The 144179-nt window shown below is 33.2% G+C and overlaps 3 protein-coding genes across 3 annotated transcripts; all 3 read right to left on the bottom strand.

Annotated features, from left to right (window-relative positions):
* Positions 1-7636: 7636 nt before the first annotated feature.
* On the bottom strand, positions 7637-9382 carry LOC131850567 (carcinine transporter-like). The gene has a single exon (XM_059200851.1). It carries the CDS (start codon positions 9380-9382, stop codon positions 7637-7639), a length of 1746 nt encoding a protein of 581 aa, XP_059056834.1.
* Positions 9383-10883: 1501 nt separating this feature from the next.
* On the bottom strand, positions 10884-12617 carry LOC131850566 (carcinine transporter-like). The gene has a single exon (XM_059200849.1). The coding sequence runs from the start codon at positions 12615-12617 to the stop codon at positions 10884-10886; it is 1734 nt and encodes a 577-aa protein (XP_059056832.1).
* Positions 12618-41634: 29017 nt separating this feature from the next.
* LOC131850526 (centaurin-gamma-1A) lies at positions 41635-129921 on the bottom strand. The gene is made up of 15 exons (XM_059200774.1): positions 129259-129921; positions 87102-87248; positions 86663-86748; positions 58239-58380; positions 57880-58014; positions 56788-56912; positions 48186-48713; positions 47590-47755; positions 46924-47127; positions 46314-46516; positions 45696-45807; positions 45023-45140; positions 44784-44903; positions 44344-44572; positions 41635-42261 (listed from the first exon to the last, which is right to left on the bottom strand). Exons 1-15 carry the CDS (start codon positions 129419-129421, stop codon positions 41821-41823), a joined length of 2919 nt encoding a protein of 972 aa, XP_059056757.1. The 5' UTR covers positions 129422-129921; the 3' UTR covers positions 41635-41820.
* Between the last annotated feature and the right edge of the window lie 14258 nt (positions 129922-144179).

Below are 144179 nucleotides of genomic sequence, written 5' to 3'. Positions count from 1 at the left end.
TGAAACTAAAACTTTATACCCTTGTTTACGAAAATTGGCTGATGCACACTTATAGTTTATATAGAGGAGTTCAGTGTCAGCGCAATTTTCGTAAAAAGGGGTAGAAAGTTTTTGCTTTACATTAAATAAAAAAAAAACATTACACATATTATAATACTATGTATTTGACACAAACAAATATACTCTTAGACAATATAACCTCAATAATGTTCAAACTGCGACCACCAGTCGACCACTAGTTATTCTAATGTTATTTTGATTCGCTAAAGACTGATTTAATTTACTTAGAATGTCACTCACTCCCTTATTTGGTTTCCCGTAATCCTAAATTTAATGAGTGAATGAAATGAATGACATATTTTTTATTATTCTACTTACAGACAGACAAAAATTGTAAAAAATGTTATTTTGGTATATATACCGTATTTATGCATGTAGTAAAAAACAGTTATTTCAATATTACAAACAGACACTCCAATTTTATTTATATGTATAGATTCCATCTAAAAGGAAAATCAATACAATTATCTTTTCTATTGAATCACGTCAGAAATAAGTTATTGTAGAATGTACCTACATTCGGTTTAATTGTTTAAGATTTAGCTTAGCTTGAACGCTTAATGTTAATTTTAACTGATAGTAATTAAGTAATATAGTTCTATCAGTTAAAATTAACATTAAGCCACGCTAACAATTCGCCCAATATGAGAGCATTGCAATTATTAAATTTATTTTTAGATAAGGTCCAGGACGCTGACGTATACACAGAAGCCTTGCCTTCCATAATAAATAAAATAAGAATATTTTTATCACTGTATAATTTAAGTAGTAAAAATAGTATTAAAATATAAACGTGTTGGCAATTAGCTGTAAGTTTATATTCTGTTAATTAAATAAATAAACAAATATCCCGCGACGAAACCCATTTATTCCTAATACAAAGTATCCTATGTATTACTTTGTATTAGATATGATCTATATGTGCACTAAATTGCGTTCTAATCTGATTAGTTTTTGCAAGAGTAACAAAGATCAATCCATCTACACCAGGTCGAGCAACACGCGGCCCCCAGGCCCTGGGCTTGCGGCCCATTGAGCATGGTTATGCGGCCCGTCAAGCATTTCTAAAATTGAATAATTTTTTTTGACTTTTTCCCATCAATATAATGTTGTTATAAAATGGTAGTACATAATAAACCGAAACAATTTTTTCTGACTTCATATATATACTAACAACTTGTTCATACATGCATTACGAACACGCCGCGTCTGCACGAGTTTTTATTTTGCATTAAACTTTGTATATGAAATCTTATATTATTTTTACTTCAAATTCTTTTAATCTAATGTACATGATATACATACTTATACTTATGAGCGGCCCGCCAAAAGAGTTTAATGTATAATTTGGCCCGTCTTTAAAAAAGTTTGCCCACCCCTGATTTTGCTGATCTATACAAACTTAAGCATTTCTAACATTGGTAGGATAGTAGGATTCATGTAACCTTGTTTGTAGGAGGTAAGGGGGTTGTTAGTAATGTGAAGGAATGACCCCATCACTAGCAATGCACCATGTCAGGTTGACCTCCAAGCGGTTCCCCCTGGAAAGCATCGTGATAAATTCCTGGTTAAATTGTCACGATGGGCTCTGACCTGACCTCATCGTCCACTGGTGCCCCGTCAGCGTAAACCGTTAGCGTAGACGGATGCACCATTCCATTATCATCCATAAAAAAACCTTGTTCGTAGTCTAAAAACATTCCTACTAATTACATCGAGATAAATTATCTTGTCAAATACAATGATATGGTACAGACCGCGGTCTCCAAGTAAGGTTAAATAAATTAAGACGTCTGGAAGACATTTGGTGACAAGTTTATTCCAAAGAAATCCTCTTTACCATTCATCTGGCCATTTATCTAATTTCTTTATTTGCGGTCAGACCTCCAGATGTTTTTTCGCAACTCTCGGGGTTTTTGCGTTATATCAGATGTTAAATGCATCGCTAAAACATACTGCTAGCTTTAGCTTCGAGCCCCGCATAAGATGAATACAAGAATTAAAAACAAAGTTGCTGTTCTTAAGTTAGAAAAAGTAAATGGATCTTTTATGGGAATCGGTATAAAATTTTACACTAAAATACCAAAGGATTACAATATACTGGATTACATTTAAATAAATTTAAAGCATCTGTTAAATCATATGTCTTAAGCAAAGTCTACTTCGCCTACTCACTAAACGATTACTTAAACGACAAACGTGCAGGGCAAGAGTTGTTCATGCACGTGATTTTCATTTAATGTTAGACAAGACACCTAAATAAGCATAGAATGTAAATAAACTGGCTTTTAAAAAAGAAATTCAGTTGAGTTTCTTGCCAGTTCTTCTCAATTGAATCTGTATAGTGAACCTGACGGTAGGGAAAAATATTAATTACAAAAACTTACCGTTTATGAGCGCCTAAATGTCCTAAATGAATAAATTTAAATGAATAGATTTTTGTGTGATATTCTCTGTCCTGCTTGCCTTCAACAATAGCTATCACTTTCCTCGTATATGATCTTCATTCTCGCGCATCACGTGTTCATACCAGCGCACGTAAAATACTCAATCCATTTTATTTTCTAACAACTTTTATTTTTTTAATTACATTTTCATATTGTGTGAGGTTGCAGGTCATTGCCTTTACTTTGAACAATAAGTTTTTGTTACGCATGAAATAACTGGAACAAGAAAAAATCTTTCAACAACACAATGGATGCGAAATTACTAGCAATTTAATTGCAAATGAAACAAACCCCCGTAGGTATAATTAGTTAAGATATAGTACTAGCTACCCGCCCTGGCTTCGCACGGATGTACATTATTGTAGATGTATTATATATATAAACCTTCCTCTTGAATCACTCTATCTATTGCTAAAAACTGTATTAAAATCCGTTGTGTAGTTTAAAAGATCTATTTCTATTGTCATGACGATGAGGACTACCAATCCGTTCCGATATAATAAGTTTCTTTTATGTACCCGCATAGAATATTTATATTTTTTTAAAACTCTCAACATATCGTAACTGTAAGATACTCAATATTGTCCATATAAAAAAAATATATGCAAGTCCCAACGTCATTTCGTATAAAAGTAACATTCCTGAATAATGAACATCGTTGACATAACAATAGGAAACCTCCATTAAAGTCTTGGGTACGGAGCACTAAGGCCTTTGGTACATTTATTAGGCGGATTTTCGATTGTTATTCCTTTTTTATATTCTCATCGCAAAGCTTGATGGAGCAACCCTCTATATATTTCATTCACCTTGCCTTTGGCTATTTAGTCCCTCAACAAAATCACACGATCCTAAATATTAGGTTTATTTTATTTAAATGGCCTACGTGGATCGGATTTTTTATCATTTCCACCTAAAACAAACAACATTTAATACGTTATTGTTAATATATCTGTGATTATAAAAACTCAGAAATTTATTATATGAATTAATTTATAACAGAGAGCACCACAGTCTCGTGGTTTACAAATTACACGCAAAATGTCACAGGTTCAAATCTGGCGGAAACAAAAAATCTATCGTGTGACAAATTATATTTCTGACTCACTGTCTGGTGATGGAATCACTATGTAGTATTTTTTTTTGTTTATGATAAATGAATGGTGCACCCACCTGCGCTAACGGTTTACGCTGGCGGGGCACCAGTGGAGGATGATAAGATGAGCACGAGGTCAGGTCAGTTAGCCCATCGTGACAAATTCACCAAGAATTCATCACGATGGTTTCCAGGGAGAACCGGAGAAACACGTGGAGGTCGACCTGACATGGTACATTGCTAGCAATGGGAGTTACTAGTTCCCATTACTAACAATCCCCTTCCCCTCACTATGTAGTATTCACATATACCAAGGAAGTATGGTATCAATTACGTTCCACATGACTTCGATAATTGTCAATGCCGCTATCCGGGGTGGTATTACAGTCTTAAATGTACATTTATTAAGTAATCTTATTATTAATACTATAAACGCGAAAGTTTGTGAGTATAGATGGATATTTGTTACTCTTTCACACCAAAACTACTGAACGGATTTTAATGAAACTTTACAGTAATATAGCTATATCAGAGTAACATATCGACCATCACACGGGTGATACCGCGGGCGCAGCTAGTATTATATAAAATAACATTTTCCCCGAGGGCATATTCTATTTCAATTATGACTGAATAACGTTTCTTATATACATATATATATATATTCTCGAAATATGAAAAAAGTATATTGGAATGTTTCCGAGAATTAATCTCATACCGGGGAAAATAGTAAAAATATTTTATTTAAATCGAGAAACTACTACTCACTGTTTATTTTACTTTTTTATATGATATATTGCCAATGTTATGTTATGGCAAAGGAACTTGACATACAGTTTTATAGTTTTCTATTCATACAAATTGTGTTTTAATGCTCTTTTTGTAATTAAATTAAAGCCTTGGTGGTCTAGCGGTTTAGCATATCTCCTTGCTACCGATGGTCGCGAGTTAGACTCCTCGCACGATACACAAACATTTGATCATTCTTGAGTATGATTGTTTGTATCGGTTTTACTATTTTCTATATATATTATGTTTATTTTTATAAAAACAAAAGTATATAAATGTATTTATATCAGTTATCCAGTACCCATAATACAAGCTCTGCTTAGCTAAATGTCTGTGTGAATTATCCCGAGATATTATTATTACTATTTATTGTAATCAGAACCCATCGAGTATTTTATATGTAAAAATAGAACTATGTCTTTACTACTTATAAGCATTCTATAATAAGTATATCGAAAATCACACACATAGCAACTATTTTCTTGACCAGAATTTCTCGAACAAACCAATATTTACATAATCAGGGATCAATGGCGGATAGCAAACTTGTTTACGATCTTCATAGGGTCTGAGGGTTGTCGTTTGAAGGCCTACTGAGCTTTGTGCCACATCTCCTATTTTGATTTCTCGTAAAATTAACTTTTTTTATATTTAACTCCACGATCCTTGTGTGTATAAAATTTAATGAGATCAAATATTTGATGTGTTCCTACGCTTCGATCTCCCAATTTATCTGACATATGAAATCTAAATATAATATGTAAATAAACATATAAATTATAATATAATTAGTATTTTTATGTGGATCATAATAATACACACCCGCCTGTACTAACAATAAACGATGCCGGGCAACGACTCTACCGTTGCGGTTTTTTTTATAATCATGCCAACTCAATAATTCCTATTTATTTTTATTGTTTTTCTTTCAAGGAATCAAATCTAATAGTTATTGTGTTTTGCCCTTTTCCTTTATATGATAATTATATTATAAATATCACTTATACTAAAAAGTCATATAAATATTTATGAATCGAAATATTATTTAAATTTGCATTATTTCATGTGTACAAATATCTTTATTAGCCAATACAGCATTTCTACGTTTATGATATTACGACGACACACTAAACTCTGTATTTGCATATATAAATATATGCATTATAACTATTGGTTGCTTCTTTGACTGTCTGTCCATTCCCAGGACACGTGACAGGGCACTTGGACCAAACTACCTTGGAACACTGTGACCCATCTCCTATATAACAAGGGTCATGCCATAAGGATATAAATTATGTTTACATTATTATATTATAAGAGTCCATCCTATCTGCTCTAATAACTTATTGACCCTTTCAACTGTCAGCTGTCTGATATAGTTCCTCAGATGTAAATAATTAATGTTCTTAGTTCGATAATTTTATTAACTATGTATAAAACTTACGCAATTATGTTATAGAATAGAATAGAATGGAAGTCATTTATTCAAATAGACTTAATTTAATCACTTTTGAATAATCATATTTTTTTTATCTACCGCTCATTCGGAAAGCCATCTCATCACAAGAAGAAATGAATACGAACTACCAACCATCACTAATTTAGATAGATAAATATGTCAACACATAATATTCTGCGGTAGCCTCGCTTTCTGCCATGTTGGATACATATACATATCTACCTTGCTGTTATGGGTATTAGACAACTGATATAAATACTATAATGTACATAGAAAACATCCAGGCAGATAGAAATATTCATACATATGAATTCGTGTGAAGAATCGAACTCGTATACATCGAAAGTAAGACTGTGCTGAACCGCTGAACTACGGATTATAATTTAACTGGTTACACGCCCTAAATTCCCGCAGGTGTACAGGTATTATACATATAAACCTTCCTCTTAAATCACTCTATCTATTGCTAAAAACTGCATTACAATTAATTGAGTACTTTATTAATCTAAATGAAAAGACAGCGAAAACGACTTCATTTTATACTATGTGAAGATTTCCACTCGCAAGTTAGGTAACTACATATAGGATTAAATTGTTCAATTTCCTTGTACAAGAGCGACAAGATTACTAATTCAATCAACTGAATTAGCAACATTTCGCAGCAAAGTTTCACACAACTTTCATAGTTATGAATATCTTTGATATTAGTCTGCGATTTGATTAATATTATTACCTAGTTTCTGGATGAGTTGAGCAAGTTCGAATTCCTGTGAACACACAAATGTAATATTATTGTCTGGGTTCCTAATAATATTATTGCTATAAATAATTACATTTTCATCAGTCGCTGATGTTGTTTCGGTCTGTTGATATTTGGAGTCAACAGCTTCCACAGTTTCATCACATGTAAGTGATTGTCTGATAACTAATCCTTTAGAGATAAAGTTACCAGTTTCTAAATACATACCAACTGTAAGATGTTTATGTAATTCTGTAGTACATTGTCACCATTACGTATATTAACAATGTCGTAATTTTGACTGTTTATCGAGATAGATAATTGTACTTAAGCGTCTGGCAACTTCTTTCGAACCTTCTATCTACTCTTGTATTAAATTAGGTGCCATTTTATGGATTTATCATTGATTTATATTATTATGTTTAATTCCAGTACCATTAGCTTGTGTATAGCCACAAATATTGAGTTAGAAACACATACCCACCGCTACTGAAAGTGTTACAATCTTCTCTATGACAGTGAGTCGTAATTTAGTTGTAAAACAGTTAACAATAGGCTTCCAAATTATATCCGAACCCTATTCATTGCCTGATGAACCTCGTTAAAGGGCGATACACAAGTGGCAATGCATGTACATCCAATAACCGTCGGAATTTGATCACTACTAGAGAAGGTCATAATGCTTACAGTAGCGGTTGTCAGGTTTCTGCACTATATATTTGTGGTCTTACACTCGGTAGTGGAAGCAAAATAAGATAAATTAAGGTACAATTATGGTTAAAACATGGTTCAATAATGATTATATAAAAATTAAATACTGTATTTCTCTAATATACTTATATTTCAGTACCATATTTGAAATCTTTAAAAAATAATATATTTTAAACAATTCTACTAATACAATATATACTTGTAACACATTTATATTATAACATTTATATTAGATATATATATATTTAAGATACTCTCAGAAGAATTATACATACATAAGTATAACCACCCAAATATCATCAGTTTAAATTTATATTAGTAAAAAATGAAGAGAATTATTTAATTTCAAAACATTCATTTATAATTCCATCTACACTTTTCTTCTTTGATGTACATGGTATATCACAAAATTGTATAGACCTCATTAGCTCCTCTGCATCCTCGAATGTTTGTGGCATCTCTTTTCGCACTGTTTCTGGTAACGTTAAAGCAATTACTCCTCCAAATCCAGCCACACATCCAATCACCACATAAGGCAACCAGTAAATGTAAATTTCCAAATAAATAATATATGGGGAAATCACCGTTGCAACATAACTGCAAATATGCGCTATTGAAGCACCAAATCCTCTAACAGATACAGGCATTAATTCAGCAGTCCACAATGTCGTAGCACTCCCAGACATGTTAACTGCAAATCTTGCAGCAACAGCAAATAATGTCGACAACCACCCACCTGTAATAACTGTAAGGATACTACACACACAACTAACAAATAAGAATAACGATGTCATCCACCTTCTACCCATCTTTTCACCTATGAAAGCGGCGATTAACATCGACGGAAACTCGGTAAACGATACAATTGAAAATGTTATAAAATAGTCAAATTCCAATTGCTTAATCCCTCTCACTAGTCCATCAAATACTATAGTACAACATACGTACGTTAAACATATAAAAATTAACATTCTTCGCAATAACGGTCTTCTTAATAATTCCAAACAGCTAACATTTTCTTCTAATTTGGCATTACACGCAGTTTCTTTAAACGTTTCAATTGTTGCTGGAGGTATTTCTTTCTTATTTACTCGTCCTATTTCGATGACTTTTTTAACAGCATCCTCAATGCGTCCTTTTGATAATAACCATCTTGGACTCTCTGGTATAAAACATGGAGTGAAGATAGCTAATGCCATCGGCAAACTTGTTACTAAAGCTATAGTCTTCCAGTGACCACAAAGTAGAATTATCCATGGTAATGTTGTTGCAGCAATACTATAAAGAAGAGCAAATGCCATGTACGATACAAAGGTCCTATATTTGGGTGCAACATACTCCAAAACTATTAAATAAGCCATCATCATACAATTATCATATGACATCCCCATAAAAAATCTATATATTGAGAATTCAATAAAATCTCTCGCAAATACACTGACAGCTCCACCAATACATCCAACTAAATTGCTGATGACAACAGCAGGTATTCTTCCATATTTATCAGAAATCCATCCAATAATAAAGCCTCCAGTAATAGATCCAAGAAAGAATATCGCTTGGGCCGTTGCCTGATAGCTATTTTTATCACACACCCATCCAAGCTCACTTGATATAGTCGGATATGGTATTTCACTTTTATTGAACTCCCAACCATGTTGGCACTTTACAGTATCCCATGTTTCATTAGGTGTTTGTCCAGTTATCAATATTTCAGTCCAATTGGCTACATACGCTGTACATTGTGAATATCCAAAGTGGGTTCTGTTATCCAAAGGAATTGCTAAGGCTCTGCGGTCTTCTGATGACAAATTTAGCAACTCAGGAATCCAACACCAATGATTTGGCGACACCTCAGTCATAAACAGTTGTGAATAATATGACATAGCACCGAATACATAGAATGGGAATGTCGAAAAGAAGAGCAATATTTGATAACGTCCAAATTCGCCAGCTGATGATAGTAATTCATCGTAAGTTACTTCTTTAACTTCTACGTCATTACTAGTTTTTGTTGGAATAGCTTCGTCTTTATTAGACCCTATATTGAAGCTTTCTTTATCGTTTCTTAACGATTCCATTTTTCGTTTGTTTTTTACTTTTTATTTCGTAACAAATATTTGTAACTCTCGTCATCTCTATTGGAATGCTGAACAGTTACTTAAGTTCATTCTTTTATAACATTGTTTTATAATTCACACAGATAGACTATCTGTTTTAATATAATTATTATTTAATGAGCCTTATTTGTTAGTTTTAAAATTGTTATCATATGACAAAGGATTAGTTTATTAAATTTATAAAATGTGTAAACATGGAGAATGTTCCAATCTAATGATGGATGAAATTAAAGATATTTTTCAAATGACTTCTATCAGTAGCTCCCAATTGTATATTTTAGAACTGGGGAAGGTAACTACAAAAATTGTAATATTATTAATTTAAAAATTTATAGAACTCATTAACTAGTTACTAGACTAGTTCGTAAACTAGCTGTACCTGCAACTTCGTCCGCGTGGAATTTAACTTTATTTTTCTAAAATAAAAGTAGCCTAAGTTACTCATTATTACATCTGCTACCTGCCAAAAGTCTGCCTAAAAGTCCCATCGAAATCGGTCCAACCATTTCAGAGATTAGCCGAAACAGACAGACAGACAAAAAATGTTAAAAAAAAATTTTTATGTATGTACCGTATTTATATTCACATGCATGTAGTAAAAAACGGTTATTTCTATACTACAAACAGACACTCCAATTTTTTTTATATGTGTAGATTATATAGAAAGAGAGCGGATTTTGTCATGAGAAAAATAAACCGCGCTACCAGTGCACACTGGTAGCGACAAACATAATAAAAATTTACAAAGTTAAGGACCGCCGCCGAAATCGCGAAGTGAGCTGGTATCTACCAATAAGATTCCTAATAGTTTAGTCAAAATTTCTAAGGTAGAGTACCTTAGAAATAGACATCGTTAGGTATATGTCAAATTAAATAAATAATAAATATATATTTGCAAGCAATGAACACAGCGCCATATAGTCCCACAGTAAACAGAGCTTTTGTTACTAAACAACTGATATAAATACTTAGATATTTTTTTTGTAATTAGATACATAATATACATAGAAAACACCCAAACCGATACAAACAATCATACTCATGAATACAAATCTTTGCACCGTGCGAGGAATCGAACCCACGACCATAGGAAGTAAAGGAGAGTGCTAATCTAATAGACCACCGAGGCCATCAAATTATAGTAGTACAACTTTAAACACAATGACAGCATAGTAGCCCTTCTATGTTTGCGCACTAAAATGAATTACGGGTGTAATGTCGATATCTATCTGCTTATTATTCTTCAATAGCTTATAGGATTTAAATAATATCAAATGTATAATAGAACTAGGTAGATTATATATTATTTATATTTTAATAATTATATTCATATAATTAAAATAATAATAAAATTCACTAAAAACTGATAAATAAATTAGTATAAAAATAACTTATATGTGTCAAAATAATTTATTCTTAAGATTACAAAATAGCCATAAAATCTATCTAAATTTACACCTTATCACATCTCAAAACTTTCATTTACATTTCCTTCACTATTATTCTTCTTAGATAGGAACGGCACCTCCCAAAATCTTAAGGATCTCACTAAGTCTTCTGCATCCTCAAACGTTTGCGGCATGTCTTTTCTTGCTGTTTCTGGTAGTGCCAAAGCAATTATTCCTCCAAATCCAGCTATACAACCAATCACAACTAAGGGTAGCCAATATATATACGTTTCTAAATAAATGACGTACGGAGATATAACTGTGGCAACATATCCGCATATATGAACGATCGAAGCACCAGATCCTCGTACTGAAACCGGCATCATTTCTGCAGCCCACTGCATAGCAGCACTGTATGATATATTAACTGCAAATCTTGCTATAATAGCAAAAATGACAGAGGTCACCCCGCTAGTTGAAACTGTTAGAATAGAAAAAATAAAACTAATAAACATAACTATCGAGGATAACCACCTTCTTCCCATCCAGTCCATTACAAAAGCAGTCAAAATCATAGACGGAATCTCAGTAAACGAAACTAATGAAAATGTCAGGAAATAATCAAATTCCAATTGTTTCAGGCTTCTCACTAAACCGTCAAATACTATTGTACAGCACATGTACTCCACACAAATACAAATGAACATGCGTCTCAACAAAGGTTTCTTTAACATTTCTAGACTACTTTCGTTTCTTTCGTTTGTCTTCTTCTTTGTTGAATTTTTAAACTGCTCTATTAGCTTCTGCGGAACCTCTTTCTTGTTAATTCTCCCAATAGCTAGAACTTTTTTAATAGCATCGTCAATTCTTCCTTTTGATAATAACCATCTTGGACTCTCTGGTATGAAAAATGGAGCCAAAATGGCTAAGACCAACGGCAAACTTGTTGCTAAAGCTATAGTCTTCCAATGTCCACAAAGTAGAACAATCCATGGTAAAACTGTTACAGCTGAACCATAAAAGAGAGCAAATGCCATATTCGATACATAACTTCTATATTTTGGCGCAACATACTCTAGAACTATTAAGTAAGCCATCATCATACAATTATCATAGGACATCCCCGTGATAAACCTACATGTAGAGAAAACAACAAAATTTGTTGCGAACATACTTGCAGTACCGCCAATACATCCCAGTAAATTACTGCTGACAATGGCTGGTATTCTACCATAACGATCTGCAATCCATCCAACAATGAAACCTCCAGCAATTGAACCAATAAAAAATATCGCTTGAGCTGTTGCTTGATAGCTGTTCTTATCGCACACCCATCCAAGCTCACTTGATATTGTCGGATATGGTATTTCACTTTTGTTAAACTCCCACCCGTGTTGACAAGGTACCGTGTCCCATGTTTCATTTGGTACATTGCCAGTAATTATAACGTCAGTCCAATTGGCTACATAAGCTCGGCACTGTGAATATCCAAAATGCATTTCAATATCGGGAGGTATTGCGAGACTTCTACGTTGATAGGACGTCAAATTCTGCAATTCTGGAATCCAGCACCAATGGTTTGGCGATACATCAGTCATAAATATTTGAGTGTAATATGCAAAAACTCCGAACACGTAGAATGGAAAAGTAGAAAAAAATAAAAGTATTTGATATGGACCAAATTCACCGGCTGATGATAATAATTCATCGTAATCCACTTCTTCGTTTTTTGTTTTGTTTTCCGCTGCTGTTGTGTTTACATCTATGTCAAGTGGTTCATTTGTATCATTTCTAGTTGATACAGTCATTTTCATTTATTTCCTTATAATTTCTATTATACGTTTAGCACTTTTAGAGTCTACTTCTTATGTGATTGTGAGTGTTATCAGTTTGACAATATATAACATCATTTTATAATTTTCATAGATAGTATTCTCTTATGACTACGTGCTATTTACAGAAGCATTATGCATTAATCCTTTTATATTATTAACATAAATGTGTGTAACCTGAATGGGTTTATTAGTGTATTTAGTTATTTTCTGGTATAAGTATAATTCCACGGAAATCCAAATATATTATAAAATGCATCTTTACATGATGATTCAGAAAATTGTTGATTAAATACTTGTTTTTTGTTTGTATTAGAGATATGGTACGATGGGACTGACTGATCAAAAATTGACAAAAGTCTTTAAATTAATAAAGAATAAAAATAAGTTTTTTTCTTATTTTGTAATTAATTCACATAATGAAGGAAGGAGATAACGTAAGCACCGATATAGTCGCAAAAATTATAATGATTTATGTCATACCTACATATATGTAAAACCAAATAGTTATTATAAAAAACAGAAACAATAAAATGGTATAGAAAAAAGTTTCCAACAGTGTAGCTGTATGTCTATGTGTCTTCCTCCGTAGCTCCTAAACGAATTGACTGATTATTATTTGTTTTTTTTTATAAAGCTAACGTGATCGACGTGGTTCTTAACTGTTTTTTATTTCATTGATGGTACGAGTTGTAGTTAAGTAGCTCAATTGAAATATTAAATTTTGTAGCATTATATTATAAGATTCAGATAATTTGTGTGCAATTGTAAATAATAAAAAACATAACAATGGAATATTAACATATTTTTAGAAAAACAAATGTTACGTACGTATGTATGATTCTTCCGTATAAAAATATTTTATACGAAAAAAGGTACATATCTTTCTCGTAAGTACATTTAGTTTTTATTTGTAGAAATAAACAGAAGAAACCTATATTATTCTCGTATTTATATTTTACAGGCGTTTCGAACACATGTTCTATATAAACCACATTTATTTTGGTTTGCCGCAATAACTGTGTATCCAGACATATTATAACTATATAAACAACAACAAAATCTGCAGATCTAAACTGAAGAGGAAACTACACTACACATCCTATGTGATTGTAGCCCACTCATGCATAAACGTAATATCTCCTTTGAAAAGTACTCTCATCTTGAGGAGATAAATACCATCGTTCCTAAGAATATCCTTTAATTCTGGTAACTGTCGGGTCTAGGTAGCGAAAAGGGTGATCACAATAAATCTATGTAGGTCGCAGTGCTACAGGTCAAAACACCCCAATAAAAGAAAATCATGATTTTAAATAACCATAGACGAAACAAATTTACTAAAAACAAATCGTCTTCTCATCTTTATGCCAAATTGAATCAATCAAAGATCACCAGCCCTTCAAAACCACCCCTTATTTTGTATGTATGATGTATAAATACCATTACATCGTATTTCATTATATTACGACGAAATTGCGCATGGTAAGCGCCCAATTGAAGTGAAACTCTGTGTTTATACAATTTGAGTGGAAGAACGGATCTTCAGATTGTGGTTATAATAACAAATATGGGAAGGACTCTCTTTACTTTGGATGCAGTAAAGTCTGCGAATCTAGTTAAAATGGATGGTGAAATTCGGTAACGTCAACATACGTATCCATGTCTACACATTATTTATGTAGTAACACATCATACTTAGTAGTCGGGAATTTATTATGCTTACTTGATCTGTACTTTTTTCTCTTATTATTTTCATATGAAAATAAATTATATAGCCCGGCAACATGCGGCTCGACTCAAGAAACAAATTTAGATTCAATAATATTGGATTGTGCCATGACGGCTTTAGTTGTTTCAGTTTAGCTCGATTGAGCATACCGTCTAACTTCTAATATATGGCTATATATTATTTATGTACTAAGACATTATACTTAGTAGTCGGGAATTTATTATGTTTACTTGATCTATACTTTTTTTCTCTTATTATTTCCATAACAAAAACATATTATTCAACCCGGCAACACTGAAACCTCTACGGGTCAACTCTAGAAACAAATTCAGATTCAATATCATTGGATTATGCTTTAACGTTCTCAGTTGTCTAGCGGTTTAGCACATCGCCTAACTTCCGATGGGGGTCGCGGGTTCGATTCCTCGCAAGGTGTAAACAATTGTATTCATGACTATGATTGTCTGTGTTGGTGTTTTCTATATATATTGTAAATGTATTTACAAAAAAATGTATTTAAATTTTTCTATTAGTTGTCTAGTAGTCACTCTGCTTACCTCTCTCTGCTGATCTCTGCTTAGTTTGGGTCTTAGTGGCAAACAAGCATACAGCCCATCTGACTATTTAAACGGTTACCGTAACCCATGGACGCCTGAAACACCAAGGGTGTCAAGTGCGCGTTGCCGATCCTTAATATACCCTTCTTGAAAAACTATACTGTAGTCTATCGAGAAAACCTCGCCAGGTATTTCATTCCACATTCTAAGTGTATGCGGGAGGAAGCTCCTCTGAAACCGCACTGTCCGAGTTCACTTAGGTTCCAGCGTGTGGGGATGAATGATGATTATTTCAAACTTAATGCAAACTTTTGACCAATTTTGACCTTATTACCTTATAAATAGAATACAAAATATTTACAATATTTCACCCGTTCACCGCGATAAAACATGAATGCTATTATTCAAATGAAGTTCAGAGGCATACCCATTAGGTGCCCGAAGTTGTATTAGATCGGTGCGTGGCTTATCAAAAGGAGATTTGAATGGATCAGTTGGGTTTTATGAGTTTTATATATTATCATATTAGGTGGAAGACTGTACGTGTAGGTCCTAAACAAAAACTCTTCAAGTACATCTGTTGTTTGTTGGTAATATCTCCAAATTTTACGTATTTATATATAGTGTACGTATGAATGGGATAAGGAATATGATAGAAGGAAGCAGATAATGAGATGATAATGTGTCAGGATCAAGTTTACCGCCATATCTCTGATTAATTTTAGTATAATTTCAGTGTTGCATCACTGAGAAGTTAGTCAGACATATAAATTAATAAAAAAATGTTTTTGGGTCAGCCAGATTAGAACTCACGACCTTTAAAGTTTCAGTTGGAGTAATAAACTACAAAACGCTATCTAATCTCTTGTATTTACTAGAAATTCCATCAAATTATACGTGTATATACGTACTTAAATTGCGTACTGGGGTTTTTGGCAACCTTAATATAATCGCTGCTTTTATGTTTTATCGTGGTTATTTGCAATATTACAATATTACTTATGAGTTCCTTGTATATCGGCGCTATTACAAACATTCCTGTTCCGTTCCCGGGAATATAATATTATCAGAATAATAATACCGAATTATATCGAGAAGATAAAAAGAAAAAAAATATAATAATAATAACCTAAGACACAGAGTTCCATCTAGTTCCAAGCTAAGAAGAGCTTATGGTATGAGTACTATACAACTGATACTTAGATACAATTTTTTTTATGTAAATACATACATTATATATATAGAAAACACCCACGCTGATACAAACAATCATACACATTAATACAAATTTTTGCATCATGCGAGAAATCGAATACATAACCATCGAAGATAAGGTGTACGTAACTTCCAAACCACTGAGGTGAGGTGTGCACTTAATGTAATCTTTGCTTTATGCACTTTTTATTACAGCGAAAAAACTGTATTCATGTACTCGTGCATATTCATTTGTGGGTTATTTTATTTTGTAGAAAAAGTAATGCTGCACTTTCCACTTTAAATAAAGCATATTAAGGTGACAATTTTAATATTCTTTTTAGTCTTGCAGATTTGAAAAAGCTACTTATAATTGTATTTATTTAAAATTGTAAACTAAAAGCTATGAATATTTGTCCTGTGCATTATTGCATACTAAAAATAAAAATAATAATACTTACGAAAATCTAAATCATAGTGGCAACACTACCACTATAACACAGAATCTTCACGTATTGTCATTGCAAGACTATGATGTCATACCTCCTAACCCTGCCTGATCTCATACATCATTAAAAATCAACTAATAAACTGCTTCCAACGGTAGTAGACTACCTGCTCTTATACAGTACCATGTCATTGGTATATTATTTGTTTTTTTTAAGTAACTGTATTTGAAAACAAGCAAAATTTTCACCTCATGGAATTAATATCCGTTTTCTAAATAGTTGAATAGCTCAGAGCATCACATTATCATGTGACGTCCGAAAGAAATTTAAAGGACTGAGATCTCATCGCTCCGCGTCCTGTAATTTCACTCACTTGCTCACTTTTCCGAGATACATCTTTATAAACTCTTTTGCTGATAAAGTTGATGAAAGAAAAACTTCGTGGAAAGTCTACAAGTCTAGCTGATTGATTACATCATTATATTATTATATACACGTTATAGTTGCCCGATTTTTTTTTTTGTTACGTTCTATCTGCTGTTGCTATTTCATTGTCAGACTCTTAAGTATATTATATGGTATGTATATAGTATGTTTGCGATCGCAAATAGCCCTTTACTTTTTTTAAAAATAAAATTTTAAAATTTCATATTTCTAACGTCAGGCACAAAATATCGATATTATTTTATATACAATTTTGCACTCCTTCTCGAACATTCCGTTGCGTCATTATTAAAATCAACGTACAATATATTCCAAATACCTTTCCTTTCATTTTAAAACAAATTAACCACTGCCATATTCCTCCAGCAAACAGTATATTTGATTTATGTATGTATTTTATTCATATTTATCTATAGCTTTATATATATTTGTATATGAACTTACTTTTAGTAAATATATATTATTTATAACATAGGTATCATTTTCCTTATTGATTATAAAAGAAAATGCCTTAAGGCGTTAAGTCCGCCATATGTACTTTTACCTTGGTATTTTGTGCATTGAAGTTATAAATAAATAAATAAATATATTAATACGTGAAACAAAAACTTTGTACCCCTATGTACGAAAATTACGCTGCAGGATGAAATTTCGCACACTCATAGCTTATATAGAGATGGAGTACAGAATACTAATATTTTTTTAATTATGCATTAATAATACATAATATTAATAAAGAACACATTACATGCAATATGTATTTGATAGACTCATGTGTCTATACTCTTAAAGTTATAAGAAAATACTTACATATAAGTGCATTTTTTAATTTACATAGGTCACCAAGATGTATAACAAATTAATATAGTATAATATTATCTCAGGACAATTCACACAGCGTACTATTACGCTATTACTATTATTAGTACGATATTAAACCCGCCATCATTGGAAGTCAGACGATGTGCTATTTAAATATATATACATATATATATTTATAACAGATTTCATCACACACATACCAAAAATATCTTCACTTTTATTGCTCGTTGTGTCCTCCTGTGACCATTTTCTCGCACTGAGATTCGACCCTAAATCAATCTTTAAGATAGTATCCAATTTTCTATAAAAAAAAACGTAAATAGAACGTTTGTAGGTGGAGTATATAAAGAGCAATGTCGGAACCAAAGGTCGACGAGAGCCTAAGTGGGTAAACATTGTTAACAACCTGCCCCATCCTTTTAACCAACTTCTATAAGACGTGAGTTTCTACTCGTTTAAAGGATTTTATTATTCTTTTATTGTTCTTTAATAAAATGTAAAATTACAAGCGAAAAATTTTATTACAGAAACTTATACAAAAGTGAAAAAAAAATCCTACGTAAATGTCAAACAAGAATCACAGAGTAGTACACCACAAACACTTTCAAAAAAATATTCTACTGAGCTTCCTGCCAGTTCTTCTCAATTGGATCTATATACTGAATTGTGCGGTAGGGAAAAATTATAATATTAAAAATTTGACGTTCATAAGCGGCTAAAATTTTGAATTGATTTTGTACTAAGAAGCGAAGCAGTTTCTTTTGCACTGTGTTACGATTAAGGGGTGAGATATGATAATGAAATTACAGGCTACGGAATCATAACAGCTTGTTCTAAAGAATTGCACGATAAGTGGTGACCGCTTCCACCTATGGACCGACAGCTTGTTTGCCATTCCAGTAAAAAAAAAATTATAGGCAAAATGTAGAAATAAAATCTCATATTGCACGGCTGCGTCAAGCTGTATAATCTCTTGGGAGCTCGTTAAAAGTTAGGTATTTGAAACAAAATGCAGCTCGCAGCGTGGCTAAAAATATGGAGGAATAAAACAAATGTGGCGCATTATAAATGGTACAAGTTACTAACTCCTGGTGTCTCATAATTAATATTACAATTCTCAGTATTTATGAGTGAGCGTGGTGACTCGACGTGGCGCACGCTGAGGCGAAAAGACCATGGTCTACCGCGTGCCTCTATGAGCCGAGCGTACTGCTGAGGTGAACCACTAGCGTCATTCATCGTAATTTTGATCCCCGTTTAAATAGGACAAGGGATCAATCGGTTGATAAGTGGGGGGGTAAAATTACGAGACATGAAATCTTAGTCCTCCAGCCATCCGTTATACCACTCCTAGGTACGTTACAAATAGAGTGACACCTGGTGTGTTAAATAAAAACATAATCTCCACGTATATAGCTTACAAATATCACTGACATCATGACGGATCCTTACTGGGCACTGAAATTGAATGGCAAAAATAGGTCTAGACCTAAACCTAACCTGTGTACAACAAAAATCTGCAGATTTTGCCAAGCTGAAGAGGAAACGCCGCTACACATACTATGTGGTTGTAGCCCACTCATGCATAAACGTATAACTCATTTTTTTGTTAATGCATACATAGTATATATAGAAAACATCTAGAACGATACAAATAATCATGGTACTGAATTCAAATGTTTGCACCATGCGAGGAAACGAACCCGCGACCATCGGAGATAAAGCGGTGTGGTAAACCACTAGATCACCGAGGCCGTCAAATTATCATATGCGTAATAAAATTACGTTTTGTGTTTATTTCGTTTCAGAGTCGATTTTACGATATCAAGACCGCAATATAAAGTAGTAGACATTTAAGAGGCAACAACTTGTTACTTGGACCGCGTACCTTCAAGTGTTTCAACAAGATGCTCTAATTGGATTGAACCGTGTCATCACAGAGAAGATGATCCTAATTCTATTTGATTAGCTAACAAACCACGCTCTGTTAAATCTCTGAGTGCAGTTGAGACCGAATGCTTTATTATCTGTATTATCCACTGTCATCTCAAGCTTTTATTGTTTTTATTATTTTCACTTTATTCGTTGTACTTGAAATAATAATATACAAAAAGTAAATTTATTTGTTTATAATAGATAAAGTAAAAATTATACATACATATAAAAATGCAAAATTGTGTGTCTGAGTGAATGTGTGTCTAGCGGTCTCACACTGACACTTTATCTGATGGTCTCCGGTTCGATTCCTCCCACTTTCCATTGTTTTTGACTGTATTTAAAATTTTATATAATAATACTCTAATAAATAGGAGCTAACAACCACTTCAATTATGACAGCTATGAAATAAAAAAACGGCATTATAATCGGTTCATTATTTAGGAGCTGCGATGCCGCAGATAAACACATATTTTTACCTCAGATGTTACAAAAATGGCTAACCAAAGTACGTCTAATATAACATTAGATAAATAAATATCAATTTTATTACGCATTAGGCAAATTACTATTATTAATGGTAATAGAATATTGTGTTATCTGTGGTAATAGTGTGAGATAGTGTCTGAGTGCTATTAACATAATAGTGAAGAAAGATTTTTTCTTAGACAACACAGCAAGTTTATTATAGAAATAAAGTGATGACTACATGTGCATGTCATCATATATGTAACGGATCGGTGAACGTATGTGGGTATTTGTATGTGTATGGGTGTCTAAATGATGAAAACATGTAGATCTACAACTATCGAAAAAACAATTCAAAATTCAAAAATCAAAATATCTTTATTCATGTAGGTCTATTACAGAATTTTATGATATGTCAAATCTACCGTCAGTTCGGAATGATTTCGAGATGAGAAGAACTGAAAAGAAACTCAGCCCGTATTCTTTTCAAATAAATATTGTACGTGTTTACAATAATACAGATTCACTTAAATTCACATTTGGGAAAATTTAGTGACCACCAGCATATGCTATTGCAAAAATCAGTGTTCGTAACCTAAACAGACCAGTCCCCACAAGCAGCATCCGTTCACGAGTATGACGGATATGAACATAAATCAATCAATCGAGTGAAATATATCAAATGACATTTAAAAAGAACTGTTCTAAATATATAATTTTAATTTATTATTTTAAATTTAATATAAATTTCAAAATAATAGTAATATCGAATGAGGTTGTAGCAGTCGGTCGCCAATATATATTATTGTTGATTTATCAAACAAATATCCTAAATTTAATTTTAATTAAATAATTTTTAAAATGGAAGATTTCTGATTTAATTTTAAAAATTTAGTTGTATTTTTACTGTTTACTGTTTCTTCAAATTGAAGTGTTACTACTTTATTTTTAATGTCATAGTACAATTACAGTTTAGTAGTTTTGTTTAAGAACATATATATTCTATTTTCAAATTGTAATAACCTAATTATTTTCCTTTCTTTTGTTGAATTTGAATATTTTTTCCAGGTAAACAAATAATTTAATTGAAACTGAAAAAGACCTTAAGTGTTCCATCTATAAAGGTTCATTTTCAATCAATTTCAAGAGCAAATAAGAAAGCTCTTGAAGCATTCTCGAGTTTCACTAAAATAAATAGAAGTAGTGAAACAATTTATTTTTTTATAAAAAAGAAAACTCTTTGAGACTTGAGCAGCGTCTTAAAGTGTTTCTATTTAGAAAAAATAAATCAGCTTCTCTTACAAGAGCAACGCAATTGTAACTTTATAGTGGAGACTGTAAAGTTAGAATTGTGTTAGTTCAGTAGTTATTCTTTCCAGTGAGTGGTTAAATTTATGTTGATGGAATTCTTAACGTCGTGATATTAAAAATGACAAATAACTTTACAAACAAGGTGATATAACTATATACTTACATACTATATGTATTTATATTTAGCCTCTTTGTATACATAGTTTCAGAGACTGAGATATCTTGTATTTATTTAACAAAAGAATATAGTAATCCAGTGATTGACTACTCCAACTTACACTCAAATGGTCGTGAGTTTAAATCTGGCAAACAACAAATAAAACATTCGTCTCACGCATTCTAATACTCTAACTAACTCATCGATGAATGAAATACCAAAAATTAATCTAAGAGACGGCAGTAGGCACGAAATCTGGGCTTCTAAAGTGATACGTTCATACTGACGTCGATAATTCACAACGCCTCTAACTACCCTATCCGGGATGATAGTCGTTATGGTTTTTTGTCCATGATAGTAGACTATATATGTAACAAATTCTTTGAAACTCTTTCCTTAGAGTTTACATAACATATTTGTGTAACAAAATCAATTACTTTAATCAATAATATCACATAATGAATAAACATTACTAATTACTTTTTGAATTGACTCGTAATTGCATTTTAACGTGAAAGAACGTACCGGCGATTTGTATCTGATTAATTTGGTTTGTTACCGATGGTTTCATTACAGTACAGTCAATGGATGTAAAATGGACACCCTTTTCCTTCTAACTTGGTCGTATTAATGTACCTATTCATGTTTATAAGCGATGGTTACCACTTGTGGGCCATGAGCGCAAATCAAATCAAAAACACTTATTCATGTTGGACATTGTGAAGAATATTGAGGAGACCAAGACGAGCAAAGAAAACGGCACCGGTATTATCGTAAAATATAGTGTAATTGACTTATGTCGTATAAAAACAATATAATATTATAAAAAACAAAATAAAAAAAAAGGTATAAAAAATTGTTCGCAACTGACATTTTAACTGATTATGAACTTCGAGTTTTTTGTATTAATATACATATTGTCCCTACCGTCCAGATTCAATTGAGAAGAAATAGCAAGAAACACAACTGAATTTATTTTTTTAAAAGTCAGTTTATTTACGTTATATACTTATATAAGTGTCTATGTCTAACATTAAGTAATTTGAGTTTTCGTTTAGTGAGCTTTGCTTAATAAATATGATTTAACTGATGTTTTAAATTTAGCCAGCCGTCGTCAGCTTATTTGCTATTTTAATTACGTTATCATTGCTCATTAGGAAAAGATAAAATACGATACCGAAAATGAAATTATATATAAATATATATTAACATACAACAGTGACAAAGGAAGCGATTTCTTACAGGCAACCTTACGATAGATCCTCTCTATTGTACACTTTGTTTGTATTGTCACTGTTGCATGTTAATATATATTTATATATAATTTCAACAGCGATTAGAGTTGAGTATGTAATATTATTTTATCTGTGGAGTTGAGTATGGTCGAGGTGTAACAATATAAAGAATATATTGAGAACTATATGTATATACAAATTGCATATTTCGAATACACACATATATATAAAATATATGTATGTATATATTTTATAATTATCGAAATAATGGCAATGCTATGTTTATTAAAATTTATAATAAAGTTCCTGATACTATCAAACAATGTAGTATAAGGCAGTTTAGGGCAACGTTACATGAATTATAAATTACTTCTACAGTATAAGAGATTATTTGACATACGAACTTTGACTTCATGTAATTATAGTTTTAATAATATTGATTGACATTAGGCAATACTGTAACATTTATTATTGTATTGTGGTACCTATTATAATGTTTATAATGAAAAGAATTTTAATTACATATTGTATTAAAATAATTATAATATCAATTTCAATATTTGCATACCCCTACGGGGTGCTGCATGTCATGTACTTACATTATATTGTAAGATCAAAATTATGGTAATTTTGATCTCACAATATAATATAAGTACACAATTGTAGTATTATTATTAAACAAAATACATAGTATTGTGATATAACTATGACGATAACTTACAGCAATAGTGGTTTCTAATACATGTTTTGAAATTCAGCAATGATGTTATTCTTCGACTAGATACGAATAGAGAATATCAGTTAAAAATATTTAAACTTCAAAATGCTGAATTAGATTTAGAAAAGATTGAATCTCTTAGACTTGGGTCGGTTCAATAAATCACGATTAACTGCGACGTAATGAGAGGCCACGATGTCATCACTGAAGATCCCATTAATTACCTAACCAAGCTTCGTTAACGCCAATTTAACTGTCAAATCAACAGTGAATATTTTTAATTAAAATTATGAACAAAATTTTCGTTTAGTCATAATAAATGATGAGAGATAATTAGAAAATGTATATAAATAGCTGAGCACGACAATTCGTAGAAACGCTCAGATAAACAGACAAACAAATAAACTACTAAACTCTTAAGAAAACATTGTTTTGCGTTCTTATGAATTGGCAGCGGTAGAATGTATTAATTTTAGTGAAAATAATAAAAGATCATCAGAATAATAAAACATCCTGGACAATTAACACAACGCCATCTAGTCCCACGGTAAGCAGAGCTTGTGTTATAGGTACTGGACAAATTACATAAACACTTAGATTTTTATATATATACAAAATATACATAGTACTCATGAATACAATTTTTTGTACAGTGCGAGGAATCGAACCCGTGACCATCGGAAGTAAAGCGGAGTGCTAAACCGCTAGACCACCGAGGCCGTCAAAGCTGTTTAACAAAACAATGTTTTAGCGTTGTGATGATTTTTTATTATTTTCACTAAATACGTATGGTATGTATATTGACACAAGCTGTTTGTAGAATTATGTACTGGATGTCCTAGAAGTCAACGTCAAATCGGAACCGAATAACAAGTTAAGTCATAACAGTTATCAGAAAAATAAAAAAAAACTATGTTACATATGTATTTTAAAAATATATACCTTTAAAAAAATTAAACCCAACAGCACTTTCGACGGCTATTCAATGCAAACAAACAAATCTTTCCACTTTGTAATATGATAATCTTTCCTCTTTGACGACCTCGGTGGTCTAGCGGTCTAGCACACCGCTTTCCATCTGATAGCCGCGGGTTCGATTCCTCGCACGGCACAAACATTTGTATTCATAAGTGTTTTGTATCAGTCTTGGTGTTTTCTATGTATAATATGTATATATTTACGAAAAAAAAAACTACGTACTTGTATCAGTTATCTAGTACCCGTAACACAAGCTTTAGCTAGCTTAACTTGAGACTAGATGGCGCTGTGTGAATTGTCCTGAGACTATTATTATTATTATTAGTACAAACTGATATACTAAAAATAACAATAATATTTTTAAGAAAGGTTATATTTTTATGTATTATTTATTTTATTTTATTATATTTATTATTACTCTTGTCTCCGTAATTGCTACAACCGACTTCATTGCCTTTTTGCCCTGACCGTCCGTTTGATTGATCGATGATTGATCCAATTTGAAGCATAAAATCTCGTTAATTTTTCTGTTCTTTTTTACAAACGCTATACCGATTTTTATTAATGTTTATAATTCTGAGCTTTTCTACTGTAAAAAAAAGGGCTTTATGCTTTTGTGTAGTTTTTTTTTATGGATGATAATGGAATGTTGCACCTGCCTGCGCTAACGGTTTGCACTGGAGGGGCACCAGTGGAGGATGATAAGATGAGCATGAGGTCAGGTCAGTTAGCCCATCGTGACATATTCACCAAGAATTTATTATGATGTATATGTAAAGTTGATGTATAATGTAAAGTAATGTAAATTAAATATTGTAATAGGTGAAAACTGTGATTGGTACAGTTTATACTGTAAATAATATAAATGACGTAGTGGAGTAACTTGAAACAGTCATGCTCGCTATAAAGTTCAAACTTGTGGCGGCATGGTTCCCTCCCTCTAATATGGTTGAGTGCAATGATGGCTGGCTCATCCGTCATACTCGTAAACGGGTGCTGCTTGTGGGGACTGGTCTGTTCAGGTTGCGAACACTGATTAGATTTTTTTATTTTTTTTTGTATAGCATATGCTGGTGGTCACTCTATTCTCCCAGATTTGAATTTAAATGAAATAGTATTATTGTAAATATGTACAACATTAAAAAAAATACGAGCTGAGTTTCTTGTCAGTTTTTCTCATCTCGAAGTCCTTCCGAACTGACGGTAGATTTGACATATCATGTAATAGACCTACATGAATAAAGATATTTTGAATTGAATTGAATTTTGAATTGAATTGATGGTTTCCAGGGAGAACCGCGTGGAGTCACAGTCCCCATTACTAACAACCCCTTTCGCCCCTTCTTTTGTATAGTACGTTACTCACTATCACAAATTGTTATCGTACAAAAGAATAAAGCTGATTATGAAGAGTACATTTCCTGAAAGAGTTTCAAAGCCGGCTTTAAAATAGGATAGAAATTAAATTTCAGTAACAAATAGGAATTTATTTATTATTTCATAACTACATTGTTCAATTTGAAAGCGCCGTGATTTAGTACTTTAGACACTTACCACTGACTTTTAAACTCTACCAAATTTATTTTTAGAAATTTCCATTTCTCACTAACACTCCGGTGATGGAAAAATCGTTAACAAATCAAATTAACAAATTATACCTAATGGCGTCATTTGGCTGCTTTTTTAATGGATGATAATGGTATGTTGCACCCGCGTGCGCTGTTTAATTGCAACTGTTACTTTAGCGGGGCACTAAAAGACGACCATGATGATAATTTCACCATGAATTTAACCGTGCGAGTAATCGAACCCGTGACCATCGAAAGTAAAGCAGTGAGTGTACTAAACTGCTAGACCACCGAGCCCGTCATATTACTGTCAGTTATGCGTGTCTTTTAACGGAAAATAAAAGTTTTATCTATTTTAACGACTGAAGTTTCTTAAGGACTGAATATTTTATATTTTATTTTTAGTATTAAGAGAAACTAAGATTTCTGATGGTAAAAGACATATATTTCAAAATTGTCAATAAAAATGGAACAAAGGATAAAATATTTAAAATGTATATCGCCGGTTAAACAGAAAAATGGCACTGTTCAAAATGAACATTTTTTACAAGACAAGCATTTAAAGTTTATTTAAATTAAAGTTTTAACAAAAATTTACACATTATATATCATTTTAAAAGTATTTAGATAATGATTAAGACGGTGTGGCTATTTTAATTGACTTATATAAAAGGAGGTAATTCTAGCTTCTAATTTTGAGAAATTACATTTTTCTATTTAATCGACGAAATATAAAAAATATAATTATCATAAATATATATAACTCAAAGGTGACTGACGTAGTGATCTATCAACGCACAGCCCAAACCACTGTACGGATCGGGCTGAAATTTGGCATGCACGTAGATGTTATAACGTAGGCATTCGCTAAGAAAGGATTTTGATTAATTCTACCCCCAAAGGAATAAAATAGATAATAAAAGATAAAAGTTTGTATGAAACATTGTCAATTTTAAACCGATCGGGCTGAGAGTTTGCATGCATAAAGCTACTATAACGTAGGCATCCCCTAAGAAAGGATTTTGATAAATTCCACGCCTAAGGGGACATTAACGCGAGCGAAGCCGCGGACAAAAGCTAGTTATCATATAAAAATGGTGCGTTATGCACAATCTATCTGTCTAGTATAAACAGAAAACTAAATAAAGTTTAGTCGAGGACGCGTTGTGAGTAGCTATCATCATTACAGTCTAGGTATTCAGTCGGCAATCACACTAATGAGTCTGGCGGGCCCCACCCCGGGTAGTTACCCTACCTAGTTTAGATTTACCTAGCTGTATACAACTTATAGCTAGAACAAACTTACTTACTATGGTAATGGCTGCTAAAATCATGGTAAACTGTAACATAGTAATAGTTTTTTTATGGATGATAATGGAATAGTGCACCTGCATGCGCTAACGGTTTATGCTGGCATCAGTGTAGGATGATATGGTGAGGTCAGTTATCCCATCGAGACAAATTCACTAAGAATATATCACGATGGTTTCCAGGGGGAACCGCGTGAAGGTAAACCTAACATGGTATTAGTACACATCAGTAAAAATCCCCTTACGCTCTGTTCTCATGTATTAAAATATATGATCTCATACAGGCAAATACAATATACATAGATGACGGCCACTAGAGTGTTTTTACTGGATGAATAATCAAAATAATAACCCACGATAATTGACACAGCGCCATCTAGTCCCAAACTAAGCATAGCTTGTGTTATGGGTACAATTGATGTCTATTATAATAGATACTCATGAATACAAATACTTGTACGTGCGAGGAATCGAACCCACGACCATCGGCACTAAGATGATTTGCTAAAGCACTAAACCACCGAGGTTGTCTACGAAAGACAAAAACATAGCTCATGAAATTTCCGTACAATCAACAAAGTGAACGTTAGTTTTGAAAGTAATATTATTAGTAAACTTAATTAAACTTATGGTCAGGAAAAGAGCAAACAAGCACAATAATCAAAGTCCCAGATTTCTCCCGGGATTCCACGGACCTCCTTTACCTTTTATTATAGGTAACACGGTTGCATATTAGGTACTCATTCTGTTACCCTTTTCCCTGACTACCGAAAGTGTCTATATAAAAATAGCAAAGTCCAATTTACATGTATGAAAGTACATGCTATTTTGTTTAAGCAGGTGATATAAATATAGAAATATAAATAGAAATAATCTTTATCCAAATAAACTTAATATAAACACTTTTGATCATACATATTTTTTTATTCTACCATTCGGAACTAAAACTCATCACAAGAAGAGAGAGCAATTTGCGAGTTGCTCTTTTGAAATGTTGTTCAGAATTACATTTTTAATAATTTTGTTTGAATATAACCGTTACTCATGTTGTCAAAACTTTATGCAAAGTCTGTTAAATTTTATATAATTAAAATTTATCACTATAATTTTAAAAGTTAAGGACCATAAAATTCTCTAAATTTAACTAACAGAGCCTAGATTATATCTTTCTCGGTTTAAAATGAACCTCTACAAATTTCCCGCGTTCTTAAGATAACCGTTTAGGACAATTTGTTTTAACTTATGCAAAGAGTTGGATATTCTAATTCTTATTTTTTTAAAATTGGAAGATACAGTTTTGGGACTAGGTAATAATGCTCAAACGCTGAATTTCAGTGATACCCCCTCGGGTATACTTATATACAAGTTTAAGTAGAAGTAACTAGTAGCTCTATGGTTGTGTTATAAAGAGTTTATTATTTTTTAACTGTTATGTATGTAAAAATACGAAATTGTCCGTGTAACGCTAACTTGATATGAGCAATTGAACCCGCAACTATCGGAAGTAAGGCGGTGTGCTAAACTGCTAGATCATCTAGGCCTTTTATTAATGAAATGAAATAACACCAATACAATATGACACCAAAAGACATATCTTCTTTTTAATTATTAAAACACTGATTAGACTATTTGCTTTTGCTACAGCATATGCTGATGGTCACTCTATTCTACCAAGTTTGATCTTAAAAATTAATCTGTATTATTGTAAACATGTATAATATTAATTTGAAAAGAATACGAGCTGAGTTTCTTGTCAGTTCTTCTCATCTCGAAACCATTCCGAACTGACGATAGATTTGACATATTATAAGAATCTGTAATAGATCTACATGAATTGAATTAATTCAAACATTTCATTAAGTTATTACTTACTAGCAGTACCCGTGGTTTGACCCGCGTGAATTTTATAGCCTATTTATTTATTTAAACTTTATTCAATTTTGTATTATATGTGGGCTTAATGCTAATTAACCTCATCTATTGCTAATTAAGGCAGCCTACGTTTACGTGTTACTCTTTCTCACAAACTTTAGCGTTTATAATATTAGGATAACCTAATATACAAAATAAAAAATGAATATAAACAAATATTTATTTTCAGATGAGAAAAATAAAAAATCATTACATAGTATAAAATAAAGTCGTCTGTCGATGTCTGTCCGTCCCTATATTAAGTTAAATCTTTAAAACTACGCAACGGATTTCGAAGCGGTTTTTTTAAATAGATAGAGTGATTCAAGAGGAAGGGTTATATATAGTACATGTACACCCGTGCGAAGCCGGGTAGACTATATAATTTATGCGTGTGAAGCCGCGGGCACGGCTATGTATTATCCGTAACTAGGCTAATACCTATAATATAGATTTCCTTTCTTCAATGAATGAAACATAGATATCCCATTGAAAATCGGAATTCTATTGTTTTACCCATATCCATTCTACAGATTTTCATCCATATTCTACAGATACCATATTCAATTGTTTCTCTCATCGATCAATGGTAATTTCAGAAATTTCAAAGCGAACCTATAGGTTCGCTTTGAAATTTCTATAGAACGCCTGACGATGCTCGTGATCAGTAATGAGATTATTCGGAGTTTTGCGTTGGAAATACACGAGCTTATTTCACGGCTGCAACTGACTCATTGGAAGGAGATTGTTAGTAATGTGGACTAATAATCCCATTGCTAGCAAGTTTGCATGTCAACTTAAGCCCCACTTCGTTCCCCATGGAAAGGTTGCGAAAACCAGCGACTATCGGAAGTAAAGCGATGTCCTAAATTGATATACCATCTATTTAAAACCTAGACTATTTTAACTTAGACACATGGGTGTTCTTTTTATGTAACTGTCTTTTGTCAGCGAACTTTCTAGATTAACTTTATCATTCGTTTTTTCTTATATACCTACCCTCAATATCGATGTTTATTACTCGCAACGCATAACAATAGCAGTCGTACAAACTGACATGCACCACGCCCAGTTGTATCTGTAACTCCGGCGCAAGTGTATGTCCATAAGTTTGAAATTATATCTGTATTCGACCTCATCTCACTTATTCAACGACCGGATCTACAGAAGGTGGATGTCATCGAAGTCATTAGCAGAACAAGGTATGTGTGTGCATTATAAACTGCAATGGAGTTCTCAACCGTCAAATAAAAAAAACAACTAAACCAAGGTACTTCGCAGCTAAAATAGTTGATACTGAGGTACACAGTCGACTTTATCATCTTAAAAATATTATAAACGCGAAAGTTTGCAAGTACGGATGTTTGTTACTTTCACGCAAAAACTACTGAATATATATTTTTTATTGAAATTTCACGCTGGTGAAACCGGGCACAGCTAGTATAAAGTATGTTTCTTTCGTTATCAGATAAGTAGATGACAAGTCTGCAAACTTCGGAAGGCATAGTGTAATCCAGCGACTGTATGCCAAACTTGAAGCCGTGTATTTCCACCTCGCTATTCATCCCTACATTCCGCACAGGTAAGTATGCATGTCCGTAATAGAGATCCTTCGCTTTACGACGAATCTGCTGATTCTCCCTGCCACCATAACTGATAATTTTAGGTAGTTTATTGATGGTTTTAGGGACTGTTGGTAGATAGTAATCATTTAGAAGTTTTCTCGAAGTATTTAACATACACATATAATACTAACTCTTGTGTTATATCTATATCCTATATCCCACTACTATCTACCTACCACTACTATCCATATCCACTCGCCCTACTCTAATGCAGTTGGCTGGGGTGCCACTCCACACCAGCGGAAGGACTTATAAAGCGGGTGAAGGCCAACTTCTGCCTGACGGATACGACTTTAGTCTGATGGCACCGCTAGGGTTTTGAACCTCAGCTCTGGTCATCGTGATTTCTATCCCCGTTTGAATTGGACGAGGGGTCGATCGAAGGGGGAGTTTAGAATTCAGAGCGGGTTATTTGTATTTAATGCAGCAGATGTAGGTACATGTACAAGGATCCCTTAAGTTTTTTCGTCACACGTGTACAACTTATTTCATCGTTATCATTATTTAGCATTCCTCTCTAGTTTTTTAACTCGAAGCTGCCTTCAGTCATGATGCTATACGCGTGGTATTATAATATGTTGAAGAAAGTTACATATTATAATCATAGGATATTTTGGTTTATTTTTTTATCATAAAAAAATTTAAGTATTATTTTTAAATTATCTCTATTATAATGTTTTTAACATACAATACAAAATATATAAAAATTAAATGCTAAGACTGTCCCGTGTATTTTAAATTAGGTATGTTCGTTTTGCACTAATATTTTATATAATTATAATAATCTCAGGACAATTCACACAGCGCCATCTAGACCCAAGTTAAGCTAGCTTAAGCTTATGCTTAATGTTATGGGTACTAGATAACTGATGCATATACAGTGATATATTTTTTTTTTTTTGTAAATACATACATATTATACATAGAAAACACCCAGACCGATACAAACAATCATATTCATGAATACAAATGTGTGCCGTGTGAGGAATTGAACCCGCGACCATCGGACGTAAAGCGGTGTGCTAGACCGCTAAACCAACGAGGTCGTCTTACATAAGGAAATCATATCTACATTTCTATTATCACTAACTACATCCAGATGTCATCTGTAAACTGAGAACGGCGGGTCTGTTACACTTTAAAATGTTTTATACATAAGTTATATGAATATTCTCCAAACGTGTCTGTATAAGCCCTAAGCTTCACAAAGGTCTAGGGAACGGAAGAATAATATAAATAAACTACTATTTAATGCTATATGTTCGATGTTTTTAACGTATCCTTTGAACGGGGGAAGAGATTGTAAGTAATGTGGACTGATGATCTTATTGCTAACAATGTACCATGTCAGATTGATCTCCACGCGGTTCCCCCTGGAAACCATCGTGATAAATTTCCGGTGAATTTGTCACGATGGCCTAACTGATCTGACTTCATGTTCATCCTATCATCCTCCACTGGTGCCCCGCCAGCGTAAACCGTTAGCACAGGCGGATGCACCATTCCATTATCATCCTCTAAAAAAAACTTATCCTTTGTCGTGCTATTTTTATATTTGTTTACTGACATAATGTCGTCTAGAGAACAATATACACCTACACGATCCATTTATTACATTGTATCATTATTTCATCACATTAGTCACATTCTGCGTTACCAGTATGTTTTTAGTTTTTAAGTTATATGGTAAATCTAATTATATATAACTCAAAGGTGACTGACATAGTGATCTATCAACGCACAGCCCAAACCACTGGACGGATCAGGCTGAAATTTGGCATGCAGGTAGATGTTATGACGTAGGCATCGGCTAAGAAAGAATTTTGATTAATTCTACACCCAAGGCGATAAAATAGGGGATGAAAGTTTGTATGAATCTTTGTCAATTTTAAGCCGATCGGGCTGAGACTTTGCAAGCATAAATCTACTATGACGTAGGCATCCCCTAAGAAAGAATTTTGATAAATTCCACCCCAAAGGGGCTAAATTAACGCAAGTGACGCCGCGGGCAAAAGCTAGTAGGATATATAGTAAAAAAGATTACTGATGTAATGCTGAATATAAGTCTTTATACTAACTGACCTGAACTCATGTCAGGTCAGTTAGCCCATAGTGACAAATTCACCAAGAATTTATCACGATGGTTTCCAGGGGGAACCGCGTGGGGGTCAATCTGACATGATAGCTTGCTAGCAATAAGATCATCAGTCCACATTACTAACAATCCCCTTTCCTCCCTAATGAAATGTTAGTTAAAAGTAAATGTAGGCACACCTTCATACGAACTGCACCTACCTATGTTTCTTTACGGGGACAAACGAGCTTGCGGCCGACCTAATGGTAAGTGATTACTGCCGCCCCTGAGCAGCCGCAACACCAGGGGAATTGCAAGTCCGTTACCGGCATTTAAATAGAATAGAATAGAATAGAATAGAAATCATTTATTCAAATAAACTTAATTTAAGCACTTTTGAATAGTCATAACAATTTGTTTTTTATCTACCACTCGTTCGGAAAGCTGTCTCATCACAAGAAGAACGAGCAAGAAACTTGTGTGTTGCTCTTTTAAATAATCCTTGTAAGTTTACATTTACAAGTCGAAACGTGTGAATACAAACTACCAACAAGCACTAATTTTTGGGTCAAATATAAATATGCAATAAGATTAAATCAGTCGTAGTGATAAGAGCAGACCAGTCCCTACAAGCAGCACTCGTTCACGAGTATGACGGATGAGCCAGCCATCACTGCGCTCGACCATATTTTAGGGAGCCCATTGACCCGGCCCACCACGCCGCCACATGTCTGGACATTTTAGTGAGCATGACTACTCATTCCACACGACCACGTCACAGCTATAAAAATTACTATATGGTAGTTACAGTATTCGCACTTTACATAAGGATGCATGCGGCAATCAATACAAAAGCCGCTACGCTATCATATATCAAGAAAGCAGTATGAAAATTAAAATTATAACGTTGTCCGCAAATAAACTTATTCTTGCTATATATTGCTATCATCTATAAATTCATCTATCTTATAATAGGCTTTTTTACATAACATTTGTTTAATATAAGATTTGAATTGCCTCTCTGTAAGATTTAGCGTAGACTCTGGCAGTTTATTATAGAATCTTACGCAATTACCATAAAATGAATTACTAACTTTGCGTAGACGGCATTTAGGTAAAATTAGCTTATTTTTATTGCGTAAGTTTCTACTTGTACAGTCTTTAAGTTTCTTGAAACTATCTAAGATTTTCCTTGTATACATAATATTTTCATAAATGTACTGTGAGGCAACGGTGAGGATATTTGATTGTTTAAAGCATTGACGTAATGACTCTCTAGAACCCATACCATAAATAGAACGTATGGCTCTCTTTTGTAAAATAAATATAGTATTTATATCGGCAGCTTTACCCCATAGCAGTATGCCATATGACATAATGCTATGGAAATAACTAAAATATACAAGTTTTGCCGTCGCCACGTCTGTTAATTGCCTTATCCTTCTAATTGCATAAGCAGCAGAACTAAGTCTACTGGCTAATTTTGAAATATGGGGCCCCCATTGTAACTTCGAGTCCACAGTTATTCCTAAAAAAACTGTATCATTAACAAAATTTACTATTTCATCATTAAGCAATAGCTGCGTATTTACTTGTTTTACATTAGGCAGCGTGAATTTAATGCACTTAGTTTTGTTGGAGTTCAATAATAGATTATTACATGTGAACCAATTTAGTATAGCAGAGATAGCATAATTTACATCGTCTAATTGATTACATTGGCGACCAATTTTAAACACTAACGAAGTATCATCCGCAAATAACACTATATCTGCAACTTTCTCTACCATGTAGGGAAGGTCATTTATATAAATTAAAAAGAGAAACGGGCCTAATATTGAACCTTGAGGAACGCCCATTTTTATATTAGTTCCCTTAGAAATAAAGAAATAAAGAATAAACTATTATTGAAGGTTTCAATATGTAAAGTTCAAACTTTATTTTCTTATTTCCATTCTTTCTTAGTGGTAGTGATTTTCCTGAATATTCTATCTATCTTTGTAGATGAAAAATAATTTTAGGTAGTTTATTATTGAACTCTATACGGCTTACTATATAACTGTTATACATATGTGTATTCTTCAATTTCAATTTTCTATATTTGTACGGAACACCGTACCATAACAATAATATACTTATAAATTATCACTTACGTAGCATATATCATTTCACTATACATATATTACTATACAATAAATCAGTGTATAACATCAAGCGCTCACTACGGGACGTATCTTTTATTTATCATCCCCGTAGATTATCAATTATAACTATCAATTATCAATATCAATTATCATTATCAACAAGTGTAGGAACAACCCCTACAATATTCAATAATCCATTCTATAGGACATGATTAATTTAGTAAACAAAAGCATCATTTACTACTAGGTATAATTTTGTAATTATAATTACGCATAATTGAATCAATTTTTTTATTTTTTATTGAGTGTTTTGGGCTATTGTCTGGTGTCAAGACCTGTAGCAATAAGACCTACACAGATCTATTGTGCTCGTCCTTTTTCTGAGTTCGATACCTAGGCCCGTCAGAGATAATAATTGAAGGATATTCTTAGGAGCGATGGTTTTTATTTCCTCAGGATACTTAACTTTCCAAAGGAGATATTACGTTTATGCATAAGTGGGTTACAACCATATAGAATATGTACTGGCGTTTCCTCTTCTATTTGGCAAAAGTTGCAAATTGTTGTTAAGACTAATTTTCCTATGTGTTTATTCAAATTGAATCCTAAGCCTCATTTTGATTAACATATATAAAAATCAATCTAAAACGTGTATACGAGTATTTAAAAAAAATAGGTTGACGTCATCGCTCTATCTATCGGGAAATTAGATCGACGGTGGAGCGATAAAGCTCCGAAACGAATTCGCAAACGATGTTACCCCCCGAGCCCGACTGAAGATTGATTGTGAAGGAAATTAACGTGGAACCCTAACGAAACGTTGACCTAATCCAACATATAAGATAGCTTTGGTTACAAATGACAGTGAATGTCCGATGGATATCTTTAATAAAGATTCTCTATATAATTAGGTAGATAAAAAGTACATATTTACTGGGGGAAAGGCATCTTTTTACGGGATGATAATGGAATGGTGCACTCAGACAAGTGCACCATTCCACCACCAGCGCTAAAAATATACGCTGACGGGGCACTAGTGGAGGATGATAAGATGAGTATGAAGTCAGGTAAGTTGTGGCAAATTCACCAGGAATTTAACCGCGTGGAGGTCAACCTAACATGGTACCATGCTAACAATGGAATTATTAATTCATATCATATCATATACATCCATAAGCTTGTATATGATTTTATATGCAAATATGCTCTAATAATATAAGACAAATACGTACTACTCTTATCTAAAAATCTTGGGAATTCAGATAAATTGAAAATATCGTATACCTGTAAAAGGCAAATTTTCTGTTGTCCGAAATTTTGGGTCCATTCTTTATAAATACAAAATTATTTTTGAAGACATCTAGTGTCTATAAATGTAACTATTAATAAATAGCTAAAGTTGTTTATTGCTATGATATCTCCTAGATGTCGCTAGTCATCGAACTTATTGAGATATATTACAGACCACAGAACACCAATATACCAGACACAAACTTATCTGACAAGAACTGGAATAACTATATGAACCCATGGTTTACATTTAGTTTTAACGTTAAACACAACAATTTTTTTATAACTAAATATTTTTGTTATTTTACTACAATTTTGTTGCTACTAGCAACGTCATTAGTAATGATTTTCTTGTGACTTCCACTATGATCTTTTTCCCATGTTATATAGATATTGTTTTACTGTTGACATTAGCAAAGGCGAAACATTACTATATTAACCATTAAAAACTATTATTACATATGAGGTTATGTGCAGAAAAACCTATAAAGCCAACGGTCCATCTGCACTGCAGCATATAGAATCAGTATCAGACAATTTGTGTACTTATTTTTCAATTCTTTGATTTTGTTACTCGACATTTTGTCTTTCATTTTATCTTCTTTAATCCTTTGTTATATGCTGAAAACTACAAATAATTCTCATTATCAATCGCACAGAGGCAGACTTAATTCTTACCACAGGGAGAAAGGGGTTACTGCTATAAATGTACCATGTCAGGTGATTCACGCGATTCACCCTGGAAACCATCGTGATAAATTACCATTTGCCAAGTTGAGCTAATTGACCTGACTTCATACTCATTTTATCATCCTCCACCATCGACCAGGCAGCGTAAACCATCAGTGCAGGCGGGCGCATCGTTCCATTATCATCAATAAAAATCCTTACTATAGTTATTTATTAAAGGTATTTATTAAATTTTTGGTAATTTAATAAATAAAAGACATAAACTGTGTCTCATGTTACACTTTATTTTGCACAAGATCAAGAACATCAACAAATCTCTTAAAATTACAGTAACGAAAGACTTATCAGGGTACAGCTATGAACTGATAGCTGCAATATACATTATTTACATTGTAAGCTCTTTGGCCTGTACAAAAAATATACACAAACAAAAAAAAACATTACAAAAATAATTGTAAATAAAAATGTTAACCAAAGTGTCGGTAACGAATTTAAAATTAGTAATAAAATTTCAACAGTAATTATTAAAATACATTTTACAGTAAATTAAATAAACGTGCGCTAACATGTCGTAACGTGTCTAAAAACTAGAACTAACATATAATCCTAATTAAGTTAGGAACTAAACCCTACATATTGGTCACTATGACTTAAGGGTCATGCAATATGTGTGGATAAACTGTGACATTGTGAATATGGGGCGTGATAGATCTAAAATTTCATGACGTCACATTTCCAAAACTAATATACCAAAGTATTAAAACACAAAATCATAAAATAATTTCGAACTTTATTTCAGAGTAGGTTCGACACTTTTTTTTATTAAATATTTTTACGGCCCTGGAAATTACCTTTCAGCCAAGGTTCGACACTACTGACATTGTTCGAAATTTAAAATTGACATTTGTATATGCTTCTCTTTCATCGCAGTATTAACGTCATAAGTCAAAACGTGACAAATATATATAGTTTAATTGCTATTTTTAATCTGGATTCTATCTTAGTCCTTGGTCTTACTTATGTGCATTCTATACAATACCATCAAATACTGACGTCGGTAATCGTTTATTGCTAACATTTACAAAAAAAAACTTAATTTTTACAATGTTTAAGAAATATTAAAAACAATTTTATAATTTTTTTTAATGTATTTAGAATGACAAACGAGTTGACGGCCCTCCTGATGGTAAGTGGTAACCGTCACATATATACATGAACAGCACTACGGACATCACGTTATCATGTAACGGCCTTAATACCGCTCATGCGTTGCCATTCCAGAGGACGAAGATGATATGCCTCCTATCTAATGCAAAATATACACAGAAATAACTAACTGTATAAAACAAAATATTGTAACAATCAAATCAATAATTAGCTAAATACAAAAATGTAATAAAGAATTATGAACATTATGAACAGGGAATTAAGATACAGAATGCTATGTTACTGACTGAATAGTAGTGACGTTTCACAATCAAAATTACGACTGAACTTAACAAATTACTATGTAATTTATCCTACATTTGCAAAATTACACTAATAGATGCATTAGAAGTTCTATTATAAATCGGAAACACCCAATAATAGATCGTAAACAATTATTTTCAATATTGAACCTTATATTCAATAGCATATGGTGCAATTCGAGCAGAATTTATGTATTTGAATGTTATGTAGATATTTTATGATCTATTATTGGATAGTCAAGCGAAACTACCTAAATAGGCACAGGAGGGTTCAGTACATTTGGCTTATTACGGGAAAACCTTAGGTATATCACATCAACTATTATATAATGACCCTTGGGCAAACATTTATACTATAATGGAATGTATAATTAACTTATTCGTAACTAAGTAGCCGCAACTCCCACTAGATGGCTCTGTCACTATTCTACAACTCGATTCCAAGTGAACAGTTCAAAATTAACAATCACTACAATATTTAAAATTTTACTACCATTCTACTAGTAGCAAAGTGTTAAAGCATTCAACATGTTTCTACTATTCAATGTATCTTCTAGAAGACTCATATTTATTCCTGATAAATAGCACAAAAATATGCTAGTAGAAACTGACTACAATATTCAGGAAAGGAAATCTAAAAATCCATTTTAACTACATTTCTTCCAAGTGAAGAAATAAAAGAGAACAAAAGAGTTCAATAGCTAAAATAGGTCTATTCCAGGATTTGCGTTTCTATGAATAAGGGCATTAGAATTGATTTCTGTGTGCCAACTCTAAAGCGGACTAAATCCCAATTTACAAGGGAATAAAAAAAATCCGCTTTTTTTGCAGCAAAATCGTGTTACAAGTGTTTACAAGTTCCTATCTACTAAGAAATCTTGTATTCCAAATATACAAGTATCAAGTAACGAAGTACGTAAATACACCCAAGGGATAAAGGGGATAAGCAACAATAATTACAATAATTACTATAAATTTACCCTAATTTACCCTAAATAGCGTTGAGCTGAGATCCTGCAACTAAATCAATAATTTATAAATACCTAAACTTACTCGTATTTTACGGTTACATTCGGAATTGTCTGAACTTAACCGGAAACTTTTATAAGCTCATCAAGCCATTTGTTACAAATTACATGTATTCAAGTACACACATAAGTTGCGTTTTAAAATCGACTTTAAAATTATAGCATCAAAGACGAATCTTCAATGAAAAATTTGTTACTTAATACATTTTATTATTAAGAGTGCTATTTCCGGTAAATTCCGGAACGTCATTCCGTGTAGACTAGTGTCCGCCCATCGAATGGTCTAATTAACGTATACTTTTATATGAGCAAGACGTTTCGTCGATGACGTATTTTCCGAATTTCGTGTATTTTAAAATTTTCAATTATATACAAATTATACATCTAAAAATGATTTCTCCATATGAAAATTCTCATATTTGTTACTATCTGTGTTTAATGGTACAGAACCACAGACAGGAACAAAATACTTATTTTGTTACTGTCTGTGTTTCTGTATATAATTATTTACATTATCAATAAATATCCGTACCACAATCCACGGTAAAACCAGGGCGGCAAACTATACTTACAACAACCCTCTCGTATGTTTTACATTCGCCTATATTGTGTATTAAATCTAAATTAAATTAATAAATAAATTACGCCAAATATTTGAACTATAATATAACGCAATTTATGGCCGGTTTACACTTTGTAAGTATTAATTTCATAAGTGTAAGTGTGAAGAAACGAGATCAACTTCTTAGTACGCCATAGACTCACGTGCGGGAGCCGGAAATCGTGTGGCAAGGAGAGAAACTCAAGCAGAAGCCAAGACTTGTAACAAGAAGTCACATTATTAAGATATATAAGGAGATATGTCTAAGTAACTACCAAGAAATACTAATACGCTACTTCCAGACCGTCAATATATACATATATGTATATATATCATCCATTTACTTTACCTATGCCAATATTATATAAAGGTAAAATTTGGTTTTTCGAGGAATTTACTAAATCTCCGGATTTCAAAAGTTCTTTTAGTATTAGGTAGCCCATAGGCCATCACACTGCCACTGCAATAGGAGCAGAGCTGCAATGAATAATGTTACAAAAATGGGAAAAATAACGCAAAGTATGCGCTACTTGAGGTCAGCTAGTAATTGCATAATTTGGGTAACTTTGCGAGTACAGCAGTACGCAGGTACGGTGGGTTTATTTAAACATCGGTAATACGTGCTTCTAATCAATTTACTTCGCACTCACTTAATGATCAATTTTACTTACTACTTAACACTTAACCTTCATTAACACTATACACAGTGTAAACCGGCCATTAGATAATAAAACAATTTTTTTCTATTAAATTTTCTAACGAAATTGACGATTAATATTATAGAATTTTGTTCTGTTCAGAATTACATTTGCAATGTAGAGCGCAGTGGACAGTCAGCCACATATTTTATTATATACAATTTAACAGATTGTGTACAGCTGCGCATAATGTATAGCGATTAGACGACATAAGAACTATGCATTGAATAAATGGTTACATACATTGTTATTGGTTATTTCAAGTCATTTGGTAACTACATAACATTATTTCTCTCCTAGCATTTCAGTCACAGTTATAACACTACAAATACATTATGTACTTAATTCTCAATCTTAAATACGAGACCGTTAGATTCAATATTAAATGAGAAGTTGTAAAATAAAGACATTGTATTATGTATAATTGATGAACAGTTAATTTGATATATTTCGATTAAACTGTACTGTAAGTATATTTTTATGTTATAATAATTTTGAACTTTATGAAGAGTACTTACAATTTATTTTTCAAAGTTGTAACAATTGTCTCATCACGATAGAATACTTTCAAAAACAATTTAATACAATTGACATAAGGATAAAAATCGCAAACTATTAAAAGTTATAATAACTTGGCATTTATAGGTTTAAAAACAAAACATATCAAGGTTCGAAACATTACGTATATTAGCTACAGCATTTAGATTCTTATTCCTTCGAGTTAAACATCAAAGTTGATTAAATTCCGAATCGAATTCAAGACAGCTATAAATTTAAACAATGCTACCGCACTTGCCGTTCGTGAGCGATAGATTTGGGCCGAGCGACGGCCGTCCCAACGTCACGTGGTTGAACGAATTTGTTAAACCGCCGTTTAAACCATCATAACCATTCATGTATTGGTTATTTTGCAGTCCTATAAGTAACTCCACTAGTGCGTTCGACGCACTTTGAGCGTTTAACAACTCGAATATTATGCAATTGCACTCAGGTTCTGGAGTCTTTATGGAGCTCTTGTTGCTCGACGTGGAGGTCGTTGAACTGGTGCTGGAGCTGGTCGTGGACGTCGCGGGGGGGTTGGGGTGAAGAGGGCAGGTGAGTTGGAGGTTCTTGGGGTATTGTGTGGGGATACCTGACAGGTGATTGGCGGCCGCTCGCGCGTAGAACACGCAGGTGTGGCCGTCCGCATCTGGGAAGTTCGGATTGCCGTTATGCTGTAACAAAACATAAAATTAGTTGTCTTGTAAAAGATATAACCAAAAATCTGACGGTAAGTGGTAATTATCATCCATACACTAGTATCACTACGGAAATCACTTTATCATGTAACACCTGTGATACTATGCGTTGCCATTCTAGAGGACTAAGTGCGCGTGCACGCACACCACACTCAGGGGACGTGCTGTCCCCTGGTGAGTGTGTCACAGTGTGACAGTGTCACGTGCCCATATGAGCGGCGCCCGCGGCGCGGCGGTATGCGGCGGGCCCCCGGTGAGAGTGTGACAGTGTGATAGTGTGACAGTGTGAGAGTGTGACAGTGTGAGAGTGTGACAGCGACACGTACCCATATGAGCAGCTGCGCGGCGGCGCGGTCGTGTGCGGCGGGCGCGCGCGGCGGCCCCCGGTGAGAGTGTGACAGTGTGAGAGTGTGAGAGTGTGACAGCGGCACGTACCCATATGAGCAGCTGCGCGGCGGCGAGGTGTCCGGCGGCGGCGGCGGCCCGCAGCGCGGCGGCGCGGTCGTGTGCGGCGGGCGCGCGCGGCGGCCCCCGGTGAGAGTGTGACAGTGTGAGAGTGTGAGAGTGTGACAGCGGCACGTACCCATATGAGCAGCTGCGCGGCGGCGAGGTGTCCGGCGGCGGCGGCGGCCCGCAGCGCGGCGGCGCGGTCGTGTGCGGCGGGCGCGCGCGGCGGCCCCCGGTGAGAGTGTGACAGTGTGACAGTGTGAGAGTGTGACAGCGGCACGTACCCATATGAGCAGCTGCGCGGCGGCGAGGTGTCCGGCGGCGGCGGCGGCCCGCAGCGCGGCGGCGCGGTCGTGTGCGGCGGGCGCGCGCGGCGGCCCCCGGTGAGAGTGTGACAGTGTGACAGTGTGAGAGTGTGACAGCGGCACGTACCCATATGAGCAGCTGCGCGGCGGCGAGGTGTCCGGCGGCGGCGGCGGCCCGCTGCGCGGCGGCGCGGTCGTGTGCGGCGGGCGCGCGCGGCGGCCCCCGGTGAGAGTGTGACAGTGTGACAGTGTGAGAGTGTGACAGCGGCACGTACCCATATGAGCAGCTGCGCGGCGGCGAGGTGTCCGGCGGCGGCGGCGGCCCGCAGCGCGGCGGCGCGGTCGTGTGCGGCGGGCGCGCGCGGCGGCCCCCGGTGAGAGTGTGACAGTGTGACAGTGTGAGAGTGTGACAGCGGCACGTACCCATATGAGCAGCTGCGCGGCGGCGAGGTGTCCGGCGGCGGCGGCGGCCCGCAGCGCGGCGGCGCGGTCGTGTGCGGCGGGCGCGCGCGGCGGCCCCCGGTGAGAGTGTGACAGTGTGACAGTGTGAGAGTGTGACAGCGGCACGTACCCATATGAGCAGCTGCGCGGCGGCGAGGTGTCCGGCGGCGGCGGCGGCCCGCAGCGCGGCGGCGCGGTCGTGTGCGGCGGGCGCGCGCGGCGGCCCCCGGTGAGAGTGTGACAGTGTGACAGTGTGAGAGTGTGACAGCGGCACGTACCCATATGAGCAGCTGCGCGGCGGCGAGGTGTCCGGCGGCGGCGGCGGCCCGCAGCGCGGCGGCGCGGTCGTGTGCGGCGGGCGCGCGCGGCGGCCCCCGGTGAGAGTGTGACAGTGTGACAGTGTGAGAGTGTGACAGCGGCACGTACCCATATGAGCAGCTGCGCGGCGGCGAGGTGTCCGGCGGCGGCGGCGGCCCGCGCGCGGCGGCGCGGTCGTGTGCGGCGGCGCGCGCGGCGGCCCCCGGTGAGAGTGTGACAGTGTGACAGTGTGAGAGTGTGACAGCGGCACGTACCCATATGAGCAGCTGCGCGGCGGCGAGGTGTCCGGCGGCGGCGGCGGCCAACTCCACTCACCGCTCGTGTGCGGCGGGCGCGCGCGGCGGCCCCCGGTGAGAGTGTGACAGTGTGACAGTGTGAGAGTGTGACAGCGGCACGTACCCATATGAGCAGCTGCGCGGCGGCGAGGTGTCCGGCGGCGGCGGCGGCCCGCAGCGCGGCGGCGCGGTCGTGTGCGGCGGGCGCGCGCGGCGGCCCCCGGTGAGAGTGTGACAGTGTGACAGTGTGAGAGTGTGACAGCGGCACGTACCCATATGAGCAGCTGCGCGGCGGCGAGGTGTCCGGCGGCGGCGGCGGCCCGCAGCGCGGCGGCGCGGTCGTGTGCGGCGGGCGCGCGCGGCGGCGGGGCGGCGAGGGCGCGCGCGAGCACGCACACGGCGCCGCGCGCGGCCGCCCCCCGCAGCGCGTCCCCGCCCGCGCCCGCGCCCGCGCCGCTCGCGCTCAGGAACGCGCGCCGCTCGTACTTCAGCCGGATCCACCTGGAGACGTATCGAGCGTTAGGTCAATATACTGATATATTTGGAAGGGCTGGCTAGCATAATAATTTGTAGAGGTCAAGAAAATGCGTGCTTCTCGACGCGCATTACCCCATCGAGTATCCAATGACCGTACAGTCTGCACTACAATCACACGGAATCTTCGATCACTTGTAACACAATGAAAATAAAAGTATAATACAAAAAGACTAACCGTTCCTTCTCTTCCCTGCTCGAAGACGCAATTGGTTTAATATGGCCCCTTAAATCTGCCTCCCATATTGAATTAGCGAGAGTGTTGCCCATAGACACCATTACGCTGACGTGGCTCAATCTGTAATAAAACAGCATTTGTATTAATAACAAACATCCATCCATCTATCCATAGTCACAAACTTTTATGTTTATAATATTAAGTAAGATAATAAAATCGACGAAAACAAAAATACTCACGGCCACTCATCTAAGTCGAGAGAGCGTACACGCGATATGTGCGATCCAAGATTCCTGTGTATACCCGAACACTCGATGCATATCAGCACACCTAAGTTCAAACTCGCCCAGTCCGGATCTAGAAACATAACACATCCAATTAAGTAATTTATAATTAAATAATCTGTTAACAGATAAGTATAATAAAAGTAATAACTCTTTATCTCTAATGCATAGAAAAGATAACTATACAAAAAAACATGGCTTTAAAAATGCATTAAAAAAGGTCTTATTGCCATCTCTAAAAAAGATAAAAACTAATGCAAATATATTACATAAGTTTAGTATATAAATAGAACAGCGTAACATCGAAATAAAAAGTAGTCTATGTACATTCTAAAACTTAAAGAGTACCGGTTTGACCATCAAGTTCATGCATAGCAGTATACCTGCGACGTAGAGCATTTTTTATCGCTTATATCATGTTGAGTACCATCCTGATCATCCGGATGAATGGAGGTGCATTTTTCCCCTGGTGTTACGGGTGTTTATGGGCGGCGGTAATCTCGTTTGTCCCCTTGCAATTCCCCTAGTGTTGCGGACGTTCATGGGCGATAATCACTTACTATCAGATGACTCGCTAGCTCATTTATCCCCTGTGCTGTAGAAATAAAGGAGTAAGCAGTAAAGTTACCTGCAGCACCGCAGTCGCAGCAGGCGCGATTCCCGGCCACGCGGCGCACGTACTGCGGGGCGCGCACGTCGCCCGTCGAGTTCGCACCCGTCGGCGCGGGCTGCCGTGACGTCTGCACACACATTACACATCGCTCTAGCATCGGTTACATCTCACAATCCTATTTATGTTGAGACAATCAATGAAACTACAGTATAAAAAGAAAAAAACGAAACGAAGATCTAAAAACGATAAATATATATGTATCTATCGCCGTAATAACTTTACAAATAAGTATATATGTAGTACATAGTAAGAAACTCAATGCCATTTCATTTCAACTAACCAAAATTTATGTTACGAGTACTAAATTTCTGCTTCAAATAAACACATCTTTCTAAAAAATATATATTTATTTGTAGCAGATGTTTGACAGAAATTTTCCTCTCTAACACACAAGAGACCCGGCATCCGCAGGTTGAATTGGGTATCATGAAAGGGAATCTATAATATGTTACTTGCGAAAATTAAAGCCAACTTTTAAGTTTACTTAGATTTTTGGTGGAATAAGGGAGGCTTCAGAATGAAAAAAGAGCGTTAGGTTTTATGATATCTGATATAACGTGGCGTAGTACTGACTCGTCCCTGCAGCGAGGCGAGGATCTGCGCCTCGACGGCGGCCACCCAGGCGTCCCGCTCGGCGGCCGCGGCGCCGCTGGCCGCGCCCCCCGCGCCGCCCGCGCCGCCCGCGCCCGCCCCCGCGCCCGCGCCCACCTCCCAGCGCCACCGCTTGCCGTCCAGGCTCACGATCGTGAACTCGCACGACGTCGCCGCATCGCCGTCTGTGTAAAATTATTCAAAGAAATATGTATTACTACTACTCATTTCATACTCACACGTTTCTAAATCATCACATCCTCTACACATTATGCGTTCCAACATTTACACAGTCCGATCCACAATTCTATATTTATACATATAAAAAGAAAATATAAAATAGACATATGGGTATTATTTAAAAAAATTCTTTCTTTTATGTTGATAAATTTGTGTCTATAATCAACTTTTACAACATTCTACAAACAAAAGGGAAAAATGATAAAAATAATGATACTTCGTATCTTTACTGTAATAAAATACAAATATAGAAACAAAAACAGTCATAAACTGAGGTTGGATTATACTGAGGTATATCATAACCTGTAAAAATACAAGTCTATATAAGCCAGCAATATCAAAGAACAATTACCTTCTTCCCCATCTTTCTTAACACCACTGCTCTTCATTCTTCGATGCCTCTTCTTCACGTGAGGCGTATCTTTATCCGCTCCGTTGGTGGAGCCCACTTCGACCTCCGAAGCTAGCGACTGTCGACTAGAGGCTGGCTCTTTCATTGCGTCGAACGCCGACATCAAAGCTTTGTCGGTCACCCTCGTTGGTTTATCTTTGTACCCTGGGAATATAATAACATATCATCATTATCAATGCCTTGTCATTTTTTAGTTTTGGCGCAGTATGTCCTCTTTCCCATCGACGGTCATATCTGTGTTTACTCTCCTTTTATATCTATCTTTCACACAATCCTTTCCTATATATTTTTTGGTCGTTCCCTCCCTTTCCATCTATCCACGTTCATGTTACTTTATTTAAGACATATCTTTAAGAGTATAGTAACATACAACCAGTTTCTATCGTTGCAACTTTTATTATATGATAATATTAATGACTAACTGTTTCCCAAACAAGGAATAAGCTCTCTTCGTGAAGGTTTCAATGTATAGGTTCAGAGATTCAATTGTAGGAAGGTGATTCCATAATATGATTGTGTGTTGGAAAAAGTTATCCTAGATTACCACAAATTATACCTTTTATCTGAATTCAGATACACCTAGTATTAAGATAATATTATGCTTACCGAGAGACAATCCTCCGATGCTGTCATGTATGTCCAGGCTGCTATAGCCGTTGTACCCTGGGACAGTGGTAATGATAGATTTGGATCCTCTGGGCTTCTGTCCCGGGACCTTCACGGTGACATACTGCAGCGATATCTCCTTACCGTTAACATCTTCCATGTAATCCTGTAAATAATGATTCATTTAAGAAATAGTTCATGAAATAATTCTAAAGTCAATTATATATTTCATAGTAATAGAAATATTCTTTATACAAATAAATATACGCACTTTTGAATAATCATATGACAATGGTTATAAACTGACAATTCTCTTTGTTTAAAATTATAATTTAAATTTTTTAATGACATTTAAAATATTTGGCAATAATATATATAATATTAATAAATTTCAACAGAATGTAAATTGTTTTTAAGTAAATGAATTAATTAAAAAATGTTTATAAGAACATTCATGAAAATTGCTAGAATAATATAGAAGTTGAAAAGTGTGTCCAAAGCGGACACACTTTTTAACTTCAAATTGGGAACTTCCAACCATAACGCATACCAGACCTTATCAGAAAGACAATATACATAAGTAAATTAAAACTTACATGCAAACTAGGATGATATGTCAGCCTTCCATCATCGCAAAGAGTTACGTATTTCTTCTTCCACTCTTTATTTAAAGCTTTACTACTCTTCTTATACAAATATCCCTGCTTCAATGGTATAGCGCGGCCGGAGCCCAGCTCTCCGTTCTTCAGTCTATCATCCCCCTTCTTGGATGGCGTGAAGAGATTCGATCTTCTCCTGGACTTCCTCGATGTGGTAGGCGTTGAGGAAGGCGTGGGCAGATCTTTGGGATCCTTGATCGGTTGGAGATTGTCCAAACAGTGCGGCGCGGTGAACTTCACGTTGTTATTCTCCGTTGCTATGGAAACTAGGCCTGATGAGGAGCCGTGACTGCCGAGCGAGTTGCCCCATCGGGATGAGGTATCAGAACCGTTTGTGCTGTGAATCTCGACGACATGCGTGGATGATATGCCGCTGCTGTTTGATGAGGCATCGAAGGATTGCGCTCCTCGATGTAGGTGGTGGGATGACGCTGAGAGCGTGTGGTGGCCGCGTGGTAGCGAGTCCTGGAACAAAATATTTTTTTATTATAAAGATGTCACGATTATTGTAAAATATTATGTAATATATGTACGACGTTTGCAAAAATGTAGTTGAAACAAAAAAAGTATATTCAGAGTATAACTTAGTTATAACTAATTTAAAAATATATATTAAGGAGTAATTAAAAAGTGAGAGGAGAATTTGTTAGTAATGGGTGATGATCAGCCATCAATTTAAAATCAACAATGTGGTTAATATAGACTGGAGATAGATGATGACGGCTTCAATCTAGCGGTGTAACACATCGCGTTACTCTCGATGGTCGCGGATTCAATTCCTCGCATGGTACAAACATTCATGAGTACGGTCTTTTTTTTTTAATCACTTCGTTAGCGCTCCTTACCATTATAATCTATTCTGATCATACAGTGATTCTGACTAGTTGACATTAGTCAACATTAATTAGCCTATTCGCAAAATTTATAACATTGACCTTCTTGTACTATCATCATCCATATAGGCTACCATTTGTTCACTACGGGTTCACCATTCCACCGTCATCAAACAATAAACCCTTCTATGCACGCTTACTCCTGTTGAATGTAGTTCCCCCACTTTTTTTGATTCTACAATTAAATATAATTTGTTTCAGAGCCTTAACAAGTAGTTTGATTATTTGACATTGCTTATTATTTACCAAATTTATGACAGGAAATTATTTCTGAATATGATTCATTAAAAAATGTTTTTATCATACTACGCAGATCTTTAAGTAATCATAAGTACACGCCTATTTATATAATTAAACAACATATTTTTAGAATTAAAAAATAATACTTCTACGAATAAAGCGTAATTAAAAAGTAGTTGAAAAATAAATTTGTGCAATAAGTACTACTCGTAGAGAAGATAAAGCCGTATTATATCAGATTGTTATCAGATTATAATGTTGCGTACTTAACAGCTTATTGTAACAAAACAAACAGAAAAATATCCCACTGTATAATGTTTATCTTTTACATAGATAGCAAATTGTCAATATAGTTCATGTAAGTATAGGATACAGTTTTATTTTTTGTATTTCTTGTTGTATTGTATTCACCCCGATTTTAGGGTATTTCGCCAATAGTTAAATCATATTTATTGAGCATTACCTCGCTCACTAAACGAAACTAAACTATAACTAAACGATTATTTAAATGCATGGCAATAATTGTTCATGCACGGGATTTTCATTTAATGTTAGTCACAAATACCTATTATATGTACATTATGTAAATAAACTGTCTTTAAAAAAAAGAATTCAGTTGAATTTCTTGCCAGTTCTTCTCAATTGAATCTGTATACTGAACTGGACGGTAGGTAAAAAAATATTAATAAAAAAACTTCTGACGTTCAAAGCGGCTAAAATGTCCTACATGAATAAATGATTTTTGATTCTGATTTGAGAGATATATATATATATATATATATATAGAATACAGTTACCAATTAGGTACCATTAGATGAGCAGCCAGTTCCTACGCCATTCAATTTCCAATCACTTAGCCATTAAAATTATATTCTTTTATGTGTGACGCGAATTAAAATGTACTAGTTGGTTAAAATAACATCTTCGTTCACGTAAAATTTTGACCGTGCCAATTCGTTTGGATTTGTTGCCAAAACGTGTAATACGCAAACGCAATGTACAACTAATTTATGTGCTTTCTTACTATATTTATACTATAGAAAATAATAAATACATTGTATTAGATTTCTTTAGTTACGTTTAGGTTACAAATAAAAAAACTTACTTGTATAATAAACCATTTAACACCGGACTTCGGGCTTGAACCTGTATATCTCGGATCATCCGGACAATCATTCTGGTCAGTCAGTTTTCCCAAGTAAACAAAAATCTAAGTAATACCTACGTATTGCTATTAGAAGCCCATTTTCAAGAATTCTCAAATATTTAATTATGAAAAAACATATTTTTTAGCATTGTGAACAAGCCCGTCCAATGGTAAGTGGCAACTTCATTCAACAACCGTCACTTCTAAACATGTACAACTACAGTTTACAATTCCGGAAGTGGCTCCGGAGCCTGTCTTCACTGTCATATCTCACATTTTAACCAAGAAAGTTACTTGGAAGCTGAAACATTTGAGTTACCCGAACAGACGACTATGTACAGAAACTACACCTGGTAAAATTCCATTCCAAGTGTTCTAGAGTCTTCTTCAGAACTTGCAGATATATCGATATGGCGAATTAATTCAAATTAAAACCTATTTGCATAAAGCAACTGCGTTGGCGCCAATTACATAGAGGCCAGTTATATAAGTAGATTATGGTAATGACTGTCTTAGTATGTTTGACACTTTATGCTTCGTGGTACAGACGGCAGAGGAATAAAATAGATAATACCACCAATAATAATATAATATTATCCCTGGACTATAACACGACGCTATCTGGACTAGATCGCGTTGTAATATAGCTATAGTCAAGCTAAGCAGAGCTTGTATTATGGGTAGTAGACAACTGATAGAATATACCTTGTATATTAATAATACCTTGTATAATAATTGTCCATTTATTTTAAATAGTGTAATAAATAATAAATAAATATAGATAGAAAACACCTAGACCGATACAAACAAACATACTCATGAATACAAATATTTGCACCGTGCTAGGATTCGAACCCGCGAACATCGGAAGTGAAACGGTGTGCTAAACCACTAGTTACGCACTAGACACAGTTACATATGAAATAACAAAACACTATAATACATTTCTATTGCAGTTTTACATTTATGTATGTATCTTGACAGTTTCAATTGCGAAATTTACAAGTCACGATTGTAACTACAACTGTCTGTCTGTCTGTTTGAAATTGCAGATTTACCTACGTAATGTAAATGAAGGAATGAAGTATCTGCCTTTATCACGTTTCTAACCACAACTGTCAAAAGAATAATAATTACAAATCGGTCAATTTCAAATTCCAGATGTACCTATATAATTTAAATGAAGGAACCGAGTTTTTCTTTTGCATCATCCATACATATTTTATAACTACTAAAGTGTACTTAATTGTAACACTACAACGTCTGTTTATTACCATTCCACGACTATACAAATGATCTTATAAGAATATTTATCGCGACATAGCAGCAGATAATATATATTATCTGCTGCTCAATTAGCTCTATCTTACTTCTATCTTAATCTATATATATGCAAAAAACATATAACCACATTTATTATACGTAAAACCCAAACATACATAAAGAACTGAGCGATCACCGCGTTAACAATATCCTGCAAATTATGACAATAAAGGATTAGATTTGGAAGCTAATCAGTTTCTACTATTAATATGGCCGCTTTTACATTTTTATATATTCACAAATTATACGCAGATAATGAATTCAAGTGGCAGAATACATAATCACATGTAGATAACATTCGAATAAAATGTGAAAACGTATTTTAAAAAGAAACTTTCACTAACACCAAATATTTAGGATACGCTTATTAAAGGAGATCTTTACGGATGACTAGACGTTAGACGGTTAGATGGTTAGACTAATAGTTACCCGCGACATCGTCTGCGCCTTGTCAGTAGACAAATGACCGTTCTCATGATATAATCTATGTTTCTTCTATCCTTAAAAACACCTCTACTTGGGTATACGTTTATAAGTCGATTACAACTTTTTCAGTCTTATGTTCCTATTTCAGTCGCGAAGCAGCTTGCTCTGTAAGATGTGTTTCAGTTGAAGGGCAGTGAAAATACAGTATAAGTATTATTACTTGATCGACCTTAGTTTTCTAGAATGGCAACACATGAGTGGTATCACTTGTTTCACATGTTGATCTCTAGTACTGTTTTACTGTATAACAATAGATGGACCGTAAAAATGTTTGCCATTTCAATAACATAAAAAAGATTCGTTTTGTCGTTTAGTCGTGAAAAGGTGATAAACAGACCGAACAACACACTCACTTTGCCATTTATTACACACTAGTTACCCGCCCCCGCTTCGCATTGTTGTACATGTAAACCTTCCTCATGCATCACTCGTATCTATTACTAAAAACTGCGTAAAAATTCGTTGCGTAGTTTAAAAGACCTAAATGAACAGACAGCGCAAGGGATTTCATTTTGTACTATGTAATGATGAATATGGCCTTTCTATCACCATTTCATCATCATTCACAAAGAACACCTACAATATCACAAAAGGACATCGTGAAACATGAATATAAAAGTTGTGTAACCTTCCATAGAATCAATTAACCAACCTTGATGTCCAATCACATACATATTTGGTATGTTTAATACCATAGTCAACTGCTACCCACACTGCTTCCTCTATTCACTATTATGGCTAGATAATGTCTATAAAAGTAAAGCATTAAAGTTTTACAAACTCTTCGTAGATAATAATAGTTCTTTTATGTAACAATCGCGGCGTCTTCTTACACCTAGATCAGAGACAACAGTACGCTTTCTTTATATCGATATATTAGTTGCATTAAGTCTATATATTGTAACTTTGTATAAAATTCATCACTACTTCTCTAAACAAATTTACATGTTTATATAAATTTCTTTTATGAAACTGTAGTTAACGGCGTTGGTAATACATTTAAAAATATATCATCTTATCACATATTGTATTTACACAATATATTGTATTAATGTTTGTTAGTCCTAATAATTCAATAAAAAAAAGAGGCATTATCAATCGTAGACATTATTGTGAACCCAACACTAAACATGATGTGATATACAACGATATGTGGGCACATATCGTTGTATATCACATCATATATCAACGTAGTAGGCAGCGTCCCTACGGCCGTCTCGGGATTAATTTGTATTTTTAACGGTGTTTCCGTCACCGGAATCATTTGAAATATACATTAAAACAAAAAATTTTGGTGTCTGCTAAATTCAAACACACGTCCTTTCGGCGTTTGTTGGGGTAGTGACCACTAGGCCACAACGCTCTAACGCTCTAACAATTATGTATTAATAACATTCCTGAAGTCTTAATACAAGAAACAGATTTCAAACCCAGATATTAATACCTACGTACCTAGAAAAAAACACTACATTACTGAATATTTTTTCCAATACAAGGCCATCGAATTACGTCACTAAAACGATTTCTTAGCCGAACAATGAGAAAAATAGAAACTTGAACAGGAAAACTTAGTCACAATGCAATTACAATAATAATTATAAATTAATACTATTATAAATAAGTATATATTGTAAGGTTCAATCCCGAATTATTCACTTCAGCAATATAGATAACAGGCCCAGCCCATTGAATGGAGTGTTATTTTTTAAAAAAGTATATCAAAATACTAAGTACCTAATGTACCTAATAAAATCCATACATTTTATACTACATACAATTATTAAATATGTGAGGTCAGTATATTCAATAGTATTAATATATATATATATATAACTACATATATATTTATACAAACTACATACATAACGACATGTGAATTATTGTAAAACAATTCTTATTGAATTCGACACAATACTTTATTAAATAAATAAATAAGCTATTATTTTCTCTCTTCATGATAATGCTGATATATTTATTACATCATATTCCTTATAGTTGCAAACATTAAGTAGTTATACTATTCTAAATTACTATTCATATCATTTCTTAATATGAAGATGAATACAAATGTAACTAGAATGTGCCCAATAAAAATCGGTTCATTTATTTTTATGTTTTAGTAATTATTACTATTTATTAATTAGGCAAATAACTGATTGTAGATAGGGGTAAAATAGGGATGAAGAAGACCAAGACAGCTATATGAAACAATTTAAATAAAGTTGAAGTCATGCCATATCATCTCCTGAAAATGGCAATAGCTCCACTGACAAGTCCATAGCTATTAAATATTAACAACAAAAATAGAACGAAGTGTCAGGTTGGTCTACAAAGACATCAGATAGCTCCAAAAACAAGCGCTTGGGTTTCAAAGTGGACTTTAACTTGGCCCATTCGAAATCACAAGAGGCCAGGTCAGTAATAACAACCTCTTTTTGGGGGGAGAGGGATAGTTAGTAATGTGGACTCATAGCCCCATTACTAGCAATGTCCCATGTCAGGTTAACCTACATGCGGTTCCCCCTGGAAACCATCGTGATAAATTCCTAGTGAATTTGTCACAATGGGCTAACTGACCTGACCTCATACTCATCTTATCATCCTCCACTGGTGGGCACCCCTGCGCTAACGGTTTACGCTGGTGGGGCACCACCATTCCATTATCATACATAAAAAAACAACCTCTTTTCATCCAGTATAGTACATATTCCAAATGAAATTTTATATGCATATTCATTACATCTGAGAATCGCCGATTATCTATTTTTCATACCCCTAAGTGCTAATGGTTGTCCACAACTAAAATATTTAGTTTTTTGTACTTTTGACAAAATATAATGTGGCATTAAAATATACATACAACCCCAATTTTTCACCCTTTTACCATGAATCCCTATTTTCTAATAGTGATTTTAATTTATATGGCAAAACAATGTTTACCGACTCGGCTAGTATTATACATATATGTCAAACATCCAGTACGAAGATATGTATTGTCATGTATTTGCATTGAAAAGATGGTTGTGCATTAAAAACTTATACACTAATACATAATTTATAACACACATGAAACAAAAAACAAATTAAACAAAATATTTGGCATAATATGATGTTTTTAACTTAACAAAACTTAACAAGCACTTTTGAATAGTCATATTTTTGTAATCTACCCCTCATTCAGAATGCAGACTCATCATAAGAAGAACAAGCAAGAGATTTGCATGTTGCATATCAGTATTACATATTTAAGATTTTGTGTGAGTTAAAACTGTCAAATATCAAAATTTATATAGGTAAATAAATAGGTACTTGAATAACAAACTAAATCAGTCATAGTTATCAGAGCAGACCAGTCCCAAAGATAATTCAAAAATATTATTTATGGCACTATTTTTCAATAGTGTATGTATGTAATATTATGGACTGTGTGAAATATGATATGGTAAGAAAGGGAGTAAATAATGAGATGACTGTGAACAGGGATGAATGGAAGAGGAAAACATACATAAGATTACTACTTACATACTTTGACCCCAAATAAGTGGGTATAAGGAAGATGTGTATGTGTATGTATGTATGTATATATGTAACATTGTTGATAAATACCACAGAGAATATAAGATGCAAAATAAGGCTCATTGGCTTGTATAGCATACCAGATACATTAAACAACTATCTGATGGTATAAAACAATTCAAAAACTACTAATTATCTGCTCTCTTCTACTGATTCATCTAATTGAATATAATAATGACAAAGATGCAAGGCAATAGTTGTTCATGCATGGAATTTTCATTTGATGTTAGACAAACACATAAATAAGTTAACAATGTTAACAAACTAACTTTAAAAAAAAGAATTCATTTGAGTTTTTTACTAGTTCTTTGTGATTGAACATATAAAATGAACTGGATAGTATGGAAAAATGTTAAAACAAATAACTTAACTTTCATAAATAGCTAAACATCACACAACATGTCCTATATGAATAAAAAATAGGACATCCTACATGAATGAATATATTTTTTAATTTTATATGCAATGGATTAAAAATTATCAAAATTGGAGTGCAGCAGATGTACATTACATATTGGGCTAAAACTTTGAGAAAATATTTGAATACTATATTTGGTTATGCACTAAATTTTAAATAGCAAATTGGTGTCAGAAATACACCTAAACTTAAATTTATTCATGACATTCATAGGGAAAGTAGCGAAACGAAACTCACATAGAAAACTATTAAGAATTGCCAATTTATGGCACAATTGACCTAATGATTTTAGGAAACAAGTTTTATCTATCAGATCAGTGACTATTCTATATACAGTTGTCCTAAAATAATGTATTGTAGGCCCAAGTTAGCATTGTAGTAGTAGTTACATTACTTTCTAACCAAGAATTCATCCTTCCTAAAATATTGAATAATATATAAATATTTCTCACTAACCTTGTAAAGAAATGAAGAATGATTGTGGCTTGGAGAATTGGCCAGGGGCTGAGGAGTGACCGGCCTAGAGCCAGATAAACATTGAGACGACGCTGACAACCTTGTTCCGACGATCTTCTGGCACGCTGCAACACAATACACCATATAAATACACCACACAATAAGCATATCCTAATTATTTCCGTTACCGTAAAAACAACGCAAAGGAAACACGATGAAACGATAAATTGAAAATATTCACGCACATTCAAATTTTGCTGATTTTCGACGGTCGCGTTCTTCAGCTCTTTGTATGTTGTAACAAGTACTCCGGCGTCTCAAACTAGCTATCGGTGATATGTTAGCTTTAAAAATAAGTGTTTTATCCATTTCTCCATTCAGTATTCACAAAATTATGTAAAATTACACCAGCGAATCGAAAGAACACGGAACGTTTATTGTCAAAAGTGTAAACAAAACGAGCGAAATGAACGAATGCGAACGACCGCGCAGCTGGGGGCCGGTGTTACCACTGCTCGCGACTAAATTCCCCGCGTCGGGCTGAACACGATCAACTAGTACTATCTCTATATACGCCTATTTACTATCTCATCGAGTAGCACGCGAGTCAATAGCAATAAAATGAATCGTTATGTAATTACGATGGTAATTTCAAAGATTTATAATTATGTTTACTTTAATATTTTTTTTATCAGAAAACTAAAAGTACATAAAGTGCTGACTGACATTATGTTTATATATATTATATTATTGTGTGTACACAATTACGTAGCACAAACGAGTAATTATTTAATTGGTATTATTGCGTTATTATTTTTAATTGTAACACATTCTTCTTTTTAAGTGAACGTATTAAGTAATTCAAATTAGATATTTTAATGATAATTTAATTATTTTGCAAAAAATACCCAAAATTTCACATCGTCATTATCTATAATTTTTCATATGGACTTATTTTGTGTACAGTGAAGCCAATAAACAACAATCAAATTGATTGTTTCCAAATCAGTATTAGGATTATAACAATTATTATAGATTGTTATAGATAACGTATCAATAACGTGGGCTTCTTGTAATTTAATGTGTACTTACCATCTTGAAACACTCGCTCCACGTTCAAGCCGTACGTAGCGCATGTCTCGTAATAGGAACATCTTCGCAGTTCGTTCGACAACTTGCGAGCGCGGTTGTCGTCGACAACGCGTGGACTACTTTCACTTATGGCATCTGGAATGGCAACCAATCATTTGATAGAAAATTAACTATTACGTTCATATAATAATACCATTTTGGTGACTTAAGTATTTGAACACAAAATATTTTTTTTTATTTTGAGCGCATTGTGGTCTAGTTAGTGATTCACTAGCTAGGTATAAGACAGTGCGTTTACCATTGACAATGTCTTTGACTACTCCATTTGAGATTAAAGTTGTGAAGGTTATTTACGTTACCTTGAGTTCCGACTAATATGATTGGAATTTCAGCAGAATTCCTATAATGAGACATCTTGTTGAAGTAATTTGAAACTGTATTGTAACTGATTTCGTTGTCAAGACCGAACACGAAGATTACGGCATCGACCCAGGCAGTAAACTGTAACAAAAGAAAGATAACGTTAAACATAATAGTACACTATAACAAAAATTCTCTGCCAGGATAACTCTTTTGAGGTTACGGTAATTGATATACCTTACATAAAACCCTATTTCATTTTGCAAAATCGCAGAAAAAAATCACCCTCCTTCTAAACGCACCTCGTGTAATTACGAGGGGAACATTTGTGCAGTTGTGAGGGTTTAGAGTGGAAGAATTATGCAACAAACTACAAAATCTATGTAATAGTAACAGTAAGTGAAACAAGACACCATGTAATATATTCAAATGAATAATGACCTATCAAAATAAATTACATACAACACATTCTTCTAAATGGTAATTGCTATTAAATAGTTACCGTAAGCTATGTTAAAATTGCAATATTGGCTGAAATTGAATAGGAAGGCCAAAACAAACATTGGAAACTTTTGAAACTAAATCAGCTATTTTCAGAATTGATGTCTGTATGTTACATCATGATAAGTTATTAGCTGAATGGATACAAATAAAACATCTATATAAATTATTAATAGATTGATCTTTAGTAACCGAATTTGCAAAATTTTTAAAAAATATGCATCAATTTTTAAGCCTCTGTCCCCAACTGCTATTGTTGTTGTGGTTGATTACGACCTTTATAATAAAGGCCTTTATAAATAGAATGATCCGAGGTCTCATGTTGGCATTTATACCCTTAAAATCCACCCTATAACTTTTGGTTATTCTAAAGATGTGTCTCGCTAATTCGATTATTTCTAACATCTAGTTGACAGTTACTAGTGAAATCCATAAATTGATTGCTACATATAGTATATAAAATACACTATTAATTGTGTATAAAGCAGAGCTTCTATATGAATGAGGGTACGTGCGTAGGAGGGTGTCACCCTTTTCGCTGAACAACAATTGATGCAATGAGAGGCGACATCCGCCCCAGAAGAGTGTATACGAGTATGTTGGAAGAAAGATACCCGCTCCTTCGTTGTAAACTATTGGTGAAAAACTTATCTGTATTAGTACTTACAGATACATCATTTTCTATAAAAATATTAGTTACAATTATAAAAAAATGTTAAAGTATTTTTTGTTCTAATAGTCATCATCAGCTTCAAAGTATTTAACAGTCTATTTCGATCGTCAGTCGATCTGCTAAACTCAATGAAATGACCGCCCTGACAGAATCAGATTTGATTCCATCTGCTCAGTCTGTAGCTCGGGTGAGCGTCCGCGAGGTCTAGGACCTTCCCTTTGCCCTTTTTAACGAGTCACTTTAAAGAGTTCGTTTTTGCGAGACGTGAGTGAAAAATTTAAGAGTGCGTGATACTTAGACAAAACATTTCATTGAAAGAAACGTTGTTATTATTACCAATGCTACATAATTCCCTTTTGTGTTTTGTGGATATGTTAAATTTATAAACGTAATTAAAGCACACACATGCAACAATATTAAACAAGGGCATATATTAGAGTTTGATCGAATTGCATGAGGTAAGTAATCTTAACCGTGAAATGTTGATAAAAGCTACTGTTGCGCCCTACACGCAAATAAAAAACATATTATACGTGTATGTTAGATTTCTTACACTTTTCACAAAATTATATTTGATTACAATAACTTCATGACTCGCATACGATAATTTTTATCTCACATTTTACTATTTAGAAATAATTCTAATAAACCGTTTCCATTAAATATTCAATAAAATACGCACAGTTTATTTTTACTTTCTAGTCACTATGTAAGGTTTATTACACAAAATAATAAGGAGAATATGATGACAACAGCAACAGATATAAACTTACCGATAAATGTCTGTATTGAATTAATTTAATTGTACATTACGTGATAAAAGTATTAAACAGATATTTCAGTATTATTTAATGAACACAGAAACGTGGGTGTTCAGGGCAGCTCACCGGTGCCAACTGGGCGGGCGGGCGTCTCCTGGGTTAGGCGGCGAAACCTTTAGGAATTTCCATCCTTCTCTCACCCTCCAACTTTCCGTTTTTGAAAGAGATAGGTATAATGCACTGTGTCCATATCAAACCTTGCAATATAGTAAATCTATTCTTGTATTCAGTATCTGATATGCATGAATATCTATGATAACTAAAATTAGAACCATGATAATCAATACAGGGATTACCTACTTTATTTCTGTGGTTTGTAATTGTAATTAAGAATATAGAATTTATGGCATTATTACTAAGAAACTGAAATAATACTTAGTTTACGCTATGATTCCATATCCATTTCAATTTTAAATTTTACTATTACCAAAGATTTTTAGGACCAATGATTAGCAATTAGGTAATGATAATTAGTAACATAATCGTTAGTAACATGATAGTTACTACACAAATAGTTAATCGCTTCAATCACAATTTAATAATCCTTCGTAATACTAGAGATAACAGATTTTAGGGACCGGGAGGGTAATGCTCGGCGGGCATTTAACTTTCTCAGACCTTGAGTTCGCAGACGGCCTACGCTCGCACTGAACGGGTTTAATAGCAACAAGGTTGAATAATATTACATAATAATTTCTTACATTTGACGATAAATCTCACAGTACTAACAAAAGGGTATTAACAATTCAAATATATTTTATGTAGTGAGATAAATTGAATAAAAAATTACGAACTTTTAGATTTTTGTACCATTATAAAAAAATAATTTATATAAATTTCTCTTTATTTTTTATTGAAAAACGAGTCGCCCTTGCTTTGCACTGCTACCTTTACCACAAATACCTCTATTATCTATATTTGAAATACAGCACTAGCTGATAACTTAGTTTTCCATAGACGAATTTTTTTTGTACTGGCACATTTTTGCTGCTACTATACAAGCAAAAAAAAAATAAATCTCTTCTATTTAAAATATTGGTTTCGTGATCATTTGCATAATAATATATTTACCTTTTTAATAAATATCAAAATAAATTTTACTTCAAACATCTTATCATTTAATTAAAAATGCAACAAAAGCATATACCTATACACTTTCATCTTCGACTACAAATGCGCACACATGAAATAAAATAACGAGGAAGTAATCGAACGTGGCCGCAGTGCGTGCAGTCACCGTTCGAAATGGATGGGCCGTTTAATATTCTAGTACTCCCTGGAATGTGGTTAATTATTTGATCTGTATTTCCTTCCTACAGTATGTACCCGAAAATTTAGTTAATATTTGAATATAGGAGATTTTCGGAATTGTTGAATGTTGTTCCCGCTCGCACATTAAATGTGGAAGATTATTAAATTTGAATAAATTTAAAACTAGAACATCGTAATAAATTCAAATGTAATCAACTACTATGTTATCCAGGCAAACGAGTGGAAGTGAACTTCACATATTAACATTGCTAATTAACACATCACTAGACTGTACTACTAATAATCTCCTGTCAAGTCAACGTAAGTATAGAAATAGAATAACAACAAAAAAAAATACTTAAAAAGGATTCACAATGTAATAATGTATTGAACAGTTTGTAAATGCTCGATTTCACTCGTTATCGTTTGAGAGCAGTGTATCAGGAGTAACGTTTTGCTCGTCCGTGTTCAATTTGATAGAACATCCGGTGTACTGCACTGACACACATTTCGTTATTGCAAAAACAGTAATTAACATCACTACATCGTATTCACTTATTATACAACTCCTATAACATGCATATCATCGCACACAATTCAAACCCTTTGTTGTCTTGTAAAAGCACTCGGAAACAGGTTCTCGTTGTGCCCCCACAAAGCCAGGGTGCGACATGAACAAAGCATGTCGGGCGAGCCTACCTATACTTATGGGTAGTTATTTTTTACTTAGAATGAATAGCAATGGGATTTATGTCCAGGTAACCTGATATAAGAATAGGATACTAGCGGTAGCCACTTTCACTCACCTTTGTTTGTATCATGATACTATTACGGACAGGTTGTCTGGTGATAAATTTATAATGGTAAACTAACGCAAATCTATACCAATATTATAAAAAAGTTAAGTTTGCCTATTTAGATTTATAGTGATACTAGGCATTGGGTTTTAAAATATCGTTTAGAATTGGATAGCCCATTTACTGAGAAAGATATATATGTATAAAAATCCACAAAAGGAAAATCAATAAAATTCCTCAATAAATATCTTAATAACAGTCTAATAAAATATACTACATAGACATTTAAGTAAATGACCAACTAAAAATATCATAACAAGAGATCAAAAGTGTGAAAGAGTGGATACTATGTCGGTGTAAATACGTGTCAATGATCACTCCATTCCAGTGAAAAGAATAAATTAGAATTGATCACAACATGGTAAAAAGAGTTCCAACAAATGCATGACAAACCGTACAATGGCCGGTACTGAAATGAATAATGGTAAAGTTTCTTTGATCCTATTGAAGCAGCGAAAGAAACGTGACGGAACGATGTGTCCTAAAATAGTATTGGTCAGTTTGTCAAATTTGTTTGTTAGTAGTGATAAACTATTACAGACTATTAGTAACTTTAGAACCGGTACATTATTTCGTTTTGCGTTAACAGTCAGCCAATAATGATTAAAATACTATGGTACTGCTTATAATATAGTTAAGACTACAATTAGTAGTGTATTCAAAGAGACTACTAATAATTTGTAATATGTATACAAAATAACTTAACACATATAATGTTCTAAGTTTAAAACAATTACATTATAAGATAACATATGTTCCAAAATTTAGCATTGTAAAGTTATTGATGTTTGTAAAACAATTTTATAAATACATGAAGATATTAATTTACACTGGAAAAGATATTACCAACAAGAAAATTTTAAACAATCTACGTAATGTTCTACTACAGAAACAGCATCATATTAAATTATTGTATCTGTTAAATAGTTTCATTGAACCACCGTTCCAGCAGTTAAACAAGCCACGTGCCTGAAATTACTTCTAACAATGAAATAAACTTTAAAGATTCAGAAGGTGTGACTATAATAATATAATTGTGTTGTGTTTACACGGTAACAAATGCCGGGGCCCCTAACAAACAAAATGTATAGCAAAATTACGACCTAATTAAAGAACCCCATACTGATTAAATTGTATCCGGGTGGCTATAGCACCAAATATTTTGTTTAATCTACTCCATTACAAGTTGAATATATTAAGGATTTCGTTACCACATTATATTTTCTGTGTTTTACCTAATTTTACTAAACTGTTATAAAAAGTTAGTAGTAAGAATGTATATTCTAAAATACTATATAAAATTAAAGTAAAAACATTTTAAAAATTAAAAAAAAACGGATAGTTGGACAGTAATGTGTATTTTACTATTGTGTATTTTATTAGTAGACCAGGAATTGGGAGGTAATTAAGAATAGCACCGATTTTAGTATGGCAACCCAGAAATATCATTCGTTCAGTAGTGAGAACGTGCTAATTTCTCTACCCATCACTATCTTGGATAATGGCCTCTAGATTTTTCTGTATTCTTTTATTTAATAAATAATACTTCAACTATTGTCTATTTTTTAGTCTCCACCTACCTCAGATAAAACCTGTAGTCCTAATATAAAAAATAATAAAATAATAATAAGTCCTAATATAAATAATTTGAATAACGTAATATGAGATAGTAATATGTTCGAAATTAATTTTATTTATCCATTACACTGTCTATAGCTACATAGAGTTGCGTAAAAATACAGAAAACTGTGTTAATCGCGATATATACTGTATCCATCAAACTTTCAAAGCGCATTTTTGTAAAATCTACTTAATACATTACATTAAGTAGATTTTACAAAAATGCGTTTTGAAAGTTTGATGGTACAGTAATTACAGTATATATCGCGGTTAACACAGTTTTTGTACATGCCCGTTACAATGTCACCAAATTTGTAAATTTTACTTACTTTTTTTGCTATCTACTTAGAAATATCAAGAAAAACAATGGTTATCTTAGTATTATTATAAACTCGAAAGTTGTTGAGTATGGATGGATAAATGATGAGTTTGGACGGATGTTTATTACTCTTTCACGCAAAAACTACTTAACGAATTTTAATGAAACTTTTCAGTATATAATATAGCTTATACACGAGAATAACACATCATCATCATCATTACATAGTATAAAACAAAGTAGCTGTCAGTCCGTTCCTAAGTATGCTTAAACCTTTAAAATTACGCAACGGATTTTGAAGCGGTTCTAGACAGTGTGTTTCCAGAGGAAGGTTTATATGTATAATACATATACACTCGGGCGAAGCCGGGGCAAGTAGCTAGTGATTACGTAGTATAAAACAAAGTCGCTGTCGCTACCCGTCCGTCCCAATGTATGCTTAAATCTTGAAAATTACTACCTAACTACGAATTTTGAAGCGGTTTTTTTAATAGATAGAGTGACTCAAGAGGAAGGTTTACATATAATGTACACCCGTGCGAAGTCGGGGCGAGTAGCTAGTAGTCTATAATTTTCATGCGGCTAAAACCGCGAGCACAACTGGTAATAATTAAAAGTAGTATAGCTGTAATATATCTATGTTAGTGTTTATAATATAATCAATAAAATTATACAGTAAACTGGTTGTTTAGTGGCCTTTCGACTTTTAAATTAGGTAATCGTATTTTCACTAAATATTGGTTACGTTGGAGCGTATCATATCTACTACAACATGAAGAGTACAATTTACAATTCAAATTAATGTACACCCATTTAAAAAGCATTTTATCAGTTTAATAAAGCACCAGTACGTACTTTAGCTAGATAGGTTTGTAACTTAAAACTAAAAGTATTAATATACTTGATTCAACGTATCAAATAATAAAGATAATTATACAATGTGTGAGCAAGAGTGGGCATCCTTGAAAGAGATCTTTTCCAACCTAATGCTGTAGATGATACAGTGGTGGTAGTTAGCAGGCAAGGATACTGCTTGAATTTTGTAAAGTTATTAATACAATATTGTAATCTTTACTTTATAAAAATAAAAAACACATACAATTTACTAAAATCCATAAATACAATAAAATAACAATATATTAATATATATAAAGGCTATGTTAGTTATCATACTCCTCCGAAATGGCTTGATCGATTTTTATGAAATTTTATATGCATATCCAGTAAATCTGAGAAGCCGCTACTATCTATTTAAACCTAGGCCCTAACATTTTATTTTATTTTATGGACAACATTTTTATTTTTTTTATAATATGGTATTAAAAAATTCATACAACAAAATTTTCACCTTTTTCACCAATCCCTATATTTTTATAACGCTATTAATTTATATGGCAAAATAACGTTTGCTGAGACAGCTAGTATTCATGTAAAAATGTCCCATTTAAAATTCTGAAAGATATAAAAGGATCTCGGGTGAAAAATGTCTATCGATGTGCAAATCACATGCATTTATCTCGGGGGGATAAAAATGGCACGCTATTGCAGTTCGACTATCCATATTTCCTTACTAATATTATAGATGTAAACGTGTTTCTTTGTCTGTCTGGTCATTACCTTTTCACAAGTAAACAGGTAATAGATAGGTGAATAGATCTTAATAAAATTGACGTGAAGATTGATGGCATTACGTTGACGGATATAGATCATTTTTTTATCAGAAGTCGCGGCTAAAAGCAATTTTTTAGTCTTCACTAACAGCCATTTTCCCAAGTCATTACTTGTTGAGTAATCTCATTTAACCCAATTCCCACCTCCACCGACTAAATATATTTTTTAATAAACAATTCACTGTAAATTAAACATTTTTAGGCACTAATTGAACATTTGAGGTAGTTAGGAGATCCTTTTGCAGCTGTGTCTAGGATTATTAGGTTTGTAAACAATATTTATACCACTAAACAGGTGGGCAAATAGGCTTACCATCAAGTGGGACCAGCCCCGGATCATCATTTTTTCAAGGTCGGGCAAAAACAAAAAAAAAAGCGCCCCCCTAAGACTCTCCCGGCTTCCCCCTTCGGCCAACATTTTTACAATATACATATTAACGTACAATTTGTCCAATTAATAATGTAATTACTAATTGTGGAATTTTAAACAATTATATCTTTATCTTATACATATATAAAATTCTCGTGTCACAATGTTAGTTTACCATACTCTTCCGTAACGGCTTGACCGATTTATGTAATTTTATATGCATATTCAGTAGGACTGAGAATCGGATACAATCTATTTTCCAAAGCCCTAAGTGATAAGGGTTGTTCACTCCTAACATTTTATTTTATTTTTTTATAATGTGGCCTTTAAAATACATTCAACCCTATATTTACCCTTATACCATCAAGACCTATATTTTAATAGCGATAATTATTTATATGGCAAAACAACGTTTGTAAGGTCTAGCTGATCTTACAGAGGTACTCCTCCTGACCCTCCAGAAGGTAATCTATATATTTGAAATGCATAGAACACAAAACAATTTACTTGACGTCTCAATGGTCAAGTTTTCAAATATGCGTTAATTATGAGATGCGTATTCATCTGCCAAGTTCAAATCTGCCGCCCCCAGAACTTGCCGCCCGGGGCATGAGCTCAGTTTTGCCCCCCTCGATCCGGGGCTGTGTGAGACGTCAGCTTGTTTGCTATACCAATGACATAAAAATAATTAAGATTTCAAACCTTACGTAGGACTGTTTTAGGTACAAAAATAAAGTGTAATATCTGTAATGCTGTGTAATTAATATTAATTTGCGCTCCCCCAATCTCGTTAATAGATGCCTGTTTGTAACAACTTCCTTGTGACATGATGAAATTCAGCGCTTTTGCGTTTCGTGAAAATTTGATAGGTAATGTTCTGTGACTATACGGAGGAAATTGTGGATACACATATATAGATATGTACTTCCTTCTAAAATTAATCATATGAGTAGATATCATTCCTTATTCGCTTTCCATATCTCTAATAATATTTTCTTCCTGATACACGACGCATAGTCGAAGTTATAAAATGATATTCACATAAGCTGGAATTTGGGATATGTTTATTTAATGATAATAATATCTCAGTACAGTTCAGACAGCACCATCTAGTCATCAAGCAGAGCTATATTATAGGTACTAGACAACTGTTATAAATACATAGATACATTTTTTGTAAATACATAGGTACATACCGATACAAACAATCATACTCATAAATACAAATGATTGTGCCGCACGAGGAACTCTTCCCGTGACCATCGGTTGTAAGGCGGTGTGCTAAACCGATAGATCACCGAAACCGTCGTATAAGGTGAATAAATGTATTCTAATACACCGAATATTTAGTATACATACTATCTCATTAGAATGCAGAGCACATGGTTGAATTCCAAACTAACATAGGCACGTAATTCTTACACTATATCGAAACCTCGAAGCTGAGCTTTGTATGGCAACTTTGCGAGCCTTTAGTACTTGGTGACCTATGAGATCAACGCACTTTCAATGTGAAATAACGGTTATTAGCTTGAAGCTAATAACCGTTATTTCACAGTCCGCGCTATATGATTCGAGAACAATTGGATTCAAATAAGTTTCAAATGTCCTAATCAATATGGAGTTAAGATTGATTTTTGAAGAATACAAACCGCTGAGACAAATCCAACTGCCGCTACATTTAAATGTGTCTTTGTACCTCTATAAATAATATGAATCGATTCAAAAAACGAGTCTCAAAATAGAGAATTCCTTTATGAAGCTGATTAAAAAAGACTATTGTAATATTAAACAAATATTTTAGCAAAGCTTCTTTATCAACTGTTATGACTTACTAACCAAAAATATTTTCTTGTCCTACAGAAAATATGATTTAACAAGAAATGTATATATGTTATATAGATGCCAAAATATATATATTTATTGTGGTCGCCTAATTACTATCAATTGATGGCGACAATTGATGGTGAAATGGGGGATTGTTAGTAATGTGGACTAATAATCCAATGTACCATGTCAGGTTGACCTACACGCGGTACCCCTTGGCAACCATCGTGGTAGATTACCATTTCCCAAGATGCGCTAACAGACCTAGCTCATATTCTAGCACATCTTCCACTGGTGCCCCGCCAGCGAAAACCGTTAGCGCAGGCATGTGTATCATTCGATTATCATCCATAAAAAAATAGGTGACAATCAACAACTGGGTATTGCTCTAAAATAAATATACGTAAAAAAATCGAGTAACATTTATTTTTTTTTAACAAAGAAAAGTACTTATCTCTTACTTAAAACCCTGCCTTAAACAATACACATAAATTTCAAGTAATAATTTATATGGAAAACACAGTTCAGTTAAATACAAAAGCAGATTCAATTCATATTCCAAATTTAGGCGAGATACAAAATGGATAATATAAATATAGAAAATTATATTGTTAACATACGAGACTTGAATTATAAATGCGTGAGTTATGAAATTCACTTTTGCATATTCAGTTTATGTTACTATTTATAACTGCACTAGCAATATACTCGTTTCCAGTTTATATTGTGTTATAATATTATCGCGGTATAATTGAGATAATATATATGTTCTTATTTTTTACTTTCTCTATCGACGCAAAGATATTCTGGAAGAGATTGCTTAGCGATAAGACCGCCTTTTGTATCAGTTAATGCATATTTATCATTATTATTTTAATAAAGGTATAAAAAAAATTATTCCTCCACACATACATAGAGATGTGGAATGCAACATCTTATCAAACCGATTTTGACGACTTTTTTAGAGAACATAAAGTTTAATTTTTCATAATATTGTAATATATGTATGTGTGTACTAAGATAAGAATAAAAATTATTATCTATCAATGTTATTTGTAATTGGAATGACAAACAAACTGATGGTAAGAGGTATATACATGTGGTATCACGGATGCTGTTCTTATGCGTTGCCATTTTAAAGAACTAAGATATCATATCTCTTAACCAGTAATTTCATTGCCTAATTGCAACAATAATACAGCATACAAAGCTAACTGTTTGGCGGTAATACGTAATAATAATAATAATAATCTCAGGACAATTCACACAGCGCCATCTAGACCCAAGTCAAGCTAGCTAAAGCTTGTGTTATGGGTACTAGACAACTGATACAAATACATAGATATTTTTTTTTGTAAATACATACATATTATACATAGAAAACACTCAGACCGATACAAACAATCATACTCATGAATACAAATGTTTGTGCCGTGCGAGGAATCGAACCCGCGACCATCGGTCGTAAAGCCGTGTGCTAGACCGCTAGACCACCGAGGTCGTCAAATCGTAATCTTGATCAAACAAGTTTATCTATTGTAGATCACAATATGTTAAAAGAAATTTATCTAAGTATGGTTTATTACAAAAAATCAACTTTGTAGTAGGTCTTATTATAAAACCTCAATTATACAAGCAAATATGAATATTTAGAATAGTAAGCGAGGCAGGCGCCACACGCAACCTACCCTAGTCCTGTGTCGCGACTAATAACACCTTTACCCTATCTACTTGACACACCCTTATAATGACAGAACGGTCTTGTAAGTAAAATCGTTCGTTATTTTTTTAAACTCCAATATATGTATGATTAGCTGTTCCCGCGACTTCGTCCGCGTGGAATTTAACTTTATTTTTCCAAAATAAAAGATTTTGTCTAAAACAAAAGTAGCATAAGTTACTTATTATTACATCAGCTACCTGCCAAAAACAGTCCCGTCAAAATCGGTCCAGCCATTTCAGAGAGGGAACAAACGGACAGACAGACAATAATTATAAAATATGTTATTTTGGTTGGTATTTATATTCATATATATATAGTAAAAAACAGTTACTTCAATATTACAAACAGACACTCCAATTTTATTTATATGTATAGCTATAGATTTATTGGCTATACGACAATTTATTTTACATTACAATTTACATTTTATTTATTACAACTACAATCGACCACATTAGCTAGAAACATAAACTACTAGCTTACAGTAGAAAATATCTATTATCTGAATCACAACAAAGAAATATTTCATGCACAACGTGTTAATTTTTTTTTTCGGTTTTTTTACTTCGCAGCGAAAGGCCATACATTTGAATATAGAAACCTCTTATAGTACAGTGGATTTATCATTTTTTTTCCTTTATTTTAGTTTTTTTACTTGAAAATGACTCAGCCCATACATTTGAATATACAAACCTTTTATAGTACACTAGATTTAATAATGTTTGTAATACCGTAGTCTATGCATTTTATTACACATTCGTGGCAGTCTGTCTTGTCCGAAGTAACTTTATATTATGTTGCAGAATTCATTAAATAACCATAGCGTATACGGAGGTACAGCGAGTACCTCAATGAGGAATGTTATCTTCTGTGTTCTCTAAGCACAAAGATTTTGGCGATTTCGAATAATATACATACCAACGTTTACTTAATATATATATAAATAGCGGTTGAAAACATCCCTGTACGTTCGATGGTCGCGGGTTCGGTGCTCGCATGAAACATTTACATTCGTGATTATGCTTGTTTGTATTAGTTTGGATGAAGTGTTGCTTATGTTGGCTAATGAATAACACAAGTGTTGCTTATGTTGGCACTAGATGGCGCTGTGGGAATTGTCTTGGTTTATTATTTATACATAAAGAAATAGTATTTGCAACCATATATTACTGTAATTATAAAATATTTACGAATGATTTGTTTCATTCTACATAAAACTTACTATCGATTGTGACTTCAGTTTTAAAAGGCAATAAAGAAACTTTAACTGATGATATTGTGAGCGAAGTTATTGTATCTGTATTAAGCTGGTAAACATAATTTCAGAAAGACATTTCTTTAAGAACGAATAGTATATTAATATGTAAAGCAGAAAAAAGAAGAATAAAATTGACAATATACAATGATTTTCTATATCAAGTAACTAGCTGTGCCTGCGACTTTGTTCACGTGGTTCACACCTGTAGTTCCTGAGATTAACGCGTTCAAATAAACAAACTCTTCAAATTTCTAATATTAGTATAGATAATATAATACACATAATTAATATATAAAAAGGTACGTCGTGCACAGATATATTTGAACGAATGGACGAGAATATTAAAATAATATAAATAAAAATGAGAATATTTGTAAAATGATTGAAGCGTGGCATTTAAAATTTATTAATCTCTGCTTCTCGCTACTCAATGTAAGAAGTATAGGTACCTATATCAATTATGTATAGTATTTTCTTTGTGGATTGCCTTTTGAAAGTGAAATAAATCTCATCTATAATTTACAAGCCTTCTAACAAATTAGGCGTGAGTTTTTTAGGGGAATCAAAAGGTAGAATTAGAAGCTTCTACGGTAATTTCAAGTTTTTAAAAGGAAATATTTTTAGATAAAATATATTGTAGTCTAACAGTACTGTACATACTTAATTACATGATTAATTATTAAACAATAGTGACGATTCCTTACAGTTATTCATTTATACACTTTATAGCATATAGCTCGTAGGACAGATGGCCGTTGGGGCAGTAAAGTCCTCGAGTGGCGACCGCGGACCGGAAGACGCAGCGTGGGAAAGCCTCCAAGATGGTCAAGATCGCTGGAAGGCATTGGATGTGGAGATCTTTGGGGGGAGGTCTATGTCCAGCAGTGAATGTTTTTCGGGCTGCGATGTTGATGATAATGATGACTCTTTGTAGTATATACGGAAAAAGATTTTATCGTTATATTATTACGTGAAGCAATAACCCTTAAAAAAGTACCCTTTTTTACGAAAATTGCGCAGTCAGAGCAGTATGAAATTTCTAACAATAAGTACATATAACTAACATGTTTTTAAAATTAATCATAAAATCACTAAATCAATAGAAAAACAGATTATCATCTATTCGACACAGACTGCCAGTGTGATTATAGATCGGTATATAATACGGTAATGTTCAAACCTGTAATTTAAATTAAATATCACGGATGTTACATGATAACGTGATGACCGTAGTGCTGTTCATGTATTTAAGCTACGGTTACCGTTTACCATCAGTTGGAACGTCGGCTTGTTTGCCATACCAATTATAAAAAAAGAATTGCAAAATAAAACAATATTTTGAATCAACTTAAATGAAATTCCAAGTCGAGGACATTTAGAAAGTTCAGATGCACGCCGTAAATAGGTCGGAGAGACAATTACGGTGCACAAAGAACAGGACGCTAGCAAAGGGGGCAGAATAATTCCACGTTTTATGGCTAACTAGCTGTTCCCGCGACTACGTCTGCGTGGAATATAACTTCATTTTTCTAATCGAAAAGAATTTTTCTAAAATAGCCTAAGTTACTCCTTATTACAACAGCTACCTGCGAAAAAAAAGTCCTGTCAAAATCGGTCCAGCCATTTTAAAGATTAGCCGGAACTATCGACCGGCGACCATCGGAACGGGAACGAGATCGTCAAGTATCAGATCTATCCATCCTGAATATCCTAAAAGTAGCTAGATCCATCCCCTGAATACCACGTCCATTATTAGCAATGTACCATTTCAGGTTGACTTCCACGCCGTTCCCCCTGGAAACCATCGTGATAAATTGATTTTGTCACGATGGGCTAGATCAGAACCCCTCCACTAGCAAACCGTTAGCGCAGGGGGTACCCCACCATTATCATCCATAAAAAAAAAAACCCCACCACGTCAGATCAAGAAAATAAAAAAATTATAATGAATTAGTAAATAAGTGTTTTAAATTGACTGTAATATTTTTAATTCAATTAGTAATGGATGATGCCTGAAAACCAGCGCTGTATTGGTGCACTTCATTAAGGTTGTGCTTATATCAGCAACAGCTGAGGCAGCTTCTATTGCCAACTTTGCATGTTTTTTTCTTATTTTGTGCATTCTTTGTAATTTCTTTAATGTTGTAATAAATGTGTTAAAACCTAAGTTTCAAAGTTTAATTTAAAAAACATCTGTGTTTATGGAAAATAAAGCATTTTGAACCTGCTCATTATAGATTTATGTATCTACTTATCTCAAAGATAATGAAGTTCAGAACCGATCAATCATTGTTTATTCAATCTCCTTTGAAAATATTGGAATAATTTTAGATATATTTTTATTCATAAACAAGCTGTTACCCGCGACTTCGCGTGAAATTTAACCATCTCTTTTCATTTTAATTATAATTTCTAAAATCAATGTAGCCAAAATTTTTATTGGACTGTTGTCAGGTGCTAAGACTACGACCTGCATAGTCTATTGTGCTCGCCCTTTTTAAAAAGTCGCTAATTAGATCCGTCAGCGACAAGAATTGAAGGTTTATTCTTAGTTATCTGCGAGTGACAGTCCTGTCAAAATCGGTACAGCCGTTTCAGAGATTAGCAAGACAGATAGACAATACAATTACTTTTAATTATTTTTTTGATGCAATTACCGCATATACTCCTATTCATTTAGTGATTAGAAATTACAAACAGATACATCAATATTATTTATATGTATCGACTATAATAATTATGTCTGTACTGTCAAATTGTACATCTAATAAACCTGTTGAGATTCTGAACTACTCATTAAAAGTCTGTCAAGAGCAATGTTTCAACGGCCCCCACCCCGAGTGGCGGATGCGGGAGCAGGGATGCCAACTATAAAATATTTAGCCTCGTATGAAGAAAAATCATATAAAATTTCTTGTATCAGTTCAATTTGACTCTCTAACCTCGAATATTAGAGTATTTTAATTTTAGGACCCTGGTTGCCTAGCAGTTTAGCACGCCTCCTTACTTCTGATAGTCGCGGGTTCGATTCCTCGCATAGTGCAAACGTTTGTTTTCACTACTAAGAGTATATATATTGGTCAGGGTTTTTTCTACGTATATCATGTGTTTAAAAAATATATTTAAGTATTTCTATCTGTTGTAGGTACTAAACTTATAACACAAACTCTGCTGATCTTTGTACTAGATGTCGTGTGATTGTGAATTATCTAGTGTTATTATTTATTATTATAACACATGTAATTTTGACGAATTTACGTGTCAAAATCTCGTACAAACTTGTACGAGGTTAAGGATGTCGTCCCGACTAAAAATCTCGTATTTATAATATCTCTGATTCTCGTACATCTCGTTGACATCCCTACGCGGAAGGCAGATGGAATTACAGCTTTGCTAAACGAAGCGAAACAAATTCGGGGACAAGCCGCGAGGTAGTTTCTTGCTCGTTCTCTGATAACCTTTTCACATAAGCAGGCTTTATGGTTATTACATTAGCTTGACCATCTTCAAGTATCTCTATAAAATAAACCCTTTATATAATAACATAAAACGTCTAAAGAATTTTCCAAACGAACGTTAGTTCCTGAGGTTAACGCATTCAACGAACAAACATATATCTTTAATATTAGTAGGTATCACTAATATTAAAGTTAAATTAATTGTTTGTTTGGTTGGACGCGCTAATCTCAGGAAGTATAGGCTGTTTTATAAACTATTTTAGTATTAAATAGTTTCACCCAGGAAAACTATAGGCAATCTGTAGTTTTCCTCGATATGTTTCGATCGCGTGATGTTTCACGCTACGATAGAACCACCAATAGGAGAGGTATTTAAATTAGAAATATTGCAAAAACTATATCATAAAGTATAACCAGCGTTTGCGATATAAGCGAATAAAAATAAGTTTGTTACGACATCACATTACAAATCTTCGAAATTTTCGGCTTTTCTGTATTATAATATGTATATATTATACATATAAATCTTCCTATTAAATCACTGTATCTATTACTGAAAACTGTATTAAAATATATTGAGTAATTTAAAAGATCTAAGTGAACAAACAGCGGAAGCGACTTTATTTTATACTATGTAAAGATATGATTCGTAGGAACAAAATGCGCAAAAATTATTTGTACGCAAACTCATTTCGCAACGCGAATTAGCCTTGGCTATTATTTTACTGCAACCCTGTAGGGTTACATTACAAATTTCACCCTCAATCCAAGAACTATAGCCGTAGTTTTTTAATATCAGTAAAAGTTTTGGTATTTCTAACCGTATCTTGAATATTACATGAGCGAGAAGTACCGAATACTTTGAGAATTGGCACAGCATTGCAAAAATACCTGATGTTTTTCCCTTTAAAAAGCACAGATATTTCTTATGCCAACATGTTTTAGTGTTGTTTATCTTCGTCAGAAGCAGCGAGATATAAATAAAATTGTAAGGATATGTCTTCAATAACCTCTATATGAAATTGTTTTATGTAGTACGTAACGTAACAAAGTGGATAAGTAGAGGCATAGACAATTTATGGTTATTATTGTATCTCGAAAATATTTTAATGACGTAGAACGTTATTTTCAACCTGCTTACTCCTAGGGAGAGCGTATTAATTTTGGAATATATTGTATTAGCTGTGCCCGCGGTTTCACTTGTATGAAATTTGTAGCCTATGTGTTTATACTCATGTATAAGCTATATTAATATAAAGTTCCATCAAAATCCGTTAAATGATTTTTGCGTGAAAGAGTAACAAACATCCATTCATCTATACATCCATACTCACAAACTTTCGTGTTTATAATATTAGTAACATACGCATGATGATGACTCTATTGCCAAAATATTTATTTTTATGTATTATGTGTTACGGCTCTGGATATAAGTTCTTTTGAGCCGAAATCTATGTGTTGTCAACTAAAACTTTAAACTTGACTCAAATCTAAAAAGATTTTAATTTCGAAATAAGAATACAATACTGTGGTATATTTCATCGCCTGATTATCAACTTTTCCGTGGCCTGCATATATAATTATATGCAGTCCAAGGAAAAGTTGATTGGCGAATTGAATCTTATATTTCAATAGGTACATACTGACATCATATATCTTTATTAATATTCCAAATAAATAAAACTCAAAAAAGTACATCATATTTTGTGAACTATAGTATCAACCAAACACTTCGAATTCTTTACTATTTTTCTTTGCGCATACCATTGACAATCTTCATAACGATCACTATCCGTAGTCATTAATTTAATTGGAAAGAAATCAAAAATTTACAGCAGGCATAAAAAAAGAAACAGTTGGTTAGTTGTGGTTCGTTTTCAAAACTACTCACTGAAACTTATTCGTTTTGCATTCAGTTTGTATGGCGAGAGTTCGTTTATTTTTTATTATTACCTACCTTCGTTTGCTATGGCGATTCACTTTGAAATAGCATTGTTGTATGCGGGAATTGCGGTCTGTCAATAGGGTGACCATTATTACATGCATATGCATTTGCAACACCAGAGTAATGACTGCTTTATTATATTCCTAAGAAGGTATATAAAGGTATATAATATTTTTTTGATGATAACAACATCAGTATTTAACTAGTATTAAATTAAAAAAAAATAACATCCATTTCAAATACTTCCCAGATCCACATTAACAAGTCTTTCGTTAAGGAATTCGCATGAAAATATATTTATCCGTTTCTGACATACACAAATTTGAGTCCTGATGAGCCATATGAAATAGGTTCTAAAAAATATATGATATACAATTAATATTACAAAATAATACCAGCAATATAAATTATAAAATTAACGGTTATTGCAACAAAGATAAGTGACAACTGTTTTTAATATAAAATGTACAGTATTCATATTTTTATATTTCGTCTTATGCTCGGTAAAATAAGTTCCGTAAATTAAAAAGAAATTAAAGAACGCTGAATTTAAAAATTGAACTCATAGAAAAACCTTTATTCAAATAAACTTTATTTAAGAAAGAAAGAAAGAAAGAAAGAAAGAAAGAAAGAAAGAAAAATATTTTATTCAGTGCAATGTAAAAAATACAATATTTAAGCACTTTTTTTTAATCTACCGCATAAAAATCTATTACATACATTCGAAATTTAAACATTTTAATAATTCCATAAACAAAACAAAAGGGCCATTTGATACTGATGAACCAAAAGTGACGTCACTCTACTCGCACGCGTCACCGTGTCACCATTGAGTATATTTAGCGTTTTATATCGGGACAATCCGTTCGCGGGTCGCAGGGCAATCTGGCCTAATGCGGTGACGTCATGTAGGGGTATAATCTAATCCCTCGCTAGGGGCGGAGGAGAATTGCCCGGACCGTGGCCACGAGATGGATCAAAGCTTTCCTACCTACTAATTCTCTTAGTGATACGTTTTTGATGTGAACTAGGAATTACTTTGTAATTTTAATATATTACGGACCTTTCCAAGAAGGCAATTGGACGTAATTTATATTGATATAGAAATAACATTGGATTTTGTTAGAGACGACTTGAGATATAAAACTCATTATTTTCCTGCAGAGATGGATTTTTCAAAGCTAGTTGGTTGGTAACAAAAGAAATAGCAGTATAAATCTCTATAATAATCTTACTTAAGTATATACTTACCTATATCGTAGACGAGATCTCTTTTATAGGGAAATTACCGTAATCACAATGTCTATAACTGATTTTCTGTATGTTTCATATATTAATTTTATTTTTAAAATAGGGCCTATTAACCATGTGCTAGTAAAAGAAATTAGAGTGTAGTAGTGTAATGTATTTTAATAATTTTAATTACATCCGATTTTTAGTTTCCAATATGGCAACACCTATTTTCGCCCTTAACTTAGTTGTAAGATACAGTCGTTGAATGTGACAGCTAAAATATAATAAAAAAAATACCGTCTCCAAAACTAAAAAAATGGGACCAATCTCTCTGTCTTTTTAAATCGTTATATAAATGGCGGTATTATAAAGTAACAAAAAAAAAACATACAGCATAATTTAAAACCTCTTTTTTTGGGGGTCGGTTAATTAAAATAGATACGTTTACAGCACCTTACAAGCACACTTGTAAACGTACTTTATATGTATATATAGTTAATTATTCCTAAAACTTGTATAACAAACGTAAAATTTAATTTTCTAATTGGATTGTTTAAGCAGTTACATTAATTCTGGGTATTACACTTTATATAATTACTATTCTAAATACTGGAGTTGTATTTACACAAACTTATTACTGTGTTACCAGGAGAAATACATACCATTCTATATTCCACTCGGTAACAGTAAGTATTTCAATTTAAACTTTCGACCTCCGATTGTGTTGGAGCGAGGAGCATTTACCAAAGTCTAGCGATTCTATAGTTGTTTAATAAAGTATGTGTTTTTCTAAAACTTCTTACCTGTTAACTGGTAACTTTGTTATAGGTATTACCTACTTTAATAATGTCGTATTTTATACATATCTACATACACTACTCTTGTGAATTTGGATAATAAACGGTATTGTATTTGTTTATCAAAAATATTATTATTATATTTTTTGTGTAAGGAAATTTAAGAATGGAGCGACTGAAGCTGCCGCCTGACGGATGCGACTTTAGTCTGACGGCATCGGTAGGGGTTCGAACTTCGGCTCAGGGTGTCGTAATTTCGATCCACGTTTCAATTAGACAAGGGATCGATCTGAGGGGGGTAACTCGATCGATATAATCAGTTACAAATAAATTTGAATGTCATAATACCTCAACTAACTTACAAGCATTTATTGCGATGTATAATATATAGGTAGATCCAATCTTATTGCCAATGAACGACCAACAAATCAGGACTGAAATGTGAACGCGGTCGGTCTGTGTTAGCACAGCAAACTCTGGCACAGCAAACCATTGTCGCCTTAATTAATGTAGGAATAAGTGGGTTCGACGCCCGCTCAACAAGGCGGGCTCAGATTAATCCACAACTCACTTTTCTGCAAATCAATAATCGAACGCTGTTTATTGTACTAGCTATTATAACAATAGAGATGCAGTGTTTGACGGCCTTTACAGTCTAGCTTTTAGCATACCGTCTTACATCAGATGATCGCTAGTTCTATTCCTCGCACGATGCAAATCATGACTATGATTGTTTGTCCACTAAACACTTTGGGAGTTTTCTGTGTATTCAAAGAAATATAATCTAGAATTTTACATCAGTTGTCTAACACCCATAAAAGTTTTGCTTAGCTTGCGACTAGATGATGCTTTGTGAATTGACTGATTGATCATTTACTATTGCACCTGATAGGGTAAGAGGCAGTATCAACCATTGACGATATAGTGAAATTTGCTTAAAACTTTATAGAACGATTATTTGTCTAATAATTGAAGTATCTATATTTGTTTCATACACACTACTCTTAAAAATCTTAAAAAACATATTTATTTATTACCACGAACGAAGCCGGGGCTAAAAGCTAGTATATATAAATATATGTCACGTATTTAAATAGGCCACATTCTCATAAAACCGAGTTTCACCCGAAAAAGCATGATTACACAAGCCACGGAAATGCAACGGGAGTGCTATAAAAAAAAGATGCAATGTAAATATCGTAAAACAGCTAAGTGATCTGTAAATTCGGTACGATATATCCGTAAGTCCACTCACACATAATCAGGTTTGGTCGGACGATTGTACCACGTAAGTCTATTAGCGCATTTCTAAAGATAGCGGCGCGGCGTATAGCAACCAAATAAAAACCCTGGATAATTCACACAGCGCCATCTAACCCCATGCTAAGTAGAGCATGTTTTCTGGGTACTGAACAACTGATATAAATATATACACAATGTATATAGAAAAACACTCAGACGGATATAAACCATCATACACATTAGTACAAATTGCAACTTTCGAGAAATAGAACCCAAGACTATCAGAAATAAGGCGTTACGCTTAATAACCGCTGGGCCACCGAGGCTGTCATAATAAAAATGCTAATCAAATGAGACCATAAGCCTGATTGGACCTAATAATGCAGTAAAGGTGCATCCACCTAATATATAAAAACTTCGTATCACAGTGTTTGATCTAGAACTCCTGCGAAACTTGACCGATTTTTATGAAAACTTTAGTGTACATTTGGTAGGTCAGAGCATAGGTTGTAAGCTATTTTTAAAACCCGTAAGTGACCAAAACAACATTGGCCAGGTTATTATATAGGCCGACGACAACGAGGTCTAAATATTTCCTACAGGAGCGCATAGTGAAACCGTCCGACTGAATCGTCACAGAGAGCGGGGCGTACCAACCAATGCATCAGTCTAACTAGAGTTGTCCGACTTAACCTATAATGTGAGGCCAGGCTAAGTGAACCGTAAATTTGGTACGACATGGCCGTAAAACGACCGCATGCGGGCGTAAATAACGCGGCACGTATATTAAAACGTAAAACCCCATAATCCCCTTTTGTATCACGAATCGATAGACGCGTCCTGTTTTCATTGTTCATTCTTTCCAAACAGAATAATTTACACTGATATTTTGTTAAGGATTTTGTGTTTTTGTATCGAGTGTAGGTAATTTCCTGAAGCACTGCGCCTATTTGCAAAATTATTCTTCCTTCCTTCCTTTCCTTAAGTATTGGTATACCTTTGAAATGGAAGAATAATCTGGATCCTTCAAATTTGTAATGTTATAAATTTGACGACCCCGCTGGTCTAGCGGTTTAGCACACCGCTTTACTTACGTAGGTTCGATTCCTTGCAGAATACAAATATTCATGAATATGATTGTTTGTATCGGTCTAAGTGTTTTCTATGTATAATTTTATTTATTTATTTATTTATACTCTTTATTGCACCAATTACAGAACAAAAAAAAAAAAAACAAACTGGAAAATATACACTGATACAAAAGGCGGTCTTATCGCTAAGCAATCTCTTCCAGACTACCTTTGGGTGGATAGAGAAATAAAAATAAGAACAGGGTAGGTACAATATGTATGCATTTACAAAAAAAATAAGTATTTATCTAATCAGTTATCTAGTACTCATAACGCAATATCTACTTAGCTAGGGAAATTAAGTTAGTTGTATACGCAAGTTGTCATGGACTCCTTATAAGCGGGTTTTAAAGTTGCTAAGTGAACTAAGTAACCCAAAAGTACAACTGTCTGTATATTCGTTATATTTTCACTACTAAACGTCTTAACAGACTTAAGTGGAGTGAAGATAGATTATTACGAGGACGGCCTAAGGCTATGTTTAATCCCAAAGAATAATCTAGAAGGGGTGAAATATGGGATGAAATTTACGTAGATGAAGCAGCAAGTAACGGCCAGTTTGGATGTAACTTATCATACAATTTCAGTTACAAATATAAATGTACCGTGATTGCCAAATTCTATTGATCTGACACGAACCGTTGATCAATATTGTTTTGTTCAATGTCGAAGCGACCGTTTTTACTGAAATGAGAAAAGATAGAAAAAATGACAAATCGTGACTATTAAGTATATTCATTATAAATTTTTGACTGCCACGGTCTAACTGATTAGCACAGCGCCTTCGCAACGTTATTATATTATTACTAGCTGTGCCCGTTTATATTATTACGGTTTCACCCGCGTGAAATATATTGCCTATATGTTATTCTGATATATTAAATATATTACTGTAAAGTTTCATCAAAATCTGTTCAGTAGTTTTTGTGTGAAAGAGTAACAAACATCCATACTCCCAACCTTTGGCGTTTATAATATCACTAGCTACTCGCCCTGGCTTCGCACGGATGTACATGTATTATATATATAAACCTTCCTCTAGAATCACTCTATCTGTTAAAAGAAAAACCGCTTCAAAATCCGTTGAGCACTTTTAAAGATTTAAACATACATAGGGACAGACAGAGACAGCGACTTTATATAAAATAAAGTCGCTGTCGCTGTAATGACTATGTAATGATGATTAAGATAAGATTATACCTGCATACCATGCGGACAGCGCCATAGTATACCGCTTGTTTTGGCTATATACTATTTTAAGTTACAAGTTTCATAAAGATTATAATTATTTAGTACAAGAAATACCGACATGACATTTTCCAATTAACTGTTGTATTATTAAAAAACAGTACAGAACGAAGCTAAATTGAAGGAAAAACAAAAAAGCTCCGTTTGCTTTTATACGTTTAACACAAAAGAAATAGGGAGAAAATATATAAAAGGAACGTAAGGTTACAGAGCCCCGACAGAACTGGAATAACAAAAATATTGGGGCGGTTTGCCTTCGGTTGTCCGGTATAAAAACTCATATAAGTATTTTGTTAGCGTATAATAAAGAATTGATGTTATATGTATAAATATCGGGATACTGTAACGTTAGATGGGGTAACGCTCTGCTACCATTTGGAGAAACAAGCTAGTCGGTGTAAAGATATAACATTTTACTATCTAAACAACTGTTACTAACAAAATTCTTTTTTCTTTGTATGTATATTTATTTATTTATTTTTATTTATTTATTAAAGGAAAACCAAGGCTATTCAAGTACATCTTAAATAAAATCAATATATATGTCACAGTAAGCCACTGACAGGCTTTCACTAATAACAATAGACTAATTCTTAAAAAATTTACATCACTACGTATAAAGTTAACAGAGAACATGAAATTAATTAACAAGAGTACAGTAACAAATAGTAAATTTATAGAAATATATACATATACATGATTTTCAATAATAATTAATTGTTATTTAAAGAAGGGCTCACTTAGTTGGTGTCTCGCTGATTTAATATTATTACAAAATATATCTATATTAACTGTTTTAGATATTTTATTAAAATTGTTGCTAGCTCGCCAGAGAAATGAATTCTGCTTATAGTTCGATGATACTAGGGGAACAGATAGGAGAGGATTGTGCCTTGTTGATACTCGTGGTACATTAATGGATAATTTACCTACAAACTTTAACTATATGTTTTTTTTCTATTACTATCCTAAGACAATACTCTTTACAGCAGCATTCTTTACAGCTTCACCGAACGATGGAGGGCGAGTGCAGATGGCACTTTAAACCCGAGGAATAACTTAACGGAGCGGCTGAAGGCCAACTCCTGCCTGACGTAACGTTAGGGTTCTCGGTTCAGGCCGTCGTAATTCCGATCCCCGTTTGAATTGGATAGGAGATCCATCGAAGGGCAGAACTTTTTGCTGTTGAGGTCAACATAATAATTAAATTTCTCTTTACATATAGCTGAGATATTTGAATGTAACGCGGCATGTAGTGACTTAATCATGATCATGAGGGGTAAAGGTTGTATGGTTTAGTAACGGGGACTAGTGAACCCATTGCTAGCAATATACTATATCAGGTCGATCTCCCCTCGGTCCCCTCCATTTTTAATGCGCTAACTGACCTAACAACTTATCATATCATCCTCCACTGGTGTCCCGCAAATATATATCGTTATAGCGGGTCATTTAATTATAATTATTAATATTTATGTTTTATAATTAAAAGTTTGTAATAATTAATTAATTAAACTAGTTTGAACTTATTCCATAACAAAAATAGAGTAGATAAAAAACAAATTGTTATGACTATCAAAAGTGCTTAAATTAAGTTTATTTGAATAAATGATTTTCTATTCTATTCTATTCCACTCATTTACAAAACAGGAATCGAATCCGCTCCTGTTCAATAGAGATAAGGAATTATCAAGTTCGGTCTAGGTTATTATCTAGCTGTAGCACAAACTTCCACTTAGCATATAATAAATAGAAAGATAAAAACACTATTGAATAAACCTCTATTTTAAACTTGATTATAAATATCTATGATGCAGACATACAGTTTTTTTCTGTTTGTGTCTTTCACTTATAATTATACTATTTCTTGTACAGTCAGCTTCATATTGATGGTATAGTCAAGAATTCAAATTTAAAAGTCCGTACCTGGACTAGGTATTTAATCATATGGGATATTCGGAATTCAAAATTATTTGTACATTTGCGCGGCTGCGAATTCGTTCCTACTCGTATTTATGCTGGGCGCGGTAATCTAGCGGCTTATTTAGCTTTACTTTCGATGGTCGCGGGTTCGATTCTTCGCACGGTGCAAACATTTGTATGGTATCATGACTATAACTGCATGTATCGATCTGAGGGTTATGTATGTTATGTATGCATTTACAAAAAAATATATACCTAAGTACATATTTATATCAGTTGTCTAGTACCCATAACACAAGCTCTGCTTACCGTGAGACCAGATGGCGCTGTGTCAATTGTCTAGGGTACAAGTACAGTCGACTTCATACTTTAAAAAAATATGAAGTCGACTGTACTTGTGTGACTTTCAATATATGTGACAGATGATTGACGTTATATAAGTAAAACAACTTCGGCGATACTGTTTAGTGAAAATAAATGGATTCTATTCATTATGTAATAACGAGCGTATGTTTCACGTAATTCTTCGATGATGTATACACTAGTGTTCCGCCCTGGCTTTGCATGAGTTCTTTTGTATAGGAATTTTTTTTAACTACAATATATCTGTTAATTGTTAGTCTGTATAGCTAATAATGCAGCCCTCTGGAGAGGAAAATTAGTTATGTACATATTTTTTAAATTGCCAAGTATAAACAATTTTTTTTTCATTTTATGTAATACTGACCGTTAGTGAAAACATATAATGTATTCGTAGCAACAGCTGTTTTTAATTAAATAAAAGCAACGAAATAATAATAATGACCTTGGTAATTCACACAGCATCATCTAGTCCTAAGTTAAACAGAGTTTGTGTATACCTATAGTATTAAACATTTACTCCTCGCGAAATGACTTATCGTAAAAATTGCATACAATTGGCTGAACGTATTTTAATAACGCGACAGCCATACAAGTAAAATAAAAGTACCTGCAATAAAACTATCCATAACAAAAAAGTGTCCATTTTGTATGGCGATACAAATATTTAATAAGCTTCCTGACGATATAAGAACCCTCTCTGGAATATTATTTAAAAGAAAACTGCATGAATGGTTAGTTTCCAAGTGTTTTTACTCAATTAAAGAGTTTTTGGAATATTAAAATAATAAATTGTTCCTCATGACATTTAGATTTATATACAAATTGACATATAACTACATACAATAATTAATAATTATATAAACAATTGATAATTTAATTAACTAAAAATTTGTACGCTTGATATAAGCAGATTTTGCAAGGGCCATGTTTTTGTATAACATCATATATGTATGTACCCAAAATCTATTGCAAATAAATTTATTATTATTATTATTATAATGAAATTTTAAAAACAACAAAGAAAAATGTAACAAAAAGCACAGATTTTCATATTTATGATAATAACTATTTGTAGAAGAGGATTATGTAATGCGATGAGAGCAAAAAAGATACTGGTGTAGTCACAAATATTTTACTGACTAATGTCATATATAAAACAATATAGTTATTATAAAAAGCATAGACAATAAAAAAGATATATATAGATAGTTTCCAACACTATTATTATTATAGTCAGCAATAGAATTGCAAACATTGCTATAGTACACATCTTTGTTAAAGTCGGTTCACATGTCCTCCGTCCCTAAAAGTATACGTTTTTATTGTACACTTCATAGTAATTCCTTTACACCCGTAGTCTCGTACACTACAGTACAATAAAACCGTATCGCGAAAGACAATGAAAACGCATTACGACAGTAGGTCAGTGGACTCCCAAATAGGTACCTCAAGTTTGATATCGAAGCTTTGTTTTGAAGTATCGTCAACACGCGATTCTCTACGAACCACTCTAATCTACATTGTATTCTTGAATTATTGATTGTATCGATTTACGATTACCTGTGCGTGTCCCCACACTACTAAAAATCGAATCGATAAAATGTGAAGTTAATCACATCGTATTCAAAAAACGAATTGGGGCAAGTGAAATTGTAAGTAGGAACATCTGATCGTATTCAAATATAGAATAGGGTAAGTGAACGATTTTTCTTTTTAATTTTTCTTGCTTTTCATTTATTTTTTTAATTCTGTACACCAAAATATGTGGATTCTACAACCAAAACATTTTTTATACAGTTCATACGAGTGGAGTTAAAATCAGTGACTGACGAATTTATATAAAAATTTTAGTAATTTATTTACTAAATCTATAATAAATAAATAAATAGCAAGAAAATAATATAACAGTAGGTATTAATAATAAACTGCATTACCTAAATAATTAAATTTTTGAAAATCAACTTTTAAATTTTAATACGTAATACTTAAACAAAACACCCAGATCAATATGGTACACTAATGTTTGAGCGGATTTCAAACCCGTGACCACCATAAAGTGATGGAATACATTAAACCACTAGACCACAACCATAAGGGTCGCCAAAGGTACCAAGGTGCTTTTGGAAAATACTACAGATTCTAAGTAAGAATGGGCTAAGTCATGAATATAATATTTTTTATTCTAATCACTAACCTGCATCTCTGGTGGACCACCCTCGTCCCTGATAAGCAGGAGATAGCTGTGTCCGTCTATGATTACTTCTTTTTTGAAGCGACCACCTGAAAAAACATTTTTTATAACTGTTACCGCCATTTTCCTTCTTTTTTGAGAAAAAAGACAAGTTATGGCTTTTGATAATTTAATTAATCGAAATTATTAAACTAAATTAGTAAGATCAGTTCAGCAATTTAGTTGTGGAACTTCAAATAAAAAACGACGTCAGCGCCATCTAATTCCAATTGTATAATATTTAAACTTCAGCAAAGCAGACCCCGTGCTGCCATCTATGACAATTTTTTTGAACTAGAAAGCTGGCACGAAAGCAGTTGACATCATTGTTTACTAGATGGCGCTGTTAGAAAGAAATATATTTAGTAACAATTTCATTTAGTGTCAAAATTAAGACACATACCTTCAGGACTTTCCTCCTGCATATATGCCCCAGTCAAATATCGGTGAACTAAAGCAGATTTCCCGCTGTCTGGAGATCCCAGGACACCAACTCTCAATTCTGTCACTCCTCTCGCCGCCGTCCATTCTTGACTGTTGACGAATGAATCTGTAACAAAATAAAGTAAAAACGTTAGTAAAAATAATTGTGACCAATAGTTCTATTGTTTTATGGTATTTTCGTGGCTGGAGCATTTAGCGCCCTCTAGATGAGGGAAATAAATGCAGTATTAAAATCATAGATGGCGTGACTAGAACACATTGGTTTCATTTAATATGCGTGAACTTGTACATATATCTTTTTTTGTTTATTATGTTTCATGGCTCTGGATACAAATACTTTTAAATGTAACTTTAACAAGTACACGAAATTTAAATTTTATACACATCTCACAGCGTATTGTTTGCCGCTATAAATTTAATTATTATAGAAATATCAAACATTAAATAAACAAATAACTACAAAATTAATTAAAGAAAATTTCCTATATTGAAATGTATATTTATATGTAATGCTTGATTATTCAGTGCTATCTCCATCAGGTGACACTAAAGTGAATATGTAGTCAATTCTTTAATATATTGGTGAAATACAAATCGTAATTCTGAAAATGGTAGATGTCGATACATACCCATGAATACAGATGTTTGTATTCAACGGGAATCGAACCTACAACCATCGGGATTACCGTGTGCTAAACTGCTGGACCATCGAGGTCAATCAGATAAGATTTATAAAATATTATGAGTAGATTTTTCTGTAATTACCTCATATTCACGCTTCATCGCAACAATATGACAAACCAGTTTCGGTTTATCTAACCAGAGACAAGGAAGTAACGGGATACCAGTGAAAGTTGTTCATGGTCTATTCGCGCTATTTAATAATCCCTTTAGTTATAAATTAATTAGTGTTATATGTTTATTATTTGCGTATTACGTACACCTACAACATAGTAGTGTAGGTTTCGAGCAATAAAGGCCGTAGGTTCGCATCTCATTAATAAAACAAAGTATTATTTCATCAGTGAGTCTCCTAAATGCTACCTATTAGGAAGTAAAGTATTCTTTTTCACTATATTTTACACTGTAAACTTTTGGCTAACCAACAAGAAGTTCTAGAATCAACTCCATGCGAATTTAGTTCCATACATTAGGCTTTTTTTTTTAATTCTCTTGTAAATTACTTACTAAATATTTGATAAACAAAATTACCAACATTGTCTTAATGTTATCAATAAACAGTACAGTATAGTACTGTTGTAGCGAACTCCTTGATGAATTTTATATCATTTTTAATTTTATAATCATATTTTTTTTACTTATTCTTTTTTATAACATTCTATCCCATGTAGCTGTCGTCGCATTTGTTTTTTTTTTGTTTTTGTTCGACATTTCTATAATAATTAAATTTATAGCAGCAAAAAAATTACTTTTAGCTCCGTATTTAAAACTCTCAATACTTCTCACTCATAAGGTACATCAGATGGCTCCGCTTAAACTGTACTATGCTAATCATTAAAAATATTTTGGTCATATTACATTCAACAAAGAATACGATAGCCATATAAAAAACAAAATATATAGCGTTTAGACCGTAACGAGACGTGAGTGAGCGACGCGTTTTTGGCTACTTTTTTCTTCCAAATTCCCAATCGCGTAGGCATCTCGTTGCCTACTGATGCAAGACTCACGTAATAAGAAGATAAGAACATTATACTTGGACACTTTCTAGTGAAATATAGTAAATTGTTCCTTTGAACCGACTATGCAACGTGAGTTCAGTCATTTGTCAAATGTTGGTCCACAAAATGAGCGCTAAATCAGACTTATCATCACTACATGGTATAAAACAAATTCGCTGTCTGTCCGTCCCTATGTACCATATACTTAAATCTTTAAAACTACGCAACGGATTTTGAAGCGGTTTTTTTTAATAGATAGAGTGATTCAAGAGGATGGTTTATATGTATAATATTGTAGAGAAACACTGATTCATTTAGAGGTTTCTAATGTGATGTCGTAAATAAACACATTTTTTACGCTTACTTTGAAAACGCTTGTTGAACCCTACGAGATATATCAAAATAATGTACACCTTAAAAGGTCATCAAAAAGTCTGTTTAAGCGACAATTTGTCAGTTTGTCAGGTTATTACACCTTGCTGACACCTCGCTTACTTCGTGGCTCCATATTCAATAGACATTCTTGAGGAGGCCGTTCCAATATTATGACATTGCCGAGACGAATAGACTAGCCGTGTCCGAACAATAGACCATAATGATAGCTTATATCTAGCGGTGAAACTTATCGAAATTGTCAACAATTGAAGCAGTACTAGCAAGTACGTATGTTTATGTAACAAAACAGCGGCAGCTATACGAATACTTTCTTTTCAACCAACTATAAAAAGGTAGTATTCAGGTGAAAGCGTTTTTATTTAAGATAGATATTCTATATTTTATTTGTAACGTACAGAAAAAAAATATTATAATTACAATGAGGCGGCCTTATTACTGAAAGCAATTAAGGCAACCTTAGAGAAACCTTCATTTCAACCAATTACCAAAAAGTTGGTGTGTAATTTATTTATGATAGATAGAATCTACTTAATACTTAATTAATGACATTTAGTGAAGAAAATACATAAATAAAATATTATTAACGCATGTATAATTACAATAAAGAGGCCTTATTGCTGAAAGCAATGTTTTCAAGGCAACTGTTAGGTGTCCTCCGCGTCGATAAAGTTTCATTAATAGTTTAGTTGTCAAATATAGATTGACACTACTATGTAAAATATTATAAAAAGGCAATACAATTCAGCAAACGTACATATTATTTATTAGTTAACATATCATTTCAACATAAAAGGAATCTTAGGGAAACTTTCTTTTCGGATAGTTTCTTTTCAAACAATTATCAAAAAGGTGCTCTTCAGATTGATGCGTAATATATTTAAGATAGATCAATAGAATGTACTTAATCTGTAACGTACAGAAAAGAAAAGACAAAATATATTCAAGAAAACGAGTAAATAATTACAATAAAGCGGCCTTATTGCTGAAAACAAGTAAGGCAACCTTACAGAAAGGGATTTAAATATCTAACACATTTTAAGGTTCCACGTTACGATATCTTCAATGTAATTTGAGCTCTTTTTGTAATCTATAGAGTTTATATTCATATTAAAATAAAAATACAATTGTGGCTGTTTTCTTTTTGTGTAGTACAATATAGATATTTACAAATCCACTATACCAACTTCAAAAACAGCGTACTTACCATCTTATTTGGTGTTACAAGTAATCATTTTAATTTGACATCAGTACACTAAAGTGTCCGATGACTTATTATATACCGGGATCATTACCGTCCCGTTCCCGTAGTAAATTAACTTTATTGCCATTGTGACAGCCATAAATCAAGAGTGAAGTTTGGGGTCCTTTTGGCCGAAAGGGTTTTAAAATTCATGGGTCGAAATGGCCCGCCCGTGAGTGCTCATTTTATAGCGTCGTAAAGGTGTTAAATAAGTGTCTAATCGTGTTAACGATTGTCGGCAGCGAGAGGGTTTGACATTTTAACCGACTTGAAAAAAGAAGTTGTCATTTCGATTGTACTTTTTTCGAGGAATCTTCACCGTTTGTGAAGTTATGTCGATGGTTCCTTTTGGAACAGAGAGGTTTTGTCTCATGTTATATTGGACTTATATTAATTTTCTAACGATATACATATGTTTTTATGTGTTGTATTCATAACTGTATATTTTTTAATTATTTCATTTTAAAGCCTTGATAACAACACTAACAAGGCAGGTATTAATTCAAAGGAAAAATAAAGAAATTCTGAACAAAATAAATATGCTCAGTTGTAACACCCTTAAATAAATAGTCATCAAAATCGGTTCAAAATTAGTTATGATTTTATAAACTAAACGAAAAACGAATTGAAAACCTTCTTTTAAAAGCAGGATATAGAATCATTACAGATTGTGTTTGACTTTAAGATGCAATATTAGATGCTGAGTATTTCATAACTCGGGATTACCTGCTCTGACCCCGGGCAAATAAGGTACATTTGCATAGTTACTTTACCCGGTATCTGGATGTCTGTGTGTCTTATACCCAGACATAATCTTTCAGGACTTTTGAACTGATATGATATGAGTTAATATTCTATTGGTTCGGTATCATCCATTAACCAATCGAGGTAGAGTTTGTACAGAATCGTGTTTCAGTACCTAAATAATAATGATAACACCATATCTGTAAAATATTCTGCTGTAATCATTACATAGTTTTAAACAAAGTCACTGTCGCTGTCTGTCCGTCCCTATGTATGCTTATTAAATCATTCAAACTACGCAACGGATTTTTAGCGGTTTTTTTTAAATAGATAGAGTGATTCAAGAGTAAGTTTTATATGTAAAATACATGTACACCCGTGCGAAGCTGGGGTGAATAGCTAGTAAGGTAATAAATTATTTCATAATATTGTCTTCCAAAAGCCATATAAAAAAATTGAAACTACGCCTCGCTTTGTTATGGCATACAATATTCTCATCAATTATTAACCTACGCGATTACAATTAGCTAGTCTGTGTTTAATATGAACCTATTAATAATTAACCTGACAAGAATCCTCCTAACTACATTATTACATGTATACATTATCCTTACTCCTTACTAATATTATAAAAGCGAAAGTAACTCTGTCTGTCTATCTCGCTTTCACGCCAAAACTACTGAGCCTATTTAACTGAAATTTGGTACACAGATAGTCTAGGCTCTGAGAAAGAACATAGGCTACTTTTTAATGCGAAAAAAAAACTTGTATTGGGTTGAAAGGGGAGACGAAAGGTTGTATGGAAGTATCGTCATTTTTAAAGCTTGAAGCTTAAAACTTATTTTTTCGACTGTTGATTAAATATAAATAAATATGACATTCAAAATTTATAAAAATTTTACCCTTAAGGGCGCTAAATAAAATAGGGGATGAAAGTTTGTATGTAAGTCGTCATTTTTGAAGTTAGGACTATTAAAATTTTATTTTGCCATTTTTAGATTGGTCAATATTTTTTCGTTATTTGGTCAATATCATTAAAACGCGAACGAAGTCGCGGGCAAAGCTAGTGCATGTATAAATTATACATGTGTACATGTACAGATTGCAGAGGTTCCGTGACAAGCCACAGTGTCAAGGCTCACATCTCGTGTTATGTTCTAATGAACATCAGGCTTATGAGATTCGCGGCAGTAATTTATTTTGCTTACACGTCTAATGGTTACCTTCACGCTGCATCCATTTACGGGGTAAGCAGAGAGAATCTAACACCATTCGTATTTTGTGTTATTTTTATTGAATGTCATTGTTATAGTCATACATTTATTACAGCGACTTTACAATAAAAATCACAGGAATAGAAAGAAGAAAGAGTAGAAGTTCCGAATGAGTGATAGATTAAAAAAATATGATTATTCAAAAGTTATAGGAAAAAAAAACGAATTGAAAACCTTCTTCTAAAAGCAGGATATAGAGTCATTACAGATCGTGTTTGAGTTTAAGATGCAATTTAGATGCTGAGTATTTCATAACTCGGGATTACCTGCTCAGACCTTAGATTATTCAAAACCGGAGATTTCAAGTCCAGAGATTATTCAAAAGTTATAGGAATAAAGCTATAACTTTTGAATAATCATATTTTTTTAATCTATCACTCATTCTGAACGCAGAGACGTCATAAGAAGTATGAGCAAGAAACTTGTGTGTTGTTCTTTTAAAGAAATGTTGTTTACAATTACATTTTTAAGAAAATTTTGTTAATTGTAATTAATATGCAGACACGTCATATCCCCTGGTGGAGAAATGAAAGACTTATTGTATACATGAAATCAGAAACTTGTGTGTATTTTGTTCTTTTTTTGACTTACAAAAAGAATCAAAAGTCATCATCTAAGTGGGTACTTAAATCTCACCTATTTCAACCGCCCAGTAGTTTGCTTTGTACACTTTGTTTCGGTTGTACGGTGAGATTAGACAGTAACATTACAGGATAAGAGAATGACATGAATTCTCTGCACTGATAATATCACAAGCACATGATAACGTGTGCTGCCCGTGCTGTTTTTCTTGTATATAGACAATGCTTACCATCAGGCGGGCCGTCAATTTGTGTACAAAAAAATCTTTTCTTTCATGTTTTTCAAGAAAGATATATTACGGTTTCTTAAGGGTCGGCATCGCGCACGTGAAACCCCTGTTGTTTCACGGTGGCGTCCTTAGGCTTCGGTAACCATTTCCCATCAGATGAGTCATATGCTTGTTTGCCACCATCGTAGTATAAAAAAACCTCCTTTCGGAAGAGCCGGTTAAAGCTACAAAGGTCTGCGATACGCGCCCTCACAAATAACAGTATTCACTGGCACAAATAGGACAAAGTACGGTTATCCCGAAAAGGACGGGAAATATAAAGGGACCTAATATGAAGTGATTCAGCCATCTGTCCCATAAGCTGATTTACTATCCGGCCTACGGTTTTTTGCGGTCCAGTGGAGTGGACACATGCCGAGTTGGAAATGGTTCGTTAGTTGCTACAATTATTTTATTGTAGTCTCATTTTGAATCTGTTCTATTTATCTATTTACTAGCTGACCCACGCAACTTCGCCTGCATCACACTTACATGACATTTATCATTATATTTCTCCCAATTTACATGATATCTTTTAAAATTATAGCCTACGTGTTATTCTACGTATAAGCTATATTACTGTAAGGTTTCATCAAAATTCGTTCAGTAGTTTTTGGGTGAAAGAACAACAAACATCTATACTTACACACTATCGCGTTTATAATATTATTAAGATTAAGTTATGTTTTTACATGGAAATACAAACAAGCTGAAGTGCTATCTGATTGTAAAGATTAACCGTCGCTTACATATATAATCAAATCAAATCAAAAATAATTTATTCATGTACCTACGACAGTTTAGCCGCTCATGAACGTCAAATTTTTTGTATTAATTTTTTTCCGCTACAGATTCAGTGTACAGACATGATTGAGAAGAACTGGCAAGAAACTCAAATCAACATATACATCACGGTATCATGTGACGCCTGTGATAAGACTCATGTGTTGCTATTCCTGAGGACAAATGATGTTATACAGCTATATCCTACATATATAAACTACTTTGACGTCCTCGGTGGTCTAGCGGTCTAGCACACCGCTTTACGTCCGATGGTCGCGGGTTCGATTTCTCGCACGGGACAATTGTATTCATGAGTATTATTGTTTGTATCGGTCTGGGTGTTTTCTATGTATAATATGGATGTATTTACAAAAAAAAATATCTATGTATATATGTATCAGTTATCTAGTACCCATAACACAAGCTTTAGATAACTTAACTTGGCGCTGTGTGAATTGTTCTGAGATTATTATATTATATTATACGTTTAAGTAGTTCTCGCAGCGGATTTGACACAATATACACAATAGAAGGTACAATGTCGGTAACTTGGTACCAATATATCCCATACCATGTATCTGTTGTTACTAAATTCTCACTGTCCCATACATATATGCTAATAGTAGTTAATACTGAAAGGAAAATGTATAACACATTTACAACCAATTTAATAATCGAATGATTAAATCTAGTGTCATTTTTAGTGCTTCGACACTAGGATTGTTATGCCTTGCTGTTAGGTTCTCTCTGCACCATATACAAATAGCAGTTACTACTGAAATTTTATACATTTGCAACCGATTTAAAGATCAAATCTTGACCATTTGATATTTAAATTGGTTAATTATAATTAATTAATAAATAAATCCCATTAAAAGAATGTATAAAATTTCAGTGTTTCTACTGTCATTTTGAAGCACTAGGACTGTTACCCAGTGATTTCACGAAAACTTACAAAGCAAGCTACTTGTCGACTGAAACATCAAAAACTGAGGTAACCACGACGACTTTTTACAAAGTTTAAATTGGCAAATAAGGGATTCTTAAGATTAGTTATTTTATGGGTAAGCTGAGACAATAATAACTCTTGAATATATGATTAAAATTCCAAACTTTATAATTCAAATTAAAAATATCTTTATTCATGTAGCTCTATTACAAACTCTTATAATATGTCCAAATCTACTGTCAGTTCGGAATGATTTCGAGACGTGAAGAACTGACAAAAGAAATGTTGTATATTTGTACAAAAATACAGATTCATTTAAATTCAAATTTGGGAGAATAGAGTGACTATCAGCATATGCTATTGCAAAAAACAAAAAGTCTAATCAGTGTTCGCAACCTGAACAGACCAGTCCCCACAAAGATTCATATTACATATAATAAAATTCGAAATTTATATTACATATACAAGTATATTAATCAGCTGTTTCTGGTATAATGTAATTCATAGACTCAAAAACATTATGGTATACAAATCAAAGTTGTTGCACTTACAAATCTATAACCTAAAAAAAACAGCATGTCAATTACATACACAAAAAAAGTCGACATGGGCCGTCTGTATACACGTGTCAATTCCATTCATTCATACATCACAAATCTTTCTATTGAAAGAAATATATCAATCCAAAAAAAATACTTATTGGAATATGGGCAATAGTAACAATGGTGTCCGACACGGCTAAAAGTAGAGTCACTACACATTCGAGTATCTTAGGATGAATCTTATTTTGTTTATGATGATATAAGCCTGACAGATACTGCATTTATATGGGAGCTATTTATATGGACAACCACGAATAACAAACACAGATATATTTATAAAAAAAACACATAATATATACATCATAGGACACAGGAAATCACAAAACAAAGTATGAAGAAATCATTAAAATATATATGTATTATAAAATTACACGAAATCAGGGTTGTTGACCTTTGAGTTATTGTTTTTTAACTTTACAGTGTCAGCCCTAAGCAGAAGCAACAAGATGCTCGCTTGTATCGAGATTTGTCCAGAATCGAGCGTATGGAGCGCGTGGGAGGGTTGTCATAGCAACAAAAGCATATCTTATTCTGATTCCTTGATACCGTGGGGATTTATTTTTCCGGAGCGACATATTTAATTAGAATACTTTGATGTCTACGTAATAAATTTAATTTTCGTTATTAATTATTTACTTGTGTTATTTATGAGCTGGTATTTTTTTAGATACATCAGAACATCGCTATTGGAAAATGATAACTGAATTAAATCATAACTTTAAATTCAAATAAATACTTTATTGTAGGATTACCTGTCTTAACTTCATTCTCGTACAAATCATCTTTCACTAGTACCCGGTAATGAACTTTCAAACAGTAAAAGAATTTCCCAAATCGGAGCAGTTTTTTTTTCAATCGAATGAATGGCAAATAATCTGGTGGCCCACTTGATGATGAGTGTGTAGTGGCCATCAGTCTATATGTATGAGCGGCTCCTGCCACCAGTGGCAACCTTCTTCATGACAAAATCGAGTTTTTACCACGGAAACTCGTAACGCCAACGTATTGTCAATTGCTAGTATTTTGTAAACTTCAACAATACAACAGCCGGCCTTGCATACAAATGACCTAGCATGACGACCTATTTATATATTTCGTCCAAATGGCAAGATGACAGCTGACATTGATTTGTAATGCGGATATAATTACAATAAAATTACAATAGTGCATGTTGAGTTATGGTTGGATTCTATCAGGTTTATGGAAATTAATCGATTCAATTTAATTACAATTCAATGCAAAATACAGAAAACTTGTTTTTCTGTTATTTACAATTTGTTATGCATGTTTATTCATGCCCATAAGCAGGATACTCGTTCCTACGATGATCTTCATCATAACATCCTACTAAAATCTGGTTATGTAACGTTTTTAAGCACATTACTTAATGACCTATAACGTTATTATGTTATTATTATTAGTTATTAGGATTAGTAATCCTTACTAATCCTTAATTAATCTGTACTTTGAACTAGTATCCAAATTTCTAACAATTACTCACTTTCTCGAATACTCACTATGTCACTCAAAAATTTCATCGGTCTATAGATAGCATTTTTCATTATTTAATAAACTTAAATAATGAGTGCTATCCAAGATCACTATTCTACGCGCCAAATCACGGGCACAGCTAGTATAGAATATTTCACACAATATTGCAATTTTGTATTCAGTAGGTACATCAGAGAATACATTTAATACAAAAAATCTTTGTTATTAAATTTAGAACCGTATTACAAACCACATAAGTCTTCCGACGCCATGCATGTAATATACAACCGGTTACTCTTAAAATAGATTGCATATGCGCTAATGAGAGTGTTTGCACTAATAACATACAAAGTTGTTAAGTAACTAGTTCTCTAGAAGGGTTTATTAACTATTTTCCGGTTTGTATGCACGCGGAATTACCTAAATAGGGTGACGATAATTACTTAACTCTGAAATACCTTAATAGCTTCACATTGCTAAGCGAGTAAGGAAGTTTCCAGAATCTCTAACTTCTTTCATAGAACTATAGAAAGGACTAAGGCCTATATTGACCTATATAGTCCTATATTGTATACCTATGTATGGGTTTCCAGCATTTTTTATTGATAACTAGCTGTGCTCGCGGTTTCACACGCGTTAAATTTCAATATACAATTTAGCCTATGTGTTATTCTGACGCATAAGCTGTATTACTGTAAAGTTTCGTCAAAATCCGTTTAGTAGTTTTTACGTGAAAGAGTAACAAACATCTATATTTACAAACTTTCGCGTTTATTATTAAGATAATGGAATGGTGCACCCGTCTGCGCTACTGATTTACGCCGGCGAGGCTCCAGTGTAGGATAGTAAAGTAAGGTCGAGCCAATTAGTCCATCTTGACAAATTCACCAGGAATTTAATATGATGGATTCCAGGTGGAACTGAGTGGAGGTCAACCGGACCATACATTGTTAGCAATGGGTTCAACAGCCCACATTACTGGCAATCTCCTCCCTCCTGATTTTCGTGTATTGTAAAATCAAGAAAATGATAACAAGATGACTGCGAACAGACTTGAATGGAAGACATATTGCTCCGATCCAAGTAATATAAAATAGGGAAATGGAAATTATCTAATAATTGTACCCAGACTAAATGACTTTTGATGACCATTTGATTAAATAGATGACGATCGATGTAGAATTGTTCTGGAAGGATCGAATCCTTTATGAATGGCTTCAAAATTACTGTTGGAAATTACAGTGTGGTGATTTTATCAGAATTTGGCTAATAGAGTGCCAAGTTAAGACTGTGATTGCTTCTGCAGTGCAGTAATTTTATCAGAATTCGGCTGATAGAGTCCCAAGTTAAGTGTGCATATTCTCTTCAACTTGACTCATGCCTGGTGCCACGACGCTGTCAGATATGACAGTAACAGTGATAAATAATGTTATAGTGTCAGCACTTGTGCTTCCAACACGTTTAATTTAGACCTTTATCGCGGTCCTTGCATTAATAAATACTTGCATACGTTTTGATTCAAATTAATGTTTGACGTCCATTTTCAAGAAGGCGATGTTCTTTTGTTTTTGTAGAGCTATTGCACTCTGTATCTTATACAAGTGGTGATATGGTTTAGATTGTTTATTGTTAACTTATATTATTATTTTTAGCAGAGGTAGATTTTGTATAAAGTCGGCTGCGTGGGTACGTGTGGCTCAAGTATTTCAGCCACAAAACAAGTTACTTTGTAAACTGTGTTCGGTTTAAAGGTTAGGTATGGCAGTGGAATTAGATTACAAATACATTGCTTCTTACTAACAAGCGGACTATCAGATTGTTTGCCATTCTACAAACTGAGTTATCTGCACCACCTAAGAGGGTGCAGGTTGGGGTCTCGGGCCCCTTTGCCCCGGCATCAATTCCCGGGGGACTGGACTGAAGCCCTGTGCAGTAAATTTAACATACAATTAACTTATTTAGACTACAAGGGACAATGTGTACAGATTAACGTAATTCAGGTACGGATTCGCCATTCTATTTCATTATAATTACATTAAAAAAACCATAGCAATGTTGAGTGACAGAGATAAGTCCGGATCTCACAAACACATTGTCACTTCCGTGATACTTCCTTGCATTGTTTTTAAGTTGTTACACTTTGATATCCTGTAATTTCATAATTATAGGATAACAAGGTATAACAATAAATATTTACATTGTTATACGAGAACGCTCATTCAATTTAGCTATTACAAAAATGTACCTTAAGAATTTATTTTAAAAATCAAATTAAAAAACATTTTCCTTTGTCATTGAAATTCAGATACAGAAGTTATATTTTCAGATAATGGAAGTCTTACAGAGTTGCACTTATCGATTTTCGATATCTACTTGTTATGACGATAAAACGAATCGGGATATTGAAGACGCTAATCTTTGTAATCAATCTGTACAATCGCTTACGCAATCATGGAGAGAATAATAATAGTTTTGAATCTGCTTTAAAATGGAAGTATTAAGTTTAATATAGTATTTTTGTATGCAGAGTACGTAACATTACATCGTTGCTAATATTGAACTGAATTTAGATAATATTCTCAAGCCAATTTACAAAGACCCATCTAGTTCCAAGCTAAGCAGACCTTGTGTTATGGGTATTAGACAACTGATATAAATATATATGTTTTTGTGTAAATACATAAACAATCTAATAACGCCCAAATCGATAAAAACAATCATAGCGATAAATACAAATGTTAGGCAACGTACGAGGTATCGAACCCGCGACCATTGGAAATTTGGAAGTAACGTGGTGTGCTAAATCGTTAGACCACTGAGTCCGTCAATCCTTTCTTACTATGTAACTAGCAACTTACTATGTAACTAACCGCGTCTCAATAAATAAATTTTCTTCATTTCAAAATATAATTTAAAAAAATGTTTGACCGATTAGAAGACGATGCCTTTAGTTAAACTTAAGAAAATAGATCTAGCTATAAAATAAACTACCCTAATTTTTGATATCTGTTAGTGTGACATAAGTATATATATAAATAGGTATGTAAATTAGTGACGTAGTTTGCATTATTATGATTATTAAATCAAGGCCAATTATTACACGAAATGTTGGTAAAACGGCTGACATCAGGTTGACCGCTCCTAGAATCAAACCTAAACACGAAATAACCTATAACGACCCTGGTATGGCAATTAGTTTGACACGCGATTTCGCCTGTTTTTCTTTAAATTAGGAATGTTACAGCGTTATTTTTAGCGTTTACGACTGTAGGGCGTAAGTGGTATAAAATTTGTATATCTGGGTCATACATATTCTTATTTAAACTAATATTATGCAGATAAGATTTGATTGTTTGTTGGTAACCGCTGAAAAATGTATGTTTTTTCGGACTACTTTAATGCTACTGACTACAGCTGACTTTTACAGCTTCTGGATATATTTCTCAGTTGTTACAAACAAACAATAAATTAAAATAATCTTATCCTAAGTCACATTATTAAAAAATAACCTGGACAGTATTTAATTAGAAAAAATATATATTATGTACTCCACATAATTGCACCTATTCGAAGCCAAGGCGACCCGCCCTGTCTTCTAACCTTCTATACTAACGTTACAAAGAGAATAAATAGATTTTGTAATGAAAAATAAACTATTAATTAAAATTTTATTCATCACCATTCGCTTGCTTACTTAACAAACTATAAAAAGCTACTTTATAAGGAAACATACGTATTTCAATTTTCAATTCCAAGCAGCGTGGGGGGATGACACTACCTATATACCAGATAGTTTGGCATACCTATAAAAAGCTACATTAATAATAAATAACATTTCTAGCTGCTCGCGTGGAATACCGGGCTGGTATTCCACGCGAGCAGCGTCGAGGGACGACGTTAGTTATACACAAGATAGTTTGGCATGTCCCATAGAACGTAAGATAGATCCATTTGAAACGCTGTACAGCGCCAACCATGGTACTCATTTCACGCACCGCTGCGCATTACGCAAAACACGACGATGTTTTTTGTCCAACCCTTTTTCTATCGCGATTTCAAATGCACGAGTTTCCCCTCGTGTCGCATAAATTTAATATTGTAGGAGGACTGTGCCTACTTCTTATTTGAAGAAAAAATGCAACAGCGGCCGTGTCGGTGCGTGATGTCGAACAAAATTGAATATACAGTTCCGTAGCTTAGTAGCTATTTAAGGTTTTCACTTTGATTATTCATACAATCGTACTAGTATTTTTTAATGTACTTGAAACGGTAAACAAGGTTACGTTCCACCTGATGGTATTAAGTAATCAACATCCATAGATGTATCAATATCAATGAAGCGGAGGTATCAAATGTGTCTGATGAGTGAGAGGTGTTAAGGGTTTTAATGAGGAAAATACGGAGATTAAATTAAAAGCGACTAGTATGACAGCGATATATAATAGAATATAACAATAAAGAATATGTCAAAGAATTATTATAAAATTTAAAAATAATATAAAAATCTATCAAGGAGTTCGCTACAAGCAACATTCATGTGTTGCTATTCCGGAGGACTATGGTATTATACCTCCATATCCTGTAATTTAAATGCTTCATCTCCAGCCTTCCTTAAACCGTCAAATAAAATACAGCTTTTAAAGCAAGCTGTTTACCGGCTGAAATAGGATAGACTGTAAATTACAAAGTTTACCAGGTAATATTCATTTCATTAAGATAAAACTTAAAGTTAAAGATTACAGGCATAGCAAAAATAACAATTAAGTTATACGCGCTACACCAGAAATCTATTTGAACATTTCTATACCAATATGTTGCGTACTAGCTATCATTAAAGACAAAATTATTTAATCATATAGAACACTTTCGACTAATTATGCAAATCGTATTTTTTTAATCACTAACACTCCAGTTCAGCTAGCTCCTTCAGTTGAAAAAAACTGCCCGACTGACTGGCCATAAATTTAACTGTACATTTTTTATGTTATTATAAACATATATCTAATAATATATAACAAGTAAATCTTGCATATCATCACTTACTTAGATATATGTATATCTGAGATAATGTTATCTCGGCAACAGATGTAACCATTGGAAGAAAATCTGTACGTAGATAACGTTATTCTAGTTTGTCTGCATAACATATTATAGATAAATAATGTACCTTATTTTTTATTTACATAGCAAAACAGATTTTTCGAAATACTGTTAAGCAAATTCGTAAGTATATTTTGAATAATTTTATGAAATCTATACAATACAAAAATAAATCCTTCCGATTAAAAAATGAATCATCGTCAATTCGAGGCGTATGACGAAGCGCAGGAAACTGAGTAAAATTATTTTTTCTGGAATATTTACATGTTATTGCACTGAATTTATATTGGTCTTTCTGGCTACTGCTGAATGTTGGCCCAATTCACAGATTTATTTCATGATTCATGAAAAAATGCATAAACAGGGAATATTTGTTTGTACATCCACTATATGTGCAGACTTAAATGAATTTCTAAATTCAGCTGTACGGTAAGAAGTGTTAAAATTCTTTTATTAAGAAGAGTGCGTAATGACGACCGTGCATGGCAATAGTTGTTCATGCACGGGATTTTCATTTAATGTTAGGCGTAGACACCTATATAAATACATGTACATTGTAAATAAACTGACTTTAAATAAAAAGTTTGTTGCCAGTTCTTCTCAATTGGATATATATACCGAACCGAAAAAAAAATATAATGTAAAAAAAAAAAATTAAAATTATTCGTCATAATTTCAAATAGTCCTAGGGCTTTTACAATTATGTTGATTACAAACTTCTAGATGCTGTATAGTCTTGTTATGTGCTCTTCATTATTTTCACCCGATTCAGCCAATTTATAATTAATTTTTATTTTACGTAAATATGTTTGTATTTTATTTATTCTTATTACTCATAACCTGTTGAAGTGGGAGATATTTAGGGTGATATCAACTAGATTTTATGGGATATTTTTATAAAAGAAATATAGGACATGTCGTGAAATTATTTTGTTATTTCAGTTTTTCTTCACATACCAAACAGTATTCACGTATATATATCACGTATACAATATTCACGTATCAAACAGACAGAACTTTATAGATAAAATACAATACATGCACCTCTCTCATTCATCCGAAAATACATGGCAATAAGTATGTTCTTATAAGCAGAGTTCTCCGGAATGATAACTCGTGAGAGGTACCATCCATGACCGTCACAATACGACTTACGTTCACGTATATAGGCCACAATTATCACTTACCATAAGGTAGTCGTACGACCATCTAATAGTAACTCAAAAACTTCTTTACTAATTTTATTACTTCCTTCTTCCATTCCATCTTGTTACGACTGAAGATAGTTTTATACCAACATTCCAACACCATCGTCATTCAAACTTGACTAAAATCTTATATATCTCAAGTGTTTTCCAAACTTGGCAGTACAATAATTTAATTAAATGCCAACAAAAGAGGCCGAATTCTTACGATACATTGTCTACACGCATCTGCTGCTCTGATTTACCTGCAAAACATCTGCCATTCGCAATATATCCATTGTGAGTTCCCTTCGCGAAGATCATGAGTATTGTATGCCGGTGAACGGAACAAACCCCAATCTTAGTTAGTGAGGATCCATAGTCGATATACATTTTTATTGCATAAATAAATTAAAGAGTAATCTATTTTTAGGTGCAGACTTAAAGAATTGCTTAAGTGCGTAAAGTAAATTATAGAACTAGCAACAATAATTCGGATATATGATTTTTTCAAATTACTCCGTTTCTTACATATTATTTAGAGGAATTGAATATTCAATAATAAATATTACTTTCAAAGTGTTCAATTTCTAATTTCAATTCTAATTATTTACTATAAAATTAGGCGGAATACTGTATATACTTCTTATAGTATTATTAAAAGCAAAACGAAAATAAACTACGTAATTAAATATATGCATAAAAATAATGTAGTCTTGAAACATTTAATCATTAGGTTATCACAAAGTACAGATTACGCAGCAATTATAACTGCAAGGTTAAATATAAATCTTTTATCTGAATTAATTAAAATAATAGATGATAAATTCAAAAGATTAATTGTGCATAATTAATTTAACATACTTATTTAATTTAACATACTTTAAATTGATTATAGAATAAAATTTAACAATAGATTGGAAGTATTTTTTTATACCAACGAGATAATTCTTAGACACACAATTGTTAAACAAGTACTCTGCTTAATCTGTATGGTATACGTTTTGTTATTCTCAGTCGATTCATATACGAAGCTGATAGTATTCACCTGCTGATAAGATTGTGAAAATATTGCAATATCATTATTGATAATAACATGGATGTACCATGTTATTATTCTTGTAGTTGAATATAAATTTGATATCAAAGTAAAGAGATATATTGTACATATTATTTTCTTAAAATATACATAGAGTTTATGGCTTTGACTTCTAGTGTTTTATCCTTTATTTCGTTGGACTATCTTTGTCCATTATTAGATATTTCTTCCTTTAAAATTGTACCCTTTTTCCTCCTCTTTTCTAAGTCCTCTTTTCTCGAAATTTTCTCTATATTTCAAACCAACAGTCTTACATTAAGAATTAAATAATTGGCATCTTAATAGCATCGACAACTCAATTGTATTTTCTTATTATAAATTTTATTTTATCGATAGTTTGGACCGACACCATCCCTATCCCAAAATACTTCCCGCCTTATTTGGTATATTTTAATAGGTATAATTACATATTTTACGATGCGTGATTTTGTTCGGTTTGCTCGATCATTATTAAGTCATTTAGTCAGACATTCTCCGTTACCATGACGACGCCCATTTTTTTTTACCGCGGGGAGCACCCCGCACGCACTAATGATATGTTTTGATTTTTTATTTGTTGTTAAAGTTGAATTAATTAGTATTACAGTAGGGTCTTGAAGAATATTTATGTACTTATTAGACATTTTAAATGATAAATGATGTAAATAACGATTTGCATTATGGTGACAGACAGTCGTAGAATCATTTGCCTGCTGGAATGTTGGGTTTTTATATTAATTTTGTGTATTATATAATCGACTTTAAAATTCAACTTATTTTAGGTGTTCTCTGTTTCGAGTCTAAGTATGTATCATATATACTTATTGATTTCAATATAATTTAGTATTTAAATAAGTATAGTCTAAGTAACTTGTCTTTGTAATATTTACAGACAAAAATAATAACTTGTACATAATACCGATAATTCTTTATACCAACACTTCTTCATTTTATATTTAAGTACTGAGGCAGTTTATTAATTCCTTATAGTACTCAATATAGAGCATACTGTGATCGAAGACAACATATGTCTTTAAAGTTCAATGTATCGGATCAAATACATAAAAAAATGACCTAAATTCTAAATAGAAGAAATCTGCATTCTCTTCTATATAGTTAGAAGAGAATGCAGATTTCTTAGCATCCTTAACTTAAAATTACTGTGAATTACGATAAATTTGGTTGTTATATTTGGTTAAACTTCCATAGCAACCGCTGACTGTAACTACCGGTTAACGAGAACCGGTTGTGCGCAGGCGCAGGAAACGTTTAGCACTTGTGTCGTTAAATCCTATACTATGGTAAGTACGAAGGGATTTTATTGCTAACTCCTGTTGCTAGTTAACTTTCAATGGCTAAATAGTAGCAAATAAATAGTTACGTCTATTTTCTAGCATAGGGGACAAACGAGATTGCGGCTCACCTGATGGTAAATGACTATCGACGCCCATGAGCACCCGCTAAACCAGAAGCTACTTTAAAAAGGAATAAGCTTTTTTCTTGAAGGTTTTAATATCGTATTAGTAGTAAGGTGATTGAACAATGTGGTTGTGCGTGGAAAGGTTTCTAGATAAATGCACGGTGGAGAACCGCCGTTCATCCAGATGATGCTAACTAAAATTGAATACTGTAATAGTGATATTTACATATAAAATTGTAAGATTTTTTCGTAGTCATCTTCAAGTTCGAAGAAAGTTGAACCCATCGCTTGGTTAAGTTATGTGTGACCACAGACATAGAATATAGATATATCTGTGGTAATCGATATTTGTCTTGCAATTGCAGTTGAGAATTGAATGTCATAAAATATCTATTAATATTCTCTAAGTTAGTGTGTGTAAATACTTTAATTTCTCATGAGTTGCAGAGCATCATTTAAATCGAGGATAGCAACAGTTTTATCAAATACTAGATTCCGAAGTAAGCGGTCCATGAGTGTACCAAAATGGCAGCCAGAAGGGAGAAATAGTGAGGCGGATGATATCTGCCTCTTACTCCACTACATAATGACCAGGCCCATTCTGTCAAGAATATATCGAATAAGAAGACGATCCCTAATACTTCTTTGTTCTGCGCGGGCGCAGGTTAATTTTACGCTCTCATCCATTTAGGACCTATACCATATTACACTTAATTTAAAGTTCTAACTTTAACAATATCGGATCAAAAGTAGGTGTAACTGTACTTACATTGCCAAAATCCGGAACAGACCCAATAAGAATGTGCAGAAGCATAAAATTAGTGTTGCGAACACTTACAGTTGCGTATCGATAACGAGAGCACGTGAGCTTTTCAATCGCGCGATTTACGATTCCGTCGGCGGCGTGCCCTAACAATGACATCCGTTTCCTGCGACGGAGGTGTAGCCACGTGCGCTCGCGCACCGTAACTATGTAATAAAGGAATGTGCATTTTTGTGCAAATAACTCATGAACATCATGCAACTTTGTTGGCAATAAGCTAAGTGTTTTTATGGTCATATTTAATTGTGTTTCAGTTTTCATAATTAAATGTCAATTTTTTTAATTACATTGTTTTGTAGGCACAGCTTTTTTATTCATAAATGTTAGAAGTCCTCGCTGGGCTTAGCGGTTTAGCACACCGCCTTACTTCCGATGGTCACGGGTTCGATTCTTCCCACGACACAAACATTTGTATTCATGAGTATGATTGTTTGTATAGGTATGGGTGTTTCATATTAATATTATGTATGTATTTACAAAAGAAAACTATATAAGTATACCTTGGGACTAGATGGGGCTGTGTGAATTGTCCAGGATCATTTTTATGAAATAAAAAAAATATATGCGAATCCAATTTTAAACTATAATAGTACATCAAATATATATAACTCAAAGGTGTCTGACGTAGTGATCTATCAACGCACAGCCCAAACCACTGGACGGATCGGGCTAAAATTTGGCATTCAGGTAGATGTTATGACGTAGTCATCCCCTAGGAAAGGATTTTGATAAATTCCACCCCTAAGGGGATAAATTAACGCGAGCGAAGCTGCGGGCAAAAGCTAATTATATCATATAATTGAATTATGGATGGCCACTAAGCTAAATTCCAGACGGTAGTTATGCAACACTCGTTTAATTTTAATTATTATACAAGATGATTGTCGTTGGTATTGTTGACATATATTCGTAATGAACGGGAATGAGAAATACAGCTGTACCAAGTGATGTATTAATAATAAAATTATATGTTTATAGTTATTTATAATCTGTTAATCGACCTTTCTGGATTAACATTCTTTCATATTTTAAGAGCTGCTCTCTGGTCGGTGGAGCTTGTCATTATCCACGATGTTCGATGTATTTATATCAGTTGTCTAGTACCCATAACATAAGCTCGCCTTAGCTTGGGACTAGATGGCGCTGTGTGAGTTGTTCTGAAATATTATTACACGCTAATAATCTCTCAGGTGTCCCACTAGCGTATGCCGTATATTATTATTAATATAATAATCGATATTATTAAAAAAAAGTTAAATTATTATCACAGCACTATTGTACTACAGTGTCGGTACATAGTCGTTTATTACAGTTGTTATGTGTTGAGGTCGATATCTCGCATGATTTGTCGGCGAGTCGAATATATAGGGTTGCCATTGGTTATATGGGATTACAGGCTATAACAATAATATCTAATACATTTCTTACCCATGAAAAAAATTTTCAGAAAAACATTGGAAGAAGTCGTTTGCATGGATATCCCTGCGTCACTAGCTCGCTCGCTAAGCACCTTGCTTTGTAGATTACTAAACAAGCTGCTTAGCGGCCGAAGGTGTCGATAAGGCAGTTAAATTTAAATATCCGGTGTTATGACAATTCATACAATAAGATACATATACAATTTTTATATAGTACAAAACAAAATCTCTGCCGCTCTCTGTTCGCTTATATCTTTTAAATTACGCAACGAATTTTAATGCTGTTTTCAGCAATAGATAGAGAGATTCAAGACGAAGGTACGTATATATACTACATATGTGTTATTGTAAAGAACAACCGAAAAATTCAAAGATTTGTAATGCATTCATGTGAAGCCGGAACTGGTCGCTAGTATAGTATACAAAGAAACATACATAAATACAGTAAATTTTATTATTCTTTACAAGTAGCCGTAAACCATGTGAGTAATATTCATAAAACTGAAGAAGTATTTTAGAATTGTCTTTGGTTATTATTATTATATCAGAGGAATAAGCCCACGAATTACCTAATTAAATTTGTATATGCTCACTTTGTATATGTTTAAGTTTAGAACTGTATTTAAAAGTGCAATAAAGAATATATAATATAAATTTGGCTATTAGCGCCTATATATATATATATATATATATATATACGGTATTCTTAAAGCGTTGCCGTTGCTAAGGACTAAGGTGTCATGCCTATCCCTAATTAATAATTTAACTGCCATTTCTTACACTATAAACCTAACCACAGCTTACAAAGTAAGCTTAGCGTTAAAAATAAGTAAAGACAAGGTCTCACTGTCTCAGTATTATTTTCCTTTATCATCATTATATCTTTGTTACTGTTTTAGTGTTCCCTGTTTGCACATTAACTACTTGTTCGATATTTAATTCCGTTTCCATAAGGTTGCCTTGCAAAGAACGCTTTCAGCAATAAGGCCACCCTCTGTACATAACTATACATGACTTCTTTAATATATTGTTTATGTCTTTTGTACATTACCTACCTGTTCGATATTTAAATCTGTTTGCCTTGAAAAGATTGCTTTCAGCAATAAGGCTGCCTTATCGTAACTATTAGGGAATGCAATCCCGACTCGAGATTGCAAATTCGGGATCCCGCGGGATTAGAAATATCAATCCCGCGGGATCCCGGAATTTTCGGGATCCCGTCTAAATTTAAAAAAAATGTTGAATTCAGATGACTGAAAAAGCTAATAACTGCTTGTTTGTGATAGTGAGGTTAACTAAAATAACATATTACTCGAAAGAAAATAAAAACCTTTATTCTTTAATCTTACCAACTAAATAATAATCAGGTTGTAAGGCAATTAACGTAGGTAAATTAGGTAATCAAAACAATAAGCTTATTTCAAGGGAATTAGGAAAAAGAGTGATTTTGAAAATGACTCCTTAAAAACAAAGGGTATTAATAGTTTCATCTTCTAAACGGCATCTAATGTCCGTTGCAATGTACCCCGCTGCTGAGAATGCCCTCTCCGACTCAACGCTGGTTGGCAACAGCGTGGCGAAGCAATTATATGTAAACTGCAAAAATCGCCCCCTTGTTCCTCCACACTCAAACAAATCCATTTCTTTTTTAATGGTAGATTCTAATTTGTCTAAGCTCGTGGACGTGGATATACGTGCAAAAGGACTTTTAGAAGCTCGCAGAGTTTCTTCTAATTCCTCTTGAAGCGATTTATTAGTTTGTGCAGCACGTAAATTCAAATCTTCTGCAATCATTGAAAGAGGCAAGTCATCTTCGATTAGTACTGCCGTATTAATATCTGCTTGGTTTGGTTCTTTACGATATAATCGTGTGATTATATTTTTTATTTCTTTTCTTATAAGATACTTGCTTGGTAATTAAAAAATCCCGTTGCCTCTCCTTTGCTCCAAGTCCTCTTGATAATTATTCGGATTTTTCAAATATATCAGCACTGCAGTTGCTTTTGTGCGACGCTCGGAGATACGATTATTCATTGAAGAGACTAACTTTTCTGAGAGAGGAGTTTTTAGGTCTTCTAGCTTTCGAACCATGAAACGCAATGTATGTTCTGCACTTACTAAATCTGTATCTCGACGGCACAATACCTCAACAGCCAATTTCACTGGCTGAAATGTATTTTCTAAATCGATAAGGACCACTGCCGCCCAATCCCGTCAATCTCGAACGGGATCTCGTCATATGATGCGTCGGGATTGATCCCGAAAAATAACACGAGATCTCGCGAGATCGGGATCCCGCGGGATCGGGATTGCATTCCCTAGTAACTATACATGTGTTCCTAAATATATTGTTTATGTCTTTTCTTCACTATATGTTACAAATAAAGTATTTTATTTTATTTATAACACTTTACTGCACCTTTATAAATAAAAATACAAAACAAAACAATATTCATAGTATGTAGGTATAAAAGGCGGTCTTATCGCTTAAGCGATCTTGTCCAGACAACCTTTGGGTAGAGGAGAAAAGACAGAAGGTTGTGGATGGAGCATGATGAAATGAATAAATAATAGTAGTACATAAATACATATATTTGTTCTTGCCTATGTCTGGCTCGCCTATTTCCATCTACGTCAGACTACTTGGTGCAAAGTCTATTTTGGTAAGGATAAAAGCTAATTATCTCTCACAGTTGGCAGCCCTGACTTCCTCTCAGTATTCGCAGCATCCGTTGCAGTTTATCTGTCTTTAAACTGTCAAGAGTCCGCGCAATGCTATTACGTTATAAATGATAATGTACCCAAGATGCTGCTTGCAATACTACTGATGCTTGTCTCGACGTGATAAAATTTAATGTCAGCGAACAGCTCGCAATGCAGAATAACATAATAAGAGACGTTTATATTTGACTGTCACTATATTTGAAAATATTATAATGCTCATCACCGTTCTGCTAGAAGTATTACAATTATCTATGCAAAAACGAGATTGAACTGAAATGTAATGAAATGTTATTTATTTGGTAGATACTTATACATACGATACTCACAATTACAATAAACTTAATATAAAATTAATTTATACAATAAAACACACACAAAACAGAAACGAAAACTTCAAACATTGTAATAATTACAAAAAAAAAATGGTTAGTAAATAAATGCATAAAAATCTGTTAATTTCATTTGGAATCTTATATTTTTAAGGACGAGTTTATGATACAAAAAAAAAATACACGTTTAAATTTTATATACAATCATGGGTTAGGTTATTTAAGTTTATATAAGAACAACGATACTTCTGAACTACAGAATCGCTTCTATTTTTTTTTTTATGATATTACTACTTATAAATTATCCCTAAATTCCTTGAGAAATATCGTCGTCTATGTTTTCCAGGAAATTCACACGGAAATGGGAGATAACGAGTAGTTGTACATTTTACAAAAAAAAAACAGGTACTGATATTTCAGAGGGTTTTATGGTCTCTAATAATATTCGTGTGCAAAAAAAATGTCGGTTAACAAATTTTGCCGCGTAAAATTTAGTGGATTGATCTGGATTGGAAAAGGTAAAAATAATTTTAGATTTTATAAAACGGCATCCATATAAATTTTATAAAAGTACTTAACCAATTTTTCGATACTGTATGCACATTATAGATTAAGGAACAATCTAGAATTTAAGTTCATACCATTACATAGATGAATATAAATAACATATTTTAATTATATACTATAACTATCCACACGTCCGGTTATCATTGCAGGGTAATCTAATATTGTTCATAAGAAAACACATGTGTTATTCGATGATATGATATATGTTGCTTTCTATGGCTGAAAGAGTTTTTAAATTGATTAGTTTTTTTTAGGATTTCAATTTCTGATTACATTTTTTTTTGTAATATATACTCTGTAAATAGCCTAATTAATTAAGTGGAATATAAAACAGATTCTTAATAACGTACCACTGGGGACAAGGATTGTTAGTAATGGCGAATAATAGTAACCCTATTGCTAACAATTTATCATGTTAGGTCGACCTCCACTCGGTCCCCCCTGGAGACCAACATGATTAATTCCTGATGAATTCGTTACAATGGGCTAACTGACCTAACATCATGGTCATCCTGCAATGGAGTACCGCCAGTGCGAGTGCACTATTCCATTAACATCCTTTAAAAAATAACCTACCACTATAGATATTGCTTAGTAACCTACTAACCTAACACTGCGGTTAGATTCAATATTTTCTTTACTTAACGTTCACTGGGCTAACGACAACGGAAATTTCAATGAAAAGTCCTCTCCGCCGCGAAATAGGTCAGACGTCAACTAAAGCCTGTGGCAAATGGGTTTCTCGATTGCTCTATGTAGTGTACAGTCTAGGCGTTCTATTTTCAAGCTGAGTTGCTTTTTCCTTAATACTTTTCGTTTTAAGCTCTTTGAAATTGGAACGTCGTAGATCCGTTAGGTTAACTTTTTTCTTTTTCAACGATTTTATGGACGAGTGATTTAATGGTCACAGATTTTACAAGTGGCCAGTGACTTTTTTGCTGATTTCTAATTATTTCTTATAGCATTATGGTGGTAGGAAAAAACAAGACAATAACCCACAAGTTGTGGACTGCGAGTTAGTAATCTTGTACAGTTTCCAGACCTTTTTATCCCAGATGAAAAAATTCATGTTCTCACAAGTATAAGTCTAACGTGTCTGTGTATTCATGTGGTATCTAAACATATATACCGATTATGATGTGTTTTTTTGTTTGAAAGCTGACGTGATCGAGCCGATTGTTAGCTACAATTTATTAGACATTTCTTATGATTCGTGGATTTCTTAAAAATCATTATTTAAATTTTACAGCTCTATGGGCAATGGTTAGCAATTGTATAATGTTTTGATTAAACAAACGACACTATAAAAGACGATGCACCATAATAAACAGATGACATTGAGGTCAGAACGCGACCATAAAAGCGAGCTCAATGTCAACGTGAGTCACAATCGTCTACCATAATGACAAACTGTTCCGTTCATTTGGTCTGACGATCGTGATTGTGAGCGAATAGCTGTCTGAATCGATCGATTACATCAGCCCAGTCGATTAGGCGCGGCATGTAACTTGTTCCTTTTTCATATGAACTAATACAAAGTTGTAATTCTCTGTTTATAGTCGATAGACTAAAACACATACTCGATTGGAATCTTCTTTAAAGTACAGGCTACGTTAACATCGAGATTAAAAGAATAGCCTTACACTATTTTGCCATTTATGTCAAGTGAGATGCTATGATTTATACGTCGCAGTCATCTTGTGGAGGACTTCCGTAGGAAGTAGAAACAATTGTCGCAAAAATCGTAGAAATCAAAAAAAAAAGAAAAAAAATCCTAGACATCTAACATATAAAATTCTCGTCTCACATAGTTAATTACCATACTCCTTCAAAACGGCTTGACCGATTTTGATGAAATTTTATATGTATATTCGGTAGGTCTGAGAATAGGTTGTTATTATTTTTTATACTCTTGAATGATAAGGGTGACCCATTCCAAACGAAATATTTTTATTTTATGCACAAAACTTTTATTTTATTATAATGTGAATATATATAATGAAATACATACGGACTCCCAAATGTTCACTATTCTATTTTGTTTAGCAATATTAGCACTAATATGTACGTCAAAACAACGTTTGTTGGATCAGCTGGTAGTTAGTTATATAAATTTTAGTGTAGTGTATAAGTGTTTATATATAAAAAAAAGTAACATTTGTTATCTCTTGTTGTTCTGTCCACCCAAAGGTTGTTCGGATGAAATTACTATCCCCAAATGTAGGGGTTGATTCCTACACTTGGTTAAAAATGATTATGTTGATAAGTGTTTATAATATACAGCGATGATAAAATATTTTCATCTTTTGTATCAGTTACTGATACAAAAGGAGGTCTTATTGTATATTTTCTATATTTGCTGCAATAGCAAACAAAATATTTAGTGTAATAAAAAGTATAAATAAATACAATAACTAGGTACATATTAATATATTGTACATTATATATGAACTGTAAATATTTGCATACTTGTAGGCATAACTATGTAGTGTAAGGTAATGTCTCATTTATTGAAATAGGAACTCTATTGCGTAGAAATAAAGGTTCAAATGCGGTTAACTTATTCAGGTAGTTTTGCGGCTTCCTCTATTTTTACACACATAGCAGGTTTCTGGGATCTAAGAATGAATCCCGCGAGTGTCATACCGATACCTAAACACGTGTCGACTGCAATACGCGGTACGGAACCTTTTCAATAACATAGGGTTTTTGTTGACCCCAATAAATCGCTGGGGATGTAGTCTTGGGAACGAGGATATGGTGATAGGAGTTTGCGATAATTGAAATAGAAATAGAAATAATGTTTATTCAAATAAACTTAATATAAGCACTTTTGAATTGTCACATTTTATTTATTCTACCACTCATTCGGAACGCAGATTCATCACAAGAAGAATGGGCTAGAAACTTGCTTCTCATACTCCTCCGAAACGGCTTGACCGATTCTCATGAAATTTTGTGAGTGTATTGAGTAGGTCTGAGAATCGGCCAACATCTATTTTTCATCCCCCTAAATGTTAGGGGTAGTCCACCCCTAAATTTTTTTATTTTATTTTAAGGCAAACAACGTTTGCCGGGACAGCTAGTATAATATAAAGAAGGAGTGCAGAATAACAACGTTTTAAAAAATTAAGCATCTTAATATATCAATAAAAAAATTACACAAACTACCATGTATTTGACACAAAACGCATAGAAATATAGCACTTGATAATAGAACCCTACTAACGTTCAAAATTATTTATTTTTATATCAAATTTAATTTTATTTATCAATTATGGTCGAATTTCGACCATTCGTCGACCACTATTTCTTATTAATAGTACTAGGTGGTATTAACAGGGACTAGTACCCTCAATTATTATTTTGAATTTGTCACGATGGGCTAACTGATCTGACCTCATGCTCATCTTATCATCCTCCACTGGTGCCCCACCAGCTTAAACTGTTAGCTCAGACGTACCATTTCATTGTTCTACATTACATATGTACAGATGTCGTCATTCATTTGTTCATACGCATACGGTAGTTATGACGTCACATTATTTCTTCCCGTCATTCATTACTGTACCCGAAACGGATACAACTTATATTTAATAGTAGGTTTTATTTATATGAACATAAGGCGGTTTCTTTTGTGATTGTTTTAAACAATAGAACAGATGTGGCGAAGAAATTTCAAGAATAAATGATTATGACGTAGACTGTTCTTACAATAATATTAATGCTGAAGTGTTATCTTTACGTTAATCCCTCTGACTATATAACAACAATGAATATTCTTTGACGACCTCGGTGGTCTAGCGGTCTAGTCTACCGGTTTACGACCGATGGTCGCGGGTTCGATTCCTCGCACGGCACAAACATTTGTATTCATAAGTATGATTGTTCGTATCAGTGTGGGTATTTTCTATGTATAATATGTATGTATTTACGAAAGAAAAATTATCTGTGTATTTGTATCAGTTGTCTAGGACCCATAACACAAGCTTTAGCTAGCTTAACTTGGGTCTAGATGGCGCTGTGTGAATTGTCCTGAGATTATTATTATTATTATACTATAATGAATATTCAGGATTTTCCATATCTTATATATGTATATAAAATTTTCGTGTCACAATGTTAGTGACCATACTCCACCGAAACCGCTTGGCCGATTTTTATGAAATATTATATGCATATTCAGTAGGTTTGAGAATCGGCAACTATATATATTTTAAGTAAATATTTTGTTTTTATTTTTACGACATACTATTTTATTTATATATATATATATATACAGCCGTAAATTTTCGCACTTCTGGGATCAACCACAATTTTTTAATAGCGATTTTAATGTATATGTCAATATAACGTTTCAGCTAGGTAACTATATAGATAGATAGAATATACTTTTATTTGCATTATACAGAAAAAATAAAAAAAATCTCCCAAACATTTGTATAAAAACAATAATAGCTAATTGCTATATTTTCAAGGCAACATAAATAACTCTTACCCGCGACTTAATTTACATAAAATTTTAAACCCCTATTCACCCCTTTCTAGACTCTTTTTGAGATAAAAGAACCTATGTCCGTTTTAATAGTCCTATCTATCTAGTCTCTGCAAATTTTGTCGTAAAAAGGTAACAAATAAACAGACTGAAGACAGACATTTTTTCAATTAGAGAATATTAGAATTAATGATGCTGTTATACTTTAAGAAATAAATCTATAACTGTAGTTATAAAATCGCTTCCGCTTATCAACAAAAACGCAACCTTACGAACCGACATTAAATGAATTTATTATGGACTTTGCACAGGCACGGGAAACTTTTGCAATTTTCGATAGTATAGTTTATGTAATGGGGAAGAAAGGTATATGCAGTATGTGGAACAAACTTTTGCGAAGACACAGGTATACCCGATAGGGGAAAATAAGTATATAAATAAGTAAGATAGGGGAAAAGTGTATAAATATGTGTTCCGTATTCCGAATTTTCTTAGTCTAAGCAGGTTGTATCACTGGCTTGCTTACTTGAGGAAAGGGCGCTTGATAATACTGGCCACAAAAAAAATATAGAAAGAGGAAAGATGACAGATATTTGTTTTTAATTTTTTTTTTATTTTATTGATTTCATCTTCATGACATAGTATAAAATAAAGTCGCTGTCGCTGTCTGTCCCTATGTAAGCTTAAATCTTTAAAACTACGCAACGGATTTTGAAGCGGTTTTTTTAATAGATAAGAGTGATTCTAGAGGAAGGTTCATATATATAAAACATGTACACTCGTGCGAAGCCGGGGCGAGTAGCATGAAAATAAATTAAACTTATCTTCTTTAGAGACTAGTATGGGAATTTCTCAAGGAAAATACGCCCCGTCCTGTGCGCATTTCGAAAAATTCCCATACTGGTCTAGCCAGGTGTTTCAGGCGGTTTTCCGTTTACCAGCAAATGCACTTTGATTACCAGTATTGAGATGTATAAAAATAAAGATTATAAAAAAAGGATCTCTCTCTTGGATGAAATTATTATAGTTGTAGAGATACAACTATAATAATTTCATCCAAGAGATGCCGTTGCATGTCGATTGTAAGATAATAAATGCTCGAGATATTCTTATAAAAATTGTTATACACGTACTATTTGGGATGTAGGAGTACACAGCCTACCCAACGCCAACTCGCAGGATAATACTAGTAGTTTTGTAAATTAACAAAGCCTGTCTAAGCATCAAGCGAACTTTAATTAATTGACCAATTGCGGATATTTTGCGAATGAGCGAGAAGCGGGGACGCGCGGGTGGATGGGTGACCGTTGAGTCATTCCAATTCGACAATCAGATTCAACGTGAAGTAGCCTATTATTTCATTATTTAATACTTCAATTTTATACTTTTACTATATATATTAAGTTTTTATAAACTTAAAAAAAAATTAATTGAAGAGCACCTAACATTCCTGTGGGACACCAGAGCAAACATCACAAACAAGGCCTTAATCCAATATATTTGATAAGGCCTCTTCCCTTCCCCTCTTATTATAAACATTTGGATCTGATCCAGTGGAAATTATGGTATCGGGCGTGAAGCCAGACAAATCCTGAGCCGTCAGTGCCAAAGGTTGTACAGATAGGTGTTCAGGGTACCTATTTTTAATTATTTTTTCAGACTACTAATAGCGCATATTATGAATACTTTATAAACTAAGATACACATAAAATAATCCGTAGTTATAGATTATTTTATATGTTTAGTTTAGTCTATTCATATTAGTATGATAAATAGGCATTAGGCAGTACTTTTTATATATTAACACAGTATATATATAAGAAAGAGATATATTCATATTACTATTATATTACTGAAGAAAAGGGTAGCTATTATATGTAATATTATATTATCTGTGCCATTAGCAAGAAATTGCTTTTAAATACTTATTACAGACAATATATACCAGGAAACTGGAGAAAAAAATTAATATCACAAATACAATTAAATTCATTAGCTAATGATAAAATATTCATTAATTTTTATGAGTAAACAATAAGTTTGTTTGTCTCAAGATCTGAACGTCTAGTATTAATATATCAGCTGTGAAATACATTTTATAAATATTTTTTATTTATTTTTATTTTTAGATAAAAATGGAATTTTAATCAAGTTTATAAAAACTTGTTCAACTTCAAAACTTTCCTAAATCCCAAATCACATTATATATAACCACCGATATTTTTGTATGGCTATGTTTCATAGTATAAAACAAAATTGCTGCCGCTGTTAGTTCCCTTATATCTATTAAATCACGCAACGGATTTTAATGCAGTTTTCAGTAACAAATAGAGTGATTCAAGAGGAAGGTTCATATGTATAATACTTGCGTGTTATAGTACAGAACAAGGGTCTTCAACACGCGGCCCGCGAGCTGCTTGCGGCCCGCCGATGTGTTTTCTGCGGCCCGCCAAAAGCATAGGCCCACTCTCAATAACGACAACAATTAAGTAATAAAAAGTACCTTTAATGTAAAATAAAAAAAATCCTTATAAAAATAAACATGATGCTATGCTGAAAAAAAATTCTTTGGCCCTTGATTTGTCAAACGTTGAAGTTTACTGGTATAGAACAAGCTTTGCCAGGACGGGTCGCTAGTAGGTAACTACTAGGCTTCTACTACTACTGTCTTGGCTTCACACGAATGGATTACAAATCTTCGAATTTATCGGCTTGTTCTATACTATAACACTATAATATAGACAGATATTCACTTATATTTTTTATTGTCAACGTCAACAAAATTCCTCCCGCTTATTATGATCATGGCCGGCGATAAAATTTAAATTTAAAAATAGAATGCGACCGTCTTACTTCGCGAAACTCACGGGCGCATCGTCTCCGAGTTCCCACGAGGTCATTATTCTTTGGTGATTTTTGAAAACTATACAATGAACTTTCCAGAGCCTAATTTTATTTTTAATTAATTCTTAATTCAAAAAGATCTATATTTAAATAAAAAATATATTTTTAATATTTATATTTTTCTAAGTAGTTATTATTAGTTAGATATTATGCTCTTGCTCTCCAATGCTCTGCTATATATACATAATAAACTAAATTGTCTATGTGTAATAACCGTTTTTTACTACGTGCATATGAATACAAATACCGTGAGTACATACAAAATAATATTTTTTTCAATTTTTGTCTGTCTGTCTGTTTGTTTGTTCCGGCTTATCTTTGAAATGGCTGGATCGATTTTGACGGGAATTTTATTGGCAGTTGCTGATGTAATAAAGAGTAACTGAGGATATTTTTTATTTTAGAAAAATAAAGTAAAATTCCACGCGGACAAAGTCGCGGATACAGCTACAGTAGTAAATGAAAATATTTGGCAACGAAATTAATAAAGCTCTCAACATCTTTACATAGTATAAAAGGAAGTGGCTTCCGCTGTTCGCTTAGATCTTTTAAACTACGCAACGGATTTCAATGCTGTTTTTACCAATAGATAGAGTGATTCAAGAGGAAGCTTTATATGTATAATACATGTACAACCGTACGAGGCCGAGGCAGGTAGCAAAGTTTAAAAGTAATTGAAAATGTTTGGTTTATCAATTTTATTTTTTTAATAATTAATTAAATGACAAAATCTTAAAGTGAACACTTAATAAAAAAAAACAAATAATTAATATAACCCACAATAAAAATTTTACATGATTTTTAAATCTGGCTAAAATTCTAAACAGTGCTATTGAATAAAAAACGTTTGTTTCTTTGTGCTAGTTATGTAAATCTTAAAAAACAATGACAATGGAAAATATATTGCTCTATGTAAATTTTATTATCACATGTTTAAAGTGTCTACTACTGTCTACATAAACGGTGCTAACACCATTCTCTGTAAAATACAATACAAATATTATTTTGCTTAGTAAAGTGCAATAGTCTGTGGTACACGAGTGCTTACATTATGGTACAATGTAAACATAGTAGTAAGGTAATGGAATTTGTCACCTTGTCACCAACACGTCAATAAATTTCGTTTTGTTTTTGACTGAAAACATAAAACATGCCATTTACAATTCCATATTTAAACTTTAAACACTAATTTCTATTTTATTTCTTTATTTTCTTTACAATTCCATATTTAAATTGCAATATAGAATTTTAAGAATACAGCATGTTGTTATGCGTATTTATGAATTTTTAAAACCTGACAGTTTTTACTATTTTAAAAAACGAATTGATTCACGTTAATTTCAATAAAATTTTATTGTGTACTGTCGACCAGTCCCGGCACCGCACGGATTACAAATATTTGAATTCCTCTGCTTGTAAAAAACCTAAACACGCATGTATTACACATATAAACTTTCCTCTGGAATCACTCTATCTATTGCTGACAACTGCATAAAAATCCGTTGCGTAATTTAAGAGATATAAGTAAACAGACAGCGGCGACGATTTTGTTTTGTACTATGTGAAGATCTACGTGATATTTTCGTTAACTCTCAGATTTGCAATCATGAGTTTATTCATATTGAAGTACTTTTTATCTTTGGCATTAGACATCGTTATACTATTTACTTAAGGTTTAATTTCCTTCAAAGCGGTCAAATACCACTTGGGTGTTGACCTTGATTATGAGGCATGCCTGCATATATTTTCCAGGTCGCCAATGTTCAATGAACTGCCACAAATTGGGATAGATTAGATACGCTTGACTTGTAATTAGATATTTATATACTTACCTACCGAACAGTACTTTGTGGAATGTTCTAGACTGTTAAAATCCGTACCAGAAGAACAAGACAAATTGAGAGGACCTTAATCCCTAAGTAGATAAATAATGCATACATATATATACACTCACAAAAGTAGACCATTTTTCTTCAGAGTTAACCTGTCCGATGGTAAGTGGTCATTATAGTACTTTTCAATGTCGGTTGAAAAATAGCCAATTAATACATTCCTTCACTCTAAGACAACGTGAGTAGAATACTGTTAAAACTAAAGTTCTTTTATACCTATCAAAAAATGAGGTATGTTCTAACATTGCCGTAATTTTTACGCTCAATCGTAATAGATTTAGAAATGCCTTAATTTTGCTACAGTAGGTTAGAATATAGGGCCAACTCAATATTTTATGATTCCATCTTCTATTTGCCTGAAATTATGCATTTAATGGTAATAAATTTAAATTTTAAACACGTTCTAAAATTTAATTAAAATTTATGTTCCCAGACTCATGCCCAACAGTGGGCGGATAATAGATTGTTAAAGTGTAAATAATAAAAAGGAAAAAATACACAAAATAAATAAACGATTATTTACCGGTATCTGAGCTAATTTATTTGTCCCGCTTTCTATGTCCCAGCGGGACGAAATAATTCATCCTCAATAAATATTAAATGTCCTCGTACATACAGGGCGTAACGGAAACTGAATATCAATTGGTAATACGGTGTTAGTATTCATGAAATTGCACAACACTTTCCCAGGGAATATGGGTCAAAATATAGAAATAAATATACTAAATGGATCACGTAATCCTGGAGCTTGTGTGAAAGCTTCCAGGAAAGTCTTTCACGAATATTAACCAGGAATAATGCAATACAAAGCCTCGTATAACTACTTCTCTTGATTACTAGAACGTATATGTATATAAGAGTAGACACAAACGTTTTGAACACAAAAAGAAGCAACTAAAAATATATTAAAAACATATACAAAAAAATATTTACTCCTCACAAAAATGTAGGTACTTATTTTTTAACAGCCTGTATATAATTCAAATTAATTATAATAATATATCGTAAAGACTGCTAACGGAAATATTTAACAAAAATCGAATTTACCTTTAAATAATTAGCGGTTGCAAACCTTTTTTCTAGTAACGCATTAAAAAATATAAAATTGTAACCAGTGTTATTAGAACTATTAGACGTGATGGAACACGTACAAGGATATATGAATGGAAGGGTCAAGCAAGGTTGGAGAGTGTAACGTAAAGTGTGACATTTATAGTGGCATGCGCCAGCCAGGTGCAAACCGTAATTAGTCGATAAAAAGCTACACAAGGGGCGGTGGGCGGTTAGGAATATTTAGTTTTGTTGCCGTTTGTATTTTGAGGGTTAACGAGGTGATTTTAGAATTATTGATTTAAATTGAAATAGTAACATGTTCAGGCAATGAAAAAATCTACTTTAATCGCATTATTAAACACTAGCGGTCCGTCCCGGCTTCGCACGGGTGGATATTTTTTTTATGTGATCTTCTAGCAAACCTACAACTTGGGAAGCAGCTTTGTAAGTTTCTTTAACAATTCCATTTGTCTTTAATTCTAACTGTTTTTAAATCCTGAAACGATGTTGGGCCACGTATATGATGAAGTAGTATCTTGAGAAAAAAACCTGACTGGGAAGGATGAATACTGTATACTCTTCCCATTGCCGCATCTTTTTTTATGCCGGGGTACTACGTAACTACGTCTTGTTAAACATAACTCAAAAGCTATTAGTCAGATCTTTATCCAATTTATACAGGACCACACGAGAAGTAACAACTTTCAAATAAAAAAACATTCATCAAAATCGGTTGAAGTAGAAGAAAGTTCTCTACGATCATTACTCTGAATAATTTAATTTGTAATTGTTATTTCTATCACTAAAGAGTCGGTCACAAATATAAATTAAAAGACAAAGGTTTTTAGTCGTAGTAACGTTTAAAATTACTCGTAAGGCAAAATTCTGTTTGCCTTATGGTTGACTTGGAGAACAACATACCGCCTTTCAAGAAAATCTCTGTTCGCCCTATGGTTGACTTGGAGAAAATACCTCTAGGTGTTAAGTGCGCCATGTGCACCCTTAATTTATATATTTATGCATTGAAGTTTTAATAAATAAATAAATTTCAAACAATATTTAAGTAACTAAATATTACTCGAAATATGCTAAGTAATTATTATTTGTTATATTTTAATTATGAATACAGAACACAATACGAGTTACGACGAATCTTTTACAAGTATTTTGCAGCTGATTTTCATAGGTCAAAGCCCCGTCTGGTACGTGCTGTACTCAGCAACAATAGGCTCTTAAATTCTCTACAGACACAACCGGCCGGGCTTAAAATTAGTTAATGAACCTTTATATTTCATGTTTCAGCGCTTTTTCAGCGTTCACGTGTGTTCATGACAATATCTAATTTTGTATATTGGTTAATTCGTGCGTTTAACCTTGCGTTTAGGACCTGCTGAACTAATAGCACCTACTAACTATATCATTACATAGTATAAAACAAAGTCGCTGTAGCTGTCTGTCCATCTCTATGTATGATTATATCTTTAAATCTACGCAATTGAAAGAAAGAAAAATATTTTATTCAGTGCAATGTAAAAAATACAATATAAACCGATCATATAATTAAACTATTTATAATTAAAAGATTAATCATCTTTAAATCTGCACTGAAATGGCTCCACTCAGCTTTAATGTATGTCCAATTGATTTTGAAGCGTTTTTTTTAATAGATAGCGTAATTCCAGATCAAGGAAGGTTTTTATATTATATACAATATATGTACACCCGTGCGAAACCGGGGCTAGTAGCTAGTATATGTATAAAATAAAGTCGCCACGTCTGTGTGTTCACGATAGTAGAACTATTGGATTTGACCATAAGGATTTCGACCGTCAGTAATTTTTTAAAGGTACCTCAGTACCTATTTCAGTCGCCAGCTTGGTTTGTAAGTTGTGTTTCGTTATTAGGTTAGGTATTCGTTATATCCTACTATCGAAATCCTTATAGTCAAATCCTACTACTTGATTATACTATCGTGAACGTGTCTTCACGATAGTATAATCAAGTAGTAGGATTTGACCATAAGAATTTCGACCATCAGTAATTCTTTAAAGGTACCTCAGTACCTATTTCAGTTGCCAGCTTGGATTGTAAGTTGTGTTTGCTATTAGGATGAGAAGGCAATAAGAGAGTGAAGTTACGAGATACGAGTTCAAACGTGGCGACATTTTAGTATTCTGTATAATGAATATTAGAATTAAGTAGGTTCGACGTATTAGTTGGTGACATCATGGGAGTCATATGATAATGTCGTGTCCATGGTGCTCAAGTATTTAGGTGACGGTCACTATTTAGCTTCAACATGCTCGTTGGGAAGCATGTTTGGCATTTCAATTCCATCATCAATCATTTTCAAGGGCAAAAAACGAAAGACTATTCCCCTAATTGGTTCCTCTTCATACTTTTAAGCCATTCTTTGCGATTTTGGCGTCATCTCAGGAGTTAAAGATGATGGATTCTCAACAGCAATTTAATTTATATTTTATTTCATTAAAAATTATGATATATTACAGTACACGTAGTGTTCAACATTAAAACTACATTTTTTTATACACTCGTAAAGAATTCCTTATATATAAACTAGCTGACCCGGCAACCTCTGTTCAGCCTCAGAATTATAACGTGTTAAAGATCAAAAACTGTTTCACAGGTGTGAACAGTTTCAGTTTTATTTTCCATGCAATTTCTTCATATTTTCTCATCACTGAAACCTTACTTGGGCTACAAATATTTCCAAACTAAAATTAGCTAAATCGGTCCAGTCGTTCTCAAATTTTAGCGAGACATACAAACGACATTTCATTTATAAATATATATATATATATATATAATAGAAAAGAATTGTGTATTTGAATTCTGTTCTTATTCACAAGTTTATAATGAGAACTTGTATTTATGCTCAAAGTTATTTTCCCATATAATTTTCTCAGACAAGATATCCAATTCGAATGAAATATTCTCCGAGGAGAGTCTCGACAGTACAAGAAAGAAATCAAGACATGTTCTTTAATAATTATTTGTAAAAATCTTTACTCATAATACGATAAGAATAAACTTTCAACCAACAGTTGAAGAAGACGGTTATCAAAAATAAATGTCGTTAAAATTATAATCATACATTGTAGTAAATATAAAAGTTACATAAAAATAATAAATTAAATATGACAAATTCAGATTTATTCTTCATTTTTTTTAATAGATTAGAAAAATATTTATTTAAATAAACTTAAGTCTAAACACTTTTGAATAGATACATATTTATACATTTGGAATGCTGATGTGGATGTTGTCTAATCACGAGAAGAAGGTCCAAGTAACTTGCCTGTTGCTCTTTTAAATAAGTTGTAACTTTACATTTTTATGTTGAATTGTGTGAATTTGAAGTTTGTTTATTGTTTCTCGGAGAAAGTGATTTAATTTCAGGAGATTTCAACTGGTTTTCATCTTGTTACACCTATTACAACTTAGTCTTTAGAATTGATTTAACAATAAAAAAACACGTACCAGGAAACATAACAGCAATAGGTACTACATGGCTCAGGTACTAAAAAATAATTGTATTGGAGTCACGTGTATTGATATGTAAACAGTTTACTTAGAACTTTTACATATTAACATTATTGATAATTTCAAACATTTATATACATCGCACTAACAGAGTTATTGTGACAAGGTACTATAATGTGTTTACACATTACGTACACGTGGCTACATAAAAAGCTTACGTAGTAGCTTTATGTGTAAATTGTAAGGTTATGGCAACCCATTAACAATTTTACACCATGGGAACTGTGTCAGTACACATTCTATTCGATATCTACCAAAACCATAGACAACACAACATGTGTGACCCATAAAACTATAGATTGATTCCTATATGAAGCATGTGTTATAACTTTTTAATAGATGCATAACTTTTTAAGTTATTGAAGAATAACTAGTCTGCCCACAACTTCCAGTGACCAGAGAGTAAATAATATTACACTTTGTAAGAGTTGTAACGCCATTAAACAATGTGAATCTATATAACAAGCTGTAATGTTTCTAAAATAGAAGAGTTTTTACAGATCCATGTTTTATGTCTAAATTTAGGCGTGCTTATATCTGTGGAAAAAACAAATCCTTCAAATATATATATATATATGACTAATTATGCTCGTGGTTTCATCCGCGTGGAATTTATAGCCTATATGCTATTCTGATGTATAAGCTATATTACTGTAAAGTTACATCAAAATCCGTTCAGTGGTTTTTGCAAACTTAATAAACATCCACTCACAAACTTTCGCGTTGTTAATATTAATAAGATACTAAGTTACGCCAAGTCCTATCCGTGACTATAATTATAATGATATTAATATTACTTAGGATTTGAACTTAAATAGTTACGAATTAAATACAGTATATACTCACCCAATCTTTAACTACACATACTAATCAGTTGCATTTAGTCATCTATTAGTTGATGATGATATATTTATTAATTATTTAGTAGAACATTATGAGTACTCTTTATAAGAATAGAATAGAATAGAAAATCATTTATTCAAATAAACTTACATTAAAGCACTTTTGAATAGTCATCACATTTTATTTAACCTACCGTTCATTCGGAAAGCTGTCTCATCAAAAGAAGAATGAGCAAGAAACTTGCGTGTTGCTCTTTCAAATAATTTTATTGTAACATACATTTTTAAGTTGAAATGTGTGAATACAAACTACCAATTAGCACTAATTCAATTAAATATTCAAATAGAGAAAATATTAAATATACAACCAAATGTTTGAAGCAACTAAAAAAGAGTAAATCAGTCGTAGTGGTTATTAGGTGTTGAACACAAAAGGTGATTATTGAGGTTTGTAATTTAAATATTTGAATACAAGAAAAAGTATTTCTAACTTCATTCATTCATAATTTAAGAGCTCTTGTCTGTAGAGCTCCCGCCACCTTCCACGATATTCTATCAATCTTTTTAGTTGTTCATATGACACAACTCCAATTTTTTCCTGAACTTGCTTGATATAGCTGTTTCTAGGTCTTCCCCTTCCTATCTTTACTTAGTAACAAAAAAATTACAATATTTACACCGACTAGCTCGTTTCTCTGATTAGTTTTGCGGCATCGGTTATTTAGCGGTTTAGAGCGCTATACTTCTGATGCCCACGGGTTCGATGCCTCGCACGGTACAAATATATGCATTCATGACTATGATTGTTTGTATCGGTTTAGGTGTTTTCTATGTATATTGTGTATGTATTTAAAAAAACAAAGTATCTATGTATTATATTTATATCAGTTATTTTTGTATTGTAAATAACGCTATTTTCCGCATTTAGTCAAAGTATGACACAAACTCTGCTTAGCTATGGCGCTGTGTGCATTATATTTATTTATATTATTACTATCTAATATTGTTATAATAAAATGTATTACAAAACCCAGTTTTATTGGCGATCGACCGCCACAGACTTTTTGATATTTTTTATATTTTAAATTTATATTTTAGAACAGTTTTTTTATATATATCCTGTGATTAGATATATTTCACTTATCGCCATATTGTCTTTTCCATAGTTTGCAGCTGTATGTTAATATATTTCATTATAATAATCTACGTGTTTTCATCATTTAGTCACCCATATGGGTGATGGGTTTAGTCACCCATATGGGTGACTAAATGATGAAAACACCGATCCGTTACAACTTTAGTATCAATTCTATAGACAAAACCACACGTTGTTTGTTGGTATTAACATATCACGGAAGACATGGTCACTATAAAAGCAAATAAGCTGCATAATCGACGTGGTAGGTAGTCAATTAGTGTTTTCGTGCAATGCATAATGCATTGTGGATTTCTAAATCACTATAAGCACATTAGAGACGATATAAATTACTCATTTTCTCTCACAATTCAATGACTCCGTTGCATCATCGACACATCATCGAGTTAACTAGATGTTGGTAGATATGACTAATGTTGTGTAATATTAAAACAGTTTAATGTGTTACAATTGGAATACTAAGTAATATTATAAATGGAAAGTATGTTTGTTTATTACGCATTGGCACTTTAACAGCTTCATCAAGCATTATGGGATGTAGTAAGTAGAATTTCGAATGGTGTTCTTAGTTTATACCATTGTCATGCCGATGAAGTTTTAGGCAGAAAATAGTTGAAAAACCTTAAAACATGGAACGCGGAATAAAAATAAGCATTTAAAATTGTTAAATATTAAGCATTTCAATTTTAAATTAGGATTTAATTAAGCATTTATAGTCATATTTAAAAAAGTCAAAAATAATTAAATTTTAAATAGGCATCGAAAATATCACTGAGTTCCATTATACTTTTTTTAAACTGTCAAGGAAAGTACCGTATATTTTTTTAAAGAATATTGTAGTACAAAGAAATGTGTAAAGAAAACTAACAAACGGCCATCAATCACCGTTACAATGACGTGGAAAGTATTATCTGATATAATAACTATGTTAACCAAATATGGATTATGGATCATAATTCGCAAATCAGATAGCGGCATCTATTATTTTTATAAATATATACCTTTTCATTGATCATGCCATCTACACCTACAATTTACCTAAATATTGTCTTCTAGATCATTTTAGACATATTTTTATTATAGAATAAACCGCCGCATAAGAATAAAAAAATAGTACCTAATACTAAACTCGAGAATCTTGCGAGATCCTACCAAGCTAAGATTTTTACTGAAATACTTCTCAATAAATAAAATATATCTGTCAAATGGAAGATTTCGCTAAAGAAACTTTTAAACTTCAAAACCTAGAATTATTAAGATATATAAAACTAGCAAATTTCTAAAATGTATATTCTTAAACTATAAAAATATATTTAAAATGAATTAAACCAACAATACCGTTTTACTTAACCAGATAAAAAAAAATATACATAGAGACAAAAATATCGACAAGCATGAAACGCATTTATGTATAAATCAGAGAGAACAATATATTGATAAATATAAAATGCAATTATCAGCTTATACATTGAAGGTACGTCCAATCGTGACACTATCATTACGGCTAATTTATGTTAAATCATCACTATTATAACAAGTCATACGCTACCACTCACCGGACTTCCGTTTCTCGTTGACGAGCACGAGCGATTTCGTTCTCTTCACCCTTAAAGACCTCCTCCGAATCGATCTCATTAAAGCCTCCGGCATTCTTGAGAACCTCGGGGAATCCACCCTCTTCTCTGGCATAAAGAAATTCTTCACTGCCAACATTGTCATTATTAACAATTCCAACTTCTACAAAGACAATTACTTCACCATCTAACAACTTAGTTGATTTGTCGTTTGAAATTTCAAGACAATTGTCATCTTCAAACAGAAAAGTTATTCAAGTCCAGCATCTCCATTTTGTATCTCCTTGATTACTTTTGGATCATTGCCACTATTAGATTCACCTGCGCGAAATAATGAACTATGACCAAACGTAATTTTATGGGCGATTTAACATCACAAGGTCTTGAAAACGAATCACTATTGAATAATCACTCGCGTATCATTGTTTCCAAATTTTCATCGGCCTTTAATTCTTCACTTCCATCGTCACTGACCGGAATCTCGTGTCTATTGTATTCTTTATGATTTAATGTCACAACTATTGTTCTGGGTAGGTCCTAATCACTATTCGAACCACGATACTTTATCCTGTAGCTGTGTAAGGATTGGTTCACTATACAGACGCCGCCGTATGGCGTTTGCCGCCTCGAGTCAGCCGACACGTCTGCGAGCGGTCGGAGTGAGACGTAAACTGCCTTAACGGCGAGGGGAAGGCATGACTCCCCTAGTCGCGAATGTTATCTTTCTTATCAAAGTTTACTTATTGTATGCACAATGACTTGAGGCCAAATAGATTTACCGTTTGATAACCGTGAGCAAGGTTAATCGAATTAAGATGAACGTGAGTAATCTTATTTTGCGTATTGTTTCATAGGTTACATTTCTATATTTTTTTACTTGATTAAATTAATAAAAGCATTTTTTAAATTATTACTTGTTTGAATGTTAATGAGAATGGAATAAAATTTTATTCATTATATATAATATACACACATTACAAAACAGTACAATGTGGACCGACCACCATAAATATAGATATAAAATAGAAATTGTAACACTTTTGCCGTATAATAATTTTTGACACCTACATATAAAACAAAAGTTCGCCATTTCGAACTCTAAACCATAAACTACGGCTAGTGTTCAGGTAAATTTGATTCCAAAAGCCCTTAAAAATAATTTATATGTAATGTTCAGTAGCTATTTACATAAATTAGTACCCTGTACTTTTTTCATTACCCTATAAAGGTTGCTGACCTCTATCCCAGGTTAGAGATAGAGGTGATATTCCCAAAAATTACTATAATTCACCTAGGATAATTCACAAAGAGCTTAATCAAATCGGCCCACATCCATACCACAATGAAAATTCATTTACAATATTGTCTACGCCCACAATTTTCACCGCTATTAATGTTTTAATTAATTACTGCTTTGTTTGTGAGGTAAAATATACTTAATTTATTATAATCAAGTTAGGTAGTTAAAATAATAATAAATAAGTAAAGAGATGCTTGTATTAATGATGCTTGCGTTTAATATGGTAGAGTGCAGCGATATAAGTGAATGTAAAGAATAATATCAAAAGGAATTCGTTTACCCGTATTTATAATAGGACTGCTATTTTAAATATGGACAAATGAATATATCTATACTGCCAGTCATCCTACATGTAGGTGTAATAGAAATGTAAAAAAAATTAAGGAAAGTAATTTATATGTATATACTACTATAATATTACCTACTATAAAAAGTAAGTATAGTTTTGTTTTGAATAGGTATAATTTTTAAATAAATATGATAATATTCTATATATGGAAAAATATTATTTTTAAATTGATTAAGAACTTTTATAATATGAATATAATTAAAAAAATCTTTTCTCTTTATAATATTAGTACAGATAAAATCATATGATAACATATTGTTTCTATTTTCCGCAAATATAACACGCTTGTTGGCATTGGCCCAAATACATTATATGTCTAAAAGTATATCACATAGTACGAAAACGTGACAGATGCAGCACATATTGATAACTATTTTGTTATTTTTTTATATTTATACAGGTAAATAATAATAAAGCAAAATACCCGAAAAAGAGAGATGTATTGGATGATTGTTAATAAGGGAAGTATAGAGACACACGTTTCCATTTTAAAAGAAATGAGTATTTAAGCAAATCTCACGGACTTCCTTCTGCACCAACGTCTCTATTCTATGGGAACTCAATAACAAAAGAAGACTATCCATCATATGTTTCCGTATAATAATAGAGTTTATTAGTCACATCGCCCGGAAGGAAAGTCACAACCTGGATCAGTTGATGGTGACTGGCAGGTCCACCCTGGGAAATGTCCTACAGAGTAGCCCCACAAGATGTTCTGACCAAATTCGCTCATCTCTGGACACCACGTTCCATGATTCCCAACATTATGCACAAAGACACTGACACAAATGGAGAGATGATTAAGTTTCTTGCCAGTTCTCAATTGGATCTATATACTAAACTGGACGGTAGGGAAAAAATTATAATATAAAAAATATGACGTTCATAAGCGGCTAAAATGTCCTATAAGAATAAATGATTCTTGTATTTGAATTTGAATTTGATGATACTCTCGACCCTCAGGAATGAAGAAAACGACTTGAGGAGGACTATACTGTAATTAACAAGGCAAAAAATATTAATATAAAAAACTTGATGTTAATAAGCGGATGAAATGTCCTGAATGAATGAATAAATAATATTTTATTTAAATTGATTAATTTACAATAAACAAATGTTTATTATTACAATACAGATCGACTACAAAAGGAAGCAATGTTCGCATTATATACTTTGTTGCTTATTAACCTATACACGATATCATATTCTCGGGCATCATATTCCACGTTTCTGTTCTGTAAATAAAGCGAGGTCATCGCTTTGATAATTTAACATATTCTCTCGTGGGGGAAGGGGGTTGTAGTTATGGGAACTAGTAATCCCTAACAAAGTACTATATTAGGTCTATTAATCATTCTAATTTTAGAAGAAACAGTCTAATCCATCACATTTAAAATAAGTAACCATGTTGCTAAGTAACAGTCGATATGTAACGTGCAACTGAATCAGATCGAGAATAAATTATATTTGCTGCTGTATATAGTCCACAGAATATCTCCATCAAGGTCAACCTTCTGGAAACTATCGTGATAACTTTCTGTTGAATATGTCAATGGGCTAACTGACCTGAACTCATCTTCTTCTTATATTTCACTAGTGCCCCGCCGGCGTAAACCGTTAACGTAGGCGGGTGCATCATTCCAATATCAACCATTAAACTATATTATTTCTTTTTATGTTTAGTTCTACCATACAGCGCTTTATCGCTTCATTGTCAGATGTTGAGAAATCTTTTACTGGTGCCCCGCCAGTATAAACCGTTAGTGCAGGCGGGTGTACCATTCCATGAAACTCTATTATGCATTTATATATTATGTTTAGTTCCATTGCACAGCGCTTCATCGCTTCATTGTCAGATGTTGAGAAGAGTCGTGCAATTTCATATCACGACATCAAGCACGATGTGGTTTACAGTTGAAATCGCTAACCATTCTACTTTGACCTGCCATGCTCTCTATTCATTATTAACAAGCTAATACCGAGACTTTGTCCCAGTATACATTTTTATTGGAAACCGATTGGATTAAAACAAATGCAATATTGTGCGTGATGCTTATAAAACGCATTATTTCTGAGATTAGAGCTAACGAACGCACAGATAAAGTAATGAAAATTCTAGCAATAATTGTTATGGGTTCTGTTGAGTTAATGAAGTTCCCTAATAACAGTTTTGATATACTATATACTAGCTGTTACTCGTGATTTCGTCTACGTGGAATTTAATAAAAAATGTAATTAAATTGCTAAAATCCAACAATCCTAAGTTACTTCTTATAATATTAGCTATCTGAGAGTGAAAGTCTCATTAAAATCGGTGCAGTCGTTTCAGATATTATCAAGAACAAACATAAAATTTAAAAAAAATTAAGTTTTAATGTAATTGCAGTTAATTTTATCTCATTGTGTATAGTAAATAAGCATGTAATTATGCTAAATAATACTCTATCAACTAAGCTGAGGATCTTAGCAATACAGCATCCTTAGAACATACATTACAATTTAATTGTCTCTCTATTTGTTAACTCCATTTTGAGTATGCCGTCCCGTCGCCCACGTCCTGGGCGAAACCGGGAATAGAACCGGTTATACCATCCTTCGAAATACGTTACGTGATAACTACATGGCTGCTCATGGTATTTCTTATGAAATACTTATTAAACAGTGATAGAAATATTATATAAATAACTATGGAATATCAGCGGATGTTAAAAGGAATGTGAATGTCATTATTGGAAAATATGTCCCGATATTACCATATAAATTGTATGTTAAAAAAAAAAAAGAGAATAGATTCGAAATATTTCATTATGAAGAACTGCTACACGCCACTAAGTCTGCACAAACTTTCATCCATTATTTCACCCTTTTATAGAAGAGTTTATAACTTTTTTATATTAACATCTTCGACTTCGAAAATTGACATTCAAAAAGTTATTATAGACACCTCACTCTTGTATTTAATAATTATCCCCTTAATTGTAATATTCTTAAGTTATATAAACCCACGCCAAACATCAACATTTCATTTGCTGTTATGTACTGTGGCCTTTTGATTGTTCACAGAATAAACGAATACATTTCCTACAATTTCTCGTAAAAACACTCGGAGCTTAGATCAGCATCAGCACCCACATATAATCCTACACAAAATGTACAAAATCGTTACAACCTCTCTCTCCAACGTCACAGTAAAGATAAGGAGAACATATTAATGTCTAATTTAAACATAGGACCTAGAATGAAGCCTTGTAGTACGCCGTGTAGGTAGACCGTGTTGGTATTATAATATTGATTTTGCACTAAATTACCTTGAACTAATATTGCAGTTTGTTCAAGTATGTACATGAACTAATATTTGCAAAGTTTTATGTTATAATACTTAAATATTATGCTCTAAATAAAACTGAGGTCATTCTTATTGAAATTAGTACGTGGTCCAGTACGTTGAAAGAAAATATTTAAAATTATCTAATAATCTTTATGAAGATATCCTGTTTAGCTTTATTCAGCCGTTTTGTAGTGAAAATAGAACTAACAGCTAAACAGACAGACAGAAAGACACTTGATTCTATAATCTCATATATAAAAATTAAATGACGGTTGTTAGTCTCAGTAAAAGTCTAGAATAATTGGACCGATATGGCTACTTTTGGTTTTGAAATATTTGTAGAACTCCAACGAAGGTTTAAGTGCAAGTGTAATTGCAGGAAAAATAGTAAAAATAACAGTTTTATTTTCCCAAACAAATTGTTCATACCTGTCAAACAGGGTTCAGAAATTTATTGCGTATCTAAACTTCAAAAAACCTCTGACATATTATTTAATTCTGAGTCGAAGCGGAGTATGTGGAGTCAGCTAGTATTAATATAATTATTTAAGGTAATATATATAAGATATCATATTATATACATATATTATAATGTAAGATTAATACAGTTTCGTTTCATTGCGTAGGCATGCAGTAAGGATTACCCGACATTCCCACGTGAATGGGAGAAAACGGGTTCCACGTGGCTAAAGGTGCGGGAAACGGCTGGTAATTTATATATTTCCTCCTACTTGTGGATATTTGATTACCGTGCGACGAGAGAATCCGCAAATGCGCAATCGTTTAATATTTCAATTCCACATATACTACATTTACGTAATTCACTGCAATTTGTTAGTAAAAAGAAATTGGATACTTATGACAAAGGTAGAAAATGGTACAACGATATCATTGTAACTACTCTTACTAAGGCATCGTGGCCTTGTAGGTCGTGAGTTCGAATCTAGCAAACACCATTAAATTTTGTGTATTAATTTATATTGCTGAGAGAAAACAAAGCAAATTAGTAGATTCATTTAATTAGCAAATTATTAGTAGTAGAAGGCGTTGTATCCAAATATACTTTAGTAAAATGTGGGCATAATTAGTGTTGCATTTGCCACAACGTCGACAGTTGACAATGTCTCTGATCATACCATCTGAGTTTATAGCCGTGAAGGTATATGAACTATGTCATAGGTTACAGGGAGGTCGACTAAGTGTGACATTGCCTTGTCAATGTTGTCAGTTGATTCACAGTACTGACAATATCTGATTGCACAAAGAATGTATGCATAGCGCTTCTATATTAATTTTCGCATGCCTCCTTGTTGTTAATATGTATTTATTAAATCATCATTTCTTTAAAAGTCCAATACGCAGGTTTCTTGCACATTCTTCATGTGACAAATCTATATTCCGTATGAGTTGTAGAATAAAAAAAATATGATTATTCAAAAGTGGATTAATTTGATTTTAATGAAGATTATTACAATTTCTGTTTTAAAAAAGTTCGTTTATAAAAGAATGTCCTCTTCTATCCTCCTAAGAAGGGTATACGAGCTTGTGACATTTCAAGTTTAGCATTAAAACAAAATGAACGACCATCTGTGACATTGGGTGGGTGGGTAAAAATGACTGAGTATGCTCTAATTATGGATAGTACTAAAAATAAATTAATAATTACGTAAAAGATTAAACCATGACCTATTTCCAAGTCACCAGTTGAGGACACACGCCATTACCTGAAACAAGAATAATTTGTTAAACATTACTACAATCCATTCAAAACGACAACCCATCAAACGTCCATTAACAAGTTACAGCGTCGTAAAAACGTAGAAAAAATCACGACAAACGCCGGTCAGCTGTTAAATAGTTATAAGAATCGTATAAATAACTGTTCAGATGATTGTAAAAGAAAATATTTTATGATTCTTCTTTTTGAAGTGCATAAAAATTTTACGACCGCTCTCTGCAAGATGAACCATAAATTTTAAAATACTTTTGTGGTTCCAATCGAATGTTCGTTTGATAATGCATTGTAATTTTAGGGTGATATAACATGGACCTAATAACTAGTTGAATCCCATGACGCTGTTCGCATGTATACGGAAAAAATGATGCCATATCTAGCAAACTTCATTTGAATTCGATCGGCTTTTTTAGCGTAAATTGATAGTTTAGCATAGGCTAAACTAGTATGTAACATATCTAATTCGACCTGTTTTAGCGTAATAAATAATATCTACATATAATACTTTCTTTTTTCTTCTTCTTCTTTCTTTCTTTAAATTATAACTGGCTGTTAACTACGACTTTGGCAGCTTTTTTATGTAAATAGCCAGACATAGACTACCAGAGTCGTAGCACCTCAACATAACATATGCTGAGGGGAGATATTTTTGATACGACTCATTAGTGCTCCAATTGTATTACATAGTTTTTTTTATTTTAATATTGTTTACTGTTGTGTGTATCGTATAAAGAGATTTTCTTTCTTTCTTTACCTTTTACTCGTCCTCATCGAAATCTAACTTCACGTAAATTTTTATTATGATCCATTCTACCGATTAGTCCTAAAATATACCAGATAGATAAACACAACTACATTTACAGTGTTAAGATACGAGGCAGGATATATTTTAAAAACAACATTTGAAAGAAGATGTTGATAATTAAAAAAACTTTTTTATACAACTACCTTAAACCTAACCTTAAAGCATCAGTTGCCTCAACGACACACATTAGTGTCATTAAAAAATGAAATTTCATAACTCAAATTACACTGTAAAATATACCAAATATTTACCGCGGAAAATCTAAAATAGAATAAAAACTTTTTGATTGTGGTTACCTACAGTCGTGAGATTTTTTTATATTGGACGTGTCCTCTAAAAAGATCGACAGATACTCTTTATCTATATTTTGAAAGGTCATATTCAACTTTACGTCAATGTCTTAAGGTTTCATTTGATTGAATTTTAAACGGCCACTACAATTCGGGCATTACATCGTTCATCTTGAATGGAATCATCGAGCTCAAGATATACTGGTTTAGTCTAATGCACTGTTAATGAGCGTGTGGTAACATTTGTATACAAACTTTAAATTACCACAGTTACATTATGGATGTGACGGATTTGTGGTTGACTAGATAGCGAACGATTACCAGCTCTAACGGTTATATTTTAAGTTTCGTAATGATTTATACTACGTGCATTAAATATAGCATAGTTTGGGAAAAATGTCTCATTAAAATGTAATGTTGACTTTTGAAAGCTTATAGCATCTTAAGGATGTTGTGTAATGCTTTTTTTAATGAAACTTAAATAGCAAACAATCTACGTGATAGATATAACCAGTAGCAAACAAGACCGACCTGACACATAAATCAAATCAAATCAAAAATGATTTATTAATTTAGGACATTTTAGCCGCTTATGATAAATTCAACAACATCAAACTTTATTGATAAAATATTTTTTCTCTACTTTCCAGTTCTGTTATAGGTACAGATTCTATTGAGAAGAACTGGCAAGAAACTCAACAGATTTTTTTGAAGCCAGTTCATTTACATTGTGTACCTAGGCAGGTGTCTATGTCTAACATTAGATGAAAATCCCGTGCATAAACAACTATTTTCAAGCACGTTTGACATGATCCCGAATATTAGAAAGCATATTGTTATTCTTATACAATATATATTGGTAAGACATTTCTGAGAAATAAGATGTCATGCTTCAGTACCATTTAATTCCGCTGCCATATCTCACCCTTTAAACCAAAGTACAGTTTGTGACGCTGCTGGCACCAAACGTGTTATACCAAACCAATTACAATTGAGAATTTGATATGACAAAGTAAAAAATAACTTGTCATTACTATCATTTCAGACAATATTCTGTCTTTATTATTATTCTGTAGACGTTTTTTCTAGAGATTACAGCATGATGTTTTTTCAAGAAGTATATACAAGGGGTTTCTTAAAGGGTCGCCAACTCGCACGTGCTACCCCTGTTGTCCATAGACTATATAATATATATAGTACATAAAAAAAGGCTTCATTGCGATATATAGGTAGTCTAAGAAAGTCTGAAAAATGTAGCTCTATATAATTTATGACGAGACTTGCTTTACGAGTAGGTAACCCGCCGATGAAAAATACGCGGAAGTTTGTGAGTAGACGTATAGATGGATGGATGTTTGTTACTCTTTCAAGCAAACACTGCTAAATGGATTTTAACTCAAGTTTACAATCATATAATTCTAGCCTATGTGTTAGTCTGATGTATAAGCACATCAGACTAACACATAGGCTAGAATATATCGGCTAAACATATTATTTAATTAGTTATGCCTGTGAATTCACGCGGGTGAAATCACAGGCATAACTAATTAAATAATATGTTTAGTTCTGTCTTAACACGAATATAAATACTTTCAGTTATCCTTCGGGCCATATCAACCTATTTCTATTCAGGATATTTCGTTCTAAAATACGAATTCAATTTTAAAATTTTGAATTGATAAATCAGCCCACATCTTTACAAACATTTTTTAAATATGTATTCCATTTTTAAATTTATAAACAAATCGGTTCAGCTCGTTGCAAACATTTTTAAATAAGTATTCCATTTTTAAATTGATGAACAAATCGGCTCAACCCATCGCAAATATTTTTTTAAATATCTATTCCATTTTTAAATTGATGAACACATCGGCTCAACCCTTCACAAACATTTTTTTAATATCTATTCCATTTTATATTGATAAACAAATCTGCTCAGCTCGATGAAAACATTTTTTTAAACATGTATTCCATTTTTAAATTGCCAAATAGTGTTGCAGAAGTCAACTTTTCACATATTACACTTTTTTTAATGTTACAGCCTTGACCCACACTAGATGTTTAGGTTTTTGTGCCAAGAAAAAGTAATATGAGCTCATTACGTGCTATTCGCAGACGTCGCATTGATGTCTACTAGACTAGTTCGATGGCTAAATATTTGTAAATTGCTGTATATTTCTGTCATATCCGAAGCCAAGATTTTAATAAACCCACATTAAGAATAAATTTTTAATCTTAAACTACATATAACATCATATATATGTCGAAAGTTTATGAATTTATATTTTATTTATTGAACTATTTTGCTTATTTTAATTTGTGCGATCTTTTTAAGTACAGTTAAGTGGAGGCTTAGAACACATTATTAAGGTATATTACAATATACTGTTATTTAAAATTAGTTACTAGAAGTGGATTGTTTTTATTATTGAGCTATTGTCAACGAGCAACCTGGCAGAGTATGAGCAATATTCTCTGCCTGTACCCTCTGTTATTAAGTTATTACATTACAAGCAACAAATCCTGATGCATTTACCATTATAGATAAAATAATCTGACTCCATACTCATATTTTACCTTTGCATCATAATGCATTTTCTTTTCATTATAAAATTTTGTGTACATTATTGCATTGTATGTTGTAATAATTAATGAAAACTATTTATATAATTTATGCATTCTGTAATTTAAAAGTTGTACTTTTTATCAAATATTATTAATTAACTTCCCTTTTTCTCATTATTATTGTCATTACAATTTAGTGTAGTCATAATGATGATTAGCGAAAGCGCAGTTCATGACATGACTAGAGAGTGGTGGGAAACAGTTCTTAGATTTGTCCGTAATTATTACAAATACAGCAAACAATAACGGAATTTACCGGTAATTATTTCATCTACATTGTCTCTTAATGATTCTTTATCATTTATATACTCTGAATATTTAAAAACATTACTAATATCATCAATTAAAATTTCTGCTATTTGAAACGAGAAATATTCATTTTGAATATTGAATTATAATTAACTAGTTACCAGCCCCAACTTCGGTACATGTATTATACATATTTTACCTTCCTCCTCAATCTACTGCTAAAAACTGCATAAAAATCCGTTACGTAGTTTAAAAGTTCTAAATGAAGAGACAGCCGAAGCAACTCATTTTGTACTATGTAAAGATAAATTGATTTATCATCAGTTTCAATTATTATTAAAACTGATTAATTAAATAAAAGTCATAATAGTCAATAAATATATTTTAAATTTAAATATCGAATTATAATTAAATAACTGCTGGGAAATCGCAAATTATTATTAAATGTCATTAATTAATATTAAGCCAGTAACATTCACAACCGATATTCATATTTTGAAAATCGAATTACAATAAATTAAGAGCACTTTGGCTATCTCAAATTATAATTAAATATTTTGATTTAAATTTAAGCCGTCAATATTCAGAACAGATTATAAATATTTTGAATATGGAATTGCTATTCAGCTATTACGTACTTATATTAGTTTATTAAATGTTAATACTTACTAATATTATAAAGGCAAAAGTAACTCTGTTTGTCTGTCTGTCGCTCTTTCACGGCGAAACTACTGAACCGATTTAAATGGAATTTAGTATACAGATAGTCTAGACCCTACGAAACGACATTTAAATTTAATTTTTAATGTGAAAAAAGGGTTGTAAGGGGAGATGAAATGTTAATGAAAGTATCGTTATTCTTAAAGTTTGTAGCATGAAATTTATATTTCAGGTTGTCGATTAAATACAAACAAATATGACATTCAAAATTTGTAGAAATTTTATCATTACATAAAGTAGAGGATAAAAACTCGTAATTTTTGAAGTTAGAACGATGAAACTGTATTCTTTGCTTTTTATAATTAGCATGCTATCCACGCGGACGAAGTTTCGTGTACATTCAGTACCTACATTTGATATTTCGCAGTTTCTTTTGTTGATAAATAAATAAAACAATAAGCAACAAATGACGTTCTACTGACGTCACGCTCGATTATAACAGATTACTATGGCAAGGTTTCTAGGTGGCCTAATTTATAAGTCTTAATAGATTTCGATACAGAATAGCACAAACCTAATTCCTTATTCTACATTTATAGGTAATACATTTTGCGGGGAAAATAAAATGGTACAAAGGTACCTGTGGTTAGAATTTGTTCACCATTCGTTGTTCACAATCCGATTTCGGTTCTGACTGACCCTCATCTCTTCAAATTATGCAACCAGAGAAATTATTCATTCGCAAAAGTGATGAGGGTTGAAAGCTATGTTGTTTTGTTTCACTTTAACACTTGAAAAATCAATATCAGTGAATTTGTATTGAATGAATATTTGTACGCTGGAAACAGCAGAATATGATGAAACCTATATTATATAATTGTAAACTACTACTATATCACTATATCACTATTATAATAATAATCTCAGGACAATTCACACAGCACCATCTAGACCTAAGTTAAGCTAGCTGAAGCTTGTGTTATGGGTACTAGATAATTGATACATATATACATATATATTTATACTGATACATAGATATTTTTTTTGTAAATACATACTTATTACACATAGAAAACAACCAGACCGATACAAACAATCATACTCATGAATACAAATGTTTGTGCCGTGCGAGGAATCGAACCCGCGACCATCGGTCGTAAAGCGGTGTGCTGGACCGCTAGACCACCGAGGTCGTCGGTTTACTTACTATATTCCGACCATTGTACATACTATATTCCGACAAATAAATAAATAATAATAATTATTATTCTGGAGTTTACAGCTAATATTTTACTTTTTACCTCACTATCACACACACACACATTATATACACATTATCCATACATCCTCGCTAATATTATAAACGTAACTCTGTTTGCCTCGCTAGCACGCCAAAACTACAGAATCGATTTAAATGAAATTTAGTACACAGATAGTTTAGACACTAAGAAAGGCCATAGCTCAATTTTTTAATGCAATAAAGGGTTGTAAGTAGTTGAAAGGAGAGATGAAAAGTTGTATGGAAATATCGTCATTTTTGAAGTTACAAGTTTAATACCTATTCTTTAGACTGTAGATTCAATATTAATAAATATAATATTTAACGAGTGTAAAAATTTTATCCTTAAGGAGTAAACTAAACTTAAGTAAAATAGGGGATGAAAATGTGTATGGAAATTCGTCTATTACAGACGGAAGAAGGCTCGAGCCTTGTTGTAATATCATAGACTAGCTGTGCCCGCGACTTCGTCCGCGTGTTATAGCGACCTTGAACAAATATAGAAAAAATATTTAATAATCTAACCCAAAAATGACAAAGCAAAAATATTCCACGTTATAGCTTGAAAAATGACTATTTTTTATACAAACTTTCATCCCCTATTTTTTACACCCTCAAGGGTTACAATTAAATAAGTTTCAAGATACTAGTTTTAAAAATGAAGATACTTCCATAGAACCCTTCATCTCCCTTTTCAACCCCTTACCACCCTTTATTCGCAGCCTATGTCCTTTCTCAGGGTCAAGACTATTTCTGTACCAAATTTCATTTAAATCGGTTCAGTAGTTTTGGCGTGAAAGCGAGACAGACAGACAGACAGAGTAACTTTCGCATTTATAATATTAGTAAGGAAAAGATAAGGATAGGAAAGTATGTTTGTCTGAATATTTCTTACAATTAAACGCCTCAAATGATCTTAATGAAAGACGTGTAGCTAGATTAAATTACCAGAACGGATATAGGATTTTACATAAAGAAGAATCAGAAACATTTCTCTACTGTTTTCTATAATGGACTAAAAACAACGTTTAAAAAACATCTGAAAACATAAATTCTTAAACAATGACGCGTGCTAATCTATGGATTAATTAAGAATTGAAAATACATGTTTTCATTACTCACCTTTCTGGGTTACGACCTACATTTATATATTAGCATAGTTTATTAATTCTGAATGTTTAAATTTATCTTTCATTCATAAAACTTTAATGTTTAGATTATGTTTTGATAGAAAAATGAAAACATATGGGTAATAAAATGTTATGATGCTCGTTTTATTTGTTTAAACATAGCATATATTGCTACTTTATTACACTTGTACTCGTATATCGGTATATTACCGCTGCGAGATTATTATGTAAGTTCTTTTGAATCGAAACTATGTTGAGTCAGTTATCTATGTGCCCATAACACAAGCTTTAGCTAGCTTAACTTAGGTGTAGATGGCGCTGTGTGAATTGTCCTGAGATTATTATAATCATTATTATTATATAGGTCGTTTATTGTCACTAACAAGTATTTTTATCAAAATTTACTTGGATGGTAGTAAATTTTTGAATGAGTAAATGTTTGAATATCTACGTCAGTTGAGAAGAACTGAAGAAAGACAGCCAATGTCCTTCCCCATTCCCATCCCACGCATAATTAAGATTATTAGGCACATATATGGTATTTTCATGTTTATGTATTTTATACATTTTGAATGTAAAGGGAGGGGACGCCCTAAGAAAAGATGGATGGATTGTGTGAAAGATGATATGAATAAAAGAAGAGTATGTTCAGATATGACGACCGATAGAGAGCAGTGGAAGAGAATGACATACTGCGCCGACCCCAAATAATGGGATAAAGGCAAGGCAATGATGATACATTTTGAATGACGGTGTGTGTATTTATGTGTTTACATATATTTTGCTTTTTGTATATACTTTTTTAGACATATTGTTTTCCTTGTTTATTCTATTTGCACCGCCTACAACTTTTTCTGCAAAACCTATGATTGACTGGTAGAAAATGCCGTAAGATGTTAAGTCCGCCATATGTACTTATTTACTTTTACCTTGACATTAAAGTGAATTGAAGTTATATAAAATCATGTCTTTTTTTTAAATACTTGATCCTGCCCCGGTTTCGCTCGAGTGAGCTCAAGACTTTATTTTTTGTAAAGGTAATTAATTCTTCTTCTTCTTCTTTTAGTTTAAATGGCTTCCACCAAATGAGATGGATGATTTTGCCAACTTCGTGGTTTGGGAGACACAGAGGTAATTAATTAATTGAAATAAT

This window comes from Achroia grisella, unplaced genomic scaffold (genome assembly GCF_030625045.1).
Source record: "Achroia grisella isolate CSIRO2021 unplaced genomic scaffold, CSIRO_AGI_Agris_v1 utg770, whole genome shotgun sequence".
Lineage (NCBI taxonomy): Eukaryota > Metazoa > Arthropoda > Insecta > Lepidoptera > Pyralidae > Achroia > Achroia grisella.
Note: the sequence above shows the minus strand (reverse complement) of the source record. Positions and strands in the feature narration are given on the sequence as shown.

Bases quoted from the DNA above. Each gene is read 5' to 3' on its own strand.
- LOC131850567 (XM_059200851.1), bottom strand. From the start codon at position 9,382: ATGGAATCGTTAAGAAACGATAAAGAAAGCTTCAATATAGGGTCTAAT.
- LOC131850566 (XM_059200849.1), bottom strand. From the start codon at position 12,617: ATGACTGTATCAACTAGAAATGATACAAATGAACCACTTGACATAGAT.
- LOC131850526 (XM_059200774.1), bottom strand. From the start codon at position 129,421: ATGACAATGTTGGCAGTGAAGAATTTCTTTATGCCAGAGAAGAGGGTG. The intron at 58,381-86,662 runs GTTAGTGATTAG...CTTTTGTTACAG, and splicing joins GTGGTCCACCAGAGATGCAG to TTTACTGCCTGGGTCGATGC. The intron at 44,573-44,783 runs GTTAGTCTTTTT...ATACGTCTCCAG, and splicing joins AGCAGGGAAGAGAAGGAACG to GTGGATCCGGCTGAAGTACG.